The sequence below is a fragment of the Molossus molossus genome, unplaced genomic scaffold (assembly GCF_014108415.1).
Source record: "Molossus molossus isolate mMolMol1 unplaced genomic scaffold, mMolMol1.p scaffold_m16_p_2, whole genome shotgun sequence".
NCBI lineage: Eukaryota > Metazoa > Chordata > Mammalia > Chiroptera > Molossidae > Molossus > Molossus molossus.
In genome coordinates this window covers 14,757,920-14,902,098 of record NW_023425355.1, presented here as the reverse complement: position 1 = coordinate 14,902,098, position 144,179 = coordinate 14,757,920, and the positions used below count along the sequence as shown (strand labels likewise).

The window sequence follows — 144,179 nt, the reverse complement described above, 5'->3', positions numbered from 1 at the left end:
TCTCTTAGCAATCTGTATGTCCTGTTTGGAGAGGTGTCTATTTAGTTCCTTTGCCCATTTTTCAATTGGGTTCTTTGTCTTCCTTTAGTTGAGTTGTATGAGCACTCTCTATATATTGGAAATTAACCCCTTATCTGATATATCATTGACAATCATACTCTCCCATATAGTGGGTTGCCTTTCCATTTTGATGGTTGCTTCTTTGGCTGTGCAGAAGCTTTTGAGTTTGATGTAGTCCCATGTGTTCATTTTCTCCTTTGTTTCTGTTGCCTTAGGTGATGTATCAGTGAAAATTCTGCTGCATATGATGTCTGACATTTTGTTGCCTACAGTTTCTTCTAGGATTTTTATGGATTCATGAGTCACATTTAAATCTTTTTTCAATTATTCTTGTGTAGGGTGTAAGTTGATGGTCTAGTTTCATTTTTCTGCATGTAGCTGTCCAATTTTCCCAACACCATTTATTAAAGAGGCTGTCTTTACTCCACTGTATGCTCTTGCCAACTTTGTCAAGTATTAATTGAGTATATTGCCTTGGGTCTGTTTCTGGGTTCTCTATTCTGTTCCACTGGTTTATATGCCTGTTCTTGTGCCAGTACCAGGCTGTTTTAATTACAGTGGCTTTGTAGTATAACCTGAAATCTAGTAAATTGATTCCTCCAACTTTGTTCTTCTTTTTCAATATTGCTGTGGCTATTCGAGGTCTTTTTTGGTTCCATATGAACTTTTGAAGTATTTGTTTTAGTTCTGTGAAGTATGTTGTTGGTATTTTGATGGGGGTTGCATTGAATCTATAGATTGCTTTGGGTAGTATGGACATTTTCATGATGTTAATTCTCCCAATCCATGAACAAGTTATGTGCTTCCACTTTTTTATATCTCCCTCTACTTCTTTTTTCAATGATCTGTAGTTTTCTGTGAATAGGTCCTTTATTTCATTGGTTAAGTTTATTCCTAGCTATCTTATTTTTTTTGCCCCAATGGTAAACGGGATTGTTTTCTTAGTTTCTCTTTCTGTGAGTTCATCATTGGTGTATTAGAATGCCATCGATTTCTTGACCATAAGATTGTATCCTGCTACTTTTCCAAATTCATTAATTAAGTCTAGTAAATTTTTGATGGAGTCTTTGGTGTTTTCTATGTATAGTATCATATCATCTGCGAATAATTAGTTTCATTTTCTCCTTTCCAATTTTGATTCCTTTTATTTTTTTCTTCTTGTCTGATTGCTATGGCTAAGATTTCCAGTACTATGTTAAATAAGGGTGGTGAAAGTGGACATCTTTGTCTTGTTCCTATCCTTAAGGGAAATGCTTTTAGTTTTTCCCCATTGAGTATGTTGTTGGCTGTAGGTCTTTCATATATGGCCTGTATTATGTTGAAATCTGAGTGTTTTTATTGAAAATGGGTGCTGGATTTTGTCAAATGCTTTTTCAGCATCTATTGATATGATCATATAATTTTTATCTTTCATTTTGTTTATGTGGTGTATCACATTTATTGATTTGCGAATATTGTACCAGCCTTGAATCCAAGGGATGAATCCCACTTGGTCATGGCGAATAATTTTTTGATGTTTTGCTGAATTTGATTTGCTAGTATTTTGTTCAGGATTTTGGCATCTATGTTCATCAGGGATATTAGTCTGTAGTTTACTTTCTTTGCAGTGTCTTTTTCTGGTTTTGGAATTAGAATTATGCTAGCCTCATTAAACGAGTTTGGAAGTATTCCTTCTTCTTGAATTTTTTGAAATAGTTTGAGGAGAATGGGTATTAGTTATTCTTTGAATGTTCAGTAAAATTCCCCCTGTAACCGTCCAGGCCTGAACTTTTGTTTGCTAAGAGATTCTTGATTACAACTTCAATTTTCTGTGTTGTTATTGGTCTGTTCAAGTTTTCTATTTCTTCCCAGGTCAGTTTTGGGAGATTACATGTTTCTAGAAATTGGTCCATTTTTCATAGATTGTTGAATTCATTGCCATATAATTGTTCATAATATTTGTTAACAATCCTTTCTATTTCTGTGGTGTCAGTTATTATTTCTCTTCTTTCATTTCTGATTTTGTGTATTTGGCTTCTCTCTCTTTGTTTCTTGGTAAGTCTAGCTAAGGTTACATCAACATTGTTTATCTTTTCAAAGAACCAGCTCTTTATTTTACTGATCCCTTGAATTATTTTTTGGTGTCCATGTCATTTATTTCTGATCTTTACTATTTCCTTCCTTCTGCTTGCTCTGGGGCTTTCTTTATGTTTGCTTTCTAGTTCCTTAAGTTGTGAGGTTAGATAGTCTATTAGAAATTTTTCTTGCTTCTTGAGGTAGGCCTGTAGTGCTAAGAACTTTCCTCTCAGAACTGCTTTTGCTGCATCCCATAGATTTTGTGTTGTTGTGTGTTCATTTTTATTGGTTTTCAGGAAGTTTTTAATTTCTTCCTTGATCTCCATGGTAACCCATTCATTGTTCAATAACATGCTATTTAGCCTCCATGTTTTCAAATGTATTTGCATGTTCTTGTTGCAATTGATTTCTAGTTGCATGCCATTGTGATCTGAGAAGGTGCTTGATATGATTTCAATCTTCTTGAACTTGTAGACTTAGTTTGTGCCCTAATATGTGGTCTATCTTTGATAATGTCCCATGTGCACTTGAGAAGAATGTGAATTCTGTAGTTTTGGGGTATAATTCTCTGTATATATCTATGAAATCTATTTGATCTAGCGCTTAATTTAGAGTCTGTGTTTCCTTTTTAATTTTTTTGTCTAGAAGATCTATCCAGTGATGTCAGTGGGGTATTGAAGTCCCCTGCTATGATTGTATTGCTGTTGATTTCTTCTTTGAAGTCCTCCAAACAATTTTTAATATATGTTGGTGCTCCTAAATTGGGTGCATATATGTTTACCAATGTTATATCTTCCTGTTGGATAGATCCTTTCAATATTATGTGGTGGTCTTCTTTGTCTCTAGTTATGGTCTTCATTTTGAAATCTATTTTGATCAGATATGAGTATTGCTACCCCAGCTTTTTTTTACTTTCCATTTGCTTGAAAGATTTTCTTCCATTCCTTCACTTTCAACCTATGTGAGTCTTTTGTTGTGAGGTGGGTCTCTTGTAAAGAACATATAGATGAGTCATGCTTTCTTAATCAGTTAGCTACTCTGCATCTTATCAGAGCATTCAAACTACTCACATTTAAGGTGATAATTGATATTTATTTATTTATTGCCATTTTTGTTTAGTGTGGTTCTATTTTTCTTCCCATTTCTTCTACCAATTACAGCAGTCCTTTTAGGATATCTTGCAGTGCTGGTTTGATGTTAATATATTCCCTTAGCCTTTTTTTGTCTGGGAAGCTCTTTATTTGACCTTCCATTTTGAATGATAGCTTTGCTGGTAGAGTAGTTTTGGATTCAGACCCTTGTTTTACATGACGTTGATTACTTCATGCCATTCCCTTCTGGCCTGTAGTGTTTTTGTTGAGAAGTCAGCTGAGAGCCTTATGGGGTTTCCTTTGTGGGTAACCTGTTGCTTCTCTCTTGCTGCCTTTAGGATTCTCTCTTTGTCTTTAATTTTTGAGATTTTAATTACTATGTGTCTTGGTGTGGGCCTGTTTGGGTTCTTACTTGGGTTCTCTGTGCTTCTTGAATCTGAATGTTTTCTTCCTTCACCAAGTTAGGAAAGTTTTCTGCCACTATTTCTTCAATTGTAGTCTCTAACCCTTGCCCATTTTCTTCCTCTTCAGGGACTCCTATTATGCAAATATTATTATGTTTCCAGTTGTTCCACAGTTCTCTTATGCTGTCTTCCTGTTTTTTAATTATTTTTTTCTTTTGGTTTTCTGATTGGTTGATTTTTTCTACCATTTTCTAATTCACTGATCCGGTCCTCAGCTTCCTCTACTCTGCTGGTTAGTCCTTCCAATGTGTTCTTAATTTCTGCTATGTCATTCTTCATTTGCACTTGGTTGGTTTTTAATGTTTCTATATCTTTACTCATGGTGCTGATGTCCTTACTCATGCTGTTGAGCTTCCTCATGATCATGGCTCTGGCCCTGGCTTGTTTGGCTCCGTGGTTAGAGCATTGGCCTGTGCTTCTGTTGCCTGGGGATGGGTGTCTGCTCCCCAGCTTCTGTTGCTGGGGGTATATCTCGACCCTGATTGGGCTGCTACTGTGAGAGATTGTGTTGGGCTCCAGGCTGTCTTCGGCTCCATGACCGGCACCTTGGGAGCTCCACTACTGTGCACAGGTCTGTGTTGACACAGAGTGTCCACTGGTCTGATGGTGCCAGGTGCGCTGGTGAGCTCAGGTTGCTGGGCCCTAGCCACTCCCATTGCTTCCTCCCAGGGAAGACCCAGGATCTTCCAAAATGGTGGGACCTCCTGGTGTCGCAGGGAGAAGCGCCCTCAAGGGCCACTTACTGTGGTAGCTGGCTGCTCTGTCCACAACACAGGAACCTTCTGCTCAGAAGTTTTGCACTGCTTGGGTTTGGTCGTCCACCTTCGAGTCCACTTACACTCTCTGACACACTCGTTCACTCTCTCACACACTCACCCGCCCTCCAGTCCTGCCTGCATCCATCTTCGCTCAAGAAAACCCAAAGACTGCATTTTTTAACAAGCACTCCTGGTGAGTTTGATGTACATGGTCAGAAGACAGAGTGACGATCAGATTTATAATCCAATTTAAACTGTAACATTTTAGAAAGCAAAAGGAGTACCAAAATAATTAAAATTATATAATGTTAAATTTTTAACTTAACTGACAAATTGGTTTTACTATTTTGGTAAACCTATTCTCAAAAATAAAATTATTTCAAAAATAAAATAGCGTATATCAATGTACATTAAAGCAACATCTTAAAAAGTTATATAATTTGCTTGAACATTAAAAGTAACATATGGAAAATATTTATCTTGATATATCTTCATATACTTTAATCAGTTTCTTAGCCGTATTTGTCTGCAACATGTCATTTTTTAAAATATGTATATTTTACAATTTATTTTTAAAATTTTTCCCTGAAATATTTTCCAAACTTTAATTTTATGGTTGATAAATTTGAATATTTTTATACTGTAAAGTGATTCTTCTCTCCAGACCATGACAGTTTTAATTGAGGAAATACTGTTTATAGGTCCTGAACTACTTGGGAAACTCAAGAAATTCTGCTAAATGGAGTATATTTCCAACTTTATTTCTTATATTGAAATATGCATTTGCTTTAATTTATTTTTTGCCTTTATTTAGAGTATATTTCTTCAACAAATCATTTTTACAGTATCAAATTTATCAAGAAGTTGTTTCTTTTTAAGAACTTTTAAATGATTTTGCCAAATTTAGACGCTGCACAATCATATCCCTTATTTTATTCCATTCTGGGAAAAATATAAGTTTGTCTAATAAAAACAGGTGATCCATCAATAAAATCACAAATTGAGATTTCCTAAAGTGCAATTATGGAATTAGAGACTTTCAAAATTAAAACTTTTACACAGATGGAGCTGTCATCATTTAATTCAGTCCCATTTTTTTCTTCTGTAATAGTAAATTTTAATGCCTTCCTGTTTGCAAGCTTTATTTTAATCATTATAATTTATTAAAGCTTGGAAAGCTAAATTTGTTTGGTGTTTTCTTCATTATACATTAAAGAGTTTCAACTACTTTTGATAAAATTCAACTCAAATTTAAAGAGCATATTTACAAAAAGTAATTAACTATAATTGTAGAACACATTAATTTACAAAATAGTTATCTAAATGCTTAAACATGTCTAAACTAACTGATGATGGGCAGCAAGGAAAGAAAGTAGATAATTACATGCATAAGGAAAATTTTTTTTTTTTATTCAACATTAGCTTCACAACAAGAACATATGGTTTTATCAATAATTTTTTATTCATATAAATATTGATAACTATGGTTTCTACATTGCTTGATATGCTATTAAGGCATTTTAGGATGTGATTATGAATTATGTGTGTACCTCAAATAATCCCAAGCAAATTTCATTAGAGGTTTTTTAATTTAATAAGAAAAATTTTACCATGATGCTTTGCTCCATTAATATTTGGATTCATAGGATGATTATAAAAATAAATTTATCGAGACTAGGAAAATGGTGGCGGAGTGAATGGAAGCTACACAGACCATCTCCCATGACCAAACTGGAATTACAATGAAAATAAATACAAATCGTCAGGAAAAGGAAACCGAAACGCAGCTTGGAGGACCACATACCCAGGGACACTGACTCAGTCCTGGTAGGCTTGTGAAGACGCTAGAGGGGGCCGGGAGCCTGCGGTCTGTAGCAGCTTGGGCTGGGACCTGCGGCCTTAGCTGGGAGCTAGGCCCTGGGCTGGGACCTGTGGCCTTGGTTGGGACCTGCGGCCTTGGCTGGGACCTGCAGTGGCCTGGGCTGGGAGCTGCGCCCTTGGCTATGTGCTACGCCCTTGGCTGGGAGCTGCTTCAGCCTCTGCCAGAACAACAGCCTTAGCTGGGAGCAGCGCCCTTAGCTGGGAGCGGCGCCCTTAGCTGGGAGCGGCACCCTCGGGTTAAAGTCCCAAGCAGCTCCACAGCACAGAGCCAGGAGAGAGGCTAAATTAGCAGCAGGCACTCACCTTGGGCTCTAGCAGAGGGAGCGCAGACTGGAACAGTGTGGGAACACTCGGAATTTGGAGAGTGCTCAGAGCTTTTGCTGAGTTGCAGCCACACAGGACTGTGGTCATCTTACTCCTTCCAAGCGCCCTGGTGAGAGGTGGCGGCCCCTCCCTGGGAGATTCAACCCCACCCGGTGGCCATTGAAATGCTAATGGGGGCCCATTAACAACCAGCATTTGCCCCACCCTCGGGAAATCCTCTTACACTAGCACCTGAGGGAGTTTTTCATTCAACTCAAAAACCAAGGTTCTACAGGTGACCACTACTAATAGCCTCCAGGCAAAAGAGCTAGAGGATAACTACCATTTCCTGGGCTAGCAACTCTAACCAGGAAAGTAAGACTTGACAGTGGTGTTTAAAGTGGATCCTCCCTGCCTCATCCAAACACAGGTGAGGGAGCCACAAACAGCAAAACACCAACACCCACAGGAAAAATTTGGCATGTCCCAAAGCCCACTGTGATAGCCAAAATGGTGAAACACAGAAACAAAAGCCAAATGAAAGAACAAGAGACCTCTACCAAAGATGAGATAAATGAGGTGCGGTTAAGCAAGTAAACAGAACTAGAATTCAGAGCCATGATCTTGAGGAAGCTTAACAGCATGTGTAAGGACATGAGCACCATGAGTAAAGACATAGAAATGTTGAAAATCAACCAGTTGGAAATTAAAAAACACCAAGAAGAAATGAAGAATGACGTATCAGAAATAAAAAACACATTGGAGAGTCTAAATAGCAGAGTAGAGGAAGCTGAGGACCGGATCAGTGAATTAGAAGATAGGGTAGAAAAAAATCAACCTATCAGAAAACCAAAAGGAAAAACCAATTAAAAAACAGGAAGACAGCTTAAGAGAACTGTGGGACAACTGGAAACGTAATAACATTTGCATCATAGGAGTCCCGAAGAGGAAGAAAATGGGCAAGGGTTAGAGAATATACTTGAAGAAATAGTGACAGAAAACTTTCCTAACTTGGTGAAAGAAGAAAGCATTCAAGATCAAGAAGAGCCCCAAGTAAGAAGAACCCAAATAAGCCCACACCAATACACATAGTAATCAAAGTGCCAAAAATTAAAGACAAAGAGAGAATCCTAAAAGCACCAAGAGAGAAGCAACAGGTTACCTACAAAGGAAACCCCATAAGGCTCTCAGCTGACTTCTCAACAGAAACACTATAGGCCAGAAGGGAATGGCATGAAGTAATCAAGGTAATGAAAAACGAGGCTCTGAATCCAACACTACTCTACCCAGCAAGGCTATCATTCAAAATAGAAGGTCAAATAAAGAGCTTCCCAGATAAAAAAAAAAAAAAAAAAAGACTAAAGGAATACATTAGCACCAAACCAGCACTGCAAGAAATGTTAAAAGGACTGCTGTAATCAGCAGGAGAAATAGGAAGAAAAATATAACCACACTAAACAAAAATGGCAATAAATAAGTGTATATCAATAATCACTAAAATGTAAATGGATTGAATGCTCCGATAAAAAGTCACAGAGTAGCTGATTGGATAAGAAAGCATGACTCATCTATATGTTCTTTACAAGAGACCCACCTCACAACAAAAGACTCACATAGGTTGAAAGTGAAGGAATGGAAAAAAATCTTTCAAGCAAATGAAAGGGAAAAAAAGCTGGGGTCCAATACTCATATCTGATAAAATAGATTTTGAAATGATGGCCATAACAAAGACAAAGAAGGCCACTACATAATATTGAAAAGATCTATCCAACAGAAAGATATAACCTTGATAAACAAATATGCACCCAATATCGGAGCACCAAAATATCTTAAAAATCTTCTGGAGGACTTCAAAGGAGAAATCGATAGCAATAAAATCATAGCAGTGGACTTCAACACCCCGCTGACATCACTGGATAGATCCTCTAGACAAAAAATTAGCAAGGAAACAGAGATTCTAAATGAAGCACTAGATCAAATGGATTTAATTGATATCTACAGAAAATTACATCCCCAAACTGCAAAATTCTAATTCTTCTCAAGTGCACATGGGACATTCTTAAAGATAGACCACATGTTAGGACACAAACTAAGTCTCTACAAGTTCAAGAAGACTAAAATCATATTAAGCATCTTCTCAGATCACAATGGCATGAAACTAGAAATCAATTGCAAGAACATGCAAAGACATTTGAACACATGGAAGTTAAATTGCATGTTATTAAACAATGATTGTGTTACTGAGGTGATCAAGGAAGAAATTAAAAACTTCCTAGAAACTAATGAAAATGAACATACAACAACACAAAATCTATGGGATGCAGCAAAATCAGTTCTGAGAGGAAAGTTCATCATAGCACTACAGGTCTACCTCAAAAAACAAGAAAAATCTCTAATAAACTATCTAACCTCACAACTTAAAGAACTAGAGAGCAAACAAAAAGAAAACCCCAGAGCAAGTAGAAGGAAGGAAATAGCAAAGATCAGAGCAGAAATAAATGACATAGAGACCAAAAAAACAATTCAAAGAATCAATAAAACAAGGAGCTTGTTTTTCGAAAAGATAAACAAGATTGCTGGAACCTTAGCTAGACTCATCAAGAAACAAAGAGAGAGAACCCAAATACACAAAATTAGAGATGAAAGGGAGAAGTAACAACTGACACCAAAGAAACACAAAAGATCGTTAACTACTATGAACAATTACATGGCAATAAATTTGACAATCTAAGCAAAATGGACAAATTTCTAGAAACACATCGTCTCCCAAAACTGGATCAGGAAGAGATAGAAAATTTGAACAGACCAATAACAAAAAAGAAATTGAAGATGTAATCAAGACTCTCCTAGCAAACAAAAGCTCAGGCCCGGATGGCTTCACGGGAGAGTTTTACCGAACATTCAAAGAACTAACACCCATTCTCCTCAAATTATTTCAAAAAATTCAAGAAGAAGGAAGACTTCCAAATGCATTTTATGAAACCAGCATAATTCTAATTCCAAAATCAGAAAAAGACACTACAAAGAAAGTAAACTACAGGCCAATATCCCTGATGAACATACATGCCAAAATCCTGAACAAAATATTAGCAAATCTGATCCAGCAATATACCAAAAAAATTATTCACCATGACCAAGTGAGATGTATCCCAGGGATGCAAGGCTGGTACAATATTTGCAAATCAATATACATGATACACCACATAAATAAAATGAAGAATAAAAACCCATGATCATATCAATAGATGCCAGAAAAATCTTCGACAAAATCCAGCATCCATTTCTGATAAAAATGTTCAGCAATGTGGGGATAGAGGGATCATATCTCGACATAATAAAGGCCATATATGAAAGGCCTACTGCCAACATCATACTCAATGGGCAAAAACTAAAAGCATTTCCCTTAAGAATAGAAACAAGGCAAGGATGCCCACTTTCGCCACTCTTATTTAACATAGTACTGGAAGTCTTAGCCACAGCAATCAGATAGAAAGAAAAAAATAAAAGGGATCCCAATTGGAAAGGAGGAAGTGAAACTGTCATTATTCCAGATGACATGATACTATACGTAGAAAACACCAAAGACTCCATCAAAAAATTACTAGACTAAATAAATGAATTTGGAAAAGTAGCAGGATCCAAAATTAAAGTTAAAAAAATTGATGGTATTCTTATACACCAATGATGATCTCACAGAAAGAGAAACTAAGAAAACAATCCCATTTACCATTGGGGCAAAAAAATTAAGATACCCAGGAATAAACTTAACCAAAGAAATAAAGGACCTATTTTCAGAAAACTACAGGTCATTGAAAAAAGAAATAGAGCAAGATGTAAAAAAGTGGAAGCACATACCCTGTTCATGGATTGGGAGAATTAACATCATGAAAATGTCCATACTACCCAAAGCAATCTATAGATTCAATGCAATCCCCATCAAAATGCCAAAGGCATACTTCACAGAATTAGAACAAATACTTCAAAAGTTCATATGGAACCAAAAAAGACCTCGAATAGCCACAGCAATATTGAAAAAGAAGAACAAAGTTGGAGGGATCACATTACCAGATTTCAGGTTATACTACAAAGCCACTGTAATCAAACAGCCTAGTACTGGCACAAGAAGAGGCATATAGATCAGTGGAACAGAACATAGAACCCAGAAACGGTCCCAAGGCAATATGCTCAATTAATACTTGACAAAGGTGGCAAGAGCATACAGTGGAGTAAAGACAGCCTCTTTAATAAATGGTGTTGGGACAATTGGACAGCTACATGCAGAAAAATGAAACTAGACCATCACCTTGCACCCTACACAAGAATAACCTCAAAATAGATAAAAGACTTAAATGTGACTCATGAATCCATAAAAATCCTAGAAGAAAATGTAGGCAACAAAATATCAGACATCATACGCAGCAGAATTTTTACTAATACATCACCTAAGGCAATAGAAACAGAGGAGAAAATGAACACATGGGACTACATCAGACTCAAAAGCTTCTGCACAGCAAAAGATACAATCATCAAAACGGAAAGATCACCCACTGTATGGTAGAGCATAATTGCCAATGATATATCAGATAAGTGGTTAATTTACAATATATAGAGAGTGTTCATACAATTCAACAAAAGAAAGACAAAGAACCCAATTAAAAAATGGGCAGAGGAACTAAATAGACACCTCTCCAAACAGGACATACAAATGGCTAAGAGACATATGAAGAAATGCTCAACATCACTTAACAGCTTACAGATGCAAATTAAAAGAACAATGAGGTATCACCTCACACCTGTCAGAATAGCCGCCGTCAGCAAATCATCAAACAACAAGTGTTGGCGAGGGTGTGGAGAAAAGAGGACTCTAGTACTGTGCTGGTGGCAATGCAGACTGGTGCAGCCACTGTGGAAAACAATATGGTGTTACCTCAAAAAATTAAAAATTAAACTTCCATTTGCCCCAGTGATCCCACTTCTAGGAATATACCCTAAGAAGCCTGAAACACCAATCAGAAAGAATATATGTACCTTCATGTTTGTAGCAGCATTATTTACAATAGCTAAGATCTGGAAACAGCCCAAGTGTCCGTCAGTAGATGCATGGGTAAAAAAGCTGTGGCACATATACACAATGGAGTACTATGCAGCTGTAAGAAAGAAAGATCTTTTATCCTTTGAGAGTACATGGGGTGACCTGGAAAGTATTATCCTAAGCGAAACCAGCCAAACAGAGAAAGACAAGTATCATATGATCTCACTTATTTGTGGAATATAATGAACATAACAGTCTGAGGAACAGGGTAGTCCCGGAGATGTGGAAGTGGTATACAGACTGACAATCGCCAGAAGAGGGGATGGTGGGGACGAGATAAACCACAGAACTTATATGCATGTGTGCATGAACAATGGACATGGACAACAAAGCTGGGGACAGGGCCGGGAGGGAGTGGGAAGAGGGAATCAGTGGGGGAAAAAGGAGAAACATCTGTAACAAAAATAAATAAATTAAAAAATTATCTTCAGATTAAACTCTTAAACTGAATTTAAAATAGCCTTCAAATCATTTCATGTTTTATGTTTCACAGAATAAACTTTCAAAAGCTTTACATGGATTCCATTAATTGAATGAACAAATGTTAAAGATAACATTTGCTATTTGAAGCATTTGATGTCACTGATTTAAAATTGCCATCGTGTAACTGTGAAGTTTTTCTGTTAATGGAACCAGCTCATTAAGTTATCACTTCACTTTTTGTTTATACATGTGAAAGGCTAGAACTGAATATGAGAAATTAATTTAGAATAACTCATTTGATCTAAATAAACAACACATTTTGTGCAAGTTCCATATTTATCATCAACTTCTTGGGAAAGAAAGTTATATGATTTCTTTTTCATTAAACACACACTTTTGAAAGTTTATTGATTCACGAGCATGCTTATTATAAAAATAAGTTCTGCCAAGCAATAGAGTTCATAAATAGTTGTAGAACATAGGGCAAAACCACTGTAGTAATAGTGCTATGCTACTATCAAATCTAGAGATCAGATCTGTGGTACATTCAGCCTGATCCGATTCTTATTTCATTCCACCTAACCTTTGATTTTTCATGTTTCCAACTAACCTCAATTACTGGTAGCCTAGTGGCTTTGTACATCTAGCAGGCCTGTGTACCACCCTTTGAGGACAGGAAGAGTAGCAGTCACTAGGTGCTTATGTCCCAATGTGCTTTCTTTTATCGCTAAGAATTCTTCATGTTCTTCTTCTTATTTTTTTACATATGATTTTTAAAATTTAATTTATTTTTGTTACAGATGTCCCTCCATTTTTTCCCCATTGACATCCTCCTCCCTGATCTCCACCTCCCTACCTTCACAATGTTTTCTGTGTCCATTGGTAATGGATATATGCATATACATTCTTTGGTTTATCTCTTTCCACACTCTGAGATTTGTCAGTTGGTTCCCTACTTGCATGTTTCTGGGTCTATGTTGTTCATCAACTTATTTTCTTCATTATATTCTACAAATAAATGAGATTATTTGTCTTTCTCTAACTGGCTTATTTCACTTAGCATAATGGTCTCCAGGTTTATCCATGCTGCTGCAAAGGGTAAGAGGGCCTTCTTTTTTACAGCTGCTTAATACTCTATCGTGTAAACTATAGGACACTAAAAAAAGAAATAGAGGAGATACAAAAAGTGAAAGCATGTACTGTGTTCATGAATAGGAAAAATTAACATAATTAAAATGTCCATACTACTCAAAACAATCTATAAGTTCAATGCAATCCCTATTAAAATACCATCAGCATATTTCACAGATCTAGAACAACTATTCCAAAATTTTATATGGAACCAAAGAAGACCCAGAATAGGCACAACAATGTTGAGAAAGAAGAATAAAGTTGGAGGGATCACAATACCAGATATGCTACAAAGCCATTGTAGTCAAAACAGCCTGGTACTGGCATAAGAACAGGCATTTAGATCAATGGAACAGAACAAAGAACCCAGAAATCAACACACACACCATTATGGTCAATTATTATTTGACAAAGGAGGCAAGAACATACAATGGAGTAAAGACAATCTCTTCAATAAATGGTTTTAGGAAAATTGGACAGGTACAGGGGTAAAAAATGAAACTAGACCACCAACTTACACCTTACACAAGAATAAACTCAAAGTGGGTAAAAGACTTAAATATAAATTACAAAACCATAACATTTCTAGAAGAAAACCTAGGCAGTAAAATCTCAGACATCTCAAGTAGCAGAATTTTCACTGATACATCACCTAGGACAAGAGAAACAAAAGAAAAAATAAAGAAATGGGACTACATCAAACTATAAAGCTTCTGCACAGAAAAAGAAACCATCACCAACATGAAAAGGGAACCCACTGTATGGGAGAATATGTTCTCCAATGATACATCTGATTAGGGGTTAATTTCCAAAATATATAAAGAACTCATACAACTCAAACAAAGGATGACAAACAACCGAATTAAAAAATAGGCAAAGGACATGAATAGAGACTTCTTCAAACAGAACATACAAATGATCAGGAGACATATGAAAAAATGTTCAACATCACTAATCATTAGAGAGATGCAAACTAAAATGACTAGGAGCCCTGGCCGGTTTGGCTCAGCAATTAGAGCTTTGTGCTGCGGACCAAAGAGCCATAGGTTCGATTCCAATCAAGGGCACTTCCCTCGGTTGTAGTTTGGTCCCCGGCCCTGGTTGGGGTTGTGCGGGGGGCAACCAGTTGATGTGTCTCTCCCACATCGATGTTTCTCTCTCTCTCTCCCACTCTATCTGAAGATACATGGAAAAATATCCTTGGGTGAGGATTAAAAAACAACTATGAGGTATTACCTCTCACCTGCCAGGATGGCTGCCATCAATAAATTAACAAACAACAAGTGCTGGTGAGGATGTGGAGAAAAGGGAACCTTGGTACACTGCTGGTAGGAATGCAGACTGGTGCAGCCACTGTGGAAAACAGTTTGATGTCTCCTTAAAAAATTTAAAATGGAATTGCCATTCAACCCAGTCATTCCATTTTTGGGAGTATATCCTAAGAAACCCAAAACACTAATCAGAAACAATATATGCTCAGAAAGAATATATGCTCAAGAGCAAACATCTGGAAACAGCCCAAGTGCCCATCTGTATTCATTTTAGAATATCAAATTTAAAAACATTTTTTTTCAGTGTCAACTATGTTAGCTTTTGCAAATCACATGGCATCAACAAAATCATAAAACTGTGTTTATAGCTTTCAAAGTGTTTATCTGCTTTGACTTTAATCTGTACCTGAGAGAAATCTACTTTTGACTGTTTGTAGAAGTACTGCTTAGGTCAACTTTAGAGAAAATATCATTTATTTTTTCAAACTTCTTCCTAACTTCTCTCAGGATCTGAAGTTTGTCTGATTACAGGATAGTATTTGTTTAATTTCTGAAACAAATATCAGCAACCTGACAGTATACTGGTAGTGATGTTAATGACATATACCTTTCACATTTGTAAACATCTATATTAATATCAAGAAGTTAGAAAGTATTTACAAATTCAGACTAAGAAATATTGCAAAGACTCACAACCATGTCAATCACTCTGGCTCCTGGATCAACTCAAGGATTACCTATTTCTAGATTTATTTTTATGCAATACATTTAAAACGCCTGTTAAGCCACGTACTCAATTGTTCTTTTAGTTGCAGCTGACATTGTACTGAAATATACACACACATAAATGTATTATAAAATTATCTTCTGGTTTATACATATGAGTCCTCATTATTTAACATTGTTGTCCCTTTTCTGTTTGCTTCATGAAAAACTTTTTTAAAAATCCTAGTTAGTAGAACAGGCTGATTAGTGGAAATTTTCATGATGCCAGACAACTGAGAACATTTTCCAGAGTTGATAACACTGTGCCTCTCCAAAAAGGGCCATGCAGCAGCATATGACCAGGGACCTTCCCTGGGAGACTGGAGCAGTAGCGTGCGGCTCAGTGTACATTGGTCCCACTTCACCTGGTCTAAGTGTTGCCTCCTCTTCCAAGTCATGCTGTCATAGCTGAATCAAATAGGAAATCAATAGCCACTAGAAACCTGGAGTTAGGTCTTACAGGCTTAATGATTTTATCATTAACCAAAGTGCACTTTTATCCTCAAACCAGTTGTTTCATCTTAATCTAAACTTTGTCTTGTGTATACAAGAAAAAGGAGAAAACTAATTTTAGCCCTTTAAAAGAGCATCTGTTTAGCCTTGGCCTGGTTGGCTCTGTTGGTTGGAGCACGATCACATACACCAAAAAGGTTGCAGGTTCGATTCCCGATCAGGACACATACCTAGGTTGCAGGATGCGTAATTGGTGTTTCTCTCTCACATGGATGTTTCTCTTTTTCTCACTCTCCCTTCCTCTATCTCTAGGATCAATAAAAAAACATGTCCTTGAATGAGAATTAAAATAATAAAAAAAAATGAAAGAGCATTTTTTCTTTGCTTCACTACCTGTTGACAGTGAAAAAAAGTTGAATTATTTTGTTTACATAATGACAGTCTTTCCCTTAATTTTTGCTTATCAACCACTCAGCCTTGAGATCTCACCTCATCATCTTTAAGGTAGCCTTCCCATTCATCAGATCAGGTTGCACGCTTATATACTCTTATAACATTAGGTGATTTCCTTTGTTGCGCTGAGTATATTTTGCAATTATACATTTATTTGCGTTAATTTGTATTAATGTATATCTTTTCTAACTGTGCTGTGAGGTCCATAATATATTTGGTTGCCTAGCTATCCCAGTGCATAGCACTGTACTTAGAAGTTAGTAGGATCAAATGATCTGGAGTCTGAAAAACTCTGATTTTATTTTGTACCACACTCCTCTGCTTACAAGTTCCAGTATAGGGGCTCTTTTTTCTGCTATTTTTGGGGGACGTGTACTTATTTCTGTTGTTTGAAATTTGTTTTATCTAGATATTTCACATTATTTAGGTGTCTGGTTAAATAGTACCTCTTCAGAGAGGCCTTCCTTGACCCACCAATCCAAAGAATTCTCTCTCTCTTACACCTGATACAGTCTTTTGTTTTGTTTTGTTTTTCAAGGTAATCATTGCATTCTGAAATTCATTTATTCTCTTTAAGACATTTGTTTTCCAACTAGAGTGTGAGTTCCATATACTACTATATCCTCATTTCTCAGAATATCACCTGCTAGCCATTAAATAGATTTTTTGGGTGAATAAGTTGTGTTCCGTAAATATATGGATAACAGTTGAATGAAATAATCAGTTGTTTATGTAGTGGGATCCTCATGTGAACAAAAAGTGACTTACTCTAAGGCTGGGGTACATCTTAGCAGTATTTAGAGAGTTAATGGTATGTGTTCATTATGGACTAGAATGAGGGATTTGAAATGCTATTGGGACAGATTTTATTCTAAGGACAAAAGTAGTTGAGGAAACTAACGTGGTTCTAGGAAAATGGAACAGTTCACAGTAGAGTGACTTTGAGTACTGTATGGTGACTGTCACTCAGGTTGTCTTCTGAGTCTCAGGAGGAAAATGTCATGATAAACAGCAGCTAAAAATGAGAAGAATAGAATGGTGTTGGCAGCACAGGTTCAAGCAGTTTTGGCCATGAAAGATGATGCCCTCAATACTGCCACCGGGACTCTAGATATTTTATTAGACATCTGGCACATCGTACCAGATACCAATGGGCATTAGCAACAGCACCTCTACCTTCAGCAAATCCCAGCACCAGCGTTGAACAACAAGAAAGTCAAAGGGAGAACAGAGAAACAGAGTGGAAAACAGCTCTTCTCTGCTCCCACCTGGGAACTCCCATAACTATTTGAGATTTTAAAAGGGACTATATTCCTCAACAGCAGATTTTCTTAACTTCATCACTATGACATTTGAGGATCTATAGTCCTTTGTTGTGGGAGGATGTTCTGTATAATTGTAGGATGTTCAGTTGCATCCCTGATTTCTACCTACTACCTGCTGGCTCTTGATAGACCATGATTGCCAACTCCTGATCTAGCTACCTGTTTTCCTAACTTTGGACAACATCTCCATTTTACACATTTTGCATGTATGTATCTCTTGAGAAAATAGCAGGTGTGAGACTGAGAAAATGCATGTAAATCAAACAGTGACAAAAGTATGGAGTATCAGGGTTTGCCACTTTTTTAATACCAATAGCAAAGTATTAATGTGATGACAAAAATACGGAGATAAATGGTCAGATAACACCATCTACTGAGAAAATCTGAAATTACAGAACTAGGTTTCCTCAATGTTTGTATACATCAACGTCACCTGGGTTCCTGGTTTGGAATACAGATTTCTGGGTCACACATATATTTTGATTCAGTAGGTCTGGAGTGCAGCCCAGGAATATGTATTTTAAGCAAACAGCCCAAGTCATTCTCATGCAGGTAATCCTTGAACCCTTTTGGTGAAATATCAATCTGAAGCAAAGCTCACACCTGGGAGAAACAAAAAACACATGCCCATTTACATTTCCTCATCTTGTATGCATGTAATTCATATGGGTCAGTATTGTGTCTTGAGCAATGGACTTGGTGGAGAAATAGTGCAACGATGTGTTGGTTGTAATCAGGGAAGCCTCAGGCTTCACCCTAGTCATGCAGTCATGTTGACTTACAGTAAGAAAAGGTGATTGCTACCAACCTAATTGAAAGTTAGGAGCCTGAACCCTAGTACCTGTGCCAAGCCAGGAACAAGAGGATGGGGTTAGATAATTTAGATGAAAACAGTGGAATTGGTGATGTGAGTGGGAGGAGGAAATCTGGTTAATTCCCTTAGCAGGCTGTCTATTGATTTTGCCAGATTGTATTGACTCAGAATTGTGTTCTGAAGCAAAGGATTGATATATACACGCACCAAGAAGCTCCTTATAGGAATCACCCACTGCAACAGTTTGCTCTCCAGTGTACAGGTATGGTACTCTAAGTCTCTGTATGTGTGTACACATATGTGGGACCATCTGTGTTTCTTCCTGTCTCAGGCTTGCCACACAGTGGAGAGAAGAAGCTGGTTAGGAAGGTGAGAGAAGGCATTCGCAGCGAAGTCATTTGGGCAAAAATAGTGGTGGTTCTGCTAACTTTCCAATGTAGTGCAACTTAGGACATGGACAGATTTGAGGTGGATACTATCATTAAAGTCACAAATCACAGGTCAAAAAACTGGAGCTTTCAGAAGATTAAAAAAAAAAAACCTGTAAAGATCACTGTTGTGGTCTCAATGTTTGTCACCCCAAAATTCATATGTTGAAAATCCTAATGTCCAAAGTGGTGGTATAAGAAGGTAAGGTCCTTGGGAGATGCTTAGATCCTGAGAGTAGAGCCCTCATGAGTGAGGTTCATGTTGGTATAAAAGAGACCCCACAGAGCTCATTAGTGCTTTGGGCCATGTGATGACACAGCAAGAAGTTTGTGACCCTGAAGGGGGCCCTATTCTGACCATGCTGGCACACTGATCTCGGGACTCCAGCCTCCAGTACTGTGAGAAATACATGTGCTTTTGGTTTGTTTGTAAGCCACTCAGTCGGTGGTATTTTGTAGCAGTCTGAACCAACTATGACAACCACATAGCTGTTAAATGGTGGAATAAACCAGGACACAAATCCAATTTTTTCTAACCTCAAAGCCCATGCTTTTTTGATGATGATTAGCTGTTGGGCAGGCAATGTGCACACATGTATGCACATAAAAATATCACAATGATTATTGCCATGTATTGAATACTTTGTAGAGCTAAGTGATTTTATATATACGCATATATAATATTTATCTATTATATGTGTATTTATCCTTTGCTTAATTTGATCCGCACTATATTTCTGTAAATGAAGTGAGTATCATTATAATTTCCATTGTACTAATGAGGAAATTGGTTCTAAGAACTCAAGATTATTCAGCTAGTGTGTGTAGAATCTGGATTTGAACTCAAATCAGTTCTATTCTATATCTGTCTACTCTATAAAGACACAGTCATAGGTTGATATAGTATCCCTACACCACCAAACCCTTTCCCAAGACTCATCTAAAATATGAGGGTGGGCCTGGCTGGTGTGGCTCAGTGGTTGAGTGTCAACCCATGCACCAGGAGGTCGCTGGTTCAATTCCCAGTCAGGGCACATGCGCAGGTTGTGGGCCCAATTCACAGTGTGGGGCATGCAGGAGGCAGCTAATCAATGTTCTCTCTCATCAATGTTTCTGTTTTGTTTTTTTCATTTATATCGTTATTTAAATTCCACATATAAGGTATTTGTCTTTCTCTGACTGACTTATTTCATTTAGCATAATACTCTCAAGGTCCAACCATGCTATTGCAAATGATAAGATTTTATTCTTTTTTATGGCTGAATTACATTCCATGTATGGTGACAGCTGGATACTGGAAATATTGAGGAGAACATTTTGTAACATATATGATTGTCTAACCACTATGCTGTACACCTGAAACTAAAACAAAATAACACTGAATGTAAACTTTAACTTAAAAAATGTTTTAAATAAAGAAAAAGACAGCCCTGGCCAGTTTGGCTCAGTGGTTGAGTGTCGGCCTGCGGACCAGAGAGTCCTGGGTTTGGTTCCCCCTAGGGGCACGTGCCACACACACACAAAAAAAATAGTAATAATAATAATAATAATAATAAAATAAAGAAAAGGACAAAACCCAGATTTCAGTAAACTTTTCCCATAAAGACCAGACAGTAAATATTTTCAACTTTGTGGACTAAACACAGTCTCTATTACATTTATTCACTCTGCCCTTGTAGTGTGTATATAAACGAGCATGGCTGCCCTGGCCAGGTTGCTCAGTTGGTTGGAGTGTAATCCAGTACACTGAAAGGTCACGAATTCGATTCCTAATCAGGGCACAAAACTAGGTTGTGGGTTCAGTCCCCAACTGGGGCACATACTGGAGGCAACCGATCAATCTCTCTCTCTCTCTCTCTCTTTCTTAAATTCTCTCTCTCTCTGTCTGTCTGTCACTGTTTCTCTCCTTTCTTCTGCCTCTAAAAATTAATAAAACACATCCTCAGGTAAATATAAAATAATAAAATAAAAAGAGCATAGCTTAGCTCTAATAAAATCTAAAACAAAAGTCAGTGAAGGGAAACAGATAAGACCGAAAGAGTGCTCCTTTTTTTATACTGAATAACCTCAGACTGTCTCATTTAATGCATTCAAATTTTAAGGCTCATTTCAGTAAAGTTTTTATCCACCATTCCAGAGGTTCAGGTGTACATAAAATGACAAACTTATAGTGTTAAACCTGATATTTAAATTCTTATCCCTTAATTATGTGATAAATCAGTGTTTTCTATTTTTTTAAGTAATTAATTTTTATTATGTATTGGTTTCAGGTATTCAGCTTCATGGTTAGACCATCATATAATTTACATAGTGTTCCCCTCGATATTCCCAGTACCCCAAATGGCACCAGACATGATTATCACAATATTATTGACTATATTTCCTATGCTTTTGTTACTTCCCCGTGACTGTTTGGTAGCTTCCAATTTATGCTTTTTGGTCCCTTCACCTCTTTTAGAATTTTCTCTTTAAAAATTGTTTCATTTCATCCCTGGTGCATCTCTCAAAATATCCTGATTAAGAAAAATAGCTTTTGTCCCGCAAGTACTTTTTGACCCCTATTACTATACAACTGTGAACATAAAATGTTATGTTTTCATCCATCACTGGGGATGATGACCAATAAAATTTAATGAGACTCATACTGCAGTGACTCATCTGACCCAGAAATGACAACAATAAAAGAGTGGAAATTTTTTAAAACTTGAAAATTTTATATGTCTAAACGAATATGTAGAAATGGAGCCATCTAGTGTATCTTCGCCTATGGTTTCTTTTTGTCTTTGAAGAAGAGAAATACTTGATCACAAGTTTTTAATTCTCCTAGTCAAAAAACCACAGCAGTCCACATATATGATTTTCAAAAATGTATAGGTCCTGGATTCATTAGTCCAATATGTTTTTATTTCTTCTCCCTTTCCCCCAAGCAGTTGATCTTAGAAAATTAATTCTAATTTTAGTCCTGTCTTGTTCCTCTGAATATATGCCTGTCCTTTGGGGCTAGAGTCAGAGTTGCCAAAAAATATGTAGAAGACCCAATTAAATTTGAAGTTCTGCTAAGCAATGAATATATTTTTAGTGTAATTATGTAGATCATCCTTCCACTAAAACATCATCTGTTGTTTATCTGAAATAGTAATTTAACTGGTCATTGCATATCTTTATTTGCTAAATTTGCTAACTCTAGCAAGAGTGTAAATATCCCTAATGGCATTGAAAGAGTAGGAGAGGGTCCTACTACAGAGCCTGGGGAATAAGCTTATGATGTCAGAATCAGAAAATTAAGACTGTCAGGCATTTTGTTTGTAGATTTATGGTTGTTTCTATGTGATTGAAAATGCTGTGACCCTTCTACAGTGTTTAGTACACTCCTACAAAGTCTATCCCAGCTTGGTAGTTGGTTCTATAAAGCACATAGAGGCAATGCTTAAAAACACATTGAAGTGGAACTAAGTTCCATCCTTGCAAGCCAGCATGGTATTGGTGATATTGTCACCTAGGTAAGAGAGTGACAAGAGAAATGCAGACATGGTAAGTGCATGACAGACTAGAGATTTATTGGTTAGCATCTTCTCCATACTCTGGGGATTATCCTTCCAGAGGTAATCCAGGGACAATGTGTATCGCTGGAGTGAAGAAGTCTTTTTCACTCACAAGGCTACAGGGACTGTCTGGAGGCTGGGTGCTTTACACAGAGGAGGCCAACCAGGGACAGTTAAAGCATGCAAACCATGCAATGACATTGGCTTTCTTATGTAAACCAGGGACAGTCAGATTGGTCCCAAACAGTAAAGACTACAAAAAAGCATAGATTTACCTGGTATGGAAACAATGGCACAAAGCCCTAGAAAAGATACAGTATGGTACCGTAAGAGTGAGGCCATCTTGACAAAGAGACAAATGAAGTGTCACTGTTTTTAATCACAACACTGTCTCAGGAGGTCTGTAGTAAAGCGTCAGCTCTATCTTACATATGGCAACATGGAAAGACAAGCAATATGTCTACCACTGTTCATTTGAAAACTGCCCATCGTTTTCAGGAATATAAATCTGTCCCCAGTTTTTTTAAACAATATAAAATATAATGCTCCTCAAAGAAGTATACTGTTTTTAATTTTTATTTTCTAACTTATCTTCATTGTTGAATGTATTACAGGTGTTTCTTCCTTTTTTTCCCATTGAGACCCTCCTCCCCAATCCTGCCCCACTCCTGCTTCCCCACACTATTGTCGGTGTCCATTGGTTATGCATATATGCATAGAAGTTCTTTGATTTATCCTGCCCCCCTTCTTCCCTTTGAGGTTCATCAGTCTAACAACCAATTTATACTTAATTCCTTCGTCTTTTTCACCCATCCCTTCAGCTCCCACCCATCTGGCAACCAACAAAAAGTTCTCTGTATCTATGAGTTTGTTTCTGTTCTGCTTGCTCATTTTGTTTGTAGATTCAATTCTTGATAGATATGTATTAATTGCCATTTTATTGTTCATATTTTTGTTCTTCTTCACCTTCAAGAAGACCCTTCAGCATTTCATATAATACTGGTTTGGTGGTGATGAACTCCTTTAGATTTTTCTTGTCTGAGAAACTCTTTTTATGCCCATAGATTCTAAATGATAGCCTTCAGGACAGAGTAATCTTGGTTGTAGGTTGTTGCTTTCCATCACCTTGAATATTATCTCTTGCCACTTCTTTCTGGCCTACAAAGTTTCTTTTGAGAAATCAGCTGACAGTCTTACGGGAGCTCCTTTGTAGGTAATGGACTGCTTTTCTCTTGCTGTTTTTAAGATTCTCTCTTTGTCTTTAACTTTTGGCATTTTGATGCATTTTGATGATGTGTCTTGGTGTGGACCTCTTTGGGTTCATCTTACTTGGGACTCTCTGTGCTTCCTGGACTTGTATGTCTGTTTCCTTTACCAAGTTAGAGAAGTTTTCTGTCATTGTTTCAAATAGGTTTTCATTTTCTTGCTCTCTCCCTTCTCCTTCTGGAACCCTTATGATGTGAATGTTGGGATACTTGAAGTTGTCCCAGAGGCTCCTTACACTATCCACATTTTTTGGATTCTTTTTTTCTTTTTGCTGTTCTGATTGGGTGTTTTCTGCTTCCTTATAATTCAAATCTATGAATTGCTTCCTGGCTTTACCTTCTCTACTATTGATTCCCTGTAAATTATTCTTTATTTCAGTTAGTGCATCCTTCATTTCTAACGGGTCCTTTTTTTATGTTGTTGATGTTCTCACTACGTTCCTTGGAGGTCTCCTTAAGTTCCTTGAAGGGCTCACTAACTCCCTTGAATGTCTCACCAAGTTCCTTGAGCAACCTTATAACTTGTGTTTTGAACTCTATATCTGATTGATTGCTTATCTCCATTTTGTTTAGTTCTTTTTCTGGAGTTTTGTCCTTTTCTTTCATTTGGGACATGTTTCTTTGTCTCCTCATTTTGGCTGCTTCCCTGTGATTATTTCTATGAATTAGGTAGAGTTGCTATGTCTCCCAGGCTTCACAGGGTGGCCTATTGTTGTAGGTGTCCTGTAGGATCCAGTGGCACAGCCTCTCTGATCACCCCACCTGGGCCCTCAAGGTGCACCCCTAGTGTGGACTGTACACCCTTCTGTTGTAAATGAGTCTTGATTGCTGTTGGCACATCAGGGGAAGGGATTTACTCAGGCTGATCAGCTGCAAGGACTGGCTGTGCCCACTAGTCACTGGCCTCTGACTACCTAGCTGTGTAGGGGCTCACCACACAGAGTAAGACTTACTTCATCAGGGCTCTGGTACCCACTGAGTCCACTCATTGAGTGTGTCACTTGTGGGGGTGGTTGGGTGGTGGTGTTTAAATGTGGTCTGAAGCTGTCCACTGGGTGTGCTGGCTCTGGGACAAGGTCTGCCTGTGTTCTCTCCAGGGCCACCCGGCATAAGCTACAGAGTGATCTGCAGATGGCTGCTTCTTGTGCTGGGCTTGGGGATGTCTAGGAAAAGCCAAGTTGTGAACCAAGGCTTGTTGCTTCTAGTGCCAGGCCTGGGGTCACTTAACGAGAGGTATGGGGCTCAGTGAGACCAGATGCTGCTTGTTTGAGAGAAAATTCTGAGGCAGGATCCAAGACAGGCCAATCCTATGGTAAAGCCTTTGGAAACAGCTTGGGTGGGCTGGAAAGTTGGATGGGGCGGGGCCTCAGGGAATCTCTGGGGCAGGGCAAACAGTGTGAGCTAGGTTGCTGGAGTCCAAGATATAGTGCCTGTCTACTGCCCCAGGGAAGAGCTCACCAAAGGAACATCATCCTCCACCAGCATGTCGGTCCAGGAGAAAGCTGCCTCTCCAGTCCTCATCCCGAGGCCAAACAACTCAGTTCTTCCCTGTGTGCCTCTGGAACCCTGCAAGCTGCCTCCCCTCTGAGCTCAAAAGGAGCAAGTCCGAGTAACTCCGCACATGGGCCCTTTAAGAGGAGCTGCCTGGGGCTCCTGCAGCCACACCCTCCCTCTGCCTCAGTTCCCGCTGGTTTTACAGCCAGAAATTATGGGGACTTCTCTTCCTGGCACTAGAACCCTGAGCTCGGTGCCTGGTGTGGGATGGAAACCCCTCACTCCTCAGGAAGGACCTTCCCAGCCGAGGTGTCCTCCTGATTTTTATCCACCACACGTGGGTGTGGGACCAGCCTGTCAGTGCCTCCGCCCTCCTACCAGTCTCTGTGTGGCTGCTTTTTTTATCTCCTAGTTGTAGGACTTCCATTCAGCTCCATTTCAGGTGGTTCTGAATTATGGTTGTTCTATAATTTAGTTGTAATTTTGATGTGGTTGTGGGAGGACGTGATACTGCATTTACCTACGCCGCCATCTTGACCGGAAGTGACCAGCATACTTTTAAAAAAAATATGTTTTTGTTGCCCTGGCCTGTTTGGCTCAGCAGTTAGAGCATCAGCCTGTGGACCAGAGAGTCCCGGGTTTGGTTCCTGCTAAGGGCACGTACCTGGGTTGTAGTTTGTCCCTGGCCCCGTTTGGGGTTGTGTGGGTGGTGGCCAGTCTGTGTGTCTCTCTCACATCAGTGTTTCTCTCTCTCTTCTTCCCTCTCTCCCTCCCACTCTATCTGAAGATGAATTTTATTTTATTTTTTTTTAATCCTCAACCGAGGACATTTTTCCATTTTTTGTTCAGATAGAGCGGGAGGGAGAGAGAGGAAGAGAGAGAGAGAGAAACATCGATGTGAAGGGACACATCGAGTGGCTGCCACCCGCACGACCCAACCAGGGCCAGGGACAAACTGCAACCGAGGCACGTGCCCTTAGCGGGAACCAAACCCGGGTCTCTCAGGACCGCAGGCCGACGCTCTAACCGCTGAGCCAAACCGGCCAGGGCTGAAGATGAATTTTAAAAATGTTTTTATTATTTTATTTTTTTGAGAGAGAGGAAGAGAGAGATGGAAACATCGATGTGAGAGAGAACGTGGATCAGCTGCCCCCTGCACCACCCCAATGGAGATCGAGCCCACAACCTGGGCATGTGCCCTGACTGGGAATTGAACCGGGACCTCTCATTCCATGGGACAATGCTCAGTCCACTGAGCCACACCTGCCAGACAAGGACTATTTATTTTATAACTGGAAGTTTGTGCCTCCTACTTCTCTTGAGCTTTTCACCCATCCCCTCCTCTGACCAACTTCAGTTTGTTCCCTATTTCTTTGAGTCTGTTTCTGTACTGATTGCTCATTTGTTATGTTTGTTTTGAGATTCCACATACAAGTGAAATATACAGTATTTGTCTTTCCCTGTCTGACTTATTTCTTCTAACAGAATACCCTCTAGGTCCATCCACACTGTTGCAAATGGCAAGATTTCATTCTTTTTTTTTTTTTTTTTATCCTCACCTGAGGATATTTTTCCATTTTTTGTTCAGATAGAGTGGGGAGGGAGAGAGAGAGAAACATCGATCTGAAAGGGACACATCGAGTGGCTGCCACCCACATAACCCAACCATGGCTAGGGACAAACTGCAACCGAGGTACGTACCCTTAGCGGGAACCGAACCAGGGTCTCTCTGGACCGCAGGCCGATGCTCTACCACTGAGCCAAACCTGCCAGGGCTCATTCTTTTTTTTATTGCTGCGTAATATTCCAGTGTGTGTGTGTGTTTGTGTGTGTGTATGTGTGTGTGTGTAAGGGAGGGATTAGAATTATAACAGAAATGCAATTAAATATGTCAATTTTAATGTTTTAGCATGTAGAAGAGGATTGTTTTTCCTAGTCTGTAGCAGGCAACAATCTTGGAAAACAAGTATTGTTCAAGAATTTTTTTTTTAAAAAGCTATAAACACATTTTTAATGTTTTCTTTGACACATGGAGAGTCAGATTTGTAAAATAGGAAGTTCATGGAGTATGTTTATAGACTGAGGAGGAGATACTTTGTTCATCACTTGGGTGTGGCTTAGTGTCTCCAGCAACAGGGTATGTGATGGACAGGAAGTCCAATAAAATGAGGAAAAGTAACTGGAAAATCTGTCCCTCTACTTCACATGACTGTCCTAAGAGAAAGAGGACAAAATGATGACAGCTAAGGAAACGTGTTTTATGTTTGTTTTTTTTTCCTCCTCAAGGTAGGAGTCTTGTTAGAGAACTTAAAAAAAAGGGGGGGAAACATCTCAAATCAGAGTTTTGGTTCTGTCCCCTCTAGGAGAAGACTTTTTCAGTGTTCCTTCCCTATCAAAATGGAACAGCAACCACATCTGAGTAAAGTTGATGGATGTCATAGTTAGGCAGAAGGAGGAATCATGTTTAGTGCCCCAGAGTCTCCTTCAACTCCTGTGCGGTATAGAAGGTATTTGGAAGTCCCTGGATGCCCTGTAGAAATACAGGAAAAGTAGTTGGTGATGTTGTCTGGCGAGTCTTCATGCTACAGTTTGAGGGTAGCAGACTGCGGGATTCTGAGCAAGGTGATAAAGATTACAAAGAAAAAAAAAATCAAGAACCAACATTTCCTTTCCAATCTGAGTACAATGTATAAATAGGTCTGTCCTTATGCTTATTGAAAGAATATATAAATTATTAACTTCCTTTCTTATCCTTGTTATCTTCAACCAGCCTGATGGGTCATGTTTACTACATCATAGTAACATGGGACCTGCCCTTTTAACTCCTTTTCCCAACTAGATTTGATAGATGCAAGCAGTTATGTTTTAGTGCCCCCATCCTCTGCAATGATCCATTCTGACTTCAGATCGCTCAGATTTGGGCAGTCCAGCTAGGCCACAGACAGAGCACAGTTTTCAAATGCAACTGTGCAGTAATAGTTTTGGGCAACATACATCTCTCTCCTAATAGTCAATACCTGATCAAAATGAAGCAAGCCCAGTTTGACCAAGAAGATGGTATTCAATCTCCACTTGCCTGACTAGGCTTTACTCTGGATATGATCTCCCTGTTGGTGACATGTGACTGGATATTGGCAAGCTCCACTGTGATGAGTCCTTTGATCTTTCCTTTCCCCACTGGCTCCCACTCCAATTTAAATTGACATGCCAAGCTGTGCTCTAGGGACAAAGGTTTATGTAACTCTACTTCTACATTTACTTGGGTAAAGCATAAATTTAAATGTCCCACAGAGGTGTGTGTGTATGTGTGTGTTTGTGTGTGTGTGTGTGTGCACATTTGTTTATTTTTGACAGCATCTCTATATCTCCATCTCTACCCCTAGAATTCAAGATGCCTATACCCTTCTATTTAGAATTAAAGACAGTGGCAGGGATAAAAAACAAGGGAAGGAAACTGTATTTTTTTTTTTTTGTATTTAAATAAAGTATTTTACCTACTGGGACAATATTTTAAAAAGTCAATTCAAGCTGCATCTGACCGTCTAAAACTACACTCTTTATAACCAGAGGAAATAGATTTTATTTAAATTCAATCTGTTAAAGTACAAATACTTTGTACAACTTATGTTGCTCTTTTTGAAAACTTAAGATGTAGTAGGACACTTTATAAGCTTCTCTCTGGATTTTATTTGTTGATTTCACATACTACAATACAAAGCCTATTTAAAAGAACATATTGCAGAAATTCTAAAATTGTGCATTTACTTGAAAAGTTGCTTTCATCAAGAAGGTTTTTGCAACATTTTATCTTAAATACTTTTATAATAGGATAAATGAGAATAAAAATTTAAAGGTAAAATACTATCCAACTAAACTTATTTTTTTTTTCCTTAAAAATGTTTATTGTGGTGTGCATATCCTTAACATTTTCTACTGGATGGCTATAACTAATAAAAAAAAGCATGTATTGTTACATAAAAGATAAATACAGAATTTACCTTGGATATCAAACATTTTGGTGTTTCTGTGTGTTACTATTGTAGAGCATCTTCTCAGTTTTACCATACTTTAAAAACTGTTTTTGAAAACTTGTTAAACTTAATGGTAGGTGTTGACAGAATTCACACAAATGTTTGAGGAGAATATTACTTTCTATACAAGCGAGGCCCTGACACTTTAAGCAGAGGTCACAGTTTGTATCAATATGATAAATATTCACTATTTTTTGTGTAGATTGTGTATATGAAATTACAGTAATATTTTACTGATAATAAATCTAACAAGACAACATGGTAAGGAATACCTAAGTTTTATGTGTGCCTTGGAAGATGATACTGTAAAAGAGTAAGTTTGTGAAAATTTTAATATACTGTGATCATCATAACAAATTATGCCAATAATTTTTTCATGTTTTTTTTTTTTTTTTGTCAACACAGTAAAAGCTTTCCATTAAGACATGTGAGGTGTTACTTAGCTATTTGGGATATTGTTTGACTAAGAGAATGATGTCTTACTGAAATCAGACTATAGTTTAAGCTCTCCAGGTTCTCTTTTGTATTAGTTGTGTTCCAGATAATAGAGTACCTTTACTATTTGAAATAGAAAATATTTTTAACTTCTCAGACTCTTAACTTAAAAATTTGCAATGCTTTTAAAACATTTCATACCTTGGCCACTATCTATTTCCTTGAAAGATTTTAAAGTGATAAGGCTGAACCTAAAGGAGTAGATTTCCATGTATATTACCAGCTGTAACAACACACACACTTAACACCTATATGTAATTCACGTTTAAACCTTGCTTTGGTTTCACAAATGAGAGCAATCATAACTACATATTAAAATGACACAAGAGTTTTCATGTTTGACTACTAATTGAAGAAAAGAACATTTTTCTTCTTCTTTTCTTCCTACTCCATTTCTTAAAATTATCAGGTTTTCTTCCGTTTGATGAGATAGCTTTACGGAAGCTTCACCACCACAACACATGCACCAGCTCTTCCAATGTTAACAGGAACTTCCTAACACAAAAAACAAAAACAGAAAAGGAAATGATGTTTAAATGAATTTTTCATTTAGCATAATATAGCATATCAGAGTTGACGCAGTCCTTATTTATTCTGGTCTAACTTCCACCTTGTATAAAGACAAGGGAAAATGTAGCCCAGATAACAGTCTAGTGTGGTAGAAAAAACACAGTCTTTCAAAAAATGTCGATCTGAGATTGAGGAGCAGGCGATTTCAGTAAGTTTCACCTCTCTGGTAATTTTCTCACTTGAAAAATTACAGCTAATCATACTGATCCTTCAAGGTTTTTGTTAGAGTTAAGTAAGATAATAAATGAAAATAATTTGGCATAGTGATAATCCCATTATTTGTTAATTCTCTTTTACTCTTCCCAATATCACACACTAAAAGAGTAAAAAGCTGGGAATAGAATCTAAGCCTCCTAGGTACTGGTCTACAATTTTCAGAAAAGTAAATTCCACCAGTTTAGATAATCATTTTGACTATTGTATTTGACCTAACTCCTTGTTTGCTAAAATATTTTTTCCATTTCTAGCTAGTCCTAAGCATTGATACTACCAACATGGAAGAATTTGAATGATTTCAAGGGTCTTAATGAATCAAACTGTAGAAGAGACAGGAAGCCATTATCAGCTATCATTACATTAACATATATTTATTTAAAACAGTAACCAGTTCACTATGTAGAGTACAGAGCGGCATGAAGCCAGTATAAGGGAAGTTAGTCACCAAATATAAGATTTGCCTGTTTGCTGAAATGGTGAAGTTAGTCCTATTTCATTTTTATTAACCCATTATTTAATTAACAAAACACCATTGGGTACTTTAGAATAAATCAAGAGCTATCACTGGAAAAACTGTCAAAAGCATCAAGTTTGCCTTCAGCATCCACCAGATGTCCTTTCGGTGCTCCACCTTGTACTGCCCATGTGACTTCTTCTGTTGGACACCCAGCAATCTTGAGAGGATTTAATTCTAGTCTCTTACCATGCACTAAATTCTTTGAATGACTGATTAAATTTTATGACTATTGCAGTTTATACAATCTCTATAAGGAGAGATTGAAATATTTTTGTCTTTGGGAAATAGCGGATAAGAAGGAACAGATATTTATGGATGAAGACATTGCTCTTTGGTTCTCAAGTCATAATACATACATAGGAAGTTGGCCAGATAGTAAAATTCTTGAATTATTGAATCTGATTCACTATAATGTGAAATAAATGATTATATAAAGTCAAGAGACTGCTCTGCCCCCTTTTATATAATCTAATGATCTACATAATCTATATGATCTATATAATCTAATGATCATATCATCTAATGATCAATTACATCCTCAAGTAATTTTCTTTAGCATAAATAAAGTAGGTACTACAACTTTCACTAAAAGAAGCTGGTTAGATCCTAAAGAGGAAGAGAACGGAATTAATTCCAGACATATATTTAAATGTATTTTTATTAAAACCTGAAATATATCCATTTGAATACTTTAAATAAAAGTACCTGCTTCCATTCATCTTTCTGTGCATCGTATGACTCAACAGTATTCAAATAAGAATGTCCATCATATCCTCCAACCACAAAGAGTTTGTCTCCTAGAGCACAAACAGCCACAGCATCTCGAGGAACACTCAGAGGTGCCACAGTTGACCATGAATCATTTTTTGGATCATACCTTAAGAGGTTTAGGAATACAATTGAGAAAGAAAGTCCAATAGTGTTAAAATTAAAAATAGGCTTTAATAAAGCGTATACTTATCTAATACAAAGAATTAAAACACCTTATAAATAGCAAGTGTAGTATGACTAATAAATGTGAAAGATCAGTAAATGACAAAACTCTCTTCAGCCACCAGAGGACACTCAAAGCATATCAAAATGTATTTTCTTTCCAAAAAGAACATGCATTTCTTGGTCAGTACTCATATTCTCTATGAGAAAATTTCACTTAGTGTCTTAACATTGTGTGAAAAAGTCCCCCTCTCTCATTTATTATGCTGATTGGAGAGCTTTCATGTTTCTCTTATTCTCTGTAGATCAAAGTTATACCTGAGATGGCTGATCCTATTTATATGAGAGTTCACATTTTAAGTAAATCTGAATATAATTGCTTTTTTGTTTTATAGAATGTCGTACCCTGGTTTTAGTACTATTTGTGGCTAGAGTGACCTTATCCTATATTTTTCCCCTATGAGAGTTCCAATTTATCTTCTCAGGAGCCTTGGGATGTTTTCCACTTGAATCTGAAGTTAATTTTTTATCCCCGACCTTTCTCTAAGCAAAATGAAAGATAATTCAGTAAGTAATATTAATTAAAATCTTTGCTAGGAATTCTCTCCTAAAATTTGAAGCCAAATTTTAAAAAATATACAATACTAAAATCTAAGAGCTAAACAATCAAAGAAAACAGATAATTATACATGGAAATGCTCTTTGATTTTATTTTGACTTATTTGTAAAATTTATTTGTAAAAATGTATTTTACCAAAGAAACATTAATTTATTAGCCTCTACTAACTTCTTTATATTTCTATTACTCTTCTGATTTATGGTTTTGGCCTCTTTAATCATACTCTAAATCATCTGATCCCAGCTTTTATTTGATCTAGCCTCATATCTAGTAATATTTTTAATAATGACTGAGATTATCAATAATTGAGATAACTTCAATATCCAGTACACATCATTGAGTGTTATGTAGCATTTCACCTTAAATTCTGATGTTGTAAACCCAGAACCAGAAAATCCATAGCTGTGTGCTTTAGTTAAGCTGCATCTTCAACATAATTGCTATTGTACTCTGAGGCTGCAGTCGGCATGCATGAATGGGGAACCAGAGGTCATAAAAAGATTTCCTTAGAGATTAGCAACCAAAACCTAAGACTGTCATGCATTTGCATAGTAATTAATACTAAAAAATATGGCTTATGTTAATATTATCTGGATGTGGCTTGATTAAAGAGAGGAATTTGGAGAATGTTGACTGTTTTGAAGAGAAACATTTGTAATATGGTTACTATCTGCAAAGACACACAAGAGATGTTAAAGAAAAGTCACTACATCTCTTTCAAATTAAAACAGCCTTGTGTCTCTCCAATTTTGTTTCTCTTTTGCTTTTCCATCTCTTCTTACTTTGAATTTAAGTATATATGTTCTAGTGGAATTAAAATAGAGCCTGAAGTACAAGAAAGTAGTTGTAAGCTTATTCCTCCATTAAGAGAAATTAAGGATAGTTTGCTTGACTTCTTTGCCTCAATTTTTTTTCATTTCCATTATAGAATTGGTAATCTCTGACCCAGCCAACATATGTTTATGCAATGGTTTTAGAAGTATTTCATTGGGTCCCGCATGTAGGGCTCAGTGGATTGAGCATCGACCCATGGACCAAGAGGTCCTGGTTCGATTCCCAGTCAGGGCCCATGCCTGGGTTGCAGGCTCGATCTCCAGTAGGGGGCATGCAGGAGGCAGCCTATCAATGTTTCTCACATCGCTGTTTCTATCTCTCTCTCTCCCTTCCTTTCTCTCTAAAAAATAATCAATAATAACATATTTAAAAAAGAAATATTTCATTGAAATGATTATCTTAATTGGATGACATGCCTAAGGTAAGGGGTAGGGTAAGCCAATATCTTATTCCACAGAATGTGCACCTTTGATTGACCTTCTACTGACAAGCCTGTTTTACATTTCTATAGGTGTAGAAATTAAGTTGTAGAAAACTGAGTTTTCTTATGATTCTTGTACATAAAAATATAAATGAATTTTACTGTATGGAGACAGAATTAATTTCCACCTTGTAGAAATAATGACCTCCAAGGATTACATTATATTCTCTATAGGATGTTAACAACTTTTACATCCATTAACAAATTTTTTTTTCAGCATTCCTAACTGTCTATATGTTGTTTCTTCCAAGACTCTATTGAATCACTTTTAACATCTTATGGGTTACATCATTAGTTAATAAATCAACATAAATCTTTGACATGTTAATTTTATATTTGTATCAAGGTCATAAGTATATATATTTTTGAAAATTTTACTTCAGCACTATCCATTTTCTCAAGAGATTTTCACAGAAAATGACAATAAGGGAATAATGATAATACTGATTACAAAAATGATACAAACAAAAACAATACCAGCAACTAACTTCTAATCAGTACTTAATATGTACAAGGCAATGTGCTAAGTGCTTTAACATTTATTATACTGTGCCTGAAGAGGCTGATACTACAAGTTTTATCACTTTTCACATGAGGAAACATGTTTAGAGATATAAAGCTACAAGGTCAACATCACATAACTTGTAAACAGTAGACCTGGGATTTGAACTCAGATATATCTGACTCCAAATCAAGTGCTTCTAACTACTATATTATACATTTTTGGTATGTACAAAATGCTCTTTTTCTCCATTAAAGAAATTTTAAGTGTATGTGAATTTTTAAAAAATTAGTACATATGGAAATGTAATTATATCATGAAATAAGGTTACATATTTAATTATTAGGACATGTTTGTAGATATTTAATTTTATAGTCTGCATTATGAACTTTTCTATATAAAAATATGAACTGATTTTTTATTTTTCTAGTTGTATGTGTAAATGTGCATTTAAATTGGTATAGACACTTCAAGCCATTGTAAGGCTAATGTTACCATAAACACTATACAGTGCTAAAATGCAGCCCGATTTCTCTCTCAGACCTCATCACAGAATTCCATAAGTTCAGGAGTTCATGATATAAAGCCAGAAAAGTGCTGGCCTATTAATGAGAGAGAAGATGGTGATTTAATTAAAATATTTTATGCATTTAGATTTTTTTTTCCTTATGGAATATACACTTTTTGGACCTAACCTCATTTCACAGTCTCACACATTTAAATACAAAGAACCAAGCAAATGCAACACAACTTATACCAATAAGATTGAACAAGCCTCCAAAATTGCAATGGGAAAAAGGTATAGACTTTGTTATACAGAGAGAAAATCTCTTACTCATTTAGATTTATTACAGGAAAATTGCTATTATAATTAGAGCTTAAAGTATCTGTCTCTCTCTATATATTTATACAATATAACTTTTAATTCAGATGAGGTTTTTGAAAAGTCAGGTTTGATATTCATAGTAACAAACCATTATGAGTTCTTATTTACTATGTATAATTTTGTACAATATTCGGTTAGTATACATAAAATTATTTTAGACAACTTTTAATATTTCTATAAAGAACAATATAAATTATCCATAACAATATCTCTCTGTGACCTCTGCCTCCCATGAATTTATCACTCCAATATAGATTTTAGTGATAACAGAAATTTAAGATAGCAAACTTATTTTTGCATAGATATTTTTTGTACTTTTGATCAAATAAATTTTCCCAAATGCAATAATTTCTGATACTGTCTGTTTAGCTTATAGGAGGTGATTTAGTGTTGTCCACTATCAACAGTTTTATAAAGAGAGGGCTATAGTTATTCTTTGGTAGAGGAACATAAATATTTTTACAAGCTTAAAAATTTAATTTAGCTCTGGCCAGTTTGGCTCAGCGGTTAGAGCGTCGGCCTGTGGTCCAGAGAGACCCGGGTTCGGTTCCTGCTAAGGGCACGTACCTCGGTTGCAGTTTGTCCCCGGCCCTAGTTGGGTCGTGCAAGTGGCAACCACTCGATGTGTCCCTTTCACATCGATGTTTCTCTCTCTCTCTCTCTCTCTCTCTCTCTCTCTCTCTCTCCCTCCCTCTCCCCCTCCCCCTCCCTCACATTCTATCTGGACGAAAAAATGGAAAAGTGTCCTCAGGTGAGGATAAAAAAATTTAATGTCTAAATCATTATTTAAAATGAAAACTGTTTTTATTAATGAATTAATTTATTTTTGTTGCAGATGTTTCTCCTTTTTGCCCCACTGATTCCTCCCACCCCCTCCCTCCCCTCCCTGTCCCCAGCTTTGTTGTCCATGTCCATTGTTCATGCACACATGCATATAAGTTCTGTGGTTTATCTCTCCCCCACCATCCCCTCTTCTGGGGATTGTCTGTACCGCACTTAAAATGAAAACTATTTTTACCTTTTTTGAATACAAGTATGGGTTTTCTGAGTGTATGTATATAATTTCTCACAGGTGGGCTTGTACCTAAGCTTTTATGAATTGTATGATGTCTATAATTTTTTGTGGTCTAAAGAAAACATTAATAACTTGTCTAGTGAATTCAAAATTTCAGTAGAATATTATATATTGTATTCTTTTGGTCTTTCTAAAAGAGAAAAAATGATTCTTCTTATTTACACACACACAGAGAATAAATGTTTAAAATTCAAAATACATGATGAAATTCTGTATTAATCAAAATAAAGATGATTGGCTTGAGGTTTAATTATATTAATTGTCCTGAGTGTAATATAAGTGAACCTTTGATTTTATACTGAAATGGAAAGTCAAATATGATTGGTTTCCAAACTTTTAAAAACTTCACTTATATGGAAAAAAAAATGCTTTTGCCACTATTTGATTGGTATTTAACCACAGAGGGCTTCAACTTTCACTTCTGTAAGGCAAATAGGGATATACTAGACTTTCAAAGTATTTTTCATTTGTAATTACATTTAATTTCATTATTGTGCTTCTGGATATAAACAAGAGAAGAGTGGGTTCAGCTTGAAAATTTAAATATACAGGCAACTCAATGTGATTTTCAAGTGGTTATAATTTGTTTTCAATGTTGCACCACTGGGAAGTACTGTCCTCAAGATGGTAGACTAGAAAGTTCTAGCACCTCATTCCCTCAAAGAAATATTAAATAAACAAATAGATATTGGCTAAAATAAATTTACAGGGGTTCTCAAAATCAAAGGTCCACAGCAACAAAATAAATGCTTAGTGAAAAATAAGCTACATACAAATCAGTAAGAAATAGTGTGTTTTTTTTATTTGCCCTTGCCCTACCCTCTCCTGGCAAGACATGGCATGGAGTGGAGAAATCAGTAGTCCAGCCATAGTTCCTTTCCTTGAACTGAGATAAAAGAGCAGATCTAATATGAAACAATCTAATCTGTCTGGGTGCTGCCTAAGGGAGTATTCTCTGTGTTTCCTAAGTCACACCTCAGTCAGTCGAAAGTGGCAGAGCTCACAGATCTCAGGGTAGGGAAAGGCATGAATATAGTACACATAGCTCATCACAGCAGTGGGGAGATTACAGATGCAAAAACACTTGGGGCAAGAAATTTCTGATTCGAGACTATAGAAGAATAGCAAAGACCCTAAGAAGCAGCAGGGCTGAGACTCTTAAGGGAATTAAGACATTTAAAAGTAATATGTGTACAGGGAATTGAACAAACATAACCCCAGTAGACAAAAATGTCCTGAGAAGACTTCAAGTTTTCATGCTAGGCTGATCCAAGGCACAGAACATGACCTGCTAATTATTGATGGTCTCCCCATGCATACAGCCAATCTACAAAGACTGGGAGACATATCTTTTATTTCAAGTGCTAAATTTTTGACAAAAGATCACAAAGCATACAAATAAACAGGAAAACAAATTTCATTCAAAATAAAAAGTAAACACAGTATCAAGCAATCATCACTGTAGAAATATAGGCATCTAACAAGATAAATATATTAAGACAACTGTCTTACATATGCTGAAAGAATAAAAGGAAAACAATGAACTGAAGGAAATCAGGAAAATTATAAATGAGCAAAATTAGAATGTCAGCAAAGGAAAATAAATTATAAAGAAGAACTAAGCAGAAATCCTGAGGCTGAAAAATGAAATGTTTGAATTGAAAAACGTATTAGAGGGATTTAGTAGGAGACTCAGGCAGACTAAAACAAGTAAACCTGAATACAAGTCATTTGCAGTCATCAAGTCTGAGAATCAAATAGAATGAAGTGAACAGTCTTAATGACTTATGAGACAAAATAACGTGGATCAATATATGCATTTTGGGAGTCCCCAAAGAAGAAGAGAGATAGAGAAAGGGGAAGAAAGAATATTTGAATAAATCATAGATAAAAGCTCTCCAAATTTGAAGAAAACATGAATTTATAAATCCAAGAATCTCAGTGAACTTCAAGTAGAACAAATCTAAAGAGAACGCCACTGGAACAGTATAATTGAACTATCGAACATCAAAGACAAACAAACCATTTAAAAAGCATCAAGAGAAGAGCAATTTGTGACATACAAGGGATACTCAATAAGATTATGAGCAAATTTCTCAGCAGAGGACAGAAGGCAATAGGATAATATACTGCATTTAAATTGCTGAAAGAAAATTCCTGTCAACTGAGAATTCTATAACCAGCAAACCTATCTTTCAAAAAAGGATAGAAAAATTAAGGCATTTCCAGGTAAACAATAGGTAAAAGTTCATTACTATTAAATCTGTTCTACAAGATATTCTAAAAGGATACTAGTCATACAAAGTCATATACTCAAAGTCATAGAAACACATAAACTCCTCTGCTAAAGACAAATACATAGACAGATATAAAAAAATAGTTAATTTGGGGTTTCATCTCCACTTCTTACAGGTCTTAAAAGACAAAAACATGAAAATAAGTATAAAACTATGTAAACAAATACATAATATATAAAGACATAATTTGTTATGTTAGTAACATAAAGGGGAGAGGGCAGAGCTGTAAGAATAGTGTTTTTATGTAATTAAAGTTAAGTTGATATCAATTTAAAATAGATTGGCAAAGTTTTAGTATATTATATGTAATCCTCATAGTAACCACAAAATAAATAATTATAGAATACACAAAAAAAATAAGTTGAGAAAAGAATCAAAGCTTGTCACATAAAAATAAACTAAACCCAATGAAGGCAAAAAGAGAGGACTAAAGGACAAAATAGATTTAAAACATGTGAAAAGTGATAACAAAATGGCAATGTAAGTCCTTCTCAATAATTACTTTAAATGTAAATGGATTAAACTCTCCTATCAAAGGGCATTCCTTGGAAGAATGGTTAAAAAAAAAAAAAGAATGAAACAAGATCAAACTATATGCTGTCTATAGTAGACTCATTTTCGATGTAAGGACATGTATTGGTTAAAAGTAAAAGGATGAAAAACATACTCTATACAAATAGTAACCAAAAGTGAGCAGGAGTGACTCTACTGATATCATACAAAATAGACTTTAAAATGAGAAGTGTTACAAGAGAAAGTACATTATATAATGATAAAAGGTCAATTGTTAAAAAATGTATAACAATTACTAACATAAGAAGACCAAATACCACAGTTCCTAGATATATGAAGCAAACATTGAGGGAATTGGAGGGAGAAAGCTCTGCAGTAACAGTAAAAGTACTCAATTCCCCACCTTTAATAATGGGTAGAATAAACAGAAAAAAGATCAATATGTACATGGAAGACTTGAACAAGATTATAGACCAATTGGACCTAAAAATGTAAATATAAAATATTCTACCCCAAAAATCTGAACACACATTTTTCTCAAGGAAATAAGGAAAATTGTCCAAGATAGACCTCATGTTGGGCCACAAAACAAGTCTTACTACATTTTAAAAGGTTGAAAACATGCAATGTCTTTTCACAATGGAATTAAACTATAAATCAACAGCAGAAGGAAGACTGAAATATCTACAAATACATGGAAAGGAAAGAACACATGTTTAAATAACCGATGGTTTTGATTGTGCTTTTTCCTAGTCCTGAAATCCCCTCTATTCATGTGTATGCTTACAAACTACAACTTCTAATTACTCCATGAATTTCTTTTAGGACAACATACCATACTGATCTCTGTCTTCTGAATTCTGATAACCTCACTGACTATAAATCTGTCATTTGGCCTTATGTTAATATGATTTTACTATTATATGTTTGTATATACATATTCTGTCTTGCAAGGGAATTCAAATGGTATAACTACAAAGTCATGTGACTGAGTTATTTTAACAAACATACCATATTTTATTCATTTAAGTAAATGTCTCCCATTCACAGAAATTACCTTTGGGAAATGAAATACTTAAAGACTCATTGTTCAGAACATTATTAACACCTCCCTTAGGAAATTCTTTCTGTATGTCATGCGGTGGTAAGCCTTTATTCTTTGATGATTGATTTGCTTTTTTAAACAGTAAAGTTATTTTGATTTGAGTTGGTGAATAGGTTGAGTGATACAGCTTGGCATAAAATTTCTTTATTCTTACATCCTATTTTCTCATTATGTTATAGGGTGACTAACAAAAAAACAGCATATTCTCTTTCTATATTTCTTTTGATGGATCTGAAACACACAACGAGGAGGATTTCTTCAAAATATTTTGAGCCTAAAAGAGTGTACAATTTTACAAAGGACTTATCCTCTGAAAGGATTAACATTTATTCAGAAAACTACTTTCTGGTAGCCTAAAAATATTTCTCATTTCTGAAAATATAACCAAATAAATACATACATAAGTAAATAGAAATATTTTACCGTTCCACACAGTCAGAAAGCCTGGAGCAATGGTTAGAAGCAGGGGCATCATGACCCCCAACAACATATAAGAATCCATTGTATGTTGCAACTCCCACACCTCCACGTCTTTTGGACATTGGAGCACACATACTCCACTTGTTAGTGTGTGGGTCAAAGTATTCCATTGATTTGACGCAGGAACTTCCATCACGTCCACCAATAGCATATAGCCTAGAAAAACAAAACAAAACAGAAGTGTGTGTTTTTTCTAATTTGTATAGAATGAAAGCGAAGCTACCTTGCACAAAGAATTTGAAGTCTCTGACTATAAAGGGTGGGACAAAAGTAGGTTTATAGTTGTTTGTATGGAAAATAACACAATAATAAACTCTGTGTTTTGCGTACTCACAGCTGTAAACCTACTTTTGCCCCACTCTGTATATTCTACTATCTTAGTATTTTTTAGCAGACAGCCTAAGTTTGTGAATGGAAGACACTTAGTAAGGTCTACCCTACTCCAAACTTGTGAAAGTCACTTTGACATAATAGATGAAAAGATCCCATGGGAAATTACGTACAGAGAAAGAAGAGATATTGAAAATGTTGGCAATATTTGTCCATTATACCGCATTAAAAGCAACCTTACAATTTTACCTAGGTTCAACTGCCTAGCATTAGAATCCCTGTTGTTTTTATGAACTAGTTTATTTATTAAAAAATATAATTGTCACTAGGAATACGTTAACTTGTTAAATGACTAAGAAAATACAATAGAACTTGGAAACCAGATTTTTTCCTAGGAAGATATATTGGCTATGACATTTCTCCCAGAAACTTTACTAAGTCATATGTCTACAACTGCCATTCATGTTCAGCTGTCATGGATAGTAATAGGTAAGAGATTGTTACTGAGACACCTGATAGTCATTCAGGTCAGGCCAGGATAACCAGATTTCAGAGTATTTCAAGCTCTAAGACACTGTAAGGCTAAGTCTCCCTTTAACTATAGACATGTCCTACTTTTTCTTGCATAAGGCGCTAAAATCCATCTACTGAGCCCATTTCTGTGATGAGGTATTGGCTTGATGCACAGTCAGTACAGACACACAAGGCTGTCCCTGACACTGATTCATCCTCATGTCTGAATTTCTCATCATTCAAGTCCCTACTATATGCTGGTCATTGTCTCCAAAGGTCCCTTGTCAGAAAGCACATATAATTAATTGAAATAAATAACAAATTCAAGTTCTTAGCAACCTTCCACATCATTGGGTTTTCATATATTAGTTTGCCCTTTCGTAAGCAAGTGATCAGAAAGCAAGTAAGATTTAGAAAGATGGGACCGGATGTAATTCTAGAGTTGGGAACCCGAAATGCTCAGGAGAGTATGTGGTAAAGAACAAAAATGAAAACTTGCCCTATTACAAAGACAGGCCAAAGTTTTGATAAATCAAGAGTAAGTTATGATGTAATAAGTGGAAGCTTCTTGAGGATAAAACTGGGACTGGTTTGAAAGCCTCGAAGTGCTTCTCCAATTTAATGTGCATACAAGTCATTTGAGGATCTTGTTAAAATGCTGATTCTGATTCAGAAGATCTAGGGTGGGGCTACAGTTCAGCATTTCTAAATAGATCTCAGATAATGCTGACGTTCTTAGTCCCAGGACCACACTTGAATAGCAAGGGACTACAGAATATTTAATTAAATGTTCATTTTAGACAAGTATTTCCATCATAATGAAGGGAGAGTTCCAACAAGGCCTGTTATTATTGGTAATTGGATATTCTGGTTATTGGGAATGCTTATTGATCTATGGATCACATCACTGAAGCACTGTAGCACTTGCAACAGGAGCAAAGACCATGCATGTTTTGGTTTACTCACTTGTTGTTTAATGCGACAACACCAACTGTGCTTCTAGGAGTTGACATACTGGCCACGTAATTCCACTGACGTCCCTCAGGGTCCCATCTTTCTACAGTGTTTAGATAACTCCATCCATCATGACCGCCAACAGCATACATTGGTCCTTCAAGTGTGGCTACACCTAAAGAATAAAAACTGCATGAGGGCTCACCTAGGTATAAGACATATAATGGGTATTGTTTCATTATGCAAGCAACTAACTGCTCAAAAATTTAGATTTTTTTCTTAAATGATTTTGTGTACACATGAATAATTTACAGATCTTGATATAAAACGAAATAAGTTCTTTTAACCCTAGAAATTTTGGGGGCATAGTTTCCATAATCATGGAAAGGTATCATTGCTGTAATACTAAAGTCAAAGGAGGTGGTGGAATGCAACATTTCTGGGGATGTGATAGATAAGAGAAGCTGATTTTCTTTTCTGGCATAATTTCAATGCTATTTTTTGAATGTAAGAAGTAGATGAGATATGACACTCAATCTTTGATAAATCTCAGAACTGTAGGCTATCTGTGGTAGGTCTTTCTAATCTCTGTTCTTCATTGTAGGGATAAAAAAGGTTCTCATCAAATAACTAAATAGACAGGGTGTTTGAGGAGTAATTAGAAATTTGTTATATTTGATACCAGAAATATTCCCTTTTTAACTGCTTCTCAACTGCTTTGGGAATACATGGAATTGCTGCTCCCCATACAGTCTTCACCACCTCAATGAGCTTCTCAGGTATATCCTTATCACATCTCCTATCTCTTTAGAAACATCAGGAGATTTAAAAACTTGTTATTATTTTTCTGTAAGATATATTTTCCTAAGCTATGTTTAGGAATTACTAAAATAACTGAACTGAATATAATTAATATAGTCTATCATTTATAATTTGACATAGAATATTAATCAGATAATTTGGGGCAAATAATACCAGACCTGAATCTGCCACTTTTTAGCTGTGTAAAACTTATTTTAAAAAGAAAAGGAACCCTGGCCAGTTTGGTTCAGCGGTTGGAGAGTCAGACCATGGACCAAAGAGTCACAGGTTCGATTCCGATTCTAGTCAAGGGCACATACCTCAGTTGTGCTTCGGTCCCCGGCCCTGATCGGGATCATGTGGGAGGCAACCAGTCGATGTGTCTTTCTCACATCAATGTTTCCCTCTCTCTCCCTCCCGCTCCCTTTCTCCCTCCTTCCCACTGTATCTGAAGATAAATGGAAAAAAATATCCTCGTGTGAGGATTTATAAAAAAAAGAAAATTCCTGATTTTTTATTTTAAGCAAATTCTGTGATATTGAAACTGCATGAAAACTAGCATGAACAAAGATGTACTGACAGGTATTCAGGAGAATCAGTTTTCCACTATTCTAGAAGTCTCCACTTCATCTTTCCTCAACTTTTTTATAACCTCTGGCTTACATAAAACTTAGAGTGCTCTCAACCAAAGTGGTTTTGCTAAATACCCCTGCCTGGGATCTGCATCAGAAGGCTTTCTGCTGAAATATGGATTTGCCTATTATAGGAAGGAACATGATTCATCTATCTAGAAACAAGGTCTCTCCACGATTAAGTGTTCTTCTCTCTAAATTGAGCCTAGAAGAAAACTCTCTTGTAGTTGGAGTTCCTCAATAATGTACTCCTAAAAGTTTTTATCCTTCATAACAAATATGGCATTGAAACAAGAAAAATGTGTTATGGGCTTTTACCATTTGCTTAAGCTTTTCAGCATTTTGGAGACACTTTGACCAAGGGATTTACTATATCCCAATAATGTGCAGCTGAATTTAATTTTTAAATAGCTCCACTAACTATACATTCTTTAGGAACCATATAACTTTAAGGTCTTACCTAAGCCGTGTCTATGAGTTGACATGGGAGGCATCACAGTCCAGATTTTGCCAACTGGATTAAAACATTCCACTGTATTCAAAGTTTTTAAACCATCTCTTCCTCCCACGACATAGAGCTTATTATCAATCACTGCAACTCCAAACTGAAGCCTACGGCCATTCATGGTACCAATATGTAGCCAGTTATTGGTCCTGAGGTCATATTTTTCAATTGTAGTGGTACCTGTTAGAGGGATGTTGAACAATGGTAAAAACCAATTGTACAAAAAATTTAATTTGCGTCATTCACATTATATTTATGTACCTATAATTTATAGAATAAAATCTGTGATTGCAATTCAAACTAAAGTAGTCCAGATGATTCTGCAACCTGGCGGGCAATGCAAGGGTAATATTTTACCACTCCTGGATCAAATGGAAGAGTCAGAATAAAATAGTTTATTTAATATGTATGGTTTATACACTCATAATGGCTTTTTTTGGCTATACTATACTACTAGAAATACTAATACAGGTGTCAAACATCATATTTTACAACAACAAAACACCTTAGAATCTATTATTGACAGTCTACACATCCATTATGATTTTAATTACCTATGACCATTTAATATATTTATGAATTTTTATTTTACTCAGTTTGGTATGTGTCTGTGTGTTGATTGAAAATAGAAATGACTAGCCTGGCCAGTGTGGCTCAGTGGATCGAGCATGTCCCATGGACTGAGAAGTCACCGGTTTGATTTCCCGTCAGGGCACATGCCCAGGTTGTGGGCTTGATCCCCAGTAGGGGGCATGCAGGAGGCAGCCAATTGATGTTTCTCTCTCATATGTATGTTTCTATTGCTCCCTTCCTTTCTCTCTAAAAATCAATAAAAACATAGTAAAAAAATAAAATAAAATAGGAATGACTAAAGAAACAGGAAGAAAAATTTCTTTTAAATGAGTTGTTTATTCACACAATATTTCATGATGGGTAACACAAAAGATTATAATTAAGAATATTATTATTTATTAGAATTAAAAATACAAGCTTGATGTGCTATCACCTTTATGTGTTAATAAAGCTTCATTTTCTATTCACTTACTGGAATACCAAGTTTATTACCATAGTATCTTGTCACTACTACCATAGTAAATTGTCACTACTTCCTAATAAATTGTCATTTTTGTAGGCAATTCATTTTACCATTGTTCACAATAGCTGCTGTTATTTTTTAGTAAAAGTTGATTTTATACAACAGGGGTGTTTGGTCAATAAAATAATTTTTATTTACACCTATACCTAAGACCACTTGTAAAAGGTTTAGGAGAGTTCATCTTAACTTTTAAAACTCAATAATAATAATAATAATAATAAAACACTTCTCAATTTTGTTCTTCTAATGGGAGATTTGTTGCAAAAATATAATCCATTAGTTACACTGAAAATATAGTTAGCACCTGAAGCATAATATTCACTGGCCAATTGTAACTATGGAAGGGGTCATATCAAGTCAAGATGTAAGCAGAATATATATTCTATCTATGGTTGCTTCTGAGAGTTTTTCTGTGTATATTGCATTAGTGGAAATAGTATTTGTTGTTTTTTTTCTTCTCTAATTCTAAGTATTTTCTGGTGAATAGTGTACTATGCATTTCTGTCTCAAAAGTTTTCATTCTTACAATAAAAACATATGAATACACTGGTACTGATTTTCTCCTTCACTTTAATCCCTGCATCTTTCACCGTATTTGGCTAAATGCTGATTTATAGATCAGAAATTGCTCTTTTGATTACATAGACTGCTGAGAAGTCAAATAACACCACCTAGCAGAGTATCTTTATTACACTAAATATAGCTGGATTATACTGTTAAATTGGAAATACTAAAAACACACAATTGTTTTTGCTCTGTCAACCATTTTTCTCTGAATATTTTTATCTTTCCACTTCCTCATTCTAATCTTCCTAAACCTGTCTTTCTATCCTCTCCTTCCTATTTTAGCTTTTTATTTCACACTCTTTTCATCAGTGGAATATATCAAAGAGCCAATTTAAATTAAGAAGTGAAGGCTAAGCTGCACTAATTACTAAGATTATGGATATGATATTAATAGTGAAGTAATTAGTCAGGACATTGTACAAGCTACATTAATCAGCTGTATATAGAATATGTAAACTGAAAGGTATAGAAGTCTGCTTTATGCCAGGGTAATTTTTTCTTTGCATTAGATTAAATTTAGTAAATATATTTACCACACATCTCTCTCTCTCTCTCTCTCTTTCTTAATTGATTGTTAGAGACAGAGGAAGGGAGAGGAAGAGATAGAAAGAAACATCAATGAAAGGGAAACATTGATCAACTGTCTCCTGTAAGGCCCTTACCAGAGATTAAGCCTGCAACCCAAGTATGTGCCCTGACTAGGAATCAAACCAACGACCACTTGTGCACCGGTTGATGCCTAACCACTGAGCCACATCACCTGGGGTACCCCACATCTCTTATTTACATCTGTGAACATATGTGACTGGTAGTTCTATATTTTCAATTCTGAAGATTTCATTTGCCCACCTCCACTATTGCTCCAGCTAATCAAAATGTAAATCCTCTGGCTAGCTGAGTATGGTAGCTCTATATTTAATGGGAACACTAAGACTGCTTTACTGATCTCTCTCTTAAGAACTCACTTTATGAATTTTTCTGTGTAGATTGAGCTACTGCCTTACAGCATTATAAATATTGTTTCTCAATTCATTTCTAGTCGACCCTCATTTATGATTCATTCAAGAGGGAATAAAACCAACCATATTTTGTAGTACAGGATAGTTCCTGTAATTATGAATATATCTGATTTACTAATTTCCTGAATCTATTTTTAAAATAATCTAAAAATGACTATAGTAGTCTTTAATGTGCCCCCTGTTACACTGTTTCTCAGAATTCATTGTTTTAATAAACAAAACGTTACTGAATACTTGTATGAACAAAAGCTCAGTTTACCATTTAACAATTTTTAAATGTTTACTTTGTGTTCATACAACGTTCTGATGATTCTTTTAATATATGTGGTAGGAGTTATAGTTAACTTGAGTGACTTGTGAGATATCTATTTTTAACAACTAATTCCAAGTCAATTGTATGAGTCAGAGAGGAAATTAAAGACTGAGGAAGTATTGTATTTCCTAAACATCAAAAGGTAAAAGTTCAGAAAGTATCTTTGAAAAAAGATAAATAAAACAAGGCATTGTAAGAAAAGGCACATAATATACAAATTATTTTTACAGCTTTGTGAAATAACCTGAACAGGTACATTTCTTAGATGTAATACTGATTTATATAGATAAATGCTACCCCCTTAGTGTTTTTGCTGTACTTAGGGTTTATTTTTCTTTTCTTTGTTTATTTTTCTTTTTTATTCTCCTAAGGGCTAACTCTGGTTTTTCAATAGAGTCCAAAACTTGCAAAGAGAGGGGTCAATTTTGTTGTTGTCATTCCTTTTTCTTCTAAAATAGTGGCAGAATAGCCCAGCCAGTGTGGCTCAGTGGATACAGCGTCATCCCATAGACTGAGAGGTCCCAGTTCCATCCCCAGTCAGGGCACATGTCCTGGTTGCGGGCTTGGTCCCCAGTAGGGGGCGTGCAGGAGGCAGCTGATCGATATTTCTCCCTCTCCCTTCCTCTCTCTCTAAAAATCAATAAAAACATTTAAAAAATAAAAGAAAAAAAATTTAAAATGATGGTAGTACAGCAAATAGAGACCTAGAATCGAGTAAGAATTCCATTTCCAGTATTTCTATATATTTGTCTTTGAGTTGGTTGTCTAACCTTAAATAGCCTTAGTTTCCTCATCTCCAAAATTGGGGTAATAAAATCTATTCTGTAGCATTACTGTGAGGATTAGAAATGATGTTTGCAAAATCCAAATCAAGGATCAGGTACTCAAAAGTAGGAGTTCTTAACTATTATTGTAGTCGTCTGTAGCTTCCCGTAAAGCCTGTTATGTCTCCACACACTAGGTACTCAGAGACTCTCAAAATGATGGCTTCACTTCCTTCCACAGCAAACCGTGGTAATGGAGTCACGGGATTAGAGGCATACATTTCATTCATTAAAAAAAAAAATTGTTTTAATTTATTAATTTTAGAGAGAGAGCGAGGAAGTGGGTTGGGAGAGAGATCAATTTGTTGTTCCACTTATTTATGCATGCATTGGTTGACTCTTGTATGTGCCCTGACCAGGATCGAACCTGCAACCTTAGTGTATTGAGATGACGATGTAAACACCTGAGCCACCTGGCCAGGGCCCATTTTACTTATTTTTAGAAACAGTTAAAAGTTATAGATATTCAGTACTGTTTATTTTATTGTTTTTAATTTAAGTATAGTTGGTATGCAATATTATATTAGTTATATTAGTTTCAGGTGTACAATATAGTGATTTGACATTTTTATATCTTACAGTGTAAGCACCCCACTAATTCTAGTAATCATCGGTCACCCTGTAACTTATCACAATATTGTTGACTAAATATATTCCCTTTTATCTTCTTTACCTATCACCTCACCCCCTCCTTTCTGGTAACCAGTCCTTTGATTTCTGTTTCTATGAGTCTGTTTTTGTTTTGCTTTGTTTGTTCTTTTTTTTTTTTTTTTTGGATTCCATGTGTAAGTGAAATCACATTATTTGTTTTTCTCTGTCTGATTTATAGCTCATTTTTGTAACACATTCACTTATACAATGTTAACTAACAGGAGCTTGAAAAAGAAATAAAGATAGAAAGTAAACATAAAAACCAAACAAATAAACACAAAATTTTCCATTTCTCACTTTGCAGGTTAGGTGTTTTCTTTTTTTTTAAATCAGAAACTAAGGATAACTATGCTTGTATTTTGTATTTAGTACCCTTTTAATATAAATATGAAACAAGGCACATTTTAAAAGGCAGTTATTATTCATTCTGTTGAACAAAATTCAATAAAATATCAAGTTTCCAGACTTGAAATTAATTATAGGATCTCATTGTTCTTGTTATTTTCTGAAGAACATTATTTCTGTAAAGATACTCTACTACTTTAGAAATAATTGCATTTGCAAGCTCTTGTTTTACTGTTTTTTGGTTAATTGGTGTTATCTCCTATATGATATTCCAATTACCAGTTCCATATATAAGAAAAATAATCACTTTTAGTAACACAGAACGTTGACTCTTGCATCATTTTCTACAGGTATCAAATGACATTTATATGTATGATTTGGCTAAATTTTTTCTATTTATTTATTTTTTACTAATATTATTTTTTAATCCTTACTCGAGGATATTTTTCCATTTATCTTCAGATGGAGTAGAAGGGAAGACGAGAGAGAGAGAAATATCAATGTGAGAGAGACACAGCAATTGCTTGCCTCCCACACAACCCCAACCAGGGCCGGGGATGAGCTGCAACCGAGGTATGTGCCCTTGGCCAGAATAGAAACCAGGACTCTTTGGTACGCGGGCTGATGCCCTAACTGCTGAGCCAAACCATCCAGGGCTGATTTGACTAACGTTAAGTGAATTGGTTTTATTTCCTACACAATCAACTCTTAATTACAAAATCCTTGCCTCATTGTTTTGGCAACATGGGACTACAGATTGAGAAATCAAGTGTAAAAAGATAGAGCTATAAAAAAAATCCGTTCTCAGAAGGGTTCAGAGTAGATATGTTGGCTTTCAGAAACTGTTCCCTGTTTCGTTTGATAAAATTCGTATGTAAAACCATTCCTTTATTCCAGGTTTGAAATTCTGTTCTTTTTGTCAGTACATCAAGGTTCTTTTTAACTGGCCCTTGAGCATCTAGCAGGAAATTGACAGTGAGGAGTTAGGGGCCTCGACCCTTCTTTTCATAATACACTTTAAACAAGTTTTCCCCCCAAAATATCTTATATTGCAAAGTGAACACTCAAATTTAAAATTTTTCTGCCATAAAGTTTCTATTAAGAGTTTAGCTAACATTAATAAAAGGGTTATATCCCTTAAGGTAAGAAAAAAAGTTACAAAATTACATAAAGTACCCTATTTATGAAAATTAGCTTTAGATGCTTACATTTATATATAACTTTAATACTACCCTCAAGTCTGGCCAGTGTGGCTCAGCGGTTGAGCGTTAAACCATGCACCAAGCGGTTGCTCTTTTGATTCCCGGTCAGGGCACATGCCCAGGTTGTGGGTCTGATCCCCAGTGGGGGGCATGCAGGAGGTAGCCAACTGATGTTCTCTCTCATCAATGTTTCTATCTCTCTCTCCCTCTCCCTTCCTCTCTCTCTAAAATCAATAAAGGAAAGAAAATTAAAAAAAAATACTACCCTCATAATTTTGGATAATGTTGTGAATATATCTTCTTTTTTGAATAATACTTGCTAAATTAATTCATTTGCTCCTGTTACCTTTCATAGCATCCATGCCTCCCACAGCATAAAGTGCCCCCACAGTTGATTTTCTAGGCTTTGTCCGAGGGCTTTGCATCATGGGTCTTCTTTCAGGTAAGAGATGATACTTCATAGCTTCTATCAGGAGTTTCTGACATTCAAGATCACCAGTAAACATGGAGCTATTTTCAAGATCTGCCAGTAACTGAAAAGTAATGAGACATGGTATATGAAGTGAAGAGCCCATCATTAGAAAGAACATATTTTTGTTTATATAACTTTAGAGAAAACTCAAGCTAATTCAAATGCATAACTGCTATTATTTATTATTTTAACTTAGTAACATATTTTATGTTCACTTATGATTTTCAATGATTAAAAGCCTCATGGTATTAGCTAATGATCTATGAAGATTTATTTGTCATATTCATCTTTTAAATATATATGCGTATAATCTCAAGGAGTGAAAAAGAGAGAGCACTCATAAAATGTGTTCCTGAAAGCAATCCAGGAGAATGGCTTTGTATGCACAAAGCAAGCATTTCCCAGTCTATGATATGTAGCTAGAGAAGCAGTCATGTTTTGGGTGGATTTAGGGGAAGTGATACAAACATGCCCAGTTAAAATTAAATAATATTGCCCATAGAAGGCTGCATCTTTATCATGAAATCACTTCTGTAAATACTCTAAAAGTAGGTATTTTTAAAATCTTTACATGCATGTATGTGCGTTACTAAGGTACTTGTGTTAGTAAAACCAATACATCAGCATTAATAGATGAGTAATCCTTCTAACCATTAGTCCCTAGCAGTCAATAAGATGCCTATTGAATGGTGTAAGAGCTACATAAAGGAATTTCCCCAAGGTGAGTTGAGAAATGGAGCTTTGTTTCAGAATTTTGTCAAGGATTATTTGGATTAATTTCTTTGAGTTTTGTGTCCACAGTGTCATAGGGAGGAATAGCAAGCAGGTTTTTGGAATGGAGGTGCTTAGCTTACTCCATAACACTTCACTGGTTTTCTATTCTGTATGGGTTGACCTCAGCTCTGTCCCCACTCCACCTGTCATTTCTGATGAATCCTCATTTTGACTTGGCTGGTGAGACCCCAGGCATTTCCTTAATTCATCCACTTCTGAATATAGGTGTGAAAACTGGGCTATATAGTTGTTGGTTTTATTTCCCAAAATATTCCTCAGAGATTGATGATCATTTTTAAATATGTTTAATTTCTAGGGTATTTGTTTACAGTCACTTTTTAAAAAACCTTTTTTCTTTATTGATTTTAGAGAGAGAGGAAGGAAGAGGGAGAGAGATAGCAACATCGATGAGTGAGAACATCGACTGGCTGCCTCTTGCATGCCCCCCACTGGGAATTGGGCCCACAACCTGGGCACGTGCCCTGACCAGGAATCGAACTTATGACCCCTTGGTACATGGGTCAATGCTCAAGCAGTGAGCCACACCAGCCAGGCTGTTTACAGTCACTTTTAAAATTCTTTTGGCCCTGGCCAGTTTGATTCAGTCGTTAGAGCGTGGGCCCACAGACCAATGAGTCACAGGTTTGATTCCGGTCAAGGGCACGTACCTCAGTTGCGGTTCATCCCCAGCCCTTGTCAGGTCGTGCGGGAGGCAACCAGTCGACTGGCTCTATCATATCGATGTTTCTCTCTCTCTCTCTCTCTCTCTCTCTCTCTCTCTCTCTCTCTCTCTCCCTCCTTCCCTCTCTCCCTCCCTCCGACTCTATCTGATGATAAATAGAAAAAAAAATATCCTCGGGTGAGGAATAAAAATATAAAATTGACCCTGGCAGGTTTGGCTCAGCAGTTAGAGCATCGGCCTGCGGTCCAGAGAGACCCGGGTTCGGTTCCTGCTAAGGGCATGTAACTCGGTTGCAGTTTGTCCCCAGCCTTGGTTGGGTTTTGAGGGTAGCAACCACTTGATGTGTCCCTTTCACATTTATGTTTCTCTCTCTCTCTCCCACTCTATCTGAACAAAATATAAATATATATATATATATATATATATATATATATATATATATAAAATTGTTTTGGAAGTTTATATTCTGTATGCCATTACTCACTATACCATCTGCAGGAAATGTTCCCGCTGTCCACATTTTAGGCATAAGGCCTACCCAGGGGTGGGAGGCCAAGGTACCACCAGTTGTCTGTTTGGGCTGGAAATTTCCCCTCACTCCAATAAAGAAAGAGAAGTTCAAACTAAGCATTTTGCTGAAGGAATGTCATACAGACTTAAGGCTTTGTAAAGTTCAAGGTCTCTGATCCTTTTATACCAGTGCATCTTAAATTTTTGCATATCTTAAAATCATCTGGAAAACTTGTTTTTTGTTGCAATTTTTATTAACTTATTTTTGTTACAGATGTTTCTCCTTTTCCCACCATTGACACCCTCCTCCCGATCCCGCCGCCCACCCCCAGCACTGTTGCTATGTCCATTGATTACGCACACATGCATATGAGTTCTGTGGTTTATCTCTTCCCTCCCTCCAACCCCCTCTTGTAAGGTTTGTCAGTCTGTACCCTACTTCTATGTCCCTGGGTATATTTTGTTCATCAGCTTGTATTGTTTATTATATTCCACAAATGAGTGAGGTCATATGATATTTGTCTTTCTCTAATTGGCTTGTTACGCTTAGGATAATACTTTCTAGGCCCCTCCATGTCGTCTCAAAGGATAAGAGATCTTTCTTTCTTACAGCTGCATAGTATTCCATTGTGTACATGTACCACTGCTTTTTTATCCATTCGTCTACTGATGGACACTTGGGCTGTTTCCAGATCTTAGCTATTGTAAATAGTGCTGCTATAAACATGGGGGTACATATATTCTTTCTGATTGGTGTTTCAGGTTTCTGAGGGTATTCCTAGAAGGGGGGTCGCTGGGTCAAATGCAATTCAATTTTTAATTTTTTGAGGTAACACCATAGTGTTTTCCATAGTGGCTGCACCATATTGTTTGAAAAACTTGGTAAAACACAGATTCCTTGGTATCACTCCCAGAAATTATTTTGGTAGGTCTGTCACCGGGGCCTGAGAGACTGAGTTTCTAATAAGCTCCCAGTCAACACTCTGCTGCTGGTCCAGGGCCATTTTGAGCAGCACTGTCTTAGAGAATCTGGTAAGTCAAATAGACCATCTCAGGAGAATAACACACAAGTGTATACAGGTTCACAAGAACACATAAAATTTCTATCGTTTCTGAACCTTGGGTCTAAGATGATATATATATATTTTAGTGTCCCTCTTTGTGATGTTACTATTGCCTTGCCCTTTGGATAAATTTGCTATACCCAGGAGGGAAGTCAATGTGCTATAATTAAATATGTACAGATTCTTAAGATTAAATATGTAGTTCCATGGGATTTAATTAACAACTAAAAGTTGACAAACTAGAGAAACCATCAGTTCAACATTAACATTTAATTAGTCAGTTTTTCAAAATCAATTAATTTTAATGTTTATGAAACTACTGTCTCACTAAGTACAGATAAGGTCCCTCCTTCCAAAGTGGATGATGTTTGAGAGGACTTTAGCCATAAGCTATATAGTATATGAAGTGCGCACATGTGTAACATATTCATGAATATATAATATGTGAATGATATCTACTAATGGTCAATTTGCTACAGAGAAATAATTGGGGTTATCGCCAATGACAGAATTATATACAGACTGCACTCTAGCCTCACTCAATTTCACATACTAAAATTCATTATGAGTTTGGTCAATCCTGAGTCTTATCCAAGGGTGTTTGTTTTTAGAATCATTTTACTCTAAGCCTTCAACAGACATGATGGGATGTCATTACAATATTGCATCTGAAACTACTATAATATGCTTTTAATCATAGTAGCTAATTATCCATGTTAGTAGGTATTATCTAGAATTGAACTCCTTCTTCCAGTCCCCTCTGGGATGCTACTGTACTTATTATTATCACCTCGCCTAGAAGATGGGCAGGAAGAGAAAAAGTTTGCCTAGTCATTCTTCCTGCTTGTTACACATGCTGTGTGATGAGAGGAAACCGAAAGTAATGAGTATACTGAAGTCTGGGGATTATCTGTAGTCTTTAAAAAAAAATCTTTGTTTCCTGTCTCTTCTTCATTAATATTGCTAATTGAAGGCTGGGTATGTCCTTCTACCAAACAGATCCTGTATACCTCAATTACCAAACTTCCTCGAAATCAAATAAAATCAGAACAATCAGGAATGGATTAGTGCCCAGCACTAGTTTGAACTGGAATTACATTGCTGGTAGATTTCCATACCTGCGGTGGAAGTAATGGCAGCCTGATATAACAAAGCAGACTGGCCAAGTCTTGTTGCCTGGCCTGCACGTCGTGCCCCACCCACTGCATCAGAGCATGGAAAATGGTCTCTTCATCGGGCACGTTGATATCATCACTGCACAAAAGTTTGGAGATTTCATTCGCTGGCAACAGGAGGAATTCTTGGTTCTTTATTACGTCGATGAAGTGTTCCTAGAAAAGATCATCTAATGAAACTTTGTACTTTGGAAACTTCTTAACAAAATAAGCATATCCAAGAACTTCACTTTGCTAAACTTCAGAAAAGGTCAGAGACAAATATATGCTTTTATAACAAATAGGTGCTATTGCTTTCTACGTCAAGGGGCAAGTGGGAGCCTTCTGAAGCTCATGAGCCAAATGCTTGGACTGCAAAGTAGTTAAGAGCACAAGGAAAATCTTAACTGTTTCATAGTTCATATGGATAGTGCCCAAGTTGATACAAGTGCTTTTCTCTCTCAGCTGTTGTAGCCAAAAGCCATAAGAGAAAGGCTGAAAATGTTCCAATTGGAGGTTTTCAGCCACCTGGGAGCAGTCGTTCTGTCAACATACAAAACAAAATACTGAATTTCTTTGAGATGAAAAAATAAATTAAAATATCGGTGAAAAACTCTGTTTTTATGGGAAATCATGCTCGTCTATTAACCAAGGCAAAGGTATCTTTTACAATGGCCAACAATCTACAGATTCAGAATAATCTAAAAAGGTCTCCCATGGATTTTTTTGGGGGGTGGGGAGATGGGGATACCTTTCCATTTTTATATAGTATACCTCAATTTTCCCTTCTGTCAGTATATTGTCTTGTATTTTTTCAAGCATCAAATTTCAGGCAGCTGTGTTTCAATTGTCTTTTATTGAAACACCGCTATGATTATTTTTTTCTGATTTATGTTATGTACTTTTCTTTGACAACACAATGATCATTTCCAATATATTTTATAGCAAAGATCTGAAATTTTAAATGCAATAAAAACGCTCCTGAAATGAAGATAAATGTGTCTAGTTGGTAATTTACATTGTACAATAAATAGATATTCTGGAAGCAGTTTCAGACAACTTCTGTATAACTGGGGGATCTGGATAAATCATATCCCTTCCTCAGCTCCTCCATGAATTTAATCATTGTGGAACTGAGTCAGTCTGATAGCAAACTTATCCATAAACAAGCATCAAGTTGGACAGACCCAGGAAGCTCTGATACCAACTGAAAATTAACTTGCCTATTTAGACAAACTACCCTCTTCTAATTAAGGCAAGCAATTGGGAAAGAGCTGAGGTTCTTACCTGTATCTGATGACCTTGGTTGAAGAGCCTATAACCTATAGCAAAATAATGGAGCTAGTCCTACAACTTATAATATGTTACATGTGTACAGCACTTTACACTTAACGGATTTCTTTAAAAAATACTGTCATCACCAATGTGGTCCTATGGGAAGCAAAATTCATGCTGATAGAAAAACAGGCTATGTGAATTGTTTGGGCTCCTGTGCAGTAACTGGCAAAGTATTGGTGTATCTTAGAGATATAGCAGGTTCAATTCCAGACCACCACAATGAACTAATATCACAATAAAGTGAGTCACACAAATTTTTTGCCTTTCCAGTGTGTATAAATATTATATTAAACCACACTGTAGTCTATTAAGTATGCAATAGCATTATGTCTATAAAAACATACCTTAACTAAAAATACTTTATTGCTAAAAAATGCTAATCATCATCTGAGTCTTCAATGAGACACAATGTGTTTGCTAGTAGAGAGTCTTGGCTCAATGTCCATGGCTACTGACTGATCAGGGCAGTAGCTGCTAAATCAACTCTTCCTTTTACAACTGATTTCTCTGTAGTACACAATGCTATCTGATAGCATTTTACTCACAGTGGAACTTTCTTCAAAATTGGAGTCAGTCCTCTCGAACCCTGCTGCTGCTTTATCCACTAAGTTTATGTGATGTTCTAAATCTTTTGTGTCATGCCTAGCAGGTGTGGCTTAGTGGTTGAGCATCAACCCGTGCACCAAGAGGTCGCCAGTTTGATTCTTGGTCAGGGCACATGCCCAGGTTGTGGGCCCGATCCCCAGTGGGGGCCGTACAGGAGGCGGCCAATTGATCTCTCTCATTGATGTTTCTGACTCTCTCTCCCTCTCCCTTCCTCTCTCTCTAAAGTCAATAAAACAAAAAAAAAAAGAAGAAATATTATTTCATCTCTTGGTTCTATTCTCTATTCCAGGTCTGAGCGTGGAAACTTGACTCCGCTTAGCCCAGGACATCAAGAGGGAGAAAGGAGCTGCTCCAGGGAAGCCAGGTGACTCTGGGAGTTTATTGTCCCACCCCAGCCCCAACACAGACTGGCTGGTACCAGCCAGCCCTATGCTATGAACCAGGGTCCGAAACCAGAAATTAAATTTTTTTGATAGACTTTGTTAGGACTTCAGAGTGGCTGCTTGAAGAGATTACTGAAAATGGCCTGGCAATATAGTTAATTAGTATAAAAAATAAAAATAAATGTACTGATTGAAACTATCTAGATATGGCATTACAATACACAGTACTATATAGAAATATTTAGTTAAACTTAAAGATGAATTTTAAATTGTTTTATTTTGGAATTGTTTGCTCCTAATTTTGAGGTAAGCATTTTCTTCTATGCACCTTACCAAGAGTATTTTTTGTACCTTTGGTTTGGTTTTCATTTTTGTAAATCTACATTTACATTGTTGTAAAACTTATTAAATCAATGTAGCATATTTGCTGAATAATGTTTCATCCATGTAGACTACTGTTTATATGATTACAGTGGTTAATTTTATGTGTCAACTTGACTGAACCGTGGAATGTCTGGACTTTTGGCAAAATTATTCTGGATGTGTCTGAGAGTGTTTCTGGGTGAGGCCCACACACATGAGGGAGAGTAATCTTTTTTACATAGTTTGTGATTCCAACAATTGTAATTGAATCATTAAAATTACTTGCATTTTTATACTATCAATACAGTATTACAAAAGCATTTTATAACAAGACCTCTACCTATTTTACTCCATTTATAATAGATACTAAAATAACTAAAGAAGGGGAATTAAAGAAGAAAACAATATTGCATTTTTATGCACATTCTTCTTTAAATTCAGTTTCAGTCACATAGTAGAAAAAGGAAGAGAAGTTGATTTTGAGCCACAAAAATAATTCACGCTGTTTATTATAATGTTGTTTTGTCTGCCAAAGTAAGATACAAAACAGGAAACTGTTAATACTTACTTCAAAAATTTAAGTAATTTAACAGGAAGCTTTCCATGTTTGGCTTTTATGGTAGGATTAACCTTTAAACTATATATCTACTGTTCCTATAAATTATATCACATCTGTATTTAGGAAAAAGTAATATAAACAGCATAACTAAATAACATGTTAAAATACTAATCCATTGTAATACGATTATCCACACAAGGGCATTATTTCAGGAATATGTTTGAAACTTCACATTTTCTACATTGACCAGGGATGGAAAGAAGAAGGAGAAAGTTTACAATAAATTTTTAGAGAATTCAAATACTAGAACTTTGGAAATTTTAAGGTCTGTCTAAAACTCTAGAAAAATAATCTTTATATACATCTCAATCATAAAGTTTTAATATTAATTTTGTTTGTTTTAAGCATGTTTTTCTCTACTGTTCATTTTTACACGCTTGCCTTTTAGTATTAAATCTTAAGTAACTGTATAAATTTTTTTTAGCTTGAAATATTTATCTTTTGATTGGGTTTCACAGAAAGATCCATCTCTTGTGTTGTTTCCTGTTTCAGAGGTTAAAAAGCTGATTTTTTTTCTTTGCATCAAGCAATGTGTGTCCTGATCATGGTAAGGGTATGTTTACCATATGTCCACTTTTTCTTGCCTTGCTACAGATGATCTGTGTTTCATATCACTGTAAATTGTTTGAATAAGCATAGTCTTATCCTATGAATTTTCAAAGTATTAGTATAGATAAACCTGTTTATTTAATTTATTATAATTACTAACAGAGAGGCAGTTTAAATTAATTAATTTAAAGGATTGGACTACAAATTGCTTTTAACCAAAATACATTTTTATTAAGACATAAAAAGTCCATTCAATAGAATTGTCTGATTTATTAATTTTGATAGTTCGTAAGCATTCTAGTCAGTATTAATCCACATTTTTCTTTATTGAATGATATTTTCATTATAATTCATATTATGCACCAATTTACAAACTCAAGTTTGAATAGTGCAGAAGTATTAGGAAAACTATATTTTCTTAATCATATGGATTTTACTTGAAATATGTACTTGTAAAATTTAATTTTGGGCAATTATTTTCATTTCTCTAGGCTCTGAGATTCAAGTAAGCCTTTTTAGTTTCAAAAATGAGAAACTTGCTTGGGTACAGCTCAACCAGACTGATATTTTAATCTAATGTGTATTATTTGCAAGTCATTTGTAAATTATATGAGTTTATATTGCCTTTTAATTTTATCCCCAACACTAAAATATTTACTTGAAGAGTTTTATGCACACACATATGTGTATATATATCTATACACACACACATACATAAACATATCAGTAAGTTAGATATTGGGTTAATACATCATTACTACAAATTAATTTGAATCAATTGATATTACCATTGTGTACTTATGTGCAACACTCAGGAGCTCTGTACAACCCTGGGCATCTCCAAACGATCGAATCCCTAAGCAGTTTGAAGGATGGAGCTGCTTTATGAGAAAATTGGAGCAGACCTCAACGACTTGAGTCAGTTGTAGGAGACAAGCTGCCGCCAGCAAATTTTCAATGGTATCTTCTTTCAATTGCAGGATACCTAGATGGTTTCAATATGTATAAAATGATTATATGTTTCATTAATTAGGACACATATATGCTAGCTAGTTGAAATTTTCATTTTCTCTCATTAGTGAGGCTATGTCTTCAAAAGTACAGTAACCACCATTTAAAGCCAACATATACAAGAGACTGTATGAAGTCTAATAAGATGGCTGATGGAAGCCAGACTATATTATCAAAAACCACTGTAGATAATGAATGTTGAATATTATCAGTGCAAAGAAGAGCAACTTGTTATTTCTTTTTTTTTAATTTTTTTTCTTTATTGATTTTTAGAGAGGGAGGAAGGGAGAGAGAAAGATAAAAACATCGATGAGATAGAACATCGATTGGCCGCCTCCTCTATGCCTCCTACTGGAGATCGGGCCCAAAACCTGCGCATGTGCCCTGACTGGGAATCAAACCAGTGACCTCTGGTGCATGGGTGGACGCTCAACCACTGAGCCACTGGCCTGGCACAACTTGTTACTTCTTTATCATGTTAGACCTGCATCTAAATCTCATACAAAAAAACTCGCCACATAATGACTCAAGGAGTATTATGTAACACTGTATAAGGGTACTATAATTGCCAATATAGGGGTCTGTCATTTGTGTGGAAAAAATCTTCATAAATAAGAACACTGAGTTTATATGACATTTTGTCATCTGTATTTATTAGCTGAGAAGGACAACTTTACCCAAATATTATGCCTGTAATTGATGCCTGACAATATCTCAAAAGAAAGAAAATGTTGCCAACAGTCCTTAAATAAAAATTGCTTGCCTGGCTGGTGTGGCTCAGTGGTTGAGCATGAACTCATGCACCAAGAGGTCACTGGTTCGATTCTCGGTCAGGGCACATAGTCCAGGTTGTGGGCCCGATCTCCAGTGGAAGACATGCAGGAGGCGGCCAATCAATGTTCTCTCTCATCAATGTTTCTCTATCTCTCTCTCCTTCCCCCTTCCTCTCTAAAATCAATAAAGAAAAAAAAATTTAAAATAATTGCTTATATGATTATTTCATTAGTTACAACAAGAAACAGGCTATTTAAAAAATATCTATAAAGAATCTTTTCAAATGAGATCAGAGAATTTAAACTGTTTCCTTTTTATTGAAATACCTGTATTATTTTGGAGCAAATATTATTGAGGAATTATTGCAAATGTTAGTTATTTTGAATGTCATATTGTCACTTTTTTGTTTAAGCCTAGCTATAGGTAAGTGATAAAGAATGGTATTTCATGGATTTTATAAATGGCATAATCCTGCCATGTGAAATACCTCAATATTGATTCTATATGTTGCAAAACTATAAAGACAAGAGTAATACATACTGCGAGATGCTCTATATTTGGTTTACCCTCTAAAATACGTTGTAAAGGGGTCCAGTTCATCAGCAGACTCTCTTGTGTTGTTTCTTGTCTTGGATTTTGAAGGAAGAGCCCTGCCTATATCTCATGAGATCCAAAGAAGTATGAACTAGTCTCAGATTCAGACCTAAAGATTCACCCGCTATAGACATTGGAATTTGGTCTGGTTATTAAGAAGAATATTAATTTTGTATAAATGAAACTCCTAGAAGAAAACACAAAAAAAGCTCTTTGACATTGGTCTTGGCAATGATTTCTTGGATAAGACACCAAAGCATAAGCAACAAGAGCTAAAATAAACAAGAGGGACTACATCAAACTAAAGAGCTTCTGCACAGCACAGAAAACAAAAAGTATACCAAAAAAGCAACTGATTGAATGAGGTAAACTATTTGCAAAACATATACATGATAAAGAGTTAAAATCCAAGATACATAAAGGACTTATACCTTATACATTTCAATAACACAACAATCTAATTGGAAAATGGGCAAAGGCATGAACTGACATTTTCCCAAAGAAGACATACAAATGGCCAATAAGGACATAAAACATTCTCGACATCACTACTCATCAGGGAACTTCAAATAAAAACTGCAATAAGGTATCACCTCACACCTGCTAGGATGGCTAATATAACAGAAGGGATAACCAATATTGGTGAGGCTTTGGATAAAAGGGAACCCTTGTGCACTGTTGGTGGAAATGAAAATTGATACAGCCATTATGAAAAACAGTATGAAGGTTTCTAAAATATTTTTAACAAAACAGAACCACTGTATGATCCAGAAACCCCACTCCTGGGTAAATATCTAAAGGAAATTAAACCAGAATCTTGAAGAGATTTCTAAACTCTGATGGTTATTGCAACATAATGCACAGGAACCAAGATATGAAAACAACCTACTTGTCTTCTGACATATGAATTGATTTAAAAAAAAGTGTATATATGTAAACGGAGTTTTATATATATACATATATAAAATGGAATATTATTCAGACATGAGAAGTATAGAAATACTGCCATTTGTGACAACATGGATGAACCTGGAAGGCATTATGCTAAGTGAAATAAGCCAGACACAGAAAATATATTATCACTTGAATGTACCATTAAACAAAATGCTAGTTTCATAGAAAAAGCAAGTAAATTGGTGGGTGCCAGAGGGTGGGAGGTAGAAATGGTAAATATAGGTTAAATGGTCCAAACTTTCAAGTATGAGAAGTCCTGGGATCTAATGTACAGCATGGTGACTGTAGTTAACTTAGTATTGTATTCTTGAAAGTCGCTGAGAACAGATCTTAGTTGTTCTCACCACACACACAAAAAAAGTGAACTATTTGAGATGATGTATGCCTTAGTTATCTTGATCTTGTTAATTATATATATATAAATAATCACACTGTATACTTTAAATACATACAATTATATTTTTAAATTATTTGTAAATAAAGTTAGAATGAATGAATATATACATACATACATAAACACACATATACATACATACATACATAAACACACATATACATACATACATACATATATACTACTTGGTCACCAAACTCATCCTGTTACCTTTGTTTTGTAATCTGAGTAAATATAACTTAAATATTTCAAAGGAAGAGACTGACTAAATTTTTAATGTAAAGTTAAAATATCCCACTTCTCATTTTACCAAATGAGAATGTACCCACATTGTTCGAGAGAAAGAGACATGTTTTTATATATTTGTGATCAAAAGGCTCTATTCTCTTATGATCGTAATTTTATAGCCTATTTCTAACCTCTTTTTCTTTTAGAGTATTGAATTTAAGTCCTGATTCTGCCCCTTATTACTTTAGAAAATTTACTTAAGTGGTATATTCTTAACATTTTTTTTACTTGTAGGATAATAATAATAGTAATAATGTGAGTTATATAATGTAGGATTATTTTAAGGATTAAATTAATTAATATATGCCAAGCGCTTACCTGTGTAAGCGTACTGCACCAAAGAATTAAGTGCATTAGGATCCACTCCTTCCATCTTGACCTCTTCTTGTTTGGCTTCAAGCACATCATTAGTAAACATTGCAGCAAAATAATCAGACACTGCACTAAGAACCAACCTGCAAATAAGAATGTTTCATAGAAACTTAAATCAGTCCATCATCTTATTGAAAAGCATGAAATGAGGTCAGTAAGTTTGTAAAACTGATGAGCCTTTTTTGTATAAAACTTTCACAGTTCAGTAAAGTGTAGTGCAATTAGAAAGGCAAATAGTAAGTTGATAAACTTTTAGAGGATTTGTGCTGTTTTTCTTCATCCATTTCTCAAAAGTTTGGATCTTCTAAATATGCCACAGGGAAGTGAATCATATATGATAAGGCTTTTTAATATAGGGTGGTAAAAATGTATTTCCCTCAGTGTTCCAATTTGTAATCAATGGACAGATTCTTTCTCATCCATACTTGCTATAATTACCCAACGTTCTGTCCACATAAAGATACTTACCGATGAGCTGGGATTCGGAGGTGTCCAGCAATGAGTAGCACATCACACAGTTGTTTCTCTTTCAGGTAGCTCTCCATTTTATGAAGAGTTTGCTCTGCATGGTTTACAGCATGGAACTGCTCCTCAGATATACTGAGATTCATTTCTTCAGGATGTTGTGCATGCAATCTGAAAGGAGGATAAGAGTGAGAATATGGTTTATTCTCCTAGTGAGTGTGCTAAAATGTAGGCACATCGACTTCTAAAAGAAATAAATTGGATTAAAGTAAGCTAAACTTTTCACTCCAATTCTCAGCATTTACTATGATTGCTGCCTTATTTTGTATGAAAATGTCATGGTTAGCATTTATATCAAGAATAGAACCATACCATGTACGGTTTAGCTGCAGGGCTAGTATTAATAGTCATATGCACAAATATAAACTTCAGAATGCCAGCATCTATATTTAATTTTTATTGGTATCACAATTATGACATTAGGCCTGATATTATAGTCAGGATTCACAATATGTTTCAGATTTGATTATGACCTGGGCTTCTCCATGCTGTACTTATTAAACATCAGAAATATTTCTTGAAGAATCTTAAGCTTTAGAGTTCCATAACATTCTTTACAATATGTCAAACCCATCGAGAAAATATGCATATTTCCTTCTCAGAATTATTGATACTTAATTAACATATAATATTGTATAAGTTTATTTTTTTAATATTCCTTTCAATTTTTTTTTTATCCTCACCTGAGGATATTTTTCCATTTTTTGTACAGATAGAGTGGGAGGGAGAGAGTATAAGAGAGAGAGAGAGAAACATCGACGTGAAAGGGACACATCGAGTGGCTGCCACCCGCACGACCAACCAGGGCCGAGGACAAACTGCAACCGAGGCACATGCCCTTAGTGGGAACCGAACCCTGGTCTCTCTGGACCACAGGCTGATGCTCTAACCACTGAGCCAAACCGGCCAGGGCTCCTTTCATTTTTTTAATCCTCACCTGAGGGGAGACATATATATATATATATATATATATATATATATATATATATATATATAAAGAGAGAGAGAGAGAGAAACATCAGAGTGAGAGAACATCGATCAGTTGCCTTCCATATGTGCCCCAACAGGCATCAAACCTGCAACCCGGGTATGTGTCCTGACCGGGAATTGAACTGGCAACCTTTCATTGCACAGAACAACATTCAACCAACTGAGCTACTCCAGCTGGACAACACTGTGTAATTTTAAGGTGTACGACATGATGATTTCATATATGTATATAGTGTGAAATGATTACCACAATGAGATTAGTTAAAATACCTACAAGTTCACATGGTTACCATTTTGTGCACGTGCGTCAAGAACATTTAAGTTCCATTCTCACAGCAATTTTCAAGCATACAATACAGTATTGCTAACTAGTCACAGTGCTGTACATTGGATCCCTAGAAATTATTCATCTTCTAACTGGAAGTGTACACCCTTTGACTATTTAGACCAATATGATGACTATTGAGTTTACAATATTGAAATACGTCTAAGTCACTTTTCAACAACACACAAGGGTGGATTTAAATACTAACACAAGCACAGAGACTTGTAATCAGTGGAAGTTTAAAAATTTGATGGTTTGGTGAACACGCTTAAGTACTATGCTTGTCACCTTTCTTGCTTCTAGGCATCCTTTTCCACCAGTTAGGATTACTTTTAGGTTCCCTCACCAACAACTCATCCTGTGGTTGTTTTTTTTTTTTTTTTTTTTAAGACAATTGGCCGAGGGTGACATTATTCTTTTTGTCTTTTTAATTCAAATAAAAAATTCATCTCTGAATGTTCTTAACCTTTAAAGACTCTGGGACATTCAGTCACAATATTGTTTGGACAATCAGGGTAGCATGGTATACATTTTCTTAAAAATTGCTTGCTACAAAATGCACTCATTTATTTGTTTTGGAATGAATAATCCCTTGGCATTTCAGACGTAAAAGCACTCAGGTCTCACATAATTTACTTTTCTTAAGCTTCCTTCTGCTCAAGTAAAAGTCTGACACTTATTGAGTTAATCAAACAGTCAATGTCTAATTATCTTAGGTATTCTCATATATATATATATATATATATATATATATATATATATATATATATATGAGGAGGAAAGAGATAAACCACAGAACTTATATGCATGTACGCATAACCGATGGACACAGACAGCAAAGCCAGGGACAGGGTGGGGGAGATGGGGAGGAGTGTGTCAATGGGGAAAAAGAGGAGAAACATCTGTAACAAAAATAAATTAATAAAAAAAGGAAACAGTTATGAGTATAGCAGATGGGGATCTGTAGGGCAGGGAACTTTATCTTTCTTTCCACATGTACATGTTCACAGACTTTTTTAAGTAAAAAGATGTGAGAAAAATCATCCAATTTTAATGGTTTATTTTATTTGTTCTAAACTCTTTCATACTCAAATATGAAAGAGAGACAGTGTGTGTGTATTACCTATCCAACAACTTTATATCTGAACAACCATCAAACTGGCATTACTGTTACTAATATCAATAAAGCATGCCTCTTTTTAAAAAAGAAAATATTATAAACAATAACATCCTAACAATTTGGACAATCTGGTAGAATGGATACATTCTTAGAAACATGCAATCTTCTAAGACTAAATAGAAAAAGAACAGAACAATTACTACCAATGAAATAAAAGAGCTCCCAACAAACAAAAATCCTGTACCAGGTGCTTTACAAGTGAATTTTACCACCTATTCTTCTTAAACTATTTTTAAAAATTCAAGAGTAGGGAAGGCTCCCAAACTTATTTTACCAGGCCACCATCACCCTAATTCCAAAACCAGACAATGAATTATAAAAGAAAGAAAACTATAGGCCAATATTCTTGAAAAACATAGATGCAAGAATCCTCAACAAAATATTGGCAAATATTAATGTAATGCATAAACACATTAAAAAGATCACATTTCATGATCAAGTAGGATTTATTCCTAGGAGGAAAGGTTGATTCAGTATCTGTGAATCAATAAATATGGTACAAAATGATGGATAAAAATATGACCATATCAATATATGCAGATAAAGTATTTGACAAAATCCAGCATCCATTTATAATTAAAAAAAAAAAAATCTCAGCAAATTGGGAGTAGAGAAAACAGAACTAAACATAATACATGCCATATATGACAAACCCAGACCCAACATCATACTCACAGTGGAAAAGCTAAAAGCATTTTCCTTAAGATCAAGAGCAAGAAAGGTTGTCCACTTTCATCAGTTTTATTCAACATAGTATTGGAAGTCCTAGCCACAGAAATCAGAGAAGTAAAAGAATAAAAGGCATCCAAATTGAAAAGAAAAATGTAAAACTGTCATTATTTGCAGATGACGTGATAATATATACATGAAGAATCCTAAAATTCCACCAAAAATCTACTAGAATTTATCAATCAATTCAGTAATGTAGCAGAATACAAGATCAATATTCGGAAATCAATTGCATTTTTATACGGCAATAATGAACTATCTGAAAGAGAATAAGGGGAAAAATCCCATTTACAATTGCCTCAAAAAATACCTAAGAATTAATTTAACCAAGGAGGTGAAAAACCTGTACTTAGAAAATTATAAGACATTGCAGTAGGAAATTAAAGAAGATAGAAATAAATGGAAGGAAATATGTGCATGGATAGGAAGAATTAACATCATTAAAATGTCCATGCTACCCAAAGCAATCTATAGATTTCATGCAATCCCTATCAAAATACCAATGACATTTTTCACAGAACTAGAACAAATAATGTTTAAACTGATATAGAACCACAAAAGATCCCAAATAGCCACATCAATCTTGAAAAAGATGATCAAACTTGGAGGAATCATGCTACCTAATACCAAACTACACTATAAGGTCATAGTCAAAATAGCATGGTACTGTCATAAAAACAAAAGTATAGTTCAATGGAACAGATTAGAGAGTCCAGAAATAAAGCCATGCCTATATAGTCAAGTAATATTTAACAAAACACACAAGAATATACAATGGGATGAAGACTATTCAATAAATGGTACTGGGAAAATTGGACAGACACATGCAAAAAAATAAAACTAGACCATATTCTTACACCATATACAAGAATAACCACAAAATGGATTAAAGACTTAAATGTAAGACCCCAAACCACAAAACTCCTAGAAGAAATCATAGGCAGTAAAGTCTGACTTGGCTTTTTTTGTTTTGTTTTGTTTTTTAATCCTCACCTGAGGATGTTTTTCTATTAATTTTTAGAAAGAGGGAAAGGGAGGGAGGGGAAGAGAGAGAGAGAAAAAAATATCTGTGTGAGAGAGATACATCGATTGGATGCTTCCTGTAGGACCCCAACCTGGGTCAGGGATCAAACCTGCAACCCAGATATGTGCCCTTGACTGGGAATCAAACCCATGACTCTTCAATGCATAGGCCAATGCTCTATCCACTGAGCCACAATGGCCAGGGTTTGCATTGTCTTTTGTAACAATTTTTTTCTTTTTTACTTAAAGTCTATTATGTTTGAAACAATATAATTACCCTTGATTTCATTTGGTTGCAATTTGCATGAAATGTCTCTTTCCATCCTTGAATGTCCTTAATCTGAAGTGGGTTCTTTCTAGACAGCATATAGTCTGAATTTTGAAAAACATCTGTTCTGTGAATCCATATCATTTGATTAGGGAGTTTAATTCATTTATGATAAAAGTTATTACTTACAGAAAAGACTTAAAACTGCCATTGTATTCTCTGTTTTCTGTACGACTCATAATAGGTTTTTCTTTGTCTCTCATTTACTCAATTATTGTCTTTCTGGTTTGTTGATATTTTGATTCAAGTTTTGGATTCATTTCCATTTGAAAATATTCTATAGATATTTTGTTTGTAGTTACTATGAAAATTACATGCAACACCTTAATCATAAACTATTATAATCTGATACCAATTTAACTACAATCACATAGACAAACTATTCTTTTAGTTATGCCACTCCCTTTTTGTCATTGACATCTCAAATTACTGTTTTATGGATTGTAAACCCATTGCCATAGATTTGTAATCATTTTTACAGTAATGAATTTTACATTTTATAAAATAATAAAGTGTACAGTTATGAACCAATATTATAATAATACTCTTTATTATATTTTTAGTGCATCTTCCTTTTTCTGAGAACTTTATAATTTTGTTTTTCTTTTTTTTTTTTATCCTCACCCGAGGACATTTTTCAATATTTTGTTCAAATATATAGAGAGAAACATCAACGTGAAAGGGACACATCGAGTGGCCGCCACCCACACGACCTGACCAGGGCCGGGGACAAACCGCAGCCGAAATACATGCCCCTAGCGGGAACCGAACCCGGGTCTCTGTAGACCGCAGGCCAACCCTCTAACCGCTGAGCCAAACCGGCCAGGGCTAATTTTATTTTTCTTAAAGTTACTTAAAGTTACATCCTTTCATTTCAACTTGAAGAATATCCTTCTAACTTTTCTTGTTGAGTAGGTTTCATGGTAATAAACTCTTCTCAGTATTTGTTTATCTGGGAATATCATTATTTTGTTTCTCATTTTGGAAAGACAATTTTTGCCAAATATAAAATTCTCAGTTGATAGTTTTTGTTTGTTTGTTTTTGCTTTTAGTATTTTAAATATATCATCCCACTGTTTTCTGTTCTGCAAGGTTTCTACTGAGGGAACCACTGATAATCTTATTGATGATTCTCTCTTGCTGCTTTCAAGATACTCTTTCTATTTTTTATGTTCACATAAATTTTTCTTCTTTTGGTTCGAGTCTGCTGATTTTTTTTGTGTGTGTGTTTTTTTTTTAATAATTTTTATATTTTTGTTGATATTCTTATTTTGTTCACATAGTTTTTCTGATTTCATTTAGTTCTTTTACTGTTTTCCTTTAGTTGTTTGAGGATATTAAAGAAGTTGTTTAAATTTTTGTCTAGAACATCTGAAACATTGTTCATTATGGTTAGTTTCTGGATACTTATACTGCTTCTTTTGAAAGGGCAATATTTCCATATTTCTTTGAATGCTTTGTCTTTTGTTAAAATTGGGCAGTTGGAAAAACAACCACCTTTTCTAATTTTTGCATAATGGCTCTGTGTGGGGAAAGTATTTGAATAAAAAGCTCAGCATAAAGATTTGAGGTCTTCTCAGGCCTTTTCTGGGCATGCATCTTCTATGGGTTTACAGGTGTGCTTTCCCCCTTATCTCTCATATACACAGCTGGCTCTATATGCCTTAATTTCTTTAAATCTCACTTCTACTTCTGTGGATCTTTGATATTCTATTGTATTCCTTTAGCCACAGTATCTTGCCTCCAGGTGTTCACAGATCTGCATTCCCTTTGCAATTTTCATGTGCTTTGGTGCCTGCCACTAGATTCTGTGGCTTCCAGCCTGAGATAGAAACTATACCACCATTCTCATCTGATCTCTAAATCAGGTAAAACAGTAGTGTCCCTCCTTTATTGGCAGGGGGTACATTCCAACACCCCCAGTAGATGCCAGAAACTGTGGATACTACCAAAATCTATATATACTATTTTTCCTATACATACATACCTATGATAAATTTAATTTATAAATTAAGCACAGTAAGAGATGAAAAAATTAACAATAAATTATAACAGTAAACTGTAATAAAAGTTAAAGTTATGTGAATGTGGATTCTCTCTCCCAAAATATCCTATTGTATTGTACTGATCCTTCTTTTTGTGATGAGGTTGAGATGATAAAATGCCAAACTTATTCATGAATCTGCATAACATTCCTTACTTATAGTAAATTACTTGGTATCACTTGTTTCAGGGGATCTTGTGCTGATTTTTTGTATAGAATCAATGCTTCTTCCCATGATAGGTTGCTGTCAATCAGAAAACGTTTTTTTGTTCATGTCTTTCACCTACAAATTTATGCATTTTCCCTCTTAACTTAGTATTTATTATGCACTGTCTATGTCCTTAATTTTTAAGTTTGAGGTGCAACAGCTAACTTGTATGACCTTATTTTTCTTTTTGGAACAATTTCATTGATATAAATTTTGTTTTTATCATAGATCTTAGCAACCTCATCATATCATTTGTTCCTTCTTCAATAAGTTGATATTTTTCATATTTTTACTTAAAGAAAGCACTATGTGGCTTCTCTTTGACATATCTGAATTACCAGCATCCTTACTCTTGCTCTTCGAAGCCATTAATAACTCAAATAAGGGTACCTTGGTCGCAAGCACTGCAATACCACAACAGTTATTCTGATAACTGAAACAGCTATGAAGTGACTAATGGGCAGACAGTATATACAGAGTGGCTTCACTAGACAAAGGGACAATTCATGTTCTGGAGTGGAATGACACGAGATTTCAAAACACTACTCAGAATAGTGTGCCATTTAAAATCATTTAACTGTTTATTTTGGGAATTTTTCTAGTTAGTGTTTTTGGACCACAGATGACTGCAGGTAACTGAAACCACAGAAAGCACAACGATGGATAAGGAGGGCTACTGTACTGAAGTCAGTTTTTTGACTAACCGACAGAGAGACCAAAAAATGTTTTAAACAAGTTACATTTTTTTCCTTGTATCTTGAAGAAGAAAAAAAAATAAGTTGCCTTTCTCCAAATATGCTGTGGCACCCTGGGAAGGTGATGGTACAAGCGCAAGCATAGAATACTATGAAACTTCCTATGGATGTGAATGTGATTTTTTTCTTGCTTGGGCATTTGCTTGGTTGTTGCATATCAGTGACTTGTTTCCAGAGCTCCTACAAAGCTATTTTAATCAATCTGTGGTTGTTTACTTGATGTTTCCATAAAGGAATGTGAGTCTGGAGCTTCTTAATCCACCGTTGTGCTGACATCACAGAAGCTACTGTTGAATTTATTTAATTTTAGAGAAACTATTTGCGGTTCTTGTGTTTTTCTGAGTACCAGTAAAACAAACATCAGCAAAATAAACTTGTGATTACTTTTGCTGCAAAACTATTATGTAACAATTTTACTTTGAGAAAGAATAAAAAAAATAGAATGGTGGAAAATTGAAAGTGTTTTCTCTAAGAAAAGGGACAAGACAAGGATGTCTACTCTCAACACACTTATTCAACATAGTACTTACTGGAAGACCTAGCCAGAGCATTCAGGCAAGATGAAGAAACTAAAGGGATCCGAATTCGGAATAAAGTAGTAAAAGTTTTAGTTTTTGTAGATGACATGATTCTTTATCTAGAAAACTCTAAAGACTCCACCAAAAAATTATTGGAAACAATGAACAAGTACAATAAAGGTGCAAGATACAAAATCAATGTACAGCCAGGCAGGTGTAGCTCAGTGGATTGAGCATCATCCCATGGACTGACAGGTCCCGGTTTGATTCCCGGGCAGGACACATGCTTGGATTGCAGGCTCGATCCCCAGTAGGGGACATGCAGGAGGCAGTCGATTGATGTTTCTCCCTCACATTGATGTTTCTCTCTCTCCCTAAAAAAATCAATAAAAACATAGTTTAAAAAAATTGATGTACAAAAATCCACTGCATTCCTATACACTAACAATGAAATTTCAGAAAAAGAAATGAAAAAAAAAATGTATTTTGCAATTGGAACCAAAAAATAGAATACCTAGAAATAAACTTAACAAAGAATGTGAAGAATGTATATACTGAAAACTAAAAAGCAGTATTAAAAATATTTAAAAAGACACAATGAAATGGAGAGATATTCCTTATTCATGAATTGGAAGAATCAAAATATTAAAATGGCCATATTACTGAAAGCAGTATACATATTTAAGGAAATCCCCATACAAATCTTTATAATATTTTTAAAGACATAGAATAAAAAATAATCAGATTTATATGGAACCACAAAAGCCCCCAAATAGCGAAAACAATGCTGAGAAAAATAAACAAATCCAGAGGTATCATAATACCTGAACTCAAATTATACTACAGAGCAGCAATTATCAAAACAAGATGGTATTGACAGAGAAACAGACACACAAACCAATGGAACAGAATTGAGACCCCAGATAAGAACCCAGATGTATATGGGCAACAAATTTTTGATAAAGAAGCCAAAAACATACAATGGAGAAAATAAATCCTCTTCAATAAATGGTTCTGGGAAAATTGGAAAGCCACATGCAAAAGAAACAAATTAGACTATAGCTTGTCCCCATGTACAAAATTAATTCAAAATGGACCAAAGACCTAAAGATCTGAAACAATAAATTACATAGAAGAAAATATGGGTATTCATTTATGAAACTTGGTCTTAGAGAACATTTTATGAATTTGATCACAAAGGCAAAGTGAAGGCAAAAATAAACAAATGGGACTATATCAAACTAAAAAGTTTCTGCACAGCAAAAGAAACTGCCAACAAAACAAAACCAACCAACTGAATGGAAGATCATATTTGCAAACAGCTCTGACAAGGGTTTAATATTCAAAATATATAAAGAACACATACAACTTAACACCAAACAATCCAATTTAAAATGGGCAGAGGGCCGTGGCTGGTTTGGCTCAGCAGTTAAAATGTCAGCCCGTGGATCAAAGAGTCATGGGTTCAATTCTGGTCAAGGGCACGTTCCTCAGTTGCGGTTCGTCCTGGGCCCTGGTCGGGATCATGCAGGAGGCAACCAGTCAATTTGTACCTCTCATGTCGATGTTCCCCCCCCCCCCACTCTATCTGAAGATAAATAGAAAAATATCCTCAGGTGAGGATTAAAAAACTAACTAACCAACTAACTAACTTAATTAATTAATTAATTTAAAAAATGAGCAGAGGACCTGAACAAACACTCCTTCCAGAAAGACATACAAATGGCCAACAGATATATGAAAAGATGCTCAACTTCACTAACTATTAGGGAAATACAAATTAAAACTACAATGAGACACCACCTCACACCTGTTAGAAAGGCTATTATCAACAAGACAAGTAATAACAAGGGTGGAGAGGTTGTGGAGAGAAAGGAACCCTCATTGACTCCTGGTGGGAATATAAGCTGGTGCAGCCACAATGGAACACAGTATGGAGATTTCTAAAAAAAAAAAAAAAAAAAAAGTAAGAATAGAATTACCATAATGACCTAGCAACTCCTCTTCTGGGTATCTACCGGAAAAATGTGTAAACATTTATTTGCAAAGATACCACCTCATACCCATTAGAATGCCTATTAAAAAATAACAATGAGGTACCACGGCACACCTGCCAGAATGGCTGCCATCAATAAACAAATCAACAAACAGCAAGTGATGGCAAGGGTGTGGAGAAAAGGGAACCCTAGTACACTGCTTATGAGAATGCAGAAATATGGGAGGGGATTAGGAGAATTGTTGAAAAGGGTGAAGAAATTAAGAAGTACCAATTGGTAGTTACAGAATAGTCATAGGGATTTAAAATACAGCACAGGGAACCTAGTCAATAATATTGAGATAACCATGTATGGTGTCAGATGGGTGCCAGATTTATCAGGATGATCACTTGAGTAAGTTATATAATGTCCAATCACTGGTTATACACTTGAAACTAATATGATATTATATGTCAACTTTATTTTTTTTTATTTTTTTTTTTTTATCCTCACCCGAGGATATTTTTCCATTTTTTGTACAGATAGAGTGGGAGGGAGAGAGAAGAAGGGAGAGAGAGAGAGAAACATCGACGTGAAGGGACACATCGAGTGGCTGCCACCCGCACGACCAACCAGGGCCGGGGACAAACTGCAACCGAAGTACGTGCCCTTAGCGGGAACCGAACCCGGGTCTCTCCGGACCCAGGCCGACGCTCTAACCGCTGAGCCAAACTGGCCAGGGCTATATGTCAACTTTAATTGAAAAATAAAAGATTTTCTTTTAAAAAAAAAGATCCAATTTGTTAAGAAGTAAGTAATAAGAGTCCCTGTCTCTAGTACACTGCTGGTGGGAATGCAGACTGGTGCAGCCACTGTGGAAAACACTATGGTGTTACCTCAAAAAGTTAAAAATTGAACTGCCATTTGACCCAGTGATCCCACTTCTAGGAATATACCCTAAGAAACCTGAAACACCAATCAGAAAGAATATATGTACCCCTATGTTCATAGCAGCACTATTTACAATTGCTACGATCTGGAAACAGCCCAAGTGTCCATCAGTAGATGAGTGGATAAAATAGCAGTGGTACATATACACAATGGAATACTATGCAGCTGTAAGAAAGAAAGATCTCTTATCCTTTGAGATGGCATGGAAGAACCTGGAGAGTATTATGCTAAGTGAAACAAGCCAAGCAGAGAAAGACAAGCATCACATGATCTCACTTATTTGTGGAATATAATGAATTAAACAAACTGCTGTACAAAATTAACCGAGAGACGTGGAGGTGGGGTACAGGTTGACAAGCCTCAGAGGTGGGGGGTTTTGTGGGTGAAGAGATAAACCACAGAACTTACATGCATGTATGCATGACCAATGAACATAGACAACAAAGCTGAGGATGGGGCGTGGGGAAGGGGAGGAAGGTATCAATGGGGAAAAAATGAGAAACATCTGTAAAAAAAAAAAAATTAATAAATAAAAAATTTAAAAAAATAAGTAATAAGCTTTATCTAAACACCTGCACTGAATTATAATTCACATACCATAAAATTCACCTATGTAAAATGCATATTTTAACATGCACTTTTTACATTAGCCTCAACCCTTTTTTTGAAATGAAGCAAGATTAAATAAATAAAGGTCTGGCAAGCACAAAACTAAGACGGGAAAATTAGTGTGTGTGTGTGTGTGTGTGTGTGTGTGTGTATGATGGTTGGCACGTTAGCTGAGGGCTTGCTGGTATGGGAGGAGACTACTGGATTTAAAGTCAGAACTGAGAATAGAGGCAAAATACATTAATGGTAATATTATATAAAATTTACATAGATTTTGATCAAAACCCAATTGGTTTGTTTTAAAAAATTACTCCATTGTCCTCTGTTAAATTGTAAATAACCTAGCATCTTTGATGATGTGACTATAAAAAACTTCTGTTAGAATAATCCTATAAAATATGTAGAGTTGTGTCTGTGTACTTTTATTGTCCATAAATTACAACTAAATAAATCTGATTATGTAGTCTAGTAATTAAAGCAGTTGATGAAATATGACAACTTTAAGAATCTATTCTGACACATCATAGCCTTATTATGATAAAATTAACATAACAACATAGAAAAAATAGAATTAGAGACCTGCAAATAAACATTCTAACTGAAACCAATAGCCTAGATGCTAGGGTTATTTACAATTTAACAGAGGACAATGGAGTAATTTTTTAAAATAAATGTGAAAATTAGCTCAATGGATAAGGGTGGGATACTTGGGCCATAAGGTGTTTTTTAGTATTCCTCAAATTACACCTCTTCTCCTTTTTTTTTTTTTTTTTTTTACTTTAAGGCCTACTATGAGAAGTCCAGAAATATGAATGAAGCAATTTTGTCGCCAGGCTCTAAAAGCTAATACTAGTCGGCAACATCCTCTTTAGGTATCTGGACTAGAACATAAACATTGCCCTGATATAAATAGCTAGCTCTTTATGAAATTAAGAGGCTCATAATTATTGTCCAAAGGAATAAAGATGCTGCACACACACAAAATAAATATATCAGTAGGAGACATACTAGGACTAAGGAGACAGTTACTGTCAACAGGTTTTTTTCTTATTCATAAAATACTAACAACACCTATGGCTTATTGAATATACTGCTATTATACCACTTACTACATTCCATCTTGCATTATAGTTATTTATATACATATTTTACATCCTGTACTAGAATGTAAGCAACTGGAAAGCTGTTGTTTTATATATCATTCTCTCTGTAAAGCTACTTTGGATATACTGTGTTTTGTAAATATTTGTTAAATGTATGAATAAAGTAGTCATTTGGGGGGGATTTTTACTTTTCTGTGATTTTTGTTTTCCAGACATGAGAGGAATCTACGATAATACACTCTCTTGACTTTTATTTATTGTTTGGTATCAGTGTGAAGCACATGCAGTCAGAATTATTTTAGCTTCTTTAACAGTAGTAGGAGCATCTTGGCATGCAAAATTGATTTAAAATACAGTGTCAAATCAAAGCACCTCTGAAAAATGAACAAGACTCAGCTAGTGGGAAGGCCCAGGGCACAAAGTATCTCAGCTAAGGCTGTCAACGTGACAGAATTTTTTTTTATGATTGTCTGTTGCAGAAAATATTCCCTTTACGTTTCACAAAGTGCTTCTAGGACAAGGTTTGACAAACTATGGCCCATGGGCCAAATCCAACCAGCCATCTGTTTTGTATGGTTTATGAGCTAAAAATGGATTTTATATTGTTAAATGGCTAACAAAATCAAAAGGAGAAAGTAAAATTGTCTGAAATTCCAAAAAATCAATGTCCATAAATACGGTCTTTTTGGAATACTGTGACACACATTCATTTACATATTATCTGCGGCTGTTTTTGCACTAAAGCCAGAATTGAATAGTAATTACAGAGACTGGATGACCTGAAAAACCCAAAATATTTACTCTCTGTTTCTTTAAAGAAAAGATAAATCTACCCCTGGTTCTAAAACATTCATTGAATTTATGTTCCACAATGTGCTTGTACAACATCCAACAAGGGCTTAAAAGTTTTTATTCTTTTAGATGCTATATTTTATTAATTTGATTTCACTACAATCCAAATAACACAATGATGTATTAAAGTGCGTCCTTAATTTCCTTACATTCAATTCCCTGCCTGGATGACTAGAAAATGTTACTACTAAACATTATTATTTCAGATATCCCCTTTAGCGAATGAAGGGAGGATACTTGCAACTGACCAAATTATGACGATATGTGAAAATCTCCTCAAATGATAAATTAAATAAATGAATTAGTACAATAAGGACTTATAAAATAACTGAATGATGAAGCAGTTTTTATCATCTACCTATAAGAAACTTTAGTATGCTTATTCCCTATGATGAATGGGTTATGACAAAAATTGTTCATAAATGTTAACTATTATTGAACACATTGGTGAGGCACTGTCCAAGTGATTTTATTTTATTTTTTTATGTTTTTATTGATCTTTTAGAGAGAGAGGAAGGGAGAGAGAGATAGAAACATTGGTGTGAGAGAGAAACATTGACTGGCTGCCTCCTGCATGCCCCCTACTGGGAATCAAGCCCGCAACCCAGGCATGTACCCTGACCAGGAATTGAATCAGTGACCTCTCTTTCCATGGGACAACACTCAATCCACTGAGCCACACCAGCTGGGACAAGTGATTTTATATTTATTTCTTCAGTTACTCTTCCACACAACCATATGAGATAAATGCATATACTTCCTCATTTTAAGAACTAGTGGAAAAGACCTACTGACCATCATGGTGGAGAGAGATGGCTCCTTTTCATCTCCCAGTGTGCCTACAACTATGTTGGACCTCCATACGCCAACAAAGGTTCCTTTGCTCAACACCCTAGGATGCCCAAGAAACCCAAACATCAATACAAATGAAGGTGGGCATAATGAAACACAAAGGGGAGGCAGACTGGGGTGAAGAACAGGGATGGTGCCCAAGACCTGGTTTCCTGGCCACTGTGGTGAGCCTGCAGTCCCAGAAAATGTGTAGCTGTGGAGGAATTGGAGTGTGGCCCCCACATCATGTCAGATGAAGGATAGGAGGGACAGAAGCAGCACTGCCCCCTGGCCCCCGAATCTGGCTTTCTCCTCCAATTGCTATGAAGCCTGGCAACAAGAACAGAAACATTATCTTTGGCCACTGAGGGCAACCATAGGTAACCAGGTTGCAGTGCTGCAGGCTTGCAAACATGTCTCTCCCCCAAGTGCCATATCCCCTCACCACAGTGGCTGTGCCCCAACCCACATGACTCAGACAAAGATGGAGCACTCATCACCCCAGTCACCCAGAGGGCAACTTGAACAACCACAGTGGTGCCCGCCCCATATGACCCCAGAAACTCAAGTAGTGCAGGTAAAGGAAAATAAAAACTTGTGCTATAACACCATATGCAAGAAAGCAAAGGAAAGGCCTCTATTTATCAACCTGCTGTAATGCTAAAATAAAAATGATACCATAATAAAATAGGTGTTCACTACTTCTAATCAACAGAAGAGGGACAACCTATTCAGTATCATGAACAACCAAGACACCATGGAAACACATACAAAAATATCAACTATCTTGAAACCAAACCTAATCAATGGAAGGTTGTGATCTAAATGATAGAGAATGCAAAGTAGCAATTATGAAAAAAACTCAACGAGATAAAAGAAAACTCTGAAAGGCAGTTCAAAAAACTCAAGAATAAAACTAGCCCAGCCAGGGTGCTTCAGTGGTAGAACATTGACCCATGCACCAAGAGGTTGCCAGTTCGATTCCCGGTCTGGGTTCATGCCCAGGTTGTGGGCCAAATCCCCAATGGGGGGTATGCAGGAGGTGGCCAATTGATGTTCTCTCTCATTGATGTTTCTGTCTCTCCCTCTCCCTTCTTCTCTCTCTAAAATAAGTAAAGGAAAAAAATTAAAAAGAAAACTAGTGAATAGAAAGAGTACCTAAGATATTGAAATTATAAAAAAGAACCAAACAGAAATTCTAGAGTTGAAGAACTCAAAGAATAAGATGAAGAATGCATTAGAATGCATTGGACATAGAGCAGACCACATGGAAGAGATAATCAGTGTGCTTGGAAATAGAAATCTAGAAATAATTCAGGTGAAGGTACAGAAAAAAAAATTTAATGTTCTTAAACATTAAACATTGTTTATAATAGTGAAAAAACAGAAAATCACATAAGTGTTGAATAATAAGGGATTGGTCAAATAAATTACAGTTACCCATATGATAATACCCTGCAGCCATTAAGATGATCATGCAGAAGGCTTTTACAGCAGTTAAAATGTTTAAGATATATTAGAAGACAAAAGTAGTCTGTAAGACCATAAGTACCACTTGACTCCATTTATAAAACATAAAGAATTCTCCATAATGTGAATATACGTTCACAGAGAAATGATTGGAAAGACATAAACCAAACTGTTGACAGTAAATCGCTTATCTGATTTTTTTAAAAAATAAAAGACCATGATGAGATCTATCTGACTCAATTAGAAAGAGCAATATAAGGATAGTCGGTATCCCAGAAAGAGAAGAAGGAAAAAGGGAACAGAGAGCCTATTCAAACGTAGGGAAGAAACTGGACATTCAAGTAGAAGAAGCTAAGAAAACACTATTATCTAAACACAAAAGAACATCTCCAAGACAAATTATATTAAAACTGTCAAAAGTCAACAGTATGGTGATAGGGGGAAAGGGGGTTGAGGGAGGGCAAAGTGTGGATAAATGGAGACATGAAGAAACTTTACTTTGGGTGATATGGGCGTATGTGCAGTATGCAGATGATGTTTTGTCGAGTTGTACACTTAAAACTCGCATGGTTTTGTTAAACAATGTCACCACAATATATTCAATAAAAAAAGAAAGAATTTGTAAAGCAGATGGAAAAATAATAGCCTCCAAAGAAAACCGCATCAGGTTGTCATCAGATTTCTTGCAGAATCTCTATTGGCCAGGAGAGACTGTAATGATATATATTCAATATATTCAAAGACTCAAATGACCAGCCAAGAATAATATATCTAGAAAAGCTATCTTTTCAGATGTTAAGGAGAAATAAATGTTTTCCCAGACAAAATCTGAGGGAGTTTATCACTACCACAAGACCTGCATTTTAAGACATAATTAAAGGAACTCTTTTAACCTGAAACAAAAAGGCAAAAGTATACTAAACTTTAAGTAAGGTGAGAGACAGACAGAATCAGAAAATTGCAACTCTGTTTCTGAATTGTATTACAGCATAAAGATGAAAGGGAAATAAGCATTAAAATACTATAGCAACTTCAATTTCATAATGAATGCACAACATAAAAAAAAAAAAGAAACTTATGACAACAAAATCATAAAAGGGAATGAAGAAAAGGACAGAATTTATATAGGTAAATGGAGATGCTATCAGAAGTAAGAAGACTATTTTGTCCTTGAGACATGTTCTACACTAAATTAAAATAGCAAGCAAACGAAATGTTGGAGACACAGAGCAGCCAGAAAACAAAACATAAAACAGCAGTAGCAAAGTACTCAGATATCAATAATCATTCTGTATGTAAATGAATTAAATTAATTAAAAAGAAAGAAAGTGAGCCTGGCCAGTGTGGTGCAGTGGATTGAGCATCATCCCATGGACTGAAAGGTCCCAGTTTGATTCCCGGTCAGGGCACATGCCTGAGTTGCAGGTTTGATCCCCAGTAGGGGCAGTGCAGGAGACAGCTGATCTTGTTTCTCTCTCACAACCATATTTCTATCTCTCTCTCCCTTCCTCCCTCTCTGAAAAAAAATCAATAAAAACATATTTAAAAAATAGACAAGAAAGTGAGGCACCAAGAGATTAAATAACTCACTTGAGGTCATAACACAAATAAGTGGTATAACTGGCCTTTAATTCTGATCATCTGATTCCAGAATTCACCCTTTTGTGTCGTTTTATATAAACGGTGGTAGAAAAATGCCCAGGACAGAAACACATTTTACTTGAGTTGGCTGAGGAACCATAAGCAGCACCCCTCCACCCCACCCCAGAAAACAACAAGCATTTTAGGTTGGTTAGCATGACTGGAAGGTAAATTATATTGCTCATATTCATTAATTACTTTGTTCTTAAGCATACTATCCATTTGTAAAGGTGCCTTTTCATTCCCATTAGTTTTATGAAACACATGATGCCTGATATTTTAAGAAAACAATACAAACTGAGGTAGACTATGATTTTTCTAGGGTAAAAACAAACTACAGTCATACTTTGTCTACTGTCCGTAACAATGACCAGTTATTCTCTCTGTTGGCAGCCAGCAGCATAGACAGATCAAGGGACAGAAGGAAACCGGGTTCGCAGCTGGCACAGCTGCAGGAGAGTACTGCTATGTACAAGCTCAGGTCTGACCTTCCACTGATGCCTGTTTAAAATTTATAAATATTGATTCAGGAAATCAATATTGCCAAATTTCCATTGCTGCTTTTCGGTCACAGCTCACTCTGAAAATCAACAAGGAATATTTTCGTAATGTCATGTTATTTTAGATGTTTTGTAGAGAAGTGCTCAGTTATGAAAAACAATGTTAAAATCAGAGCATCTGGTATTGCTAAAGCAAATAGATAAATAAATAAGAGTGTAAAAATCAGATACATCCATCAAAACAGAGATAAAGAAATTGTCATGAATATAATATTTTCACCGAAGAGATCAAGCTACTTTCCAGATAGACAGGCGATAAAAAAAAAAAGAAAAGAAACTGGAGACTCTGGGGGGAGGGATTGAAAACATTTTATATTTAAACAAAAATGATGACAAAAGCTTGAATTTTTATGTCCTCCTTACTACTGTGTATTAAGTACAACAGATACTGGACAATGATGAGAAGCCCTCAGGAGCAGATTCAACAGAAACCAGTATGAGAACAGTATAAATTAAAAGTGACTTAATGGCTTAACATTATTAAACAATATATATAAACATATGTATCGAAGAATATACATATATATATACAGTATACATGTATATAGATATATATTCTGTATATTCTACTACACATAAGATTCTGTATATTTTATTTCCTAATATGTTAATCTCATTAAAAGAGCAAATTGTTGTGTCTACAGTACAATACTTTCTTCTCAAATGCTACTGTGTATTTTAGCCATAATTGTTTATAAAATAGGAAAATAAAATGAAGCATCTCATGCGGTTTGCTTTAAATCAGTACTTAAAATGTGAATGCTCTTTAATAAACTCAGAAGTCAAAGTTTTTGGCAACAATACCCAGCAAGAGAAGCCACTCAATAAGATTAGATGCAGCTTTGAAATCTGGGGTGTTGTCTTTCCTCTTGCCAAGTTTTCTCGCACAAATTCTTATAATTTAAGAACATAAATGCAAAAGGATTGGGGTGAAGGATAGAGAACCAGGTGAATCTGGGGCTTTCCCTTATATTTACCAGGGGTCTCTATCAAGATACCACAAAATAAATTTTTTCCTTAAAGGAATAAAATAAAATGAGTTCAAAGTTTTACTTTTTGAGTTATTTGTTTTCATCTGTGGGAAATTTGACTTTTTCATGAAGTAAATGTAAACTCCAGAGAATTGTTCTAATTTATAGCAAGGAATACATCTGCACAGGCTGCCGTTTCTAGGCAAACAGAACCACACCTAACAGCATGTGCTGTTCCTTCCTTTGCGCCTGGTACGGCCAACCCAGCTGTTCTGCTGCTGCTATTATACTGTGGAACAGAGATCTGTCAACTCAAAAGACAATAAGAAATTTGAACATTAAAATGGAGTGTTGGAACTTTATTAAATTCTGTTCCACTACTGCAAGTGAGCTTAAAATCTCTTGGCATTTGGTACTCTTTATAGTTAACCCTTTGATAGTCTTAGATAATTCTATTCTGAAATCATAAAAAAAATGTTTAAAAATCTGCTGTAATTTACAGACATTATAATTGATAAGTGTTTTAATTTTAATTAAATGATAATTATGCATCATAATGCCACCGAACTATTCTCATGGGGGAGAAAACTGTTGGGGTTAGAACTAAGTAGGTATGTGTGTGTGCATCTGTGTGTCTGTGTGTGTGTGTGTTCATACAGTCATGGGCCACATAGTGTTTTGGTCAATGATATATGAATATATGAACATGGCTCCATAAGATTATAACAGGGTGAAAAATTGCTGTCTTCTAGTGATATCACAGTTGTCTTAATGTCATAGTGGAATGTATTACTCATGTGTTTGTGGTGATGTTGTTGTAGACAGACCTACTGCGCTGCCAGTCGTATAAAAAAATCACACACACAATTACGGACTAAACATAATACTTGAAAATGATAATACACTAATATGTTACTGGTTTAAAAAATAAACAGCATTGACCTACAGGTTTTATAGTTGGACTTTACTTTCCCAGAGAAGATGAGGCTAACACCTCTATTGTCGTACCAAGTTGCTTTGCCATTTTATACTTTTGACTTTATTTTTATTCAAAGTAAAAAGGCTTAAAAGGGCGTGGTTTTTTGTCTCTAAACGTTTTAGAAGATTTTCTACTACATATAGCCTTTTTATATAATAATGCTGACTATCATGCCTGTTCTGAAAAATAACATTGTCTCATGAATATATCATTTATATTGTCTTCTTCACGTGTACAGAATTTAATTAAAAAAACACAAGGTTAAAGGTAATACTAAGGAAATACAACAAAACTTTAATACATTAAGTATAGAAGAAATTGATCTCAACATAATAAAGACCATATATGAAAAGTTCACATTTAACTTCATACTTAACAGTGAAAAAAATGAATGTGAATATTTTTCCTCTGAAATGAAGAACAGGAAAAGAATGCCCACTCTCACCACATCTATTTACATAATACTGGAAATCCTAGCCAGAAAAATTAGTATAAAAATGAAATACAGACAATAATTTGGGGAAAGCAGGTGAGGAAACAGGGAGAAGGGGGTCAATGAGGGCTAAAAGGGGAGACATCTATAATACTTTCAACAATTAAAAAAATGCATTTTAAAAACAAAACAAGAAATACAAGTCATCCAAATCAGAAAGGAAGAAAAATTATCTAGGTTTGCAGATGGCATGATCTTAATACATAGATATTCCTAAATATACCTTTAAAAAACAATTCTAGGTAGAATTAATCAACAAACTCAAGTCGTAGTACACAAAATCAATACATAAAAATCAGTTATGTTTCTATACAGTAACAATATATTTGAACAAAAAATTAGGAAAACAACCCCATTTACAAAAGTGTCAAAAAGAATGAAACACATAGGAACAAATTTAGCCAAGAAACTGAAAGATTTGTTTAGTGAAAATGACAAAGCATTAATGAGAGAAATTAAAGATAACACAGATCAATGGAAATACATACTACATTTGTAGACTGAAAATATTAATATTGCTAAAATGCCCGCAACACCCAAAGATAACTACAAATTCGGTGAAATCCCTTTCAAAAACCCATTGACATTTTTTACAGGAAAAAGCAAAACAAAACAAAACTAAAATTCCTATAGAATTACAAAAGACCCCAAATAACAAAAGCAATCTTGAGAAAGAACAAAAAAGCTGGAGGCATCTCACTTCCTAATTTCAAAATATATTACAAAGTTCCAATAATTAAAACAGTATAATACTGGCATAAACAGATAAATAGACCAATGGAAAAGAATTAAAAGCCCAGAGGGAAAAAGCGCACATATATGGTTAACCTATCTTTGACAAGGGTGCTGAGCATAAACAATGGGGAAAAGATAGCCTCTTTAAAAATGGTGTTGGAAAATCTGGATATCTACATGCAAGAGAATGAGTTAGATCTTATTTTATACCATACACAAAAATTAACTCACAGTGGTATGAAAATTTAAATGTAAAACCTGAATCTGTAGCATTACGAGCAGAAAAAGTAAGGAGAAAGCTTTATGGCATTGGCCTTGGCAATGATTTCTTGGATGTCACACCAAAAGCACAGCAACCAAAAAAGCACAAGTAGACATGTGGTAATACATTAAACTAAAAGCTTCTGCACAGCAAAGGAAACGAGAGTGAAAAGGCAACCTATGAAATGGGAGAACATATTTGCAAACTATCTATTGATAAAAGGTTAATATCCAAACTATGCAAGAAACTCATACAACTCAGCAGCAAAGACACACATAACCTGATTTAAAAAAATCGACTAAGGTCTTGAGTAGACACTTTTCCAAAGAAGACATAAAAATGGTGAACAGGTATATGAAAAGCTGCTCAACATTTCTAATCATCAGGGAAATACAAATTAAACCACAATGAGCTAGCACCTCACACCTTTTATGATGTCTATTATTTTTAAAAGGTAAGTGTTGGCGGTGATGTGGGAGAAATTGAAACCCTTGTCCAATGTTAGTGGAAATGTGGATTGGTGCAGCTGCTATAGAAAATAGTTTGGAGCTCCCCACCACCCCAAATTAAAAATAAAACTCCCATAGGATCCAGCAGTCCCACTTCTGGGATTGACATTTTTAAAAATTGAAATCAGTATCTTGAAGAGACCTGCACCCCCATGTTTATTACAGCATTATTTACAATATCCAAGACATGAAAGCAACCTAAGTGTCTATCAACACATACAGCTAATATGCTATGTAAAGAAAACACAATATTATTCAGCTTTTAAAAAGAGAGACATCTTGCCATATGCAACAACATAGATCAGCCTGGAGGACATCATGTTGAGTGAAATAAGCCAGCTACTGAAGAACAAAAACTACATGCCTTCACGTATATGAGGTACATAAAATAATCACACTCATAAAAACAAGAGTAGAGTGGTAGTTTCCAGGGGCTGAGGATAGTAGAAAATGGGGAGTTTCTGTTCAAAAGGTACAAAGTTTTAGTTACATAAGATGAATGAATTCTAAAGATCTGCTATGCAATGTGGTGCCTGCAGTTAACAATATCCTATTGTGCACTTAATATTTTGTTGAGAAAATAGATCTCATGTTAAGTGTTCTCACCACAATAAAAATATAATGAAAGCTGAAAGATTTTAAAAACTAAGTATTACTTATTCAAATGTATTAGTAAACAGTGCAGAGTCTTAGAATCTAATTCAACCAGACCTTCATAAAAATATTATACTTTTTTATATCTAAATAACATAAATGGATATTCCATGTGTCAAGTCCTGTATTTTCTATTTTTCTCACCTCATTTATCTCCTTAAAATATATCTATTAACATACTTTCTTTGCTTCATTCCTGCAGTCATTATTTTCTTCATCCTGTTGAATTGAACTGTTTGAAAATCTTAGGAAAGCAAGTGGAACTTCTCCCTAAAGGTATCCACAGCAACAAAACTATTTCAGCAAATTCTTGGGGGTTAATAAGCTCTGACCTCTAAGATAAAGTCCAAACAGTCGTTATCGTGTCTTTTAAAATCCTCTTTAATTTATGACTAACCTTCCTTTCTTGCTTAATTTTGTACTATTCTCCAATGTATATTATTCAGTAAAACCAAACTTAAAGGTGCCATTTGGTCAGACCTTAAATGTCCATGCTTCAGTGCAATTATTATTTTTTTTATTTTTATTTAATTATAGTTGGTATATAACATTATTTTAGTTTTAGGTGTACAGTAATTAAAAACTTATATACCTTACAATGTGATCATTACACTAAGTCTAGTAATCATCTGTCAGAGTACAAGCTTATCACAATATTATTGACTATATTCCTCTTCGCCTTTTTCACCCATCCCCTTATTCCTTTCCCCTTGGGCAACCATCAGTGTGATCTCTGTTTCTATGAATCTGTTTTTGTTATGTTCAGTTTGTTCATTTGTTTTGGCTTTTTAGATTCCACCTGCCAGCAAAACCATATAGTACATGTCATTCTGTCTAACTTTTTTCACTTAGCATAATATCCTCTAGGGCCATCTATGTTGTTTCAAATGGCAAGATTCCATTCTTTTTTGTTGATGAGTAATACTGATGAGTTATATAAATGTACTTGATTAATTTATCAGTGCATTTTTTTAAGGCACTCTGTGCTTTTCCTCCTATCCAGAATTCATTCTTCCCCATAGCTGTATCAAAGTGAAGAGATTAGCTAAGAACATATAAGCACAGTCCATGGACACAGACAACAGTGTGGTGATGGCCAGAGGGAAAGGGGGGTTGGGGTTAGATGGAGGAGGGCAAAGGCAGGGGAGGAAATGGGGACATCTGTAATAGTGTCAATAATAAAAATAAAGATATAAAAAATGCTATGCAATCTTTAAGGTTCATCTCAAAGCGTATTTCCTCCATGAAGCATTCTAAGATTGCTCTGTTCAGAATTATTTGTCTTTGAATGCCTGGAGGACTCAATGGCCAAGCAACTTAAACTGTTCTTACAGTATACTCCTTTGTTGGTTTGTTTGGATTTTGTTTGTTTTTAATATCTTTATTGTTGAAAGTTTTACAGATGTATCCTCCTTCTTACTGTCATTAAGTCTTTCAAGTTAATGCACTTTACCTCCCCAACACTATTGTCAACCTCTATTGGAGATCAGCATGTATTATTTATTTTTTCATCCTTAGAGTGCCTAAGAAAATGTAACGCATACAATAGGAGTTCAATAAACACTTGTTGAAAGGTGAAAAGCAATGCTAACACCAATGTCTGAGTTAAGCAATTGGCTTGTTGAATGTTACAACAGACTTCTGACAACATGAAACAGTTCTGTTCACTAAAGTTTTACGAGACAATTTGCCACACATGCAGTTGTTTATTGTTGTAATAACTACCGTAATCAACATTAGCCAGAAAAGGAAAACGAAATGCTCTTGTGTTGATAGCAGTCCAGTTTTACAGGAAAACAGTGGTCACAAGATTTAACAGATGGCTTCTACTGAGTGAGCTAGCAGCAGAATGACCCAAAACCAATCACTTGTATTAAAGACCTGCTGAAAAAAACATTGCAACGTGTTTAGTATTGCTACTAAAGAAGCAATCGCAATAGATAGGGTGCAAGGAGGTCAAGAGGGTTTCATTCTATAGAGTAACATCTGAATGCATGCAAGATACAAATCACAATGCTAACAGGCTAAGAAAGGCTAACCAGCAGTAACAAAGGATTCACTTCTGATAGTTTCAGTAAACATGATCATCAACATTGCTCTATTCCAGTGCAAATGCTGGTGATTGTAAGTATATCTATTTGTTGATTTAGAAAATCCGTATCTCAGAATAAAAGCTTACGTAGCACTTTTTGTTTAAAATTTCAGTAATACTTGTTCCATCCTGAAATAGCAGATAACTGGAAATTATTTGAGTTTGAGTTTCTCACTTTTTGTTATCTTTTCTTAGCTAGTTCTTTTTCAATCTACTTACAAAATCTTATTTCTCAACCACTAAGACTGCATGGTTTCCATTCTCTTTAGTGAAATTATAATCTGAATGTAACAAAGTCACCATGAATAAAATATGCTCAATGACTATATTTTTCATTTTAGCATGGAGAGATATTTTTATATAAGGAAGCTTGATTTACATGTGCCATTGCTCTCTTCTTGAAAATTAAACCAGAACTAGCAATATAAATAAATAGCAGTGTCAGGCCATGTTTTCCTTTGAAAATACTAATATATATATATATATATATATATATATATATATATATATATATATGTCACTTCATTAGTATCCAATGTGTTCTCGGGGATTAAATAACAATGATTTTCTATTACACTAAGATCTTAGCTGCTATGCCTTTAAAAGTGGGTCCACACTAAATGGTAACTACATTCAAGATCATCATGATAGGACTTGAAATTGCATGTAGTTTTTAAATGTTATCAGAACTTTAGCTGACTTCCCTATGCACTGCCTTTAGGATATCATCTTGTTGCTAATATACAGGATATTTGAACGAAGAAGGTAAACAGCCCACTGATTTTGATTTAACACCCTTTTAATCCCATTTAATCATTTGCCAAGGAACAAATATAAACAAAATGAACAAACAAGTTCTCAGTCCTCACAACTGGATGGTCCTTTAGTATAGATATATGAAATCTATTTACTAGGAAAGCCCTTGCTAAAAATCTTGTACTTTTTTTTACAGAAAAAAAAAATTGTGATAGTATAATGATAGTATAGAAGATACCCATAAAACCCACCCTGTTTTGCTTATTATCAATATATTATCACAGCACATTTGTTACAAGTAACTAACCAATATTGATATGTTATTGTTAACTAAAGTCCATTCCTCATTCGGATTTCTTCAGTTTTTACCTAAAGTCCTTTTTCTGTTCCACATCACATTTAGTCATTGTGTCTTCCTATACTTTTCTTGGTTGTGACAGTTTCTTAGACTTTTCTTGTTTTTGATGATATTGACAGCCTGAGAATTACATTCCAGTTATTTTATTAAATGTCCCCTAATTTGGACTTGTCTGATGTTTTGCTCATGATTAGATTCGGGGAGGTGATGGGTATTTTGGAGGACAGCAGAGGCAAATGCCATTATAATCACATCAAAACAAATGTACATACTGTCAACCCGACTGGGTAGTTTTGATGTTCACCTTGATTACCTGGCTGAGATAGTACTTTTATCATCCCCTCCCTGTACCCCACAACTCTTCCACACTGTATTCACTCTTTGGAAAGAAGTCACTATGTGTGGTCCGCACATAGATACAGTATTCAGCTTCTCCAACTCGAAGGGAGATTATGTACACAATCATTTGGAATTCAGCACAAGAGATTTTCCTTTTCTCATTTCTTTATTTATTCAATATCAATATAGACTTATGAATATTTATTTTTTTACTTTGGTATATAATCCAACACTATGTTATTTTGCTGTTAAAATTCTTCCACCTTTGGCCATTTAGAGCTTTTTCAGTTGGCTCCTAAGAACTTTTGACATGCCACAATCATTATTTTTTTGAGTGATTCCTTTACTTTATGACACTATAAGGTGTGCTGGGTTTATCTTGCAGAATATTATATTTTGACTGAACTTTATTAAGTAGGCAGTGTTCCTCAGTCCTCCCCCTTGATTTCAGTTTTTCAGCTCTTTCAAATAAAAAATATTTCACACTGATATGAATACACCCATATACACATATGTTGAGTATTATATATATATATATATATATATATATATATATATATATATATAACATTGTATATAAATTCATCTACCGATGAATTTATAAATTCGAAGCAAATCCATCAATGAGATTAGCATTAAGGGGCAGATGTCTTACAAAAGTAAGAAAGAAGACATACAAGTTTAAGAAATAGACTATACTAAAGTGCTAAGTGACTAACACTTAGGCAATGTGTAACAGGTCAATATAATTAACATGTTGCTCTTGAAGTCATACATTTTGAGTTCTTTATTTCTATTTTCAAATGCAGAAATAGAATGATACTTGCCTTTCAAACTTGGAAATGACAACTTTAGATGCTTAATCATAATATTTCAAGGAATATAATCATAACATATTGCCAGATTCCTAGATGAAAATGAGTGACACGTTTTTTTTTAATTTAAAAATACTAAACATGTTTTAATTAATATTAACTTCAGTGTATATACAATACCACACTATTAGGAACGAGCCAGGAGGACCATGGTACCTCAATCTCAGGATTGAGGCTGTGAGTAACAGGGTTTCAAACCAACCAATAGAAGTTTCAGCTTTAGCTATCCCACTTCAGGGAATACATCTGAAAAATCCCAAAATTCTAATTTAAAAGAATATATGCAGCCCTATGTTTATTGAAGTGTTATTTACAATAGCCAAAATATGAAGCAGCCCAAGTGACTATTGGTAGATGAATGGAAAAAATCTGTAGTACATTTACACGATGGAATACTACTTGGAGTAAAAAGGAGGAAATCTGCCCTGGCCAGGTGGCTCGGTTGGAGCATAATCTATACCAAAAGGTGTGGGTTTGATCCCCGTTAGGGGCATGTACAGGAGGCAACCAATAGATCTCTCTCTCTCTCTCTCTCTTTCTCTGTCTCTGTGTGTCTGTCTAAAAAAATAATAATAAAAACTTACCCTCAGGTTAAGAGTTAAAAGAAAGAAGGAAGCCCTGGCCAATTTGGCTCAGCGGTTACAGCATCGGCCTGTGGACCAGAGAGTCCCAGGTTCGGTTTCCGCTAAGGGCACGTACCTCAGTTGCAGTTTGTCTCTGGCCCCGGTTGGGGCAGTATGAGTGGCAACTACTGGATATGTCTCTCTCACATCGATGTTTCTCTCTCTTTCTAACCCCCTCTCTCCCTCCCGCTCTATCTGAAGATAAATGCAAAAATGCCCTCGGGTGAGAATAAAAAATAAAAAAAAAAGAAGGAAATCTTACCTTTTGTGACAGCTTGGATGGACCTGGAGAGTATCATGCTAAATGAAATAATTTAGTCAGAAAAAGATAAGTACTATATGATTTCACTTATATGTGGGATGTAATGAACAAAATAAACTAACAAACAATATAGAAACAGACTCATAGATACAGGGAACAGACTGAGGGGAGAAGGTTGGGGTACTAGGTGAATAGGTGAAAGGATTAAGCAAAACAAACCCCAGAAAAACAAAATTCATGGACACAGACAACAGCATACTGATTTTACCAGAGTGAAGGGGGTTGGGGGAGGTAGAATAGGGTAAATAGAGGGTAAATGGGGACAGAAGGAAACTTGACTTAGGGTAGTGAACACACAATACAATATACCAATGATGTATTATAGAATTGTACACCTGAAACCTATATGATTTTATTAACCAATGTCACCCCAATAAATTAAAAAGAAAACACATGAAATAGAAAAAAAAAGAAAGGTTAAGAACCATTGCATTAAGATTAAATTATTTGTTAAAATGTTCTAAATTTAGTAAGGCAGTTGAATTACCTGTGTATTTTTGTATGGTGTATTTTAAGCAACAGGCAAAGGAATGTCATCTTAAACTGCTATAAACGATACTATAATTGTAGATTCTTCCTTATTCTTTCCTTTAAACTAATAGTGTCTACTGAATAATGCAGTGTAAAATTAAGTAAAGCTGGTCTACCAATAAATGTTAGAAAAGCACCTTATTTTTGCCCTGTAAAAAGATAAACAACACTAACAGATATCTGACAAAATAATAATCAAAGAAACATCACCTGTAGATGTATACACCATATTCATATTCAGATATTCTATTTTGAAAATATGAGAAAAATATATGTAAGGTATTTTGTAAGCACATAATATGTGTCTACAAAGGAAACATTATTATTATTTCTTAAATATTTTTTCTTTATTGATTTGAGAGAGAGAGACAGAAACATCGATGAGAGAGAACACTGATTGGCCGCCTCCTGCATGCCCCTCACTGGGGATCAAGCCCACAACCTGGGCACGTGCCCTGACCTCCTAATGCATGGGTCAATACTCAATCAGTGAGCCACACCAGCCGGGCAGAAACATATTCTTTTTAATGTTGTGTTACTATTGATACCTTTCTAAAATTATCTCCTACCACTGTCCTGACTGAGGACTTGAGTCCAGCTGCACTGGCCTCTTTGTATTTGAAAATATCAAACACACTCCCATCTCAGGACTCTTGAAATTGCTGTTCTGTTTTTCTGGAAAGCTCTCCCTGTAAATACCCACACAGCTTACTTCCTGCTCTGGGAGAAAAAGTGTTTACAATAAGTTTCACAGTTGAAGATGTAGTATTTTCCTTATGCATAAATATGTCTTAAACATATTCCATATCATAGATAGATTTGTGAGGAGGAAGCACAACACATTTGGCCCTGTCTAAATAGTTTTGTCAAGAAAGAAATGCACCATCATCTGTCTGTTTCCCACAGAGGACAAAATGGTATCATGGTTACTGAATGGCTGGACAGTCACCTCTGTGGCCACGGAACCTGCATGTGACCTTAAAATCAGTATGATGAACACACTGATTTTAGGCATGTTTTTGAGTTCACCAGTTAAGGATGTTTGGGACATTAATCAGTGGACTGTGGAGGGGCATACATCATTGATTTGAAAACAAAGGGATGGTTGGTGGTCAAGGGCTCGTTTGTGGCCCACCAGTATTAACTTCTTTCCTGCTTCGAATTCTTGAGTCAGCCATCCTCATGGCTTTCCCCTTCATGTAGATCTGTGCTCAAATGTTATCTCATCAGAAAATCCTTCCTTATCTGAAGGAGTATCCCTCCTCAACTCTCTTCCTTCTGGGTTTCTTTCCTTCATATTACTACTTATACCCACTTAACTATAATATGTTGTGGGTTTTTTAAATTTTTCTTTTTCTTAATCCTCACCCGAGGATATGTTCATAGATTTTTAGACAGGAAGGGGGAGAGAGAGAGAAACATCAGTGTGACAGAAACATCAATCAGTTGCCTCCCCTTAATGAGCCCCAACTGATGATCGAACCCAAAACCTAGGTATGTGCCCTGACCAGGAATAGAACCTACAACCTTTTTGGTATACCAGATGGCCGTCCAACCAATTAAGCCTCCAGCTGGGTGATTTTGGTTGATTTTTAATGCCTCTTTCTCCCCATTAGAATGAATACTGCATGAAAACATATTCTCTGTTTTGATCCCATTTTGTCCCCAACACCTAGAAGTGTGCTTGACACACAGTCAGTGCTCAATATTTGTGGAATAGATTGTTAAATTCTAAGTGTTATTCATCCAATCCCTCCTTCTTTAGGATATTACAATATACAAGAAGAACTACTCTTTTTTTTTTTTTCTCTGCAAACCTCAATGGAAATAGGAAAGAAGTTAAGTGGAGAGGGAATTTAGTCTTATCTGACAGTGTAATACTGGCAAAGATACACAAAATTATGTATGGGACAATTGGTAGGTTATGCAAAAATCTAAAGCCCCAACAAACAGGATGAGGGTATGATCCCCATTCCTGTCAATTTCTTGAAACTAAGCAGCCCCAAGAATCTCCAACTTTGTACTGGAGCATGTTGCCTGGACCCATCCATGGGTAATGGGCATTTTTTATAATCTCCTCCAACGTAACAAGGAGGTAACTGCATCTGTCTTAACAAACGCCATTTAACATTTTGACATTTCTTTATGAGCAGTTGAAAAAATACATTATATATAATTTCACAGTTACATACTCTGTTGCATAAAAAGCATGATCACAATACACCGTTAAAATATGTCTTCTGGCTTTTGGAATGCTAGGGATGAAATAAAGAACAGAAAGGACACTGAGCAAGGTAGTTAAGGGGCAGTAAAAATGCAGAGCTAATAAATGAAAAGACACAAAGAAAATGACAATTGAGACTAGGTCTCTGATGACAGGCATACTGATATCTGCACGCTCACAGTGTGGGATCATGATACAGAGATGTTCTTAAAGGACATACTTATAATTCAAATACATACGAATGTGTTTGGATTTTAAATGCCAAAACTAGTATATTAATTGAACTGTAATAACTTGGCTTTAATATCTGACGTAGGAATAACTGCAGGTTATTTAGACATATGCATGTTAGTAATTTAGTTCATTCTCTATTTATTCCGTGCAGTGTTTGTAGAAAGCAGGATGACTTAAATATCACCACTTTGCCCTGAATGTGAGAGCCATTTTGTACCAGTGTGGTCATCTTATTGAAGAAAACAGGCGTTAGGAAAGCTGGACATAAGAAAGCCCCTTCTCAAACTCTCCTTAACTAAGACATAATTCAGAATGGCTAAGGACAAATTAATAAGCCATCATATTTCAATTAATAAGATCCTCAATTCACCCTTTCTCTTCTGCTTAAAATATCCTGGGCACGTCTGTAAAACCACTTCCTGTTTATTTTAAGAAATATTAACTATCCACTTTAACCATGGGGTAATTAACAGAACATTTCTGTATAACATGCAAACTGTCAGACATAAAATAAAAAGAGAAACATTTTTCTTAAAATGTTATTTGGTCACACTTTATATATGACATTTTATCCAGCATTTAATTTTAGCAACTAGTTTATTATAAATATATCCTCATGCTGGAAAATGAAATCAGGGATCCTCAGAGAATTTTGTTAGGAGGTCAGAATGGATCATTTAAAATTCTGTACATGAGAATAAAATGCGTTTAATATTAACCTCCAAATTCAGCAGTTTTTAAAACTGATGTTCATGGTGAGGAGAGATAATTTGAAGACCTGTTAAGTCTAAAAGTGTGGATTTTATATTACTTTGAAAGTCCAATTAGTTTTACTAAACACAACCTGCAATCCCAACAATTTTATAGCTTTTGGGGGAGAAATCACAAAAATATTTAGGAAAATTCATTCATACACACTTTGCCATTTTACAAAGACTTTTGCATGTTTACATTTCAACAGGAAGACCGAGTTCCTATAAAGGCATCATTTTGCACAGTTGATTTGTCTTTTGCCGGAAGGTTGCAACAATTGCTTTTTCTATTGGTATTATCTTTTGAATTTATGGAAGAAAGGAACTGTCAGACAAATATATTGGGAAAATTTTATATCTAGAAGCAAATATGCCAGTCCTTCTCCTCTCTATACTTATGTAGAGACACAGTTATCAACTATTCAGATTTCCAAATAAATAAACAGCTTCATGCCAAACTGTTATATATTTCAAAGCATGCTCAAAATAATTATTTTTTCCAAAGATCCTTTACAATTTTATTAAGTTGCCAAGATCATTGATTGACATGCTGGGGAAATAAAATCTTACAGTTATAAATTTTAAAAATAAAAGTCTACTAGGTTAAGTTATATCAGACAATATTAGAGGAGGGAACATAATGTTCTCCCACTCAAACAATAAAGACAAAGTCAAACATTTTGTAAGCTATCCTAAAATTATGCTTTTTAAAAGCATTTCTCGTTCCACTAATGTCCTGAAATAGCTGACATATTCTATTTCTTACTTTAAGATCCCCTGCTGTGAGCAGCAATTTATTACCTGCTTTATGTAAAATGTTTTTCTGATTACAAACTAGCTGTGAAACTAATCCAACCTGAGATAAATCTCCAAAGCAGAGGAAGCTGTTCTGTGTTCTCACATAGATAATGTTTATAAATCATCAATATAGCAACTATGTATTATGGAACCGATAAGAATGTGCTGAGCAGTCAGACTTTTAATTTTGTCAGAGTTAGCTTAACTCACAAAGCAACAAAAGTTCTATGTGGTTCATCACACTTTTGCAGATACAACTATTTGAACATCTAAGCTACAGAGTATATCTTCAAAATATGAGTCTATATCAGCTCTTAGAACTGAAACATAATTCTTAATGGAATCAGAATGAAACAGAAGTCAAATCACAACCCTAAAACATATTCCCCATTAATTATGAAAACGCGTTCTTCCTGTTTTCTTTACAGGCTCAGAGGATGGGGGTTTCTTGGAGACCCCGATTGACTACATACAAATTCAGATTATTAGAGCACTTTTATTTAAACACTAACTAGGAGTTTCAGAGGCTAAGTTAACCTAGGCTAAGACTTGCAGTTACGCGAAGAAAAACTCCTACCTCGCTGAAGAATCTCCTGCACTGTCATCAACCATCATCTCCAAATCTTGTGAATGTTTCTCACAAGCTCTTTTGAACAAATTCTCCTCTGGATCTGCTTTAGGAGTATCTTCATTTGCTCGAAGATGTTCTATCAGGTTGTGTGGGTGCCAATTCTGAAACGCTCTTTGATGGGCAGGGGCCGGTCGTGGCACTGGTGGCAATAGGTTGTGGTGGACAGGACTGTTGCTTTTCTTCAGTCCGTTTCTGTCCCGAGAGTGGTTCTTCAACCTGCCCTGAACCGGGGTCCCTCTATGCTCATATCCTTCCTGCTGAAGGCAGTTTCCAGTGCTGGGAGAACCTTGAGGATGACTAAACCATCTCCAGCGGAGCCGTAGGATCTGTTTCACATCAAACTCTTTCTTGCCAGACATTGACATTGTTGCAGGAGGAAAGACAAAAGCCTTCTCTCACAGAAAGGAAACGGAGCCTTTGTTATCTCTTGTTTCTCGGCCTCTTCTGTTGAACTAACAAAAGCACAAGTGCCCAGAGCAGGCTTTCTTGTTTCCCTCCCTCCCCCGCTGCCGGCTGCCTGTGCTACACAGTGAATACTTCTAGCTTTCTGGCTGCAAAGCTGCAGCTAGCAGTGTAGGTGGGAACCCATACTGACAGGATGATGAGGTCAGACCTTAAACAAGTAAATCAGCTTAGCACAGGAAAGCAGCTCCCACAACACGCTCCAGCTGCTAGCTGTCCATGCTCCCTGTCTTCCCTCCTGGACTTGCAAATACCCAACCCAGCTTCTTCCTTTCCCAAGTACAGTAGCCAAGGCTTAACCCCAGGCATGGGAGCAACAGCAAAGTGTTTAAACTCACTTCTTTCTGGACCCCCTTTCTTCACTCCACCCCTGCCAGACTCTTTTCCCAGTAGCTCCCTTCTCAAACTGTGCCACTTGGTCCTGGGAGAATTTGTAACAGCGAATTCATTATGTTCTATTTTGGGGATCTTACAGAAATCTTGAAGGTGGTTTATTAAGGGAAAGGATCTCGCCATCATTCCCCTCATGCAGGTTTGTGGTTATTTTTGCAAAACATCTGAAAAAGTGAATGTCCTTATATAAATATTTGCTTGAAAACCTGAACAGTTTTAGAAATATAAGGAAGTGTTTTCTAATCTTGTTAGCTTAGAAGAGATGTCTTCTCTCAGTGACCAAAGCTTGAAAAGGAATAGTCCATTCTCGTTATGTGCCTGCATGAACAATTCCTTATCATGCTCTTTACTTTCACAGGCAGTGTTAAAGGCCTTTTTTGTTGTTGTTGTTCCAAAAGGTCCTATTTTTTGTTGAAACTGTGATGTTTTGGTTTTAATTCTGGCTTTAGGATTAATGAGATGTATGATCTTGGACAAGTCACTTACTTCTTTGCATCACCGTTCCTTCATACATAATATGGAGAGCCTGGACAGATTTCCAAAGTTTCTACTTGCAATGCATTTAAAAAACTTGGAAATAGAGAATGAAATGAATATCTTTCTCTAAGTTTCGCTAGGTGTTTTACCTGAGGTTTCTATAAATTTAGCTATACTTTTATACCCCCTTTTGTTTTGCAGGTTTAATGGAAAATTAATGTGCCACCTGGCCAGTGTGGCTCAGTGCATTGAGCATCATCCCATGGACTGGGAGGTCCTGGTTCCATTCCAGGTCAGGGCACATGCCCCAGATTTGGGCTTGATCCCCAGTAGGGGGCATGCAGGAGGCAGTTGATGGATGTTTCTCTCTCACATGATGTTTCTATCTCTCTCTCCCTTCCTCTCTCTCTAAAAATCAATAAAAACATATTTTAATAAAAGAAAAAGAAAATTAAGGTGTCAACCAATATGACTGGGCTACAGGGTGCCCATATATTTTGTCAAACATTATTTTGGATGTTTCTGTGAGAGTGATTTTCGATGAGTTTAACATTTCAGTAAATAGTCTGAGTAAAGTAGATAGTCCTCCCTAGTGTCAGGCCTGAATAAAGGGAAGGTTGACCCTTCTCTAAAGAAAAGAGACTTCGTTGCCTGACCAGTGTGGCTCAGTGGTTGAGCATCAACCCAAGCACCAAGAGGTCACTGGTTCGATTTCCAGTTAGGGCACAAGCCCAGATTGTGGGCCCGATCCCCAGTGGGGGCATGCACGAGGCAGCCAGTTGATGTTCTCTCTCATCAATGTTTCTCTCTCTCTCTCCCTCTTCTTTCCTCTCTCTCTACTATCAATAAAGAAAAAATAATAATAAAAAAAGAAGAGGGAATTCCTTCTGCCTGACTGCCTTCAATCTGGGACATCACCTCCCCCCCCCCACCTAATTTCAGACTCAAATTGCAATATTGGCTCTTCCTGGGTCTCAAGCCTGCTGGCATTTGGAATGGAACTATACCATCACCTCTTCTAGGTCTCCAACTTGCTGACAGAAGATCTTGGGACTTGTCAGCCTCCAGAATTATGTGATTCAGTTCTTTATAATAAAACAATCTCTCTTTCTCTTCTCTCTCTACACTGCACACACATCCTATTGTTTCTATTTCTCTAGAGAACCCTGATTGATAATGTAGGCTTTTTTTTCTAGTCCTAAAAAAATTAATAAATACACACTGATAGATATATAGTTGCTTTTTATACCAGTTACAAACAAGTTACTCCCATCTCCAATTTTGCAACTTCTGCAACAGGAGTTTTTTTTTTTGTTTGTTTGTTTGTTTTTAATCCTCATCCGAGTATATTTTTCTATTTATCTGCAGATAGAGTAGGAGGGAAGGAGAGAGAGAAACATCGATGTGAGAGAGACACATGACTGGTTGCCTTCCACATGACCCTGACCAGGGCCAGGGATGAACCGCAACCAAGGTACATGCCCTTGACCGCAATTAAACCCACAACTCATTGGTCCAAGGCTCTAACCACTGAGCAAACTGGCTGGCCAGGGCTACAACAGAATTCTTTTTTTTTTTTTTTATCCTCACCCGAGGACACTTTTCCATTTTTTGTTCAGATAGAGCGGGAGGGAGAGAGAGGAAGAGAGAGAGAGAGAGAAACATCGATGTGAAGGGACACATTGAGTGGCTGCCACCCACACGACCAACCAGGGCCGGGGACAAACTGCAACCAAGGTACATGCCCTTAGCGGGAACCGAACCCGGGTCTCTCTGTACCACAGGCCGACGCTCTAACCGCTGAGCCAAACCGGCCAGGGCCAGAATTCTTTTTTAAAATTAATCAATTAATTTTTGTTACAGATGTTTCTCCTTTTCCCCCCACTGATTCCCTCCTCCCCCTCCCCCTCCCCCTCCCTCCCTGCCCTGTCCCCAGTTTGTTGTCCATGTCCATTGTTCATGCATACATGTTCTGTGGTTTATCTCTCCCCCACTACACCCTCTTCTAGGGATTGTCAGTCTGTACCCCATTTCCACGTCTCTGGGACTACCCCATTCCTCAGACTGTTATGTTCATGATATTCCACAAATAAGTGAGATCATATGATACTTGTCTTTCTCTTACAACAGGATTCTTTTTTTTTATTTTTTGTGGTATGTGCCCCTAGCGGGAACTGAACCCGGTACTCTCTGGTCTGCAGGCCGACGCTTAACCGCTGAGCCAAACTGGCCAGGGCTTACAACAGGATTTTTAAGCCTCAGTGTTATTAGCTCTGTTATCATCTCTCTTTGGTGAGTGTACTTTCTGTTCCCAGTACTAAGTCTGTAAATAATCTCGAATAGTTCTTCGGATGAGTCTTAGGCATATCATTGAGTACTGGTAACAAAACATCAATTGCCTTTCTGTTTTCCAGATAGATAACGTTCCTGTAAACACCTTCCAGTCAAGATTTGTGTTTTAGACCTTTGTGTTTTTGTTGTTGTTGTTTATTCCTCACCTGAAGATACTTTTCTATTTATCATCAGAGTGAGAGGGAGGGAGAAAGAGAAACAAAGAGAAACATCGATAAAGCCAAATAAACAGGTTGCCTCCCACATGACCCAGCCAGGGCCAGGGATGGAGCACAACCGAGGTACATGCCCTTAACCAGAATCAAACCGGTGACTTATTGGTCATAGGCCAATGCTCTAACCACTTAGCAAATCGGCCAGGGCTGTTTTAGACCTTTGTATTCTACACAGTGCCCAAAATACAATGTTGGGCATTGTGTAAGCAAACTGTAAATAGCAGTCAGAATAAATACAATGTTATAATAGAGGGGCAAATAATATGTCCTAGGCACAAAAACTAAAATGCCATCTAAGCAGCTCAAAATAATATCTTCTTGGCCACCAAGAGTCTACATTATTTTTCTAATCTATCTCCCTGAGCTTATTATGATTCAGATATAATTGTGTATTTTCCGGTGTACCTTTTACAGTAAGATGAATGGTAACGGATACTTGTCAAAATCTAAACATTGATAGAACAATACTCTGATTCTACTGAGACTGTGTTTTTTAAAAGTATGCAGATTATGGACATTTTTCTGGATCTTGGACATAGAATTGTAGAATAACTAAGAAAATATATAGATCTAGAAAATGGTTGAGAATAATATTTTATGAAGCATGTGGGTTTCTCTTAAATTTCTGACTATAAAAGAAAGATTCAAACAGAAATAAAGATGTCTGTTAGGCTAGGAACAATATCTTATTTATCTTTTCTTTCTCATTGCCTTATTATCTACTTAAAAATCAAGGAACTATTTAATATATGTAGAATTAATAAATAAAAAAATTCTAAGTGATTTTATTATCACATAAATTTGTTTTCCCAATAAGTGCTAGGATTTTTTTACATTTATTTTTATTAAGTTTAATGGACATATAAAATTATATTAGTTTCAGGTGTACCACATAATGATCTGACATTTATATAACTTGCTATATTATAACCACAATAAGTCTAGCAACCAAGCATCTGTCACCATACAAAGTCATTATGATACTATTGACTATTTTTCATATGCTGTACATTATATTTTCATGACTTATTTTATAACTGAAAGTTGGTATTCCCCTTTACCTTTTTCACCCATCCTCCCATCCGCTTATCCTTTGGTAACTATTAGTTTGTTCTTTGTATCTATGAGTGTGTTTCTATTTTAAAATGAAAATGCAAAATGGCTATGGGCTAAAATACCCTTCTAAATAATTAATGATTATACATTTGGGAAACAAACCTGTAAACCAGTTGAAAAATCCTGGCAATTTAGCAGCCATGTGGTCTCTTGATGTTGCATTCTTAGTTAAATCCTGACCAGAAAATTGAATCACTCAGCTCCTAGGACACCTTAGAGTTTAACATTATTCAAGTGAACCTGGGAAGACTTTTTTTTCTATAATTAACTGATTACAGGACTTTAAAAAAAAAACAAACAACATAGTCATAGGCATCTGTGTATTAAAAGCTGCATATCAACAGCTTATCCTAGTCCTGAGGTGGAACTATTCACCTGGCACAAGCCACATTGGGCAGCACTAAAATGATTTTTTAAAAATTACAAAACAGTATAGGCATACCTCAGAGATAGTGTGGGCTTGGTTCCTCTCATTTCCTTGCTGTTGTTTCTACGCCAGCACTGGCTGCACGTTGCCCTTTGACTTTGTTGTGGAAATGGCTTTTTTCCTAAAACCTCATCCACCAACCTCTGCCTTTGAAGAGATGTAGCATCTGGCTCTGGATTGGGCAATGGTTGATCAGAAGGTTGTGGACGGTTTGATCTTCTATCCAGGCCACTAACACTTTCTCCATATCAGCAATGTCTGTCATTTTTTACATCATTTGTGCGTTCCCTGAAGTAGCACTTTTGATTTCCTGCAAGAACTTTCTTTTGCATTCAATGTGGCTAACTGGCACAAGAAGCCTAGCTGTTGGCCTATCTCAGCTTTTGACGTGCCTTCCTCACTAAATCATTTCTAGCTTTTGATTTCAATTGGGAGAAATGCAACTCTTCCTTTCAACTGAATACTGAGAGGTCATTGTAGGGTTATCAGTTGGCCTCATTTTAATATTATTTTATCTCAGGGAATAGGGAGGCTCAAGGAGAGGGAGAGAGATGGGGGAATGGGTCATCAGAAGAGCAGTCAGAACACACACAGCATTTATTGATTAAGTCTTTGGCATATGGGCATGGTTCTTGGCAGCTGGAAACAATTACAATGGTAACATCAAGGATCACTGATCACAGATCACCCTGATAAGTATAATAATAATAAGTTTGAAAATTGGGAGAATTACCAAAATGTAACAGAGAGGTCCAAAGTGAGAAAAAGCTGTTGGAAAAATGTCACTGGTAGACTTGCTCAATGCAGGGTTGCCACACACTTTCAATTTGTAAAATCCACAATATCTGTGAAGCACAATAAAGCAAAGCAAAATAGAACAAGGTACACCTGTGGCGTATTTAGAGCGATGTGGCTGCTAAACTGATGACCGTAAACCAACCCTGTGTTAAGAAACTGCACCCAAAATCACTACAAAATGAAAGAGGTTGAAAAACGTTCACATTGACTCATAGCCCCAGTAGGTTTTCTAACGCCTGCAAAAGGAGATCAAATAAATGAATGACAGTGTCCTAACCAAATTCCTTTTATTTACATCCACTTATTCAGGAGACCAGATTTTTTTCATTGCTCACATCTGCAAAAACAATTGAACAAAGGTAGATGACGCTGACTCCTGTGTCATTCTAGCAAAAAGTAATAATATTCATTTTTGATACACGAACTGGGTACAAACACAGCCCCATATGACACTACTAATAATTAATTCTCAATACAAATTTTAATATGTTGTCCGGCCAGTGTGGCTCAGTGGCTGAGCATCAATTCATGCACCAATAGGTCACTGGTTCAATTCTCGGTCAGGGCACATGCCCAGGTTGTGGGCCTGATCCCTAGCGGAGTGCATGCAGGAGTCAGCCAATCCATGTTCTCTCTCATCGATGTTTCTCTCTCTCCCTTTCCTTTCCTCTCTCTAAAATCAATAATGAAAAAAAATTAATTTTAATATTTGTTTCATATACTTTGCTAAAGACAAATACAAAATGCAATGGTCATTTTGTTTAATTACTATACTCATAATTATAATGATCCTTCACTGAAAAAATTACACTGAGAGTCAAAGAGTATTTAAAAAATAAAATTTAATTTATATATGTATTTTTGCAACAATTATGATCAAGCAATCAATACAATATTTTTAGCAAAAATATATTACATTCGGAAATGGAAATAAAAATATAGTTTTGTTCAATAAATAGCACAATTTTAATTGTATTACGTAGAAATACTTATTACATTCAATAAGTAGTTTTAATTTAATTTATTGGGGTGACTGGTTAATAAAATTATATAGGGTTCAGGTGTACAATGCTATAATACACCACCTGTATTTTGTATTGTATGTTCATCACCTCAAGTCTCCTTTCATCTGTTTATTACCCCTTTGCCTTCTTCCACCTCCCCCCACCCTCTTTCCCTCTTGAAATCACTATGTGGTTGTTGTGTCTATGAGTTTTATTTCTTTGCTTAATTCCTTCACCCATTTTATGAATACAAACTATTTTAAATTTCTGTTGCTAAAGACAAGTTTTCCCATGTATTACTAAATGGACGACAGTTTCCAAATTACCATGGTATTTAGATTCCATCAGCTACATTTGAAAGAGTGATTTAAAAGATTTATTTTGAAATATCAATATTTTATTTATTTATTATTTTTTTATTAATTTTTGTTACAGATGTTTCTCCTTTTGGAAATAGCATCTTTTGAAAATATTTCTATTCATGATACAATATTTTAAATATGAGCTTTGTATGAGGCTGTACACTGATTTTCAAAATTTTTGTAGGGGTTATGTGGAGCAAAATGTTTGATTACTACTACTGAAGATTAACTCAGTTTTGAGAGATGGTCTTTTAATTTTAATTCTCTTTTCACTCCATTTTAGAGGTAAGTCAATTAGAGATGTTCTGCCGTAGCTTTCTGTAAATCCTCCCCATGTATTTTCCTTGAAATTTGATGTAACTATCTCTGTACTGAAACTCTTCACTCAAATGCAACCATTCTCAAACTTTAGTGAGCAAAGACTTTACGTGTGTTACTTACTAAAATTTCAGATTCTGATTTAGTAATTTTGAGGGGATCCAGAAATCTGATCCATACTTCCTTCCTTCCTTCACTCCCTTCTTTTCCTTTCTTTCTTTCTTTCTTTCTTTCTTTCTTTCTTTCTTTCTTTCTTTCTTTCTTTCTTTCTTTCTTTCTTTCTTTCTTTCTTTCTTTCTTTCTTCTTCTCCTTCTCCTTCTCCTTCTCCTTCTCCTTCTCCTTCTCCTTCTCCTTCTCCTTCTCCTTCTCCTTCTCCTTCTCCTTCTCTCTCTCTCTCTCTCTCTCTCTCTCTCTCTCTCTCTCTCTCTCTTCTTCTTTTCTCTCTCTCTTTCTTCTTATTGAATTGATTGGAGTGACTTTGGTTCACAAAACCATTCAGGTTTCCAGTGCACAACTCAAAACCTTACCTGCACACTACATAGTGCACCCATTGCCCCAAGCAAAGTCACTTTAGTCTGCATTGCCTTGTCTACCTCCACTTAGCCCCCACCCCTCTTTACCTCTGGCTGTCACCACACTATTGTCTGTGTCTATGTATTATGTATATATGCTTTTTGGCAAATTCTTTCAACTTATTACATCCAGGCCCTCTCCTCCCTCCCCTGGGGCAGCTGTCAGTCTGTTCCATGTATCCAAACCTCTGTTTCTGTTTTGTTCGTCAGTTTATTTTTTTTCATTAGATTCCACATAGAAGTGAGATCATATGGTACGTGTCTTTCTCTGACTGGCTTATTCCACTTAGCATAATAATCTCCAGGTACATCCATGGTCTCACAAAAGGTAAGATGTTCTTCCTTTTTATGGCCAAGTAGTATTCCATTGTGTAAATATACCACTGCTTTTGTATCCACTCATCTACTGATGGACAATTGGGTTGTTTCCAGATCTTGGCTATTGGGAATAGTTTTGTAATGAACATAGGGGTGCATATATTCTTTCAAATTATTGTTTCTGGATTCTTAAGATATATTCCCATAAATTGGATCATTGGGTCAAAAGGCAGTTTCATTTTTTTACTTTTTTTGGGAAACTCCATATGGTTTTCCACAGTGGCTACATCAATCTGCATTTCCACCAACAGAATATATATTTGATGAAATCTAAATACTGTGGTGATTTGATAACTGTCATCCATTTAGTAATACATGGGAAAAGCTTGTCTTTAGCAACAGAAATCTAAAATAGTTTGTTTTCATGAAAAAGGTGAAGGAAATAATCAAAAAAAGAAAAAAATAAATTCAGAGACACAGACAACAGCATGTTGATTACAAGAATGAAAGCAAGTATGGGAGTTGGAAGAGGGAAAAGGGGTAATAAATGATGATGGAAGGAGACTTGACCTGAAGTAGTGAACACATAATATAATATACAGATGATGTGTTATAGCATTGTACACCTGAAACTTAATATTATTAAGCAATGTCACCCCAATAAATTCAATTAAAATACTTATTCAATGTAGTATTTCTACTTAATGTAATTATTTTTCTCATTTATTGAAGAAAAAACTACATTTTTATTTCAATTTCCTAATGTAATGTATTTTTGCTTAAAAATATTTTGTTTATTGCTTGATCATAATTATTTCAAAAATGCATATATAAATTGAATTTTAGTTTTTAAATACTCTTTGACTCTCAGGGTAATTTTTTTCAATGAGAGATCATTATAATTATTAGTACAGTAATTAAACAAAATGACACTTGTATTTTGTACTTGTAAAAAATATTAAACAGATGTTACAATTTTATTGAGAATTAATTATTAGTAGTGTCATTTGGGGCTGTTTCTATACTCAGCTCGTGTATCAACAATGAATATTACTTTTTACTAGAATGAGACAGGAGTCAGCATCATCTATCTTTGTTCATTTGTTTCTGCAGATGTGAGCGATGAAAAAAATATGTTCCCCTAAGTAGGTGGATATAAATTCAATTATGGCAAAAATCACTTGCAGTTCTCGGTGATAAGTTTGATAAAACTAAAAAGCACATCAAAGCTTTTTGTTCTTGTTGTTTGTTCTTTTTAAAACCCACTCCTTCATAAGCACAATATGAAAATGTTTTTCTAAACTCGAACTAAATTTATCATAGTCAAAAGCAATTGCAGGTGAAGTAAAAATTCAACTGTCAGAAACACTGAAACATCAAAAATTTTTAGGCTGTGTGCATTCTTTTACTATTGGAGAAGCTGCAACTTTAGAATTGTGCTCTAAACTGGGTTGTTATGGTCCATCTTTCTCTACGGTCCATCTTTTTCTCACACTGAGTCACCCTATGTGCTCTCCACCTCAGCCCTTTGAACTATCCTGTATTATCTTGATACATTTTAACTAGTCTCTTAAGCTTAGGTCCAGTTGCCCTCTCTTCAGAAGTCTTAATAATCATAGTGTCTCTTCAGACCCCCACATGCTAACATGCTTTCTCCCAGATCTTCGCATGTTAACAAGTCAACAAAGATTGTCTCTACCTTTCCATCCATCATTTTCCCCTGGCTTTTTTTGTCCTAAGAGACTGTAGTAACACAAAATTTTCACCTCTACATCTAACACTGCAAATGAAAATTGGTTCTCAGTGGCATAAAGACCATATAGAGCTGGAATGCTTGTATATGTGAAAAGGACAATAGAGTCCTTTTATTTACAGAAAGATTCTTGGGCTTCAGTGGCCTTTTCCAACAGACTAATATACCAAAGGAATATTATGTATTACTAAAAATAATTTTTTACATCAATATAAATGATAAACATATTCAAAATTATTTAAAAATATTCAACAGGGAAACATGTTTTTGAGAAAATAAATTTGTTTCATATCAGAAAGTGTTTTTTTTTAAACTTTCTGTATTTCAAACAAATAACACCAGACAACATTGACAGTATCTAGGTACATTTAGCTGATATTTCTGCAACATTATTACAGCAAGTCAATAACATTTGTGGTAAAAACATGTTCATAAATACATAAAATAATAGAAAATACAATATATATATAGCATTGTATACATATATAAAGGTTGTGTGTATATGCATGTGTGTATATATATATAAATTACAGTATATATAGAATTACATATAGTTTCATGTATATATACAAATATGTATGTATATAGTATCAACTCTCTATGTATGTAATTTTATATATATACAGCTTATATTCAATTTTTTGTGAATTCTATCTTGACCTACTTGCTAAAATGTGTTTGTAACCCTAAAACCAATACTGACAATGCATTTGTGGTTATTTGCAAACATGTACAGAGCAGCAAATATTTGAGTCACTTGATGTGCATGCATAGTTCCAGCTGAGGTCACAGAAGGGAAAGTTCTGCCTTCTTGTTTTGCCTTTCATACTATAAGTGAGTCTCCCTTTTGCAATCTATTTAATGACACGTTTCTTGAATTTTCCTGGTTTTTATTGGTGATTCACTGTTTAAAATGGCCCTTAAGCAACAGCTGAAATGTTGTCTGGTTTTGCCAAGTGTAAGAACACTGTGACATGCATCAGGAAAAATATGAGTGTATTGAATAAGCTTATTTCAGGCATGAGTTTCAGCGCGGATGGCCAGGATTTCAATACTCATGAATCAACAGCAGGTGGCTTAAACAGAAACACACATAAAACAAAATTATGTATTGATAAGTTGATGTAAAGGTTACTAGAGGCTTGACAGAACCTAGCCCTAAATTTTACAAACAAGCTACGTTTTAGTATTTGCTAATTTAGTGTTCAAAGTGACTTTGTAGGCCATAATTATCGTGAATACTGAGAATTGACTCTGTGTGAGTGTGTACATGTGTTTGTTTTTTCTGCAAAATAATGGTAGATTGAACCGATACCAGTAAAGCAAATGCAAGCAAACAACAGGAAAATAGAGTTAAAAATACTATTGGGCCCTGGCCGGTTTGGCTCAGCCTTTAGAGCGCCAGCCCATGGGCCAAAGAGTCAAGGGAGGGTTCAATTCCAGTAAAGGGTACGTGCCTCAGTTGCAGTTCAGTCCCTGGTCCTGGTTGGGGTAGTGCAGGAGACAACCAGTCAATGTGTTTCTCTCACATCTCTCTCTCTCTCCCCCCCCCCCCTCACTCTATCTGAAGATAAATGGAAAAATATCCTCGGGTGAGGATTAAAAAAAAATAGTATTCATCAGCAAATTATTTCTTTTTTTTTTTTTTCCTCACCCGAGGACATTTTTCCATTTTTTGTACAGATAGAGTGGGAGGGAGAGAGAGGAAGAGAGAGGGGGAAACATCGATGTGAAAGGGACACATCAAGTGGCTGCCACCCGCACAACCAACCAGGGCCGGGGACAAACTGCAACCGAGGTACATGCCCTTAGCGGGAACCGAACCCGGGTCTCTCCAGACCGCAGGTGGATGCTCTAACCGCTGAGCCAAACCGCCCAGGGCTTCATCAGCAAATTAGAAGATTAAGAGGAAGAAAGCTAATACATATGTAATCAGATATAATAAGAAGTCAGCCAGAAATTCTAAATTGTGAAGACTAGTTGACATATGAATGCATGTATATTCACTATCATTAAAAAAGCTTGCCTTAATTTTATATTGTACCTTAACATATACTATGCACTATACTCAGAACTTACTTTTTTCTTTCACTTTCTGTATTAACTTGTCCTCAGCTAGCCGTTACTACTCCTGAGTATTTGCATCTGGATAAAGGATGAATATTGAAACAAAATTAATGATTAACGAAGGGTCACGTGGGAAGATGTGTGTGCATATGCATATGTGAGACGGCCTTCAGGCACCACTAAAATTTCCACACATAGATATTCTAACAAGGAAGGCTGCTCTAATAACTAACACATAGCAATATAGAATAAATTGATCTTTAAAGAACATTCCAGGATTATTTAAAAAACTCAAAGGCTGACATTATCTAGAATTTAATAATATTACTAGACAGTAATTTTAGCTTAATTTAAATCCTCATGTTAGAGTTTAGTTTCATTTATTTATCTCCATTGCCCATTGGAAACATGAATGTGTTTCTTACCAAATATTTCTCTAATCAACTACTCTAAATGGCATGTCATGTGGGTTCATAACACATGGAAACAAATTGAATGTAACTTAAATAATTCTTCACAAGTAAAAAAAAAATTATAGCATTCTGATCTTTTTATCTCTACTGCACCCTTAACCTGGACTACTATATCAGACTTTCAAATAATTTTCATTTTCCAGTCTTTATAATTTCACTGCACCCTTCAAGCTGCCATCAGATCTACCATCCTAAAACATGCCATTGTCTTCTTCCAAAAACCTGTGATAAATTTCCACTACCTTTGTCATTACTGTCTGTACTTTTTAGCATGACATTCATGATGTACTTTTCAACCTTATTTGAATAATTTTTTAAATTGACCTAAGAATCCTGAAACCAATCAGAAAGACTGTATGCTCCCCTTTGTTCATAGCAGCATTATTCACAATAGCTAAGATCTGGAAACAGCCCAAGTACCCATCAGTAGATTAATCGATAAAAGAGCTTTGGTATATTTGCACAATGGAATACTATACAGCTATAAAAAGGATCTCTTGCCTTTTGAAATAGCATGGATGTACATGGAGACTATTATGCTAAATAAAATAAGCCAGTCTGAGAAAGACAAATACCACATGATTTCATGATATGTGGAATCTAATGAACAAAATAAACTGATGAACAAAATAGGTCCAGAGACATGCAAGTATGAAACAGACTGACAGATCCCATAGTGAAAGGGGTATAGGGAGATGGAAGAGATTAACCAAAAAACTTATATGATAGCCCATGGACACAGATAATAGTGAGATGAAGGCCTGGGGTGGGGTGGGAGCCAGGTGGAGGGGGGTAAGGGGAGAAAATGGGGGATATCTGTAATACTCTCAACAGTAAAAAAAATGTTAAATACAATCTAACTCTAAAAAATTTAAATTTATTGATGTGACATTGGTAAATAACATTCTGTAAATTTCAGGTGTATAACTCTATAATACAACATCTGTATACTCTATTATGTGTTCACTACCTGAAATCTAGTCTCCTTTCATCACCTTGCATAATTTATAGTGTAACTGGGGAGACAAGTCACATGTACAAATCACTATAGTTCAAGATTGTAAATTTACATATGTAAAAATATATTTATTTTGCTAATAAATAAATTCAATTTATTTTCCCAGACATATATTTAGGATCTTGTTCTTGTCTCCCTTGAGGATCCTGTAATCTAGATGTAGCTTAAACAAAGAGAAGTACACCAAGCTAGAATATAAGAGAATATGAGGACAAAGTTTTTTAAAGTCTTTCAAAGAAAATAAGTATTAACAAAAATAGAAACAAAATAATCATGGAAAATAAAACTTTTGAATTGTGCCTTCAAAAATAGAGTTTTACCTGATAAAGATGTCAGAAAACAAATTAGCCATGTTAAAAACAAATGACATGGGCCCAAACTAAGACAGTGGCAGTACAAATAGAGAGGTGAGGACATATGTGTCCCAGATTTCTGAGGTAGTGTCATTAAGACTTTTAACTGATATGAGATGAAGAAGAGGAGATGCCAAACCTGACAGAGTATCTGTCCTCTTTAACTTGGTTGGCTTCAGCAACCAACTTGGGGTCATATGAGAAAGAGAGAGGTTGATAAAGAAATGAGTTGAGTTTGGGGTATCTATAAGTTATACAAGTGGTGTCCAATAGTCAGATGGCATTATGTGGTTTGTGGTACAGTTAGAGGTCTAGGCAGAAGGGGTACTGGGATGTGGCCTCCATGCTCTGAAAAGCCTGAGGCTGGAAAAGTGGCAACCAGAGGAGTAGAAATGACTGGAAGACTAACTCATCTAAGTCATCAAATCCTCTCATCCCCATCCTGTGTGGTTGGGGCAGAGAACAAAAGAGAATCTATGAAGATGTACATCTGTGTCTGACTGTGGCCCCAAACAAAATGAAAGTGATTTCAGAAATGATCTATATTATGTTTCCCCCTTACCTCTTCTCTCCATTAACATAGAAAATTGTGATTTAGCTCTGCTATAATTTTTTGATGCAGTGTAATAGGTATCAGTATAATTTCTGGATGTTATAGTGATTTAACCTATTTATATAGCTCTCATTTCTCCCAGAGAACAAACAACATTTGCAAAAACCCTAAAATGTGTATCACCAGTACTAATCCAAAACATAGTAAATCAAGACAGAAATTCTGATAAGTAAAAGCTGTGGGCAATTTGCTGTGCTTCTGAAAGAGTAATTTATGTGAATGTCATGTCTATTATTGCAAATGTCTTTTGCAGCACACCGTGGGCAGAAGCATGATGCTTCAGGCCCTACTCTTAAAAGGCTAGACCTAAATTAAGTTGAAAATGTGGACAAGAAACTTTGTTTTTAATAAAAATGGAAACAGCACCCAGTTGAAACTGTGCTTCTACAGTTTTTAAAGTTTATGACACTAGATATAATTTCAAAGTGACACTGCTCAATGAGAAGAGAGATAGTACTAGTAAAATTGGTGTGGGAAGTACTTGAGCAAACTCTGTCAATAGAGATGGAGGTCATTTTGGTTACCTCACTCCCTGGTGTATAAGGCCATCTATACTCTAACTTTAATTATCCATCTATATTTTTTACAACTTACCAACTATGTTTCTAACCAATTTTTTAAAATAAAAGTTTATTCGTTATTACCTCTTTGCCTTTGTTCATATCATTCTCTCTGCTAAGAATGACCACCTCTTTTTATCTGTTTCTTCAACTTTCATTTACTGTTAAAGCTCATCTCAGATGTTACCTGCTATATAGTCAGTGACCCTTTATCTTATACCAGGATTTATTACTCTCAATAGAGTTAATGAATGGGTTTCATGAGGTTATTGAATCATCTGAGATGTTGTTGGCATTCTTATAAGTAGACAGTCCATAACTTTTATCAGGTTTTTAACAAAATGGTCAAGAACTAATGGCTTAAAGATTCTATTTAGCATTTTGGAGGTCTCTTTCATTGCTAGTTTCCGTTTCAAGTTTATTTTTCTCATCATTTAAACTAAGTCATAAGTGATTTATCTCTATGTCTTTCTGTCCCCTACAACACAAAATTCTTTACACCTAGTAAGTACTTAGCTGATGGATCTTTGGACTACTTTTCATTAAATAATGGCACTACTACATTATATCAGTCATCTTAAATGCCCACATTTAACCTGTATTCCATTGCAAACAATGTGATCACTAGAACTATGTCATACTTTGTAGTAGTAAGACAATGCCCTATATCGTTCAAGTTTTGGCATTGGAACATTCTCTGTCAACACATTAGATTTACTACAGTAATGCAGTCATCATTCCACCTAATAATAGAATTCTTTAAATAATTTGATTATTATGACTCAAATCTATTATTTATAAATACTTTATTTTTCTGAATATTTTCTACAACTGGTAACATTCAAAATATTTCTACCTAACACTTTCTTAAGGAATTCCACAGACATATGCCACATATCTCAGTATAATTACATGGTCCAAGTTTTAAAATCAGACATCATAATCACAAAATTATTTGGGAACATAACAAATCCATAGAAAAGAAAATTAGAAGTTTTTTAAATAAATATGGAAATTTATCATAAAATATATTTGGAGATTCATATTAAGAGACTAATCAGAATGAGATGGAGCAATCAGGTATGGTTTTGTAGAGGTAAATTAAGTGAATGTCTCACCAAAATTTTGAGGAATTCATTGAACAGAAGGTATGAGGCAAAGAGAATTGCATATGCAAAGACTGAAACACATGTGTTCAGAGAAAAATGAGCAAAGTAAGTAAGTTGTGGGGATACATTTAAAAAGGTAAGAGGGAAATAAGATTAGTACATTTGGAACCTGGAGTACAATTAGAGAAGGCTTTGAATGAAATGTTTGAATTTTACATACTATTGATATGCAATAAGGTACACTGTAGGGATAAAGAAAAACAATCTAAATGTATGTTGTTTGCAGTTAACATCCACATATTAAAAAGTAACTAAAAAACCTATTAGACAATCACTAGCCAAAGCAAAGTTAGTATATCACAATTCATATCAGAAAAAATAGACTTAAAGACAAAGGCATAATTGTGGGCCCAAAGGGTTATCGAATAGTGAGAAATAATCAATTAAACATGCATGCACCTCCGAAAAAATAGCCTTAAAGTGATAAATCCACTATCATAGAGAAAAATTTCAACACATTTTTGTTCATTATTAATATGTTAAACAGACGAAAGTATAATCTGGGAAACACAAATAATAAATTTATGGACACACACATAGACTTATGCCGCCAACAATTTTTTGGATTGACTTTTCTTTAAGCATTCATGGAAATTTAACAAAAGATGATCATGTACTAGGCCACAAAGGAAGTTTCAACAAATGCCAGATAATAGGTACCAAGCATATTAAACCTCTGACCACAAGACAATTAGGTTAGAAATTTGTGAAAAGAAATATGGTTTACCACATTCCTATCATCTGGTAATTAAAAAGATTATATCCTACTGAAGAACTCATGAGGTAAAGAAAAAATCATAATGAAAACTAAAAAAAAAATCAAAAAAAACTTGGAGTGAATGCTAATAAAAATATCATTTGTAAAATCGTGTGAAATATAGCAAATAGTTTGTTGAGAAATTCTCATAGCCTAAAATATATTAGAAAAAAATAAGCCCTTACCATTCATGTGCTAAATGCTCATCTTAAGAAGTCAGAAAGAGCCCGGCTGGTGTGGCTCAGTGGTTGAGTGCCGACCCATGCACCAAGATGTCACCAGTTTGATTCCTGGTCAGGGCACATGCCCAGGTTGTGGGCCCGATCCCCAGTGGGGGGCATGCAGGAGGCGGCCAATCCATGTTCTCTCTCATTGATGTTTCTATCTCTCTCTCCTTCTCTCTTCCTCTCTCTCTAAAATCAATAAAGAAAAAAAATAATAAAAAGGAGTTAAAAAAAGAGCAACAGAGTATACCCAAATAAAGTGGACAGAAAAGAGATAACAAAAACATGAGCAGATGTGCAATAGGGATCCACTGCAACTGTGTGATTTAAGAATGTTATGATGAAAAAAAAAAGTTTGTAAAAGTATAGGGGGATATAAATCAGGAAAATCAATGAGGAGGCCACTGTAAAAATTCAGACGTAAAATACTGATTGTCCTGCCTTCTTTTTTATCCTCCAGTCCCCACTATCATCCACCTGGATATCATTCACTTTCCAAAACTTAGTACAACATCACTGATCTATGAAGTCAATCTTCCTTCTTCTCCAACATTAGCTCCTTGCCTTTCTACTGTCATTATTTCTTATGCACACCTTATTAAAACAATTGCTTATTTATCTTCCCCTTCCACTACAGCATGAATTCCTTCAGGGTAAGGACTGGGATTATATATCTCTAAAATTTGGAACAGTTCTTGATAGTCTGGCGGCCAGTAATGTTTCATAAATAAACAAGCAAATAAATAAGTAAATACAAGATGAGATTTCTGGATTATTGCAAAACATGTATTGAGTATTGAGAATGAGCAAGGTATTGTGAAAAGTGCCTTCCATGCATTAACTAATTTTGGCTTCATAGAAATCCTGAAGGAGGTGCCATTTTTATTATTCCTGTACAGATGAAGAAACTGAGGAAAGGAGGGATTAAGAAACGTTTCCAAGGTTACATAGATTAAATAAGGGAGAGATCTGGTACTCCGATTAAATTTTCCTTATGTTAAAATGCATGTTCTGAACAACTATGCTATACTATATCCTGTAATTTTGCTACAACTCTCCATTGGTTCATCCAATATTTATTGAATACCTTGAGTATATTGTATCTGTGCATGGGCGTGTGTGTGTTGCATTCATATGTATGTTTGGGGAAGCAGTTTTTGAAAATATGAGCAATATAACATTGGATCTCACCTTCAAAGTGCTCACAATCTAGCAAGGGAGACATTCATAATCAGTTAACTACCTATAGAATGGTAAATTCTCTGAGATTACAGATTTAATATTTTACATGTGTATAAGGCTTTATACTTCAAAGTATTTTCACTCATGTTTTTTCAAAGTGAACATGAGAAGAACAAAATCCCCTAATGTCTCTGAAGAAATCACTGCCAGGAATTTGTGTTGGAGTGAGAATGGGAGACAATGCAAAGATTTAGAATTACTCCAAAGTTTTTAAAAAAAGCTCAGACATTGAAAAGGTGTTTTCCACATAGCAGTCACAGGAAACTAAGGCAGTAATTAAAGAAGAACAGAGACAGTTCGGCTTATTCCATGCTAAAAATAAATCCTGTTTCTTTCACTCTTCCTCCTTGATCTTATTTTCCTAACTTTAAACTATTTAAATTTCTTCTCAGGTCTGAAGTCACTTCAAAAGTTTCTAAATTCTTCCTGATTTATAGAAGCCAGACTTAATATCAGATTGTACTAAGGTTAATCTAATGATTTACAGTGAGCAAAATGATAACATCTACTATGTATTGAGTGTTTACTAGTTAACAGGTATTGGGAAAAATGTTCTTCACACATATTCTCTTGTTTAGTTCTCATATAATCACAGTGATGTAAGCTATATGGTCTCCACTTTCTAGATGATAAGACTCTTATGGAGATTAAATAACTTCCCCAATGTTACAGAGAGAAAAGATATGTTTAGTACAGGATTTATACCTATTACAGCTAGCTTGCTTTTGTTTAATTTTTTTTTCTTTTATTGGTTTGAGAGAGAGAGGAAGGGAGAGGGAGAAAGAGATAGAAACATTGTCCTTCTCCTGCATGCCCCCTCCCCCCACTGGGGATCTGGCCCACAACCTGGGCATGTGCTCTGACGGGGAATCAAACTGGTTACCTCCTGGTGCATGGGTAGATGCTCAACCATTGAGCCACACTGGTTGGGCTGTTTTGAAATAGACTATAGTATAATAATGTTTTGTGTTTTGATTTTTTGATATGCACTATCAACTAAAATGATTTTATCTTTTTTTTTTTTTTTTTATCCTCACCTGAGGACATTTTTCCACTTTTTTGTTCAGATAGAGTGGGAGGGAGAGAGAGGAAGGGAGAGAGAGGGAGAAATATCGACTTGAAAGGGGCACATCGAGTAGCTGCCACCCACATGACCAACCAGGGCCGGGGACAAACTGCAACCGAGGTACGTGCCCTTAGTGGGAACTGAACCCGGGTCTCTCCAGACGGCAGGCCGACGCTCTAACCGCTGAGCCAAACCGGCCAGGGCCACTGAACCACTGAAATGATTTTAAATAATTTGTGTTTTTAAACAGCTTCTAGCCATACTAATCCTTATCTAATTTTAATATATTGGTTTATAAACACTCTCTGAATGCTATTTACCCATCTTTGTCTTTTGGAGTTAGCGACTTAAATTTTCATCCTACTCTCAAGGATGATTGTTTCTTGATATCCCGAATAGTGATGGAAGTGCCAATGATAGTGGCCAAGATTGAATATGAGAAACATGATTTATGCAACAAGTATAAACAAGCCCTCCTTCCTTTTCTGCTCCTCCAAGATTCCAGTGATCGGGTCCTAGAAAGCATCAAGCACCAATCATAGGAAAAGAAAGAAGATATTAAAAAGATATTTAATAAAGATAAAAATAGTAGATGATAAACCCATGAGATGCAGAAAAATAATGGGAGAAGTAACACTGGATGAGAGGCTAGGTGATATTTATTTTCTTCCACCTATCTCCCTTTTTGAACATATGACAAAGTTGGGGTTCAGAAACTTTAGTAAGAGTTAGCATAAAACTCAAAGTTCTGGAGTTACTGAGGGCTGTTGGGCTGAGCCATTGACTTGCGAGGAACCTTAGACTGTGGAGAACTAGAGGGGTCAGCTAAGTCCCAGTGCAGAGAAAGCAGGGGTAAGAATTAAGGTTTGTTCTAGGTTTGGCAGAAGAAAGTTAAAAGTTCTCTCAATTTCTTTTGTAGAACACCAAAGAATATAAGATTCATTTGTTCACTCATACGCTCAATGTACACCAATATTTATTAAATATTTAGTGTATAGAAGTCATTTTTTCAGAGTACTAAAGAGACAAAGATGATTAACTTGGAACACAATTTCAGGATTTATGCACACAAACAGCCAAATTGGAGTTGATTCTGAACCAAAAAATTTTTGTTTTGTTTTATTTGGTAAATCCTATAAAGTCTATCAGTGATTTTGACCTCATTCACATTTGATGATGGTAACAATCAATAGAAACATCTCTGCATTTAAATAATATTCATTTTTTTAGCTTGACCTGTTTTCCTTCACTTTGGTAGTCTATTCTATAACCTGAATACAACTTATATCTAGAGATACAAGAATTGGCTATTTTCCAGAATGGATGGCTAGTGCACAAGGTGAATTGGAACCTTAGAAAACACCCAATTGGATTATAGTTGCAGTGACCATATTTGTGTTAGTGTGTGTGAATAAAAAATCAGGGTTCTTGGAATAAAAATATTTCTGTGATATTGTGATAGACTATCTTAGAACCACAGGACATTTCAACGGTTTACAAAGATAGAAACCTGGACTACTTAGGAGGCATAGTTTAAGAAAGATTGAGATATTTTGTCACTCATAATGGTTCACATGCATGATTTGTCTCAAGTGTATCTTGCATAGTACATACAATTACTCATATCTGCAGGGGAGAATAGTGGATTGGTTTTCATTTACATTAGCTATTGACTAAATGCTAAGGCTGGATGACAATTTCTTGATATTGAATAGGTGATTTAAAAGAATATATCAGAATTATGGAACTTTACAACTGTTGTAGAAATATTAAAAGAGTTCATGTGATTTGCAAGGGCACACATAAGTAGGTAGTGCTAAACATAAGAATAATAGCTATTAATTACCTCATATCCTATGAAACCATTGTTTCAGTGCATAATCTGCACAGTCTTTGCACTTATATTTTATTGCACAGTAGCATTAGTTTAGACCCTGCACACAATAGAAAATCAAATTATATTTTTTTGGTAGAACTTAAAAAGTTGGAATTTCTACAAATTTAGCTCCTATTAACAGAATCCACTGAGAATTAAAAATTGTTTTTTACTGTGTGTCTTTGATAATTTTCTATGTATGTTGATTGTTCATGTATGTCTGTTTTACATACTGTGTTTGTTTTTAATTTATTTTTCTTCTTGCATATGCTGGAACTGTATCCAGATAAACATAAAACATTTTATGTATATGACAAACAGTAATTTTACTGTTCCCAGTGGATGTCTTATATTTTCATGATGTTTGATATTTTTTCTTTTTTTTAATTAATTAATTTATTTATTTTTGTTACAGATGTTTCTCTTTTTGCCCCACTGACTTCCCCTCCCCCTACCCTGTCCCCAACTTTATTGTCCATGTCCATTGTTCATGCACACATGCATATAAGTTCTGTGGTTTATCTCTCCCCCACCACCCCCTCTTCTGGGGATTGTCAGTCTGTACCCCACTTCCACATCTCTGGGACTACCCTGTTCCTCAGACTGTTATGTTCATTATATTCCACAAATAAGTGAGATCATATGATACTTGTCTTTCTCTGTTTGGCTTGTTTCACTCAGGATAATACTTTCCAGGTCTCTCCATGTCGTCTCAAAGGATAAGAGATCTTTCTTTCTTACCGCTGCATAGTACTCCATTGTGTATACGTACCAATGCTTTTTTTTAAATCTTTATTGTTGAATGTAGAATGTATTACACATGTTCCACATTTTTCCCCTATTGACCCCCTCCTCCCCACTCCCGCCCCCCTCCCACCTTTTCCCACACTATTGTCTGTGTCCATTGGTTATGCATATAAGTTCTTTGGTTTATTTCTTCCCACCCCCCAACCCCTTTCCCTTTGAGGTTTGTCAGTCTAGCAATGAATTTGTACTTCCTAATCCCTTCATCTTTTTCACCCATTCCCCCAACCCCCTCCCATCTGGCAGCCAACAAAATGTTCTCTGTATCTATTAGAATGTTTCTGTTTTACCTGTTCATTTTATTTGTAGATTCCATTGTTGATAGATAAGTATTCATTGCCATTTTGTTTGTTCATATATTTTATATTTTTCTTCAAAAAGACTCTTCATCGTTTCATATAATAACGGTTTGGTGGTGATGAACTCCTTTAACTTTTTCTTGTCTGGGAAACTCTTTATATGGCCATTGATTCTAAATGACACCTTTGCAGGATAGAGTAATCTTGGTTGTAGGTTCTTGCTTCTCATCACTCTGAATATTTCTTGCCACTCCCTTCTGGTCTGCAAAGTTTCTTTTGAGAAATCAGCTGACAGCCTTATGGGAACTCCCTTGTAGGTAACTAGCGGCCTTTCTCTTGCTGCTTTTATGATTCTGTCTTTGTCTTGAACCTTTTGCATTTTGATGATGATGTGTCTTGGTGTGGGCCTCTTGGGGTTCATCTTGTTTGGGACTCTCTGTGCTTCCTGGACTTGTATGTCTGTTTCCTTCACCAAGTTAGAAAAGTTTTCTGTCATTATTGTTTCAAACAGGTTTTCAATTTCTTGTTCTCGCTCTTCTCCTTCTGGCACCCCCAAGATGCGAATGTTGGCACGCTTGAAGTTGTCCCAGAGGCTCCTTACACTATGCTCTTTTTTTTTGGATTCTTTTTTCTTTTTGCTGTTCTGATTGGGCATTTTTTGCTTCCTTATATTCCAAATCGATGGTTTGCTTCTTGGATTTACGTACTCTACTATTGAATCTGTGTAAATTATTCTTTATTTCAGTTAATGCCTCTTTCAATTCTGACTGTGCATCCATTATTTCTGACTGGTCCTTTTTTATGCTCTTGAGGCCCTCCCTAAGTTCACTGAGGTTCTCACTGAGTTCATTGAGCATCCTTATAAGCAGTATTTTGAACTCAGAATCTGTTAGGTTGCTTGTCTCCATTTCGCTTAGTTCTTTTGTTGGGGTTTTGTTCTGTTCTCATTTGGGACCTGTTTTTTTGTCTCCTCATCTTGGCTGCCTCCCTGTGTTTGTTTCTTTGTATTACTTAACGAGCGGTATGGGGCTAGCTGAGACCAGATGCTGCTCGTTTGAAAAAAATTAGGAAAAACCTGAAGCAGGATCCAAGACAGGCCAATCCTATGGTTAAGCAAGTGGCAACAGCTTGGGTGGGCCTGAAATTTGGGTGGGGTGGGGCGGGGCCTCAGGGAGTCACCAGGGTGGGGCTACCAGTGTGAGCTAGGTTGCTGGAGTCCCAGATATGGCGACTGTCTGCTGCCCCAGGGAAGGGCTCACCAAAGGAACAAAGGCCTCTGACAGCACATTTGTCCCAGAGAAAGCCCCCTCTCCAGCCCTCACTCCAGTGCCAAACAACTCAGTTCTTCCCTGTTTGTCTCCGGTGCCCCTCAAACTGCCTCTCCTCCAAGCTTAGAGGGGGAGAGTCTGATAAGTCCGTGCGCGGGCCCTTAAAGAGCTGCCTGGGGCTCCAGCCACTTCAGCCTCCCTGAGCCTCAGTTCCTGCTGGTTTTTCCAGCCAGAAGTTATGGTGATTCTCTTCCTGGCACTGGAACCCTGAGCGGGTCACCTGGTGTGGAACAGGGACCCCTCAGTCCTCAGGAAGGACCTTCCCAGCCGAGGTGTCCTCCTGATTTTTATCCGCCACACATGGGCGTGGGACCAGCCCATCTCGCTGCCGGCCCTTGCGCCTTTGCCCCTCCGCCCTTCCTACCAGTCTGGATGTGGCTGCTGCTTTAATTCCGTAGTTGTAGGAATTCCATTCAGCATGATTTCAGGTGGTTTTGAATGATGGTTCTTCTGTAGTTTAGTTGTAATTTTGATGTAGTTGTGCAAGGACGCAGTACCACGTTTACCTATACCGCCATCTTGACTGGAAGTCCTCATGTACCAACGCTTTTTATCCATTTGTCTACTGATGGACACTTGGGCTGTTTCCAGATCTTAGCTATTATAAATAGCGCTGCTATGAACATGGGGGTACATATATTCTTTCTGATTAGTGTTTCAGGCTTCTTAGGGTATATTCCTAGAAGTGGGATCACTGGGTCAAATGGAAGTTCAATTTTTAATTTTTTGAGGTAGCACCATATTGTTTTCCATAGTGGCTGCACCAGTCTGTATTCCCACCAGCAGTGCACTAGAGTCCCCTTTTCTCCACACCCTCGCCAACACTTGTTTGATGATTTGTTGATGGCGACCATTCTGACAGGTGTGAGGTGATACCTCATTGTTGTTTTAATTTTCATCTCTCTGATGATTAGTGACATTGAGCATTTCTTCATGTCTCTTAAGTATTTGTATGTCCTGTTCGGAGAGGTGTCTATTTAGTTCCTCTGTCCATTTTTTAGTTGGGTTCTTTGTTTTCCTTTTGAGTTGTATGAGCACTCTATATATATTGGAAATTACCCCTTATCTGATATATCATTGGCAATTATGCTCTCCCATACAGTGGGTTGCCTTTCAGTTTTGATGATTGTAGCTTTCGCTGTGCAGAAGCTTTTAAGTTTGATGTAGTCCCATGTGTTCATTTTCTCCTTCGTTTCTGTTGTCTTAGGTGATTTATCAGTGAAAATTCTGCTTCATGTGATGTCTGAAATTTTGTTTCCTACAGTTTCTTCTAGGGTTTTTATGGATTCATGAGTCACATTTAAGCCTTTTATCCATTTTGAGTTTATTCTTGTGTAGGGTGTAAGCTGATGGTCTAGTTTCATTTTTGTGCATGAAGCTGTCCAATTTTCCCAATATCATTTATTTAAGAGGCTGTCTTGACTCCACTGTATTTTCTTCCCATGTTTGTCAAGTATTAATTGAGCATATTGCCTTGAGTCCATTTCTGGGTTCTCTGTTCTGTTCCACTGGTCTATATGCCTGTTCTTGTGCTAGTACCAGACTGTTTTTTTAATAACAGTGGCAATGTAGTATAACCTGAAATCTGGTAATGTGATCCCTCTAACTTTGTTCTTCTTTTTCAAGATTGCTACTGTGGCTATTCCAGGATTTTTTGGGTTCCATATGAACTTTTGAAGTATTTGTTCTAGTTATGTGATGTATGTCATTGGTATTTTTTTTTTATTATTATTTTCATCCCAGGATATTTTTCCAATTTTTTTCAAATAGAGTTGGGGGAGAGAGAGCAAGAGACAGAGAGAAACTTCGATGTGAAAGGGACACATCAAGTGGCTGGCACCAGCATGACCCAACCAGGGCCAGGGACAAACTGCAACCGAGGTACATGCCCTTAGCAGAAACTGAACCCAGGTCTCTCCGTACCGCAGGCCAACGCTCTAACTGCTGAGGCAAATCAGCTAGGGCTGTCATTGGTATTTTGATGGGGATTGCATTGAATCTATAGATTGTTTTGGGTAGTGTGAACATTTTAATGATATTGATTCTTCCAATCCATGAACAAGGTATGTGCTTTCACTTTTTTATATCTTCCTCTATTTCTTTTTTTAATGACCTGTAGTTTTCTGCAAATAGGTCTCTTAGTTCTTTGGTTAAGTTTATTCCTAGGTATCTTCATTTTTTTTACTGCGATCAGAAATGGGATTGTTTTCTTAGTTTCTCATTCCGTAAGTTCATCATTGGTGTATAAGAATGCCATTGATTTCTTGATATTAATTTTGTATTATGCTACTTTGCCAAATTCATTTATTAAGTCTAGTAAGTTTTTGATGGAGTCTTTGGGGTTTTCTACGTATAGCATCATGTCATCTGCAAATAATGACAGTTTCATTTCCTCCTTTCCCATTTGGATCCCTGTTATTTTCTCCTCCTGTCTGATTGCTGTGGCTAAGACTTCCAGTACTATGTTAAATAAGAGTGGTGAAAGTGGGTATCTTTGCCTTGTTCCTGTTCTTAAGGGAAATGCTTTTAATTTTTGCCCATTGAGTATGATGTTGGCTATAGGTCTTTCATATATGGCCTTTATTATGTCGAGATATGATCCCTCTATTCCAACATTGCTGAGCGTTTTTATCAGAAATGGGTGCTGGATTTTGTCGAAGGCTTTTTCAACGTCTATTGAAACGATCATATGATTTTTATCTTTCATTTTATATATGTGGTGTATCACATTTATTGATTTGCAAATATTGTACTAGCTTTGCATCCCTGGGATGAATCCCACTTGGTCATGGTGAATAATTTTTTTCATGTATTGCTGGATCTGATTTGCTAGTATTTTGTTCAGGATTTTGGCATCTATGTTCATCAGGGATATTGGTCTGTAGTTTTCTTTCTTTGTAATGTCTTTTTCTGGTTTTGGAATTAGAATTATGCTGGCCTCATTAAATGAGTTTGGGAGTCTTTCTTCTTCTTGAATTTTTTGAAACAGTTCAAGGAAAATGGATATTAGTTCTTCTTTGAATGTTCGGTAAAATTCTCCCGTGAAGCCATCCGGGCCTGGGTTTTTGTTTGCTGGGAGAGTCTTGATTACATCTTCAATTTTTATCCTCACCTGAGGACATTTTTCCATTTTTTGTTCGGATAGAATAGAAAAGAGAGAGAGATAAACATCAATGTGAATGGGACACATCAAGTGGCTGTCTCCCGCACGAACCAACCAGGGCCAGGGACAAACTGCAACCGAGGTACATGCCCTTAGCGGAAACCAAACCCTGCTCTCTCTGGACCACAGGCCGACACTCTAACAGCTGAGCCAAACCAGCCAGGGCACCAACATTATTTTAAATCAGCACTCAGCTTTTGAAACTCAGAATCATTTCATAACAATTTCCCCTTTGCCCACTCATCCTCACTAGGCTCACTTGTTCCAGCTATACTAACTCCCTTGAACTTGATTTCTGAAGGACAGTAACTCTGGCCGTAGCCCATACCTCCGGAGTTGATTGTGTTTTTAAAGTTCTTTGCAAAAAATGTGTCCTCTGTTTGACTACAAATTAATTGCTTTGGCAACAAAGTGTTTTGTATTAGCTGGATTCCTATTCTCACTAAAACAAGAATTAATTTGATAACAGGAAATGGAGAACTGTATTTGCCTTGTAGTATTTTTTTATCTTGGTTTTGAGTGTTTCTTTAACAAAGGCCGTAAAACTTCTGAAGTAATTTGCTGATGTTATAACTAGCACTCTCCATAAATATGTTTGTTTGTTTAGGCTTTCATGTGGATTTCCTTTCAGTGGAATAATAGTTTAGTATGTTCTTAATGTTAATGTAAAAACATTAATCTGCCTAGTCCTTTTGTTTTTTTTGTATTTGATGAGAAATTGCAGGGAGTGGCATTGAATATTATTATTAGGCATCTATTATACACAAGGATTTGAGCTAGGGATTCTGGGGAAGAGAAGCATGTCCTCAAGTAGGTATAATCTCATAAGAGGAGAAAGAAATTGGAGGCTTAAGATCTACTCCCATCAATTCCCAAATGATGTTAGTGTAACTGTTGATGCAAAATCCCTGAAAACAATTTTCCTTAGATCTTTGGCGAATCATACATCTTAAGTAATTCGTGGAATTCTAAATCAAAATTAGTCATTTTAGCTTCCAAAGTACTTTGTTACTTTGGGATGATTTTTAGCGCTGGCCAGTTTAATTCAGTGGTTAGAGTATCAGCCATTGAGCCAAAGGGTTGTAGGTTCGATTCCCAGTCAAGGACACATACCTGGGTTGCAGGTTTGATCCCGTCCCTGGTTGGGGTTGTGCGGGAGGCAACCAGTTGATGTGTCTCTCTCACATTGATGTTTCTCTCTCCCTCCCTTCCACTCCAAAAAAAAAAAAAAAAAAAGAAAAGAAAAGAAAAAATCAATGAAAAATATTCTTGGGTGAGGATTAACAACAACAACAAAAAATTTAAAACCTCATTTTAAACACAATGATACAGCCCTGGCCGGTTTGGCTCAGCAGTTAGAGCATCGGCCTGCCGTCCAGAGACCAGGGTTTGGTTCCCGCTAAGGGCACGTACTTTGTGCTTTGTCCCCGGCCCTGGTTGGGTCTTGCAGGTGGCAGCCACTCCCTGTGTCCCTTTCACATTGATGTTTCTCTCTGTCTCTCTCTTCCTCTCTCTCCCTCCCACTCTATGTCAACAAAAAATGAAAAAAAATGTCCTCGGGTTAGGATAAATAAATACATAAAATAAATAAATAAAAATAAATTCAATGATACATTCAGTCAAGAAATAATTGTTAATTGTCTACCTATACCAAACTTTGTGTTAAGCACTAGGAAATTATTAGCAAATAATTCAGACATGGTCCCTATCCCTGTGAGCTTAAGTTGTAGTGGAGAAGATGAGTAGCAAATAACTAAATAATATAAAATATAATTACAATTTTAGTAAGTACTATGAAGGAGACAAACAGGATGTTGTTATAGAAAATAATGGGTAGGGCCCAGCTGGTGTGACTCAGTGGACTGAACACCGTCCCATGGACTGAGAGGTCCTGGTTGGATTCCCGGTCAGGGCACATGCCCAGGTTGTGGGCTCAAACCCTAGTAGGGGGCGTGCAGGAAGCAGCCAATTGATGATGTTTCTCTCTCACTTTGATGTTTCTATCTTTCTCTCCCTTTCTCTCTAAAAAATTCATTAAAATCATATTAAACAATAAAAAAAATGGGTAAGGATTACTTTATATGCGATAGTTTGGAGAGGCCTCCCTTTAGTGAAATCTAAGCTGAGACCCAGAACAGGAGAATGAGCCAGCTACGCTATGTGAAGCACTAGCAGTAGGAGGAAAAGGAAACAGCAATGTCAAAGACACTAAGCTGGAATGAGTCCAATGTGTTCAAGGAAATGAAGGTTAGAGCATTGGGAGCAAAAGTGGGGTATTTTGAAAAGAAACAGGAGCCATGTCCAGCAGGGCTTTGCAGGCCACAGACAGGAATATGGATTTTATTCTAACTGTAATGGAAAAACCACATTTAGGGAAGGAAGTAACTGTGTCTTATTTACATTAAAAAGTCTCTTGGTCTCTCTCTTGGCTGGTGTGGCTCAGTGGTTGAGCATCGACCCATGCACCAAGAGGTTGCCAGTTCGATTCTCGGACATGACACATGCCTGGGTTGTGGGCTTGATCCCCAGTGTGGGGGCATGCAGGAGGCAGCCAATCGATGTTTCTCTCTCATTGATATTTTTATCTTTCCCACTCCCTTCCTCTGTCTCTAAAATCAATAAAGATAAATTATTTAAAAGATAAATTAAATTAAAAAATCTCTCTATTATTTAGAGAATGGATCAGAGAAAGTCACAAGTGGAAGCATAGAAACAGGGAGACCATATAAGAGACTAGTAGTATAGTCCAGTCTAGAGATGACCATGGCTCAGAATATGTTTTTGGTAATAGAGATGAAAAATACTGGCCAGAATTAAGATACATATCTAAGAGGTAAAACCCACAAGAATTGGTGGTGAATTAGTTACGTACAGCAGAGTGAAAAAACCAAAGGAATCAAGGAAGCCTTCTAGATTTCTATCTCCATCAACATTGTGGATTGTTATTTCCATTTACTATTATGGAAAAAAAGTCAGGGACAGAAAAAAATAAAGTACCTTTCTGGACAAATTTGAGATGCCTATGAGTTATTTAACTAGATAAGTTAAGCAGGCAATTGGACATGCAAATCATGCTCAGTAAATTAGGACTAGACCTGTAGATGTGGAGCATATAGATATTTGAAATTTAGGGAATGGATGAGATCATCATGGACAGTGGCCAGCCGTGAACTTGAGTTGGGTTTCTTAGCAGTCAAAACAGCTGATTGAGTCTGTCAAATGAGAAAATTGAAACAAAAACATAAGGAAACTGAAGGAATGTTCACTTAACCAGTTTCATCAAATTAATACAAATAATCAGTTACCTTTTCTTTTTGGTTTGTTTCAAAACTTTTTAAATTAATTTTTGTTCTTATTTGGCTGAATCAATCAGCCAAATATCCTACAGTTATGTGAACATAGAGGTTTTGCTGTTTATTTGAGTTTAGACCTCCCTTAGAACCTAGGCTTCAGTAGATCAAGTATTATTTAGAAAGAAAGTTTACTCTCTCTTTAACTTAACTTACTATCTCTGCAAGTATGACTGTAATCAATAAAGCCTCACATGATTTAAACCTGGATACTTATGGGGCCTGATGATAACTAAGATCTGCTCATGTCCTTCCTACAAAGTTCCACTGCCAACAGTGGAAGTCACGTGTTTCCAGGGGAAGGTCAACATCTTTGGCATTTCCTGCCTGCTATGGTTTGACAGATACTCACTTTTGTTTTTTGTTTTCAAAAAAGTTTAAAAAAAGATCTCTTGAAATAGCTGGCTTACCTCAGTGAGGTGGCAAGATACGTTTTTAATGCTGCTTGATTTTTATTTATTCAGATCACTACATTTTTTCTCATACTGTAAATGTTTATACCTCATATTACTTTGTCCATTACAGTGAGATTTCACATAAGTTATCTTGGGATGCTGTAATGGAAAAAGAAATGGCTTTGGACACAGCAGACCTGTTCCCCTTTGCTATACTAATGTCTCCATTATACAGATGAGAGAACTGAAGGACAAAGAAGTAATGTTTTCCAGTTACACTTTCATGTAAGTGGCAGAGCCAGGATTTTAAGCAAGGCAGCCTGACTTTGGAGTCCATAGTATTTATAGCTGTGCTCTACTGTCTCCAATTGGATGCTATAATTATTTCTGTTAGACCCTGGAGTAGGTAACTATTACCCAAAGTCACATAACACCTCAGAAGACAAAATCATGACTTAATCTTATATACGGAGAATGCATGATCCTTGGTCTCATTTCACCATATTAATTTGCTCCCCATGGACATAGAAAAACATACATGCAAAATACCACTTTTTAAACTTTTAGACTAAAAAAGAAGTTGCATCAAATAATCTAACCCCTAGAATATAGCAGAAGAGACTTAAGTCCTTATGGCTGAACAATTTGGCCTATTTAATTACTCTAATGAAATTGCCTGAGACCAAAACCACCGCATTTAATTGCTAAAGCAATAGCACTAATGAAGGTCAGGTTGCCAAAATGAGGCCAGAAGCATAGATATCAAGGTGATAATGGAATGGGGTGGAGAGGCAAACAGGAAATGAGATCTGAATATAAACTTCTAGTTGGGAATGGAGACCTTCAGGGCTTCAGATACTTGAGTTAATCTCAGTCGTCCACCACTTCTCCTTCAGGAAACGCAGGTATATTTCTTCCTGAATCCTAATGGAGTGAGAAAGACAAGTGAATAACCATCATTATCTTTACCCCAACATCCTTTACACACACACACACACACACACACACACACACACACACACTTTAAGATGTTGAAGATGTATATTCTTATCAAAAATCTGCTCTGAAAAAATCACAACCACTTAAACAGAACTCTAAGAATCTCAGTGGTTATTTTCCAAGTTGTTTTTTTGAAGAGTTTTAAAGTTTTTGAGACTTTTCCTAATTAATCTTGCTAAAATGTGAGCTTCTGATAAAGTCAATTCAAAAAATAAATGCCATACATTCCAAAATGAAAGACATTGGACAAGGAAAGCAAAGTATCAAGTTTCCATAAACCTCGTATCACCTGATGCTCATGGTCATTAAGGATTGCCTAAATCTTTAAACTCTTTATTTAACTGTTGCCTAATTTGTGTGATAGGAAAGCATTTTTTTAAAAATATGTTTTTAATATTTCATAGAACGAGAACAAATACTTCAAAAGTTCATATGGAATCAAAAAAGACCCCGAATAGCCACAGCAATCTTGAAAAAGAAGAACAAAGTAGGTGGGATCACAATACCAGATATCAGGTTATACTACAAAGAGACTGTAACCAAAACAGCCTGGTACTGGCACAAGAACAGGCATATAGACCAGTGGAAGAGAACTGAAAACCCAGAAATGGATCCAAGGTAATATACTCACTTAATATTTGACAAAGGTGGCAAGAGCATACAGTGAAGTAAAGACAGCCTCTTTAATAAATGGTGTTGGGAAAATTGGACAGCTACATGCACAAAAATGAAACTAGACCATCAACTTACACCCTACACAAAAATAAACTCAAAATGGATAAAAGACTTAAATGTGACCCGTAAATCCATAAAAATTATAGAAGAAAATGTAGGCAACAAAATTTCGGACATCATACGGAGCAGAATTTTCACTGATACATCACCTAAGGCAACAGAAACAAAGGAAAAAATGAACACATGGGACTATATCAAACTAAAAAGCTTCTGCACAGCAAAAGAAACAATCATCAAAATGGAAAGGCAACCCACTGTATGGGAGGACATCATTGCCAATGATACATCAGATAAGGGGTTAATTTCCAATATATATAGAGTGCTCATACAACTCCCCAAAAGGAAGACAAAGAACCCAATTAAAAAATGGGCAGAGGAGCTGAATAGACACCTCTCCAAACAGGACATACAAATGGCCAAGAGACATATGAATAAATGCTCAACATCACTAATCATCAGAGAGATGCAAATTAAAACAACAATGAGGTATCACCTGACACCTGTCAGAATGGCCGCCATCAACAAATCATCAAACAAGTGTTGGCAAGGGTGTGGAGAAAAGGGGACTCTAGTACACTGCTGGTGGGAATGCAGACTGGTGCAGCCACTATCGAAAACAATATGGTGTTACCTCAAAAAATTAAAAATTGAACTTCCATTTGACCCAGTGATCCCACTTCTAGGAATATACGCTAAGAAACCTGAAACATCAATCAGGAAGACTATATGTACCCCCATGTTCATAGCAGCACTATTTACAATAGCTAAGATCTGGAAACAGCCCAAGTGTTCATCAGTAGACGAATGGATCAAAAAGCAGTGGTACATATACACCATGGAGTACTATGCAGCGGTAAGAAAGAAAAATCTCTTATCCTTTGAGACGACATGGAGGGACCTGGAAAGCATTATCCTAAGTGAAAGAAGCCAAGCAGAAAAAGACAAATATCACATGATCTCACTTATATACGGAATATATTGACCATAACAGTCTGAGGAATACAGTAGACCCAGAAACATGGAAGTAGGGCACAGACTGACATCCCTCAGAAGAGGGGGTGGGGGGTGGGAAGAGATAAACCACAGAACTTATATGCATGTATGCATGACCAATGGACATGGACAACTAAGCTGGGGATGGAGTGGGGGTGGGATGGGGAGGGGGGTGCCAATGGTGTACAAAAGGTAAAATATCTGTAACAAAAAAATAAAGAAAAAATTTAAAAAATAAATAAAATATGTTTTTATTGCCTTGGCTAGTTTGGCTCAGTGGTTAGAGTGTCAGCCCAAAGACATGGGTCTGATTCCCAGTCAAGGGCACATATCTGGGTTGCAGGTTCAATCCCCAGCCCCTATCGGGGTCATGTGAAAGGCAACCAATCAATGTGTCTTTCTCACATTGATGTTTCTTTCTCTCTCTCTTTTCTCCCTCCCTTCCAGTCTATTTAAAGAGCAATGGAAAAATATCCTCGGGTGAGTATTAAAAATATATTTTTTAATGTTTTTATTCATTTTTTTTTAGAGAGAGAGAGGGAGAGAGGGAGGAAGAGAGAGACAGAAACCTCTTTTGGTTGCCTCCCGAATGCCTCCCGCTGGGGATCCAGCCAGAAACCCCAGCAGGAGCCCTAACAGGAAATCAAACCAGTGTGCATGGATGACAGTCAATCCACTGAGCCACACCAGCTGGGCTAATAGGAAAGCATTTTCATGCCTGAAAATATTATTGACTGTGACCTATTTACATACCTCAACAGTCATTCTTAGCCATGGCAACATTACCATTTACTTTTGCAGTTCATTATACTATTCTTTCTTTTTGTTCTTTCTAAACTGAATTATAATGCCAATATTTTTTATTTAAAAACCACTAAATCTTAAACTTATAGGAAAATATAATTCTCCCAATCCCCGTCTCTCTACACGTGTGTGTGTGTGTAGTGCCTAGTCAGTGATTTCCATTTTGAATGCCAACTTTTAAGTATTTACAAATATTTATGAAAACATATTGTTTCTCTATGTTGTGCAGAGTTATTGTTCCAAAAAAGAATGTAGTTTTGGTTGTGAATAGGATTTTTGAAAGACTGGAAGTTAATGTCCAACTTCTACCTATACTGTTTAGGTATTGTTATACTGTCAGGAAGTAAAGAAAAGAACCGTCTTTCAGACTTCCATTTGTCTGAGGCAGGAAAAGGAAACCTTGGGAATAAGTACAAAAAATAACCTACACAAAGGACAACGTTGACAATGTATGGGAATCCCAGTGTATAGAGACTGTGCTTCTTTTCTGCTTTCTTCAAGAATGTGATAAATGAAGTTGTCAGATATACCATTCTGACAAGGTAAATGCTTACAACCCAAATATATATATTATATATTTACATATACATTTCCTATATAACACAGAATACAAGTTTTGCAGAATTTTGTATACAGTATGGAAAACAGTTCCTTCATGAAAATATATCATGGATTCCATTAAATGTTATTGCACTGTATAAAACTGCAAATGGAACAATTTGATATTACCATGTCTTCTCTAACTGAAAGTTTTACTTTCATATATGTTATCTATGAAGGAGAATTAAGGAATATGCACCATTCCATGTCATATCAACTCCCTTCAAATATTTAAATTGCTACATTGTGTTATAGGCACATTCGTTTGGTTTAAGGAAGGAGAAAGTCAAAAAGCATCATCAAACAAACCACACACCACTTCTAGACCTGAGCAGACAAAGTGGGCAAGACATTTTATTGATATCCTTGCAAGTTATTCTTTTGTTAGTACTTTCAAGAATAGTTATTACCTTGAGGCCTTGAGCAAAATGCTTTTCAGAATTTCAGTTTTTCCTTTTATAAAGTGGGGTAGATGACAAAAATTGTATAAGGCACAAATGGGAGGATGCATATTAAAATATTGGGCAAACCCAAGGTCCCAAATGCGATGACATAAATGCTTCAATTGGTGACATTAGGAAACATATCACACCATTAACAAGATGATATGGCTGGTTTCTGAAATGGAAACATAAAACGAATCATTAAACTGCTTGACTTTTATCAATTTTAATTAAGAATGAACTTCATATCAGTATGCTGTAGTTGTTCATTTATAAGATGATTGGTATATAGTACTATGCCTATCAGGTAGTATTTTATACCTGAAAAAGAGAAGACAGGATATTTGAGAGATGTAGAGTCAAGCTCAGAACTCATAAATTGGTCAAAGTTATCATCAAAGCTGTTGCTATAATATAGTAATAACATGCTTTTATAATACTTAATGGCTTACAAAATACTAAGACACAATTTGTATTATAAACATTATGTATACCCTTATGAAAATTTAAGCTTTAATTCTTCATTCATTTAAATATACATTTTTCAGGGCACTTGATATACAACAGTATATAAGATGTATAAGACCCTGCTTCATGCAGCTGGCAGGGCCCAGATTAAATCAACAGGTTCCATTTCATCCTACCATCCCATCCACAGACAAAATTATTGTCTGAAAATTAATAACTCCTTTTTTTTTCCTTTATTGATTTTAGAGAGAGGAAGGGAGGAGAGAGAGATAGAAACATCGATGAGAGAGAACATGGATTGGCTGCCTCCTGCATGCCCCCCACTGGGGATCTGGCCCACAACCTGGGCATGTGCCCTGACCGGGAATCGAACTGGCCACCTCTTGGTGCATGGGTCGATGCTCAACCACTGAGCCATGCCTGCCAGGCTTAATGCCACTTTCTTTCATATATTTTATTTTCTTACACGAACACATATCTACATGTAGATGCTAGTTTTTGTTTTGTACTATACATATTATTATGTACTGGTTTTATTCACCTAACAAAACATCATGGACATTGTTTCAAGTATTTACATACAAAGTTACCTCATCCTTTTCAATAGCTTGATTATATTTTATGGCCACAGTGCCATATTTTATCACCTCATTTCCTTACTGATAGATCTTAAAGGCACTTAAAGTTCTATTATTGCAACAGACAATATGAAAATAAATACTTTGTTCACATCTCTTTCATAGAGATAACTTTTTTTAAGGTTTGGGGTCTTTTATTTATTTCTACTTATTTATTTATTTTATTAAAATTTTTAACGTTGACATTATTGCAGGTGCCCCCCTTTCTCTCCTTTGCCCACCTTCACTCACCCCCACCTTCACCTCCCTTGGCCTTCACCAAACTAGTGCCCATGTCCATGAGGTATGCATCTATGATCTTGAGCTAATCCCTTCACCTTCTTTATCCAGTCAACCTGCCCCCTTCCCCTTGGGCACCAGCCAGTTTGGAACTGGAAACATAGATACACAGAGATAACTTTTATTTCTTCAAATAAATTCTCCAATATGGGACTCAAAAGGATGTGAATTCATAATTTTAAAAAGTACAGATGGATTACATGTCAAAAATGTTATAAGGGCAATAGTTATGCAATATGGGAATTATTATCATCTTCATTTTTAGAGATGAAGTAACTGAATCAAAGATAAGCTTGTTAACTGGCTTAGAATTACACAAGCAAGTTATTGAGTTATTATTTAAACCCATGCAATTTTGCTCATGTCTATATTATTTTATTCAGTCATTTCACCTTTTACAAATCTGATGCAGAAAACAGTTCATTTATTGTTGTTTTAATTTTTTTGCCTTTATTATCAGAGCCATTTAGCATTTTAGATATGTTTATTATCTTCATTCCTTCTACTACGAACTGCTTATTTATATTTCCCATTTTACATCTGATTGGTTGCTCCATTCATAGATTTTGTAGGTGCCTTTTGTTTGTTTATTGCGATAAATATTTACAGTGAAAATACTTTTCTGTTGCAATCCATTTTTCAGACTTGTCTTTGACTTCAATGATTTTTTTTGCCATACAGAAATATTTATGAAATCATTTTTTTTTTCATTTATGGTTTTGAGATTCTGGTGTTGCTTAAGAAGGCCTTCTCTATCTAAAGAAGAGGCAAATAATATTCTTTATTTTCTTATAATGTTTATGATTTTTTAAATAGCCTTTAATTCACCTGCTATAATTGTATAAATAAGTGTGTAGTTATGTTTACTTTTATTTTCTGCCAATAGATAATCATCCCCAAATAATATTTTAGTGCTCCACCATTTTCTTTTTTTTAATTTTTATGTTTTTATTGATTTTTTTTTAGAGAGAGAGAGAGAGAAACATCGAAGTGAGAGAGAAACATGATCAGCCTTCTCCTGCATGCCCCCTACTGGGAATTGAGCACACAACCTGGGCATGTGCCCTGACCGGGAATCAAACCAGGACCTCTCAGTCCATGGGACTAGCTCAATCCACTGAGCCGCACCAGCCAGGCTCTACCATTTTCTATATGCTCTTTTAATAAATATGTAAATATTTTCTTTTTCACCTGTTCTATGAAATTTTGATATATTGTTTACCAACTCCTATCCTGGGTCTGGTTGATTATAACTCTTATAATACAAAAAAACATAACACTATGATGCCTGTAATTTAAAGCACCATGGCCAATGGGAGAGGAAAATTCTTTTTTAGGACCAGCGATGACAGTGCCTCTTTTCCAACCACAGAAGGAGGGTTTTCTTTTTACCTTCTTGTTAAACAGCCAGTCTTGGGATTCAGTGAGTTCATTTGGAATCTCATTCAAATCATACTCATTGCTAACAGAAAAACATAGAAATCTCAGAACCATAAAGTATCTCTCTCAATTCCCTAAGTCTCTTAAACTTCCAAATATATCTGTTATAAAAACTGAAAAATACATGTTTTTTTTAAGTAGAAAGACTTGGTTAACAAGATATACTAAAATAGAAGAGAAACTATTTCACCTTTGTTGGTAAGTTTCTCACATTGTGTAGACAGTAACAGTGATGAAAATTTTCTTCACACTGTGGTGTCTGTAAAGCAGCTACATTTGTTTTAAATCCTACTCTCTAGCACTGCTCTTTATCAACCACAAAAAATTAGCAATCATTGGCACTTCTGTCTCTTATGGTCTAGAATATAGTACCTCAGGGGAAGAAAGTTGGATCCATTAAAAACAGCTTATGGTCACCTGGCTGGTGTGGCTCAGTGGTTGAGCATCGACCCACGCACCAAGAGGTCATCGGTTCGGTTCTTGGTCAGGGCATATGCTCGGGATATGGGCCCGATCCCCAGTGGGGGCATGCAGGAGGCAGCCAATCGATGTTCTCTCTCATCAAAATTTCTGTCTCTCTCTCCCACTCCCTTCCTCTCTCCCTAAAATCAATGAAGGAATAAAAATTTAAAAAGACTCAAAGTTATATTTTTTTCAAAAAATTGTGTGTATGGTTTGATAAACAAGTTGACTATAAGTATATGTTATACATTTTTTTGTTCCCTATCAAGGGCTCAGACATTATTTTATCACTCATTTGGGATTTTACATAAACAACCAGTCAAAGAATCACTTCAGTCATTTTAAAATAGGTATTACCACTAAAAAGACACAACTAGCAATTATGCTGATGATCTTTATAGAAAAAACAGTCAGACCAGGTAAGCAGTACCCTATACAGAATAATGCCTGTATGAGGCCTATATCGTTCAGTGTATTTTATGTATCTTCTAAAGGATAATTTTCAGCAATTTGAAAATATAAGTCACATGCAAACATAAAATGAGTATGGGTTAAAAACTGTATATCATACTTTAGTTAATGAAAGAACCCTTAGTACATTACGACTGTCTCAAAGGAGAACATAAAGAAAAGACACATAAAGATTCAGTAGAAATACTAAAATAATTTTGCTAATATATGAAAAATGAGTTATATCTTACAAAACAATGAAAGGTAATGTATGGAATTGTTTTCTTCCAGGTAGCAATCAAATGATTTTTTTTTACTGAATAAAAACCTTTTGCATAGCTTAGCATTAAAGCTATCTGTATTACTATCTACCTCTACCCGTCAAAATAGCAAATAAGCTAGTGAATGAAAAATCAAGGTTAAAACTCCTCTTAAATCAAATAATCCCCAGAGGATTTGCTAAACAATGCCTAGGGCACCCAGAAATTTCTCTGTCCAATTGTAAGTACATAGGACCATTTTTTAAATGCTTCAACTTCTCAGCTTTTATATGATTATAGTAATTCATTATCAATGGCTCATCTTATTTTATACCTTTGCTAATGCATTGGCAATATTAATAATTGCTGAGGACTGAATGTTTATGTCCCCTCAGAATTCATGTTGAAACCCTCATCCCCAGTGTAATGGTATTTGGAGGTGGGGCCTTTGGGAGGTAACTAGGTTTAGATGAGTTCACGAGGGTGGAACCTCCATGATGAAATCAGTGACCTTATTTAAGAAGAGGAAGAGACCAAAACCCACTCTCTCTCCACTATTAGAGGATACAGCAAGAAGGCTATCTACAAACCAGGAATATTTCTCACTAGACAACAATGTGGCTGGCATCTTGATCTCTGACTTCCCAGCCTTCAGTTATGAGAAATAGATGTTTGTTGTGTAAGCCACCCAGTCTATGTCAATTTATTATTGCATCTCCAATTGAGTAAGAAAATAATTCAGTTAAAAATCAGAAAAATATAAACATTATTATTTAAATATTTATATCCATATTATGCAAACATTTTATCTTAGTGTGGGTGGGAACATGCTTTGGGAAATGATTCATCTGTTTTTAAAGTAGTATTCCACAAAAATAGAAATAAACTGAAAGGAAATTAACATCTATCCAGTTAGGTTGGTGAACGAAAAGCAAGCAACAGCCTTGTCTTATACTCAGTATTGCTGGTACTGTCACCAAAATGGCTTTTCCCTTTGGTGCACTTTGTTTAAGATCAGGGTAGTTTTGTACTTAGCTGCAGACTGTGACAAGACATCATCTGGCCATCCTATCACACTATGGCGTGCATATAACCACCCTATTACGCTCTGGCAGAAAATTGCTAACCTGGACATTTTTCAAATGAACTTGTTGGTGTTGGTAGTATCCAACAGTTTCCATGACTCCCATAAAATAGCCTCTATAAAAAGTTCCCAATTTTAAAGAAACACATCAATAAAAGGAGCTATATGGGGAAAGCAGGAGGTGGGTAGGAGCAGGAAGAAGGGTGTCAGCGAGGAAAAAGGGGGAAATATCTGTAATGCTTTCAACAATAACAAAATAAATAAATAAATAAATAAATAAATAAATAAATAAATAAATAAATAAAAGGTAGCTATAGTTGTGAAAATATGCTATTAAGATAACGTCTCTTTTTAACTTTTACTTCATAAGGCATGTTATGACCTTCATCATAGAGGACTTACAAAACAAGTGCATTAGTAACAAATAGTTGAAGCTTTCAAACCCAAGCCACTAAGTGACATTAGACATGATACATCCATTATATATGATAAACCTGCTAAAGAGAAAAAGCTAAAAGCATGAAGTTTAGAGAGAGAATTTTATACCCAGAAAGCAAAAGTCAAAAAACATATTTATGGGGCCAGGAAACACATTAAGACATAGTTTTTCTCATAGATCTGAAAAGTATTTTAAGGGTACAGTTTTAAATTCTGTATTTAATATCTTGGTACAATATATACATACACTTCTTAATAATCAATGTTAGTACACAAGATAAAAGAAATATAAAAATTTTCTCATTTACTTTTTGCTAATTATTTGCAACCACACTCTTAAATTAAATTCTGCAAGAAAGAGCTAAAACCATGAAGTTACAAAAAATAGAATATTTGCTTGGTACAAGAGGAAATAATTATAATTGAGAGGGAAGAAAGACCATCTTTTTTTTTAAGGTTGTGTTCTCTTCTTCAACTCTGTTAAAAATTTAGCTCCTAAAAGTTATTTAAAATTATTGAGTAACCTTTCTATTCAAAATAGTACTGAAAGTCCTAGGAAGAGTAATTAGGCAAGAAAAAGAAATAAAGGCATCAAAATTGATTTAAAAATTTTTAAAAATTATATCTGTTTAGAGATATAATAATCTTATAATGTAGAAAACTCAAACAATTCCATAGAAACTAAAAGTAGAACTAATAAATTCAGCAAAGTTGAAGGATACAAAACCAGTATGCAAACATCTATACACTAACAATGAACTGCATGGTCTGGCTTCAAGGTGAGGGCTGAAGGGCTAGCTTTCTCCCAGACAGAAGTGCTGGCAGAGGTTATTCTTCCTTTGCTGAGCCCTTCTCTCACAGAGTCAGCAGGCTGGCACAATATTTGAGTCTCCCTCAACTTGGCTATGACTATTTGCCCTGCTCTGGTGATTTCCTGAGACCTTGCCCCACCAATTTTCAGGCCCACCCAAGCTGTTTCCAGTGGTTTGTTTGTACAAATAGCCTCTCTTGGCTCATGCTTCAGGGTTCCCTAAAATCTGTCAAACAAGCAACATCTGGCCTCAGCATTCTATGTACCTCTTGCTAAGTGGCTCCAGGCCTGGCACTAGTTGTGGCTGGACTCAGTTTGCAGCTTGCCTTCTCCTGGGCACCTCCAAGCTCAGCACAAGTAGCAACCATCTACAGATTGCTTTCTAGCTCATGTTGGGTGGCCCCAGGCAGAGCATAGGCTGAGGCTGATCTTGGCCTGCACTTCCTGGGAGGTAACAGAGCCAGAGCATTGAATGGCCAGCTTCAGACCACATTGGAGCACCTCCCAACCACCTCCACCAGCAACATACTCAAAGGGCTAACTCATCAGACACCATAGCTCTGCTGAAGTGCTCCATGGGGTTGGCCCTGAATAGCAGTTCCTCCACTGTGGTTGCAGCCAGTCTTCTAAGCCAATCAGCATGGGGTAAATCCCTCCCATTGACATACCAACAGCAATCAAGTCACAACTAAAACAGGAGGGTTCATACAGTCCTCACAGGGATGTACCTGGAATGCTCAGATTTGGTAACTGGGGATGCTGTGCCACTGGACCCCACAGGATATCTACTGTAAATGACTACTTTACCAAGACTAGGAGATGTAAAATCTCTATTTAATTCACTGAAACAAACATAGGGAGGCAGCAAAAATGAGGAGACTAAGAACATGTCCCAAATAAAAGAGTAGAACAAAACTACAGAAAGAAAACTAAACAAAATAAAGATAAGCAACCTACCAGATTCAGAGTTCAAAACACTGGTTATAAGGATGCTCAGTGATCTCAGTGAGAACTTTAAGAAAGGGATAGGAAAGAAAATGAGATAGAAAACATAAAAGAGAACCAGTCAAAAATGCAGAATACACTAACTGAAATGAAGAATACATTACAGGGAAGCAACAGTAGGACAGATTAAGCAGAGGCTTAAATTAGCAATTTGGAAGAGAAGGAAGCAGAAAACACCTAATCAGAACAGCAAAAAGAAAGAAAAAAAGAATCCAAAATAATGAGGATAGTGTAAGGAGCTTCTAGGACAACTTCAAGAGTATCAACCTGCACGTCATGGGGAGCTAAAGAAGAAGCGAGAGAACAAGGAATTAAAAACCTATGTCTTGGCCAGTTTGGCTCAGCGGTTAGAGCATCAGCCTGCAGTCCAGAGAGACCCGGGTTCGGTTCCCGCTAAGGGCGCGTACCTCAGTTGCATTTTGTCCCCAGCCCAGGTTGGTCATGAGGGTGGCAGCCACTTGATGTGTCCCTTTCACGTCGATGTTTCTCTCTCTCTATTCCTCTCTCTCTCTCCCACTCTATCTGAAAAAAAAAAAAGGAAAAATGTCCTCGGGTGAGGATTAAAAAAAAACCAAAAACACCCATGTGACAAAAATAATAATGGAAAACTTTTCTATCCTAGTGAAGGAAAAAGACATACAAGTCCAGGAAGTGCAGAAAGCCCCAAATAAGATGAATGCAAGAGGCCCACACCAAGACACACCATAATTCAAATGCAAAAGGTAAAATATAAAAAGAGAATCTTACAAGCAGCAAGAGAAAGACAGTTGATTATCTACAAGGGAGCTCCCTAAAGTTGTCAGCTGATTTCTCAACAGAAACTTTGCAGGCCAGAAGGAATTGGCATGAAATATTAAAAGTGACAAAAAGCAAAGACCTACAACCAAGATTACTCTACCTAGCAAAGCTATCAAATGAATCAAAGGACATATAAAGAGCTTCCTAGACAAGTGAAAGCTAAAGTAGTTTATCACCAAGAAACCAGTATTACAAAAAAATGTTAAAGAGTCTTCTTTAAGAAGAAGAAAGGGGGAAAAAAGATAAAAATATAAATAATAAAATGGCAATAAATACATATCTATCAACGATTACTTCAAATGCGAATGGATTAAATATTCCAGTAAAAGACATATAGTGGTTGAATGGAAAACAAAACAAGACCCTCACATATGCTGTCGACAAGCAACTCACTTCAGATCAAAAGAACACACTGAAGATAAAGGGATGGAAAAAGACATTTCATGAAAATGAAAACAAACAAACAAAAAAAACCTGTAGTAGCAATACTTATAGTAGACCAAATAGGTTTTATAACAAGAAACAAAGATGGCCCCAGACATTTCACTTTTAGATATTTATCTGAAGAAACCCAAAACACTACATTGAAAAGACATATGATACCATGTCTTTATTGCAGCATTATTTATAATAGCCATGATATGGAAGCAACCTAAATGCCCATAAAGAGATACATGGATAAAGAAGAAGTACATATATACAATAAAATATGACTGAGGCATGAAAAAGAACAAAACCTTGTATCTGCAACAACATGGATGGACCTAGAAGGTATTATGCTAAGTGAAACAAGTCAGACAGAAAAAAAGACAAATGCAGATTATTTCATTTATATGTGGAATCTATAAAACGAATAGACAAAAAAGCAGAACAAAATCATACTATTAGATACAAAGAATAAACTGTACTTACAGATTAGTCATGGGGATCTAAAGTATACCATAGGAAATTATTCAATAATATCATAATAACTATATAGGGTGTCAGATGGGTACTAGATTTATTGGGGTGATCATAAGTTATATAAATGTCTAATCATTATGTTGTATACCTGAAACTAATATAATATTGTACGGCAACTGTAAGAAATTTTTTAATATTAAAAATTTAAAAAGAAATGAAATAATTATACACTAAAAACTAAAATATTGCTGAAAAGAATCAAATAAGACAACAATAAATGGAAAGACATGCCCTGTTCATAGATTGGAAGACTTAATATTGTTACAATGTCCATACTACCCAAAGCGATCTACAGAGTCAATGCAATCCCTATCAAAATTCTAAAGGCTTTTTTTTTTTTTTCTTGCAGCAATAGAAAAAGTCATCCTAAAACTTACATGAAATCTCAGTGGACCACCAGGTAGACAAAACTGTATTAAAAAGAGCAAAGTTGGAGGTCTCACTCTTTCTGATTTCCAAACTTACTTCTTTGGAAGCGAAAAACTTTTCTTCTACCCTTTCATGATCAGTCACTGTAGGCTTGTGTATTAAACTGTCAAAACAGAGAATAACGGGAGAAAAGAAAGTTCATTGTATGCATATGAGTGTGTACAAAAGAAGCGTCCCTATCAATTAGAGATAGGAGTTTATATAACTAACTTAATAGGGAAAAGAGAGGGAGGAGAAAAGGGGATTCTATGGGACGATCAAATCATTTTTTTAGCAAAGACAAATGGATTTCTAAGGAAACGAATGGTAAATAAGAATGTTGTGAAACTGTGTGTTTATACAGGTGTGCACCTCCACGCCCAGGGACCAGGGACCAGGGCAGCCAGCAGTGGTGGAACTCACGGAGTGAGAGCCAGCTTTAATGCCTGCATGATGGCAGAGGTCACTTGCAAACACACACAGAGGCTCGGGGCCAGAGTAAGCAGAAAAGGTCTGGGTCAACTGTGGTGAACTGGCCGCTGTGGGGGCCCTGGATGTTGACCTTTACTACCGTGGCTGCTGGTTTTTGACATGTGCACACATCAGTGGAGGCCAGTGTTGGGATTCAGGCCAAGATCATACAGGTAAACAGCTGGAGGGGCTAGCTGCAGTTGAGCCCAATGGTGGAGAATATGAACCTAAGGAAGGGCTAGAGTTAGACTCGCGAGGTGCTGCATGGGCCCTGGCTGTTTGCCTGCACTTTTGTGGCTGCAACATCTGCCCACAGGTGTGTATAGAGCAGTGGCGACTGCTGATGGGGAATGGGTTGGCGGTATGCAGGTGGACAGCTAGGGGTGGCGTTAGTTGCACGTAAACCCATTTGTGTAAGCCAGTGGTGAGCCCTAATTCAGGCCCACAAGTAGCAGTGGAAACTGTGACTCAGCACACACTTTTTTGGCTGAAAGATATCACCGTGGGTTAGCAGGTGGAGTTTGGTGTTGGGAATCAGACCAGTGGCATGCCTGGGCACAGCTGGATGAGCTAGCACTGAGAACACACATGCTGTGGGAGACAACTACAAGGATCTGGGCTGGACTCTTGCATTCGCTCAGCTGCAGAAAACTGGGCTGGCTGCAGGTTCAGGGCCTGGGCTTTGCTACAGGTGTGGCGACAGAGTAAGGAGGGATTCAGGTGCTTGCATCAGTAAATGCTGATACCTGTGCTCAGAAAGCATGATATCTGTAGACCATCTGCAGCAGCTGAGTTGGTCATTCTCTTCTTTCTTTCTTTTTTTAGAATACGTTTTTAATGATTTCAGAGAGAGGGGAGATGGAGAGAGAGGCAGAAACATGGATGAGAGAGAAACATTGATAGGCTGTCTCCTCCGCGCCCCCTTCTGGGGGTCAATCCCACAACCCAGGCATTTGTCATTGTTTTCTTCAGTGGGGAAAGCTGCAGAGATGTCTGCAGAGCAAATGACTAGGAAATGTGGTCACTCCCAGAAAGTGGATGATAACGATAGACTCTGCTTTTCTTGTTTCTAGCCATCTCTATTTGTCTCAGCTTTGCAGTCTCGGAATGGAGTGAATTCAAAGTGGGTCTTTGTGCGGTGTCCAGAATGACTTGGGAAGTGATCACTCAGCCTGTTCTCCACCTCTTCCAGGGAAAGGAATTACTTTCTGGCTTGGGAACTTCCTCTCAGTGCTAAACAATGCTGGCTTTGGGAAGGCAAAATGGAACTGCTC

At 36.1% G+C, this 144,179-nt stretch overlaps 1 protein-coding gene across 2 annotated transcripts; it reads right to left on the bottom strand.

Moving 5' to 3' along the window:
- Positions 1-28,984: 28,984 nt before the first annotated feature.
- Positions 28,985-97,539, bottom strand: KLHL4 (kelch like family member 4). 2 transcript variants are annotated; one of them, XM_036270697.1, is made up of 11 exons: positions 96,978-97,539; positions 63,744-63,911; positions 63,222-63,358; positions 59,677-59,873; positions 54,995-55,207; positions 50,721-50,907; positions 44,313-44,537; positions 42,432-42,594; positions 40,566-40,778; positions 31,603-31,774; positions 28,985-30,089 (listed from the first exon to the last, which is right to left on the bottom strand). In XM_036270697.1, the coding sequence occupies exons 1-11, from the start codon at positions 97,394-97,396 to the stop codon at positions 30,030-30,032; spliced, it is 2,154 nt and encodes a 717-aa protein (XP_036126590.1). In that variant the 5' UTR covers positions 97,397-97,539; the 3' UTR covers positions 28,985-30,029. The 2 variants fall into 2 exon arrangements, with proteins under 2 accessions (XP_036126590.1, XP_036126591.1); XM_036270698.1 differs by lacking the exon at positions 44,313-44,537 and having other exon boundaries at positions 29,750-30,089; positions 96,978-97,521.
- Between the last annotated feature and the right edge of the window lie 46,640 nt (positions 97,540-144,179).

Bases quoted from the DNA above. Each gene is read 5' to 3' on its own strand.
- KLHL4 (XM_036270697.1), bottom strand. From the start codon at position 97,396: ATGTCAATGTCTGGCAAGAAAGAGTTTGATGTGAAACAGATCCTACGG. The intron at 59,874-63,221 runs GTAAGCGCTTGG...GAAACCATCTAG, and splicing joins GGTGCAGTACGCTTACACAG to GTATCCTGCAATTGAAAGAA. The intron at 55,208-59,676 runs GTAATATCAATT...GATCTTTTCTAG, and splicing joins TTGCACATAAGTACACAATG to GAACACTTCATCGACGTAAT.